At 40.6% G+C, this 144,179-nt stretch overlaps 6 protein-coding genes across 21 annotated transcripts; 2 read left to right on the forward strand and 4 right to left on the reverse strand.

Moving 5' to 3' along the window:
* Positions 1 to 5,784: 5,784 nt before the first annotated feature.
* LOC140778845 (flowering-promoting factor 1-like protein 3) lies at positions 5,785 to 6,448 on the reverse strand. Its single transcript, XM_073123728.1, has one exon. It carries the CDS (start codon positions 6,381 to 6,383, stop codon positions 6,042 to 6,044), a length of 342 nt encoding a protein of 113 aa, XP_072979829.1. The 5' UTR covers positions 6,384 to 6,448; the 3' UTR covers positions 5,785 to 6,041.
* A 27,518-nt stretch (positions 6,449 to 33,966) lies between these two features.
* On the forward strand, positions 33,967 to 39,124 carry LOC140776981 (uncharacterized). The gene is made up of 2 exons (XM_073120878.1): positions 33,967 to 36,569; positions 39,075 to 39,124. Exons 1-2 carry the CDS (start codon positions 34,529 to 34,531, stop codon positions 39,122 to 39,124), a joined length of 2,091 nt encoding a protein of 696 aa, XP_072976979.1. The 5' UTR covers positions 33,967 to 34,528.
* Positions 39,125 to 56,840: 17,716 nt separating this feature from the next.
* Positions 56,841 to 59,589, reverse strand: LOC140778989 (uncharacterized). The gene is made up of 2 exons (XM_073123922.1): positions 59,571 to 59,589; positions 56,841 to 59,489 (listed from the first exon to the last, which is right to left on the reverse strand). The coding sequence occupies exon 2, from the start codon at positions 59,436 to 59,438 to the stop codon at positions 57,438 to 57,440; it is 2,001 nt and encodes a 666-aa protein (XP_072980023.1). The 5' UTR covers positions 59,439 to 59,489; positions 59,571 to 59,589; the 3' UTR covers positions 56,841 to 57,437.
* Positions 59,590 to 75,904: 16,315 nt separating this feature from the next.
* LOC140779461 (small polypeptide DEVIL 19-like) lies at positions 75,905 to 90,502 on the reverse strand. The gene is made up of 2 exons (XM_073124530.1): positions 90,163 to 90,502; positions 75,905 to 76,318 (listed from the first exon to the last, which is right to left on the reverse strand). Exon 2 carries the CDS (start codon positions 76,308 to 76,310, stop codon positions 76,164 to 76,166), a length of 147 nt encoding a protein of 48 aa, XP_072980631.1. The 5' UTR covers positions 76,311 to 76,318; positions 90,163 to 90,502; the 3' UTR covers positions 75,905 to 76,163.
* A 12,642-nt stretch (positions 90,503 to 103,144) lies between these two features.
* Positions 103,145 to 108,744, forward strand: LOC140779321 (probable polygalacturonase At1g80170). The gene is made up of 9 exons (XM_073124346.1): positions 103,145 to 103,626; positions 104,036 to 104,164; positions 104,292 to 104,462; positions 104,584 to 104,604; positions 105,532 to 105,739; positions 106,709 to 106,790; positions 107,018 to 107,126; positions 107,281 to 107,397; positions 107,952 to 108,744. Exons 1-9 carry the CDS (start codon positions 103,354 to 103,356, stop codon positions 108,243 to 108,245), a joined length of 1,404 nt encoding a protein of 467 aa, XP_072980447.1. The 5' UTR covers positions 103,145 to 103,353; the 3' UTR covers positions 108,246 to 108,744.
* On the reverse strand, positions 105,613 to 134,011 carry LOC140779322 (putative pentatricopeptide repeat-containing protein At1g74400). 16 transcript variants are annotated; one of them, XR_012107321.1, is made up of 5 exons: positions 132,436 to 134,011; positions 108,972 to 109,081; positions 108,759 to 108,842; positions 107,460 to 107,523; positions 105,613 to 105,749 (listed from the first exon to the last, which is right to left on the reverse strand). XR_012107321.1 is itself a non-coding variant. In XM_073124349.1 (2 exons), exon 1 carries the CDS (start codon positions 133,831 to 133,833, stop codon positions 132,472 to 132,474), a length of 1,362 nt encoding a protein of 453 aa, XP_072980450.1. In that variant the 5' UTR covers positions 133,834 to 134,011; the 3' UTR covers positions 108,015 to 108,153; positions 132,436 to 132,471. The 16 variants fall into 16 exon arrangements, 2 of the variants coding, with proteins under 2 accessions (XP_072980450.1, XP_072980449.1); XR_012107315.1 differs by having other exon boundaries at positions 108,972 to 109,131; XR_012107312.1 differs by having other exon boundaries at positions 108,759 to 108,849; positions 108,972 to 109,131.
* Positions 134,012 to 144,179: the final 10,168 nt, after the last annotated feature.

Below are 144,179 nucleotides of genomic sequence, written 5' to 3' on the forward strand. Positions count from 1 at the left end.
ATAAATCATACTCTTAACCAAATAACCTGTTAGTATATGAATATCAAAGTCCACAATAATACACTAGACCGCCACATAATCTGGCAGGACCCACACAGGCCACAACAAACCATCAAGATACAACTAAAATAACTAATACAAGGTTACTCTATGATTCGACCTATATTATACAAATCATTGTCTAATACAAAAGAGTACAAATATCAAATATTGGTACAACTCGATTTCTATATAAACTATCATCTATACCATCTCGCATCTATAGCTCACCTCATTATCGCTCTAAAATATCTTCTCAAGTTGCTATCACGTACCACATATCTGAGGGGGTTAGAAAAGAAATAAAGAGAGTCATGAGCAAAAGGCTCAGTGAATAGACCTTACCCCGAATCAGTGATGCCAAACAGAGAGTAAATCATGTACTGGATAATATGAATCAGAAAGAGTATCATGTCATGAATGGGTATATGAATGTATCCTCAATAATATATAAATGAAAAGTAGATAACATGTCATAACTGATAAAAGTATATAATCCTCGACCATGAGTAAACAAATCTCCATGTCATCTATCATCATAACTCTCTCTCAATTATGACACATGATGCATGCCGATCATGACTATGCTATGATATCAAATGCAACCATATATGATGCATATTGACCACTCGATAATCAGGTATGTCAGGTAATAATGAAGTCATATGCATTTCTTAACATCACGATCATCACCGACATCTCGATATAATATCATCATACTAGACCACTGTGCACAGTCAACACCCGGTACCCGGTCTCAATATCATGCCCGAAGGCTCAGAGTATACTCTGCCATCCGCAAGGAGTATCTCAAATATAACCATACCCTACCATCCGCTAGGGTATCAACATCCATCCAGACCGGGCACCCTTCTAGCTGATAGAAATCTCGTGAGGATAACTCGCCACATATGCCCTGGCGAACGGCATGTGTCCGAATGTCTGCTGCGCACACAGACTAACGACCTCGGACGTAAGGCCAACAGGATCGCGACCATGTCGAGCGATCAATCATCCAGCAAGCGCGTCCTAACCCTCGCGCCCACTCGGGTATCCTCACGCTTTCTATCAACTATCCTATCAATCACATTTCATGCTTTCCTTCTAAATGACAGATCATATGCATATATCCAGTACAATAACAAGTCAATGCATAACAGGAATTTAGGTGGAATAGGAATCAAGAGCAAAATGATGTAATGTAAACTCCAACCATGTATCTAACACATGCATACTCATGCTAATCTATCACATGCATACTCATGCTAATCTATCACATCCATACTCATGATAGAAATCATCCCGACATAAAACCATAACAGCATAATCATCTCCAATCATCTCTATATATTACCAATGTACTCATATCCCAGATCAGTCTAATCAAGTGCATGATAAAATATGCTCGACTGAAATCATCTTTATATAAAGTCATATAATCATGCTGGAGGCCAAAACATGCATGTACATAATATATAATATAACCTAATTTGAGAAAGGGATCTAGGGGATAAGACTACTCACACTGATCAGAAGATACAAACCACGTATCCCTTACATCCGCCCATCAACCGTGTGACACTTCTCGCTAGCAAGGACAACGGGGTCTCAAATAATGGGTTCGAGATCTGAAAATATTTAAGTAACATAAAGTTAGTTGTTTATCCCAATATAATCCGTTCGAGTAAAATATGATGATTTATTAGTTTTAGAATTTCTAAATTTTATAATTGGCTAGATTTTTATTATAAATAAAATATAAATATAGATAAAAACCTAATTATAATTAAATTATATCTTGATTAATTGGGGATTATGTAGTCATTATCTTATTTGTTACAAACTAATAATGTATAATAAATTAATAGAATTACTAAAAATGTAGATCATAAGAATATTAGAATATAAATCTAATAATTATAATTTACAAATCTATCTATTAATCTAATAGATATGTAAATAAATAAATAACTATAAGAATTACATATATTTATACCTAATTAATCATTAATTATAAAAATTATCATTAATAAAATTATATTGAAGGATATATAATATTATTAAAATAGTTAATGTCTAAATAATCTATTTGCATTAATTAAGAAGAAAAATACCTAAATAAATAACATAAATAAACTAATTAATTAATAAATTAATCACATCTGCCATCAGTGCTGGGCTCGGCCCAGCACTGTCTGCTACAGTGCTGGGCCGAGCCCAGCACTGCGCAGAAAGAAAGAGAAGGAGCTGAGGAAGGAGGAGAAAAAGAAAGAAAGAAAGAAAGAAAGAAGGAAAGAAAGAAGAAGAAGAAGAAGAGGAAGAAGAAGAAGAAGAAGAAGAAGAAGAACAGAAGAGAAAGAGAAGAAAGAGGGGAGGTGAGGGAGGCGGTTGCGGACCAGGGCCGGCGGGGAGGGCACCGGCCGCTGCTGGCCAACCAGCGGCCGGCCTCTCGCCGGTGGCTCGGCTCCGACAAGCCCACCCTCGGGCAAGAAAGAGAGAGAGAGAGAGAGAGAGAGAGAGAGAGAGAGAGAGAGAGGAGCTCACCGGCGCTCGTGGAGGTGGCGACGGCGACAACCGGCCTCGACGAGAGAGAGAGAGATAGAGAGAGAGAGCCTCGAGAGAGAGAGAGATAGAGAGAGATTTAAAGAGAGCGAGGGAAGGCGGTGGAGGAGGAGTAGTGGCGGCGCCGGGGCCCACCGCGGCCAGCTGGCCGCAGGCGCGTGGCGCCCCACCAAGCTGCATGAGCAGCTGGCATGGGCACGAGGCCGGCCACAGTGTGGCCGGTCGCGTCGTGCCCATGATTTTTTTTTTTTTTTTTTAAAGATTGGGTTGTTACAAAAACACTATGAGATTAGTAGCTTTTCCAAGCACAATAATTTTTCATAAGGAGTATAACCATAACTTAGCTTTTTGGCCATAGGCTTGCAAGACAAATATAGACTAACACGAGAACCAAAACCCTAATTTTACAAAATGACACTTCATTTATGAAAAAAATTCAAACTAGACTTATAGACCTAAAATTAACTTGACATGAACACATTGTAACAAATGAAATCAATTTCCAAGTTATACACTAAACGAATAGGTCTCTGCTTTAATGAGACTTGTCAGTATATCTAAAGAGCTCGAGGACTTGTCTAAGAGATAGGTCAACTAGACAAGACCTCTGGATTGGTTGAACTGACTTGGGTCTAGCTGGATCAACTAGAGTTTTGGATTGGTTCAAGCAATTATGGGTAGCATGTGGGGCTAAAATTTTATATGGACGTGAGTTATATTCTTAGATAGGGATAGACTAGGCTTGGATAGGGCTTAGGCTAAGAAAAGAGCTCGAACATGCAAAACCCCTAGACTAGGCTAATTGACGCCTTTGTCAATTGGATTGGGTTGATTAGGGTTTGGAGTGCGCCCCTTGCATGCAATGAGCTTGGATCACCAACTTAGAGTGGGTGCATCACTAGATAGAATTTCTAGTGTTTTGATTCAAGGTGGAGGGTGACTAGGTGGAAGAATCAGTTGGAGAATAGGAAGGGACAAGTAGCGGATGGATGGTGGTTGCCACTAGGAGATAAAACAATGACTTGAGGGTTGATGGAGGTTTTCGATCAGGACCTAGTTGAGGCATAGCGAGTGGCGAGTGGGGTTGGAGGCCAGGAGTGGTGGTGTTGAGGCTGAGGGTGGAGATGGGATAGCTCAGTAGAAACTCAACAAGGAGGTGGTGGTGGTGGACACAGTGGCATGGGCATAAGCTAGTAGCCATGATTAGTCTACGGTGATGGTAAAGATAAAAGCTATAGGGAAACACAAAGAGAGATGAAGGGAGAGAATTCAAAGATAAATAAAAGAGGGATAAGTTAGATCCAAATCAATATTCATGCATAACTCAACTAGACCCTCAACATATTTGTAGAGGTTAATAGCAATTATGATATTTTGAAGTTTTTAATGACAATAATATAAAATCTCTTTCTTAAACCTATATAAACTACTTTATTCAAGGCTAAACAATGAGAGTAGTTAAACTAGTTTTGGAGCTGCACACATTGTAAACATAGCCTATATATTTTATTTTCAAAAGAGAGAATATTCTTTACTCCATTAGTTATTGTTAGGTTAAAGTTAGCTCGTGGTGTTTTTACGAAAATAAAAGCAAAATATAGAGGGTTGAATGATAAATATTTATATGCTAAATGTGAATGATACTATATAAAAAATTATGGTGTTTTATTGATAAATCTTCTTATAACTTGATCCAAGCATCATATTAGCTTTATTTTAGAACTAAATTAAGTCTTCAAAAATAACTTGGAGACAAATTAAAATACTGATTTCAATAAAATGGGATTAATTAAAGCCTCTAAAATATTAAAATCGCATTCAAACACCAAATCATGTAATTGACAGATTTAAAACTATTGTTGTTTAATCTCAAAGATGATACTAGAGGACTGAGACAGGAGTAATTTAGAAAATATTAAAACTATTATTTGAAAGACGTAATATTCTATTTTTTTTCCATTTTATAATGTGGTTGTTAAGTGAAACTTAAGTGATTTGTTGCTCCTTATTTTTTGATAAATAGGAGGCTTTATTTATAAGTAATGTAAACACAGGTGTTTATGTACAGTATAAATTTGAACCTGAAATAATTATACAAACAAACACGAGCCCTTCTAATCAATGTGAGAACGTTTCTATGAGCTAATGTTGAGTTTTGGTTAATTTACGCGGGAAGGTAGAGAGAATTCTAGGGCTGGGTGCGACCTGAGGCATCAAAGACTAAGTAAATTTCTTGGTTCATTTGTTCATATACTTGTTAGAGGTGCGAAATTCTTACTGACAAAAGTACTTTTTATCAAGGACAAGATGACCACAGTCTGATCGGAGGACTTGCCGTCAAAGTATCATCGTACTGAAACTTTTACCCTAATGATACCTCTGTGGTTAGTAAGTTGATATGTCCTCCCTCCATCCTCTCTCTCTCTCTCTCTCTCTCTCTCTCTCTCTCTCTCTCTCTCGCTCTCTGGGCTAGTATACCTCTCTTCGATTGGGCAAGCACCTCTCTTTCTATTGGGCAAGCATGGTCATCAACTTGAAAGGCTTATCTATCTGTTGGGTCGGCTGTGATCCCCACAACTTTGGAAGCCACAAACAGCATTGAAGATGTGTACTGTCCCACTTAATAGCTCAAAGCAAAGTATCTAGTTCAGCACTAAAACAGCAACAGAAGACAGGCATGATGAGGGCCAAATCATATTCTTTGGTCCTTCCACCACTGTCTATTTGCTAACATTCTCCAAACATGATCAGTTAATTCCTAAGAATATTGTGAAGTAATGAGGAACATGAGATTATCTTCAAAGGTTTCAAGGTAATCCTCAAATTTCAGTAGCTTACATGAGTAACAAATCACCTTGTTTAACACACTCAACTCCATTAATCACAGCAGCAAGAACTACATTCAGGCCAACCCTAAATTACTTCCTTATATATGGATAGGTATGCCATCTAATATAAGATAAAAAAGATTAAATCCTGTCCTTTTGTATTATTTTAAATATTTAGGAAATAGAGCATTAATTTATATTGATCTGAACATGCCTCCTTACAAGGGTCCTCTTTGCACAGCCAGGTGGGATAGATGATAGATAATTGAACATATTACCCACCGTTGGGTCCATGATAACATAAATTGGAATTCATAATTATGGATCAGATATATAGCGAGGTTAGACTAATGAATTCCAGGACGTACATTAAGATATATTCAAACTAATCATTGCAATCCTCCAAGCATAATATCTTAACAAGGAAAGGAAATCACTCTTATATAGTAGACAACACTACTATATCACAAACCACAAACTCACAACTCTCAATCAACCCTAATTATAAGTAAAACCAAGCTTGCACACCAACCAGAGTGAACCGATAACAACCAAACCTTGATATGTAAGTAGTCTTCACCATATGTGGTACTTAGTATCACGCATCACGCATCACGCATCACGCACCTCAAATAGATTTCTACTCTTGACGACGATGTCATACATGTGCACCAACTTCAGCTTAGAGAAGTCTCTTGGGAGAGATATCAAGTGAACAGATGACCTCTGGTGGAACTGCAGGAGATCGGGGTCGTGGCAGTACCGCTCCCACCCGAGGTCAGAGAGTTTCCGCTCAAGAATCTCATATGAAGTGATCACCTCATTGGTGGGTGTATATACCAAGACTTTGCGCCGGCTGCTGCTACTGCCAGGTCGGTCACTTTGTTCACCTCCTCCGCCGGGGTGCTCTACTCGGCGAAGCACCCCGTCCTTGAAAACCCATACCCCAGACATGTGGTGTTCTTGGTTGTTATTTGAGAAGTTTTTAGTATTACAATGGGTGTGAGGAATTTGGAAGAAGGGAGAGGGCATTTATATACATGCAGATGTCAAGTACACTTTGACATGGTTAAGGTAGGACCCAGGTGGTTTAACTATGTGAGCTCATGAGAGATATTGTCTGCGAGCACCATTAGGATGCAAGAAAGGCCCACTTCCTTTTGTGGGCATGATAGCAACAGGGAATAGCTAGCAGTCAGAATTCTCTCTTGCATCATTTGAGAACAAATGTAAGACGTAAGTGGCCGATCGACTATAGGAATTTATTATAGTGGCTACCCTTGATTGGCTCGCGTTAACTTGGAAAATGCTTTTCTGGCAGCCAATCAAGGGATTTGAAGTACTATAGTGAGGAAGGGCCGCCAGATATATGTCAATTTGGCACCGGTCTTCTATTTGCAAATCACGCAGTAATAATGGAGTTTTTGACTGGTCCAACTGTGCACGCCAAACAATGTACCCTAGTAGGTGAATTAGAAACTTATTTAACCCCACTATTTTCTTTTAAATAAATTTTACTCCATTAGTTCAGTGGTCCAAAAGAATGCCACAAAAGATATTTATTAAAGTATATAAAATCCAGTAATACTATGTGTAAATTATTCAATGGTTTAAGGATTCACTTACCAAGCATCTAATTTGTTAAGAGTATAAAAATTTGCTCATTGAATTTAGTAATTTTATTTTTAACAACACGCTATCTCTAAAAGTAATTCTTCTTGACATACTTTTATGTGGCATTCATGTAACTTTGAATATTTTACAACTCAAGTAAATAGCCAAACATTCATCCAAGTGAAATATCCATGTGTAATAGAATTTACGTGGCATCTACTCGAGTAAATTATTGCAACTCATTTATCTAGCCTACAATAACCAAAAACTCGTTGTACAAGTGTAGCGCTACAAAAAGTTGATACATTAGGAATATTGATGCGCTGTCAGATGTGAGATATTAGTTGGCCTTCACGTTTTGTACCAGAGAACTAGCATGTATATGCTTCCTGGAATAGAGTTTAATTTTAATAAAGTTACTCCTTTCCTTGAAAGAAGGAAATTGAGATGAAGAATTGAAACTCTTTTTAATAGATAAGGAGGTTAAGTTCTTTATTATTATTATAATTTTGTAATAAAATATTATAAGTAGAGAAGTTCTTAAAAATAATTATTTTTTCTATATTTTTCACAATCCAACACCGCCTAAACTTTAACAAATTTAGTCCTCGTTCAGATTAGTCTCATAATCTTTAGATCCTTTGGTATTTAGTTGTAATGCGGGATCAATATTTGGATCTCTATTGACTTTCTTATATATTAGCCATTAATTACATCTCGTCAAAATTATTAAGCTATATTCTATGTGAATTAAGCGCATCAGATTTATTTCACTGAGATAAGAGATTTAGAACTAGAAGTGCCTATTGAAAATTAAGAGTTTTGGATCGTGTTCCAAGATACGAGTATAATGAAAATTGAGTATGATTAATAAAGATGAATTTAGTGTGCGAAGCTGGAAGAAAGTGGAAGATCAACTCAATGGCAACTGTTGACTGTTCATCATCGTTGCAATAGAGTCCATCGGGTAGCGATGCTAAGATAAGATCAAAGAGAAAATTGTGTTTTTACATATAATATAAAAGTGAAGTTTGATGCGTTACGGTTAACGAAGGTACTCTAAATTTGTTGAATATATATCCTCCAAAACGATCTAACAGTTGGAAAGAGACTCCGAAAAGAACTTTAATTATGTCTGTTTGAAACCATACTGAAAAGATGTAGTAATCTTCACATTCTAGAAGGTGGTCCTATACGAAAGTGGTCCTATACTACGATGCTTCGAAAGAAAGTGTCCACAAGATTAGTAACCTGTTATAGATCAACAAGTGCACGAAGAACCACATCAGTAGATTTTTCTAGACTAGTTTACTGATAAGCACCGAAAGAGCCCATCAAAGAAAATTCGTTTTTTACTGGTCAGTTATCCACTTAACAGGCCTTCGAGCAGCTTCATTAACTTTTGGAGCTGCCTTATAAATTTGTTGCGAATCAGATTTAGGTAAATCTGTTTGCAGAAAAAATCAAAGATGTTTATTGGAGTACCTCATGAGTCTTGTACCTAATGGCTTTCAAATGAGGTGATTCTGATATCGAAAATAAATGTGAAAAAATAATAAAGAATGGTCGAAATAGGATAAAAATTGGTAAATCGATATCGCGACAGTCATCGAAAGATGGTGTGTTGGGGAAATTTATGAAATAGAGTGAAATCAAAACAAAAATTTGGGTTTATATGGTAAGATGTTAGAAGCTTCGTTTAAGATAATAATTTTCTCACCAAAGTATAAATAGACTCTTAAAATTCTATATCCAGAATACAATGCCTTCACAGTAAAAGTTTTTAGGGACTATACTTCCAAGGAATTTGGGATAACCTCAAAGATCAAGAAAATAATTAAAAACCAATGCTTTTGTACAAAGAAAAGAAGATCAAGAGTATGACTATTTTTCTTAACTTTTTAGATCTCTCTTTATTTAAAGAGTTTTAGAGATAAAATAGGCATCTTTTCCTAGTGAGAGACATCCTATTCAAAATGACACACTTTACACCAAATAGAGCCACTTTTTAAATTAAGAATAACTGTTTTATAAAAGTCGATTTCAAACATTGGATATATTTTGCTCTCGAAAAGTTTTTGTTTGAATGGATTAAATCTCATTTGAACGAATTCCAACAATTTTACTATAACACTATTTTTTTGTAATAAAACAACTCCATTTATGCATATTTTATTTTATATTATTTATGAAAATAACCTATAAATCCCCACTTATACTAAAACAAAATAAATAAAAAATAGAAATAAATAAAATATTTAAATAATGTACAATGTATCGCCATAGATGGATGATCATTGAACCTATAGTTTAAAAACAATTCAAGTACTTTGAAAGAATGAGAGGGTTAGACCTTGATCTCAAATAATTAAAGTTAAATAAATCAATGTCCACATTGCACATGGTTGGTTATTGGTCTTTTAAGACAGTCCATTATAAGCCTTGTGCTTATCCCGGCTTAGTGGGTACACTTGGATTTTATTTATAATTCGTAGAAGGCGGCCTTGACCATCATACTTACAAAGGTAGTCTCATCAAGAGTGCATGTATCATTCTATTAGTGTTGTGGATATTGTTAAGGATTGTGTCCATCTCTACGTTATGGATCAAGGTGCATTAATTTAGATATAAGACTTTGGATTAAATAGTGACATCGTCACTATTCTAAAGTAATATACATCCCAAATATAACCTACACGTCGGTATTTCTTTTGATAGTTAATGACTAATTCCTTTGAACTCTAAATAGTATGTTTTTAATCATACTATTCTCGAATGGTAATAGTCCCATATCTCTCCAAAGTTTATTGAATCTCCGATCACTAAGTGATTTGGTGAGCGGATCCGCAAGCATTTGATCTATAAGTAAATATTCCAAGGTGAGCTTACCCTTCTTTATAATTGTTTTTTATATAATTATATCTCATCGAAATATATTTACTCCTATCGATAAGTTTCTTATTTTTAGAAATATATATTGCAGCTTGATTATTATAGTATAAAGTAGTTGAAGAGTTAGGCATTTCATACAAAGAAATACCATGTAAAGAACATAAAAACGTCTTAATCAAATCAATTCTTTACTAGCTTATGACATAGCAATATATTCAACTTCCATAAATAATAAAGCAATGCATAATTATTTCTTAGAAAACCATGTAATTAGGCCTCCACCTAAGGTAAATATAAAATCATTGACTGATTTAGAACTAGTCTTACGGGAAGCCCAATTAGCATCACTATAACATTCATGAACATAATTATTCATCTATAATGTAAACCATCAAGATAAGTACTGTCCAATGTTAATCCCTAGGATACTAGTAATTCTACATATAACATAAGCAATATTCAATCTACTATAAATCATAACATGCATCAAACTACCAATAATTTTTGCACACTCTTCTAGTTTGATTCTTTTACTTTTATTAGGTTTCAGATTACTAATTGGTATCATGATACACTTAGTTAGGACCTTTTCTTATTGCATTAGTTGTTTATTTTCATTAAAATAAAATTCCTGTAAGACACATTCGAATGCGGGAGGGATCGCGTTCGAACGCTCTTGCGAATGCCCTTACGAACGCTTGCATCAGGTTCACAAATACAGAGAACGCATATTATGCGTTCGAACACAGTCAGGCGAATTCGAACGCCCGCGTTCAAACGCTTGCATCATGTTCGCACATACAGAGATGGAGATTTTGGTGCGTTCGAACGCGATCAGGCGTGTTTGAACGCGATCGACGGGAATCCTCTAGAATTAGGATTTCATATTAGAGAATTGAAAGAGAATCGGGCGTGCCAGATCTAGTCTAGATTAGAGAATTGAAAGAGATCAAACCTTAGCCTTAGTAGAGATCGTATCATGCTGAGATTTTTGTGATAAAGCCTTGCTAAGATAGGCAATGGAACTCATTCCTACATTAGTACAACTCCTATGCCAACACCTAACGCATCACATTCCACAATGAATTCTTTGGTGAAGTTCGGTAGCGTTAAAACAGGTACTGTCGTCATTGTTGTTTTTAATTTTTCAAAGGTTGTAGTAGCTTCATCCGTCCATGTAAAACAGTCCTTTTTCAACAAAGAAGTGAGGGGAGCAATGATCTTGTCATATCCGGCGATGAATCTACGATAATATCCAGTCAGCCCCAAAAATCCTATTAATCCGGTAGTAGTAGTAGGAATAGGCCAAGCGGTCATACATGCAATCTTTTGAGGATCTACCGCTACACCATCCGCTAAAATGATGTGACTCCACTTTTGGTACTCCCCATGGGCACTTGGACTTTGTTAGGTTTTTATTTGTTGGTAATTGTGTACAAAATATTCTAAGTGTATTTTTTACATGTATATGAGCTTTACACAAGTCTAGAATATCTCTGGTCTGAAGAATTGCAAGGTTATTGGAGAAAAGCTGTTGAGTTCACACCGCGTTCACAAACGAGTTCGAACGCGGTGCGTTCACAAACGAGTTCGAACGCGAAATATGCGTTCACACAGACAGAGAGCCGCGTTCACAAACGCGTTTGAACGCGGGCACTGCATTCACACAGACAGAGAGCCGCGTTCACAAACGCGTTCGAACGCAACCTGAAGAATTCAAGTTGTCGCGTTCGAACGCACTCGAGCCCGTTCGAACGCACCAACAAAGTTTAAAAATATTGGACTTTCATGAGTACGGATAAGATTCAGATTTGGCTCTATCTTGAAGATCATGAGTACGGATAAGACTCGGAGTTGGCTCTATCTTGAAGTTCATGAGTACGGATAAGACTCGGATTTGTCTCTACCTTGAAGATGATATATAAGGATTGTGAAACCCTATCTCAAGGTGAGTTGAAGAAATATGATTGAAGGAGACTTCTTGAGGCTACATCGATTCTTCAACTAACAATGTTCCACTCATCTACAAGAATTTAATCTTTCGTCTTAAGGGTGATCTAGACGAAAGATCAATCTCAAGGGCTACTGAGATTGGACTTCAATCACAGGAAGCAGTGAATCGTGGGTTCTAGCGATCAAGACTGAGAGAAACAAAGTCGTTTGGATCGACGGGGTGTTTTGTGAGTCAGTCTTGTAACTGCTACTATTATAGTGATTGGTTTTGATCCGAGTTTGGATCCGTGGTTTTTTCCCGTTTTGGGTTTTTCCAAGTTAAAATCTTGGCGTTCATCTCTGCTTTCGTTCTTAATATTTCTTCGGACTTTTACTTAAGCGAACAAGCGATATCATTGCCTAGTGTTTAGATACATACGTGTGTCTAGGGATTTATTTTTTTAGACTTCTTAATCTTCAATTGATTTTGCGTCAACAAATTCAGCACATCCTTCAAATACAGCCAATGCTCCAATTAAGTCCTACTATACACCAAAATATCGTAAAAAAATACCAAGACATGCCTTCACAATAGAGGCCGAAATATATCATTCATGAGACCTTGAAAGGTAGCTGAAGCATTGGTGAGACAAAAAGGCATCACCTAGAACACATAATGCTCGTCCGGAATCCAAAATGCAATTTTGTACACATTCGCTGGGTGAACTCTAATTTGATGATACTCAACCCTCAAGTCAAGCTTACTAAATATAGTCGCCCCTGCAAGCTCGTCCAGCAACTCCTCGATAACTGAAATAGGATACCGGACTTTAACGGTAATAGCATTTAGTGCCCGATAGTCGATACAAAAACACCATGTCCCAACCTTTTTTTGCACTAATAGCACGGGAGATGAGTATGCGCTATGACTTGGTTGAATAAGGCCTTGCTCCAACATCTTAGCTACCATTTTTGAGATAACTTCCTTTTGTACATGTGGATACCGATATGGCCACACGTTCGCCAATGTAACCCCGGGTACAATCTATATGCGATGGTCTATCGCTCTCCTCAATGGCAACTCCTGTGGCTTCTCAAACAGTCTAGGAAAATTATCTAATAAATTAGACAATTCAATGGTAGTACCTGAACTCATTTAAGGCTCATCTCCTACTATTCCTGACTGAAGAAGATAGGCTAAATCATATGGACAAGGCAGCCCCACTATAGGCTACATCGCAGGAATCGACGAAGACCGAACACCAAGGATAATGTCTGCTCCTCGCAGCACTAATAGATATAAGTCCACAATGATGTCATATCCTTGCACTCGTATATCGACCCGGCGACACAAGCTCTCCGCCCTAAGCTTTGTGCCGTCTCCAATAGCAACGTCAAATCCCGTGGTCGGTTCGGCATCCAAACCTAATCTTCTCACTAACCTCTTGTCTAGAAAGTTATGTGTACTCCCCAAATCGATGAGGATGTACACACAATGCTGTCTAACAAGTCCATCTACCCATAACGTCCTCGACGCGGAAGTACTGGAATATGCATGCATTGATATTTCAGCTTGGATATCTTCCTCCACGCCCTCCACAATGCCTTCCTCATGGACCTCCTCTGGACACTCACCATCATCAACAACCTCATCATCATCTTCAAGATCGTCGATAAGCATCACACTCCCGATCGATTTAGAACATCGATGACTGGGGCTGAAACGCTCATCATATCGATAGAGGGGTCTAGTGTCTCTTCTAACATTTGAAGGTCTTAAAGGTGATCATGGTCTAGTACTCATAGCCACTATTTTCGAAACTGCAGAATTTCCAACTGGCATTCTAGATGCAAACCGCCCATCTCGGTAGCCCTAATTAGTTTTCGCTGCCATCTTTAGAGCCCTATGCTTTTATTCCATTCTCACGGCCTTCTCAAAGGCTTCCTCAAGAGTAGTCAGACATAGAGCACGAACATCCGCTTGTATTTCATCCCGCAGCCTTGAAATTGAAATAAATGTACTCATCAATGTCTGTTCGAGCCACGGTGGCTCACAATGACTACTAACTCTTTCAAACTCAGCTTGGTACTCCAATATGGTTATCCTCTAAACCATCTTGCTTAATGTGGCAGCAAAATCTTTATATGCCGCTGTCTCAAATCTGCATATAATCCTCCTACAAAAATTAGCCCATCCGGTAAATTCACCACCACGAATAACCAATCTCTACCAATGCAATGTCGTTCCTTGGAAGTGAAAACTTGCCATCTGAACTTTTGCATCTGCTGCTGTACCTTGACAATCAAAATATTATTCAACTCGAAACACCCAATCTGTTGGATCACCGCGTTGGAATTTTGGAAAGTCCAAGCATGCGGTTCTACCCTGAATAGCATTGTCGGGTTTGCGAAAGATCCTTGGTTTAGGTCTAAATCTTTGTGCATATTGATAACCTTCTCTAAATCCTCGAGCACGTCCATCACCATCTCCACAGGGATCAACCTCATCCTCAAAGTGCCAATCCTCCTCATTGACAAAGCGCACCGGTGCTGCACCCCTCTCGGGTTCCACCATTGCCGGTCTTCGGTTTTGTAATGGAGGTGGGGGATGATGTGTAGGCATAGGTAAGAGGGGATCATTGACACTCATATGACGCACCTGGACCTATCAGGTATTGGTTCGATGAGTTCCCACCGCTGGTCCTTCTTAAAACTCCGATCGTCATCGAGGAGATGACGAACCTAATCGATTCACGACATATTCCTTGAATTCATTGTGATCCTTTTGCATGTTGTCAACTCTATGCAACAATGTCTGGAATATGCCCCAAAGTTTATCCATATTTGTACCCATCGATGTTGGTTGGCTTGGTCTCGCCGTGGTCGTTCCAAAGGAATCAACCTCACGGGTAGGATCATCGTGCATTGAGTCCTCCCTTGTCGGTGTGCCCTTCATAGGTCTCCTTGTTGATGTCATCTTCCTTTGAAAAAACTCGTAGACACACGTATGTATCTAAATACTAGGCAATAATATCGCTCGTTCGCTTAAGTAAAAGATCGAAGAAATATTAAGAACAAAAGCAGAGATGAACGCCAATATTTTAACGTGGAAAAACCCAAAATGGGAAAAAACCACGGATCCAAACTCGGATCAAAACCAATCACTATGATAGTAGTAGTTACAAGACTTGACTCACAAAACAACCCGTCGATCCAAACGACTTTGTTCTCTCAGTCTTGATCGCTAGAACCCACGATTCACTGCTTCTTGTGATTGAAGTCCAATCTCAGTAGCCCTCGAGATTGATCTTTCGTCTAGATAGCCCTTAAGACGAAAGATAAAGTTTTCTGTAAGTCGAATTCGAACGCGGGTGGAGTGAGTTCGAACGCGGTGCGTTCGAACTCGGTCGGGCGAGTTCGAATGCGGTCGGCAAAAATTGTGTTTTAGGGTTAATTTGAGTTGTTGGTTAGCCTATAAAAGGATGTGTAGGGCAACCAAAATTGATTATTGAATATTGAGAATTGAGTTTGCCTTGCCTCCTTCGTCTTCTTCGCTCCCATTCCCTCAATCCACGGCGACGCCGCTTCTAATCTCCCTTGACTGGCCAATCACCCTAGTCCCTTAGGAGTGGCCCTCTCCTCCCCCTTCTTCCAATCTATCCAACACTTGCCCTAACCTTTCCATCATCCATAACCCTTCCACCACCGCTTTTCCACCGGTGCCACCCCATTAACGCCGGTCCTCCACCAACCACCATTACCTAGGATCTCGTGCCTCCATCCACGGATCCAAAACAGAGCATCCTGATGTTCGTCTACTAAACGGACAATATCTCGAGATCCCCAACTCCAATTCGCCTGAAATTGATTTGTTGGAAAGCTCTTTTCAAGGGCGACAACATATAAAAATTTCACATCGATCCGACGACGGTATCTTTCGAGATCTTATTTCAAAGTTTCGTGCAAGATCTAGTCCAGATCTGAGAATCGGAAGAGATCGATCCTTAGCCCCAAAGGAGAGATCGTATCAATCTGGTATCAGAGCTCCATAGCCCGAGGCATGATCATATCAATTTGGTATCAGAGCTCTATAGCCCGAGGCGTGATCGTATCAATAACTTCTTTCTGCTCATATGGATACCGATATGGCCTCACATTCGTCGGTGCAGCCCTAGGTACAATCTTTATGCGATAGTCTGCTGCTCTCCTCGGTGGCAACTACTATGGCTCCACAAACAGTTCAGAAAGGTTATCTAATAAATTAGACAATTCAATGGTAGTACCTAAACTCATTTGAGGCTTATCTCCAGCTGGTCGTAGCTAAATACTAGGACTAAAATATGGAATAACGTGGGTGATGGTGGTGGTGATGGGTGGAGTGGATGTTAGAGTTATGGATGGGTATGGAGATGAAGGTTGATGGTGGTGGATGTGATTAAGGGATGTAGATGAAGGGAAAGAAGTGGTCGAGATTATAAAGAAAAGGGGTGGCTCGACAGTCGAGGGAGATTAGAAGTTAGGAGAAACCTTGCTAACGGTAGAGGTGGAAGGATGGTGAAGAGGAAGGAGGGAGTGAGTCTAGAGAGAAGATAAGAGGCAAGAAATTAATAATCTAATAGCATAATGAAGTTGGCTGCCATCCATATTTTTATAGAGGCTAGCCAACAAGTCGTAAAACAATATGAAACCCTAATTCTAGAGGACTCCCGTCGATCGCGTTCGTACACGCCCGATCGCGTTCGAACGCACCAAAAGCTCCATCTTTGTATGTGCAAACGCGATGCAGACGTTTGAACGCTGGCATTCGAACTTGCCCGACCGCGTTCGAACACAGAATATGCATTATTTATGTTTGCGAACCTGCTGTAGGTGTTCGTAATGGCGTTTGAATGCGACCCCTCCTACATTCGAACGGAACCTACAGACATTTTATTTTAATAAAAATAAACAACTAATGTAATAAGAAAAGATCCTAACTAAGTGTATTATAAGCCATCCGATGTGGTGATATAGGAGTTGGAGACTAATATTTTGGAGCGTTTTCTCGACTATTCACCTTGAGGGTAAGGTAGGGGAAGCGTGCTGGGCTGATACATTTAGTTAGAATCTTTTTTTTCTACATTAATTTTTTATTTTCATTAAAATAAAATTCCTGTAGGTCACGTTCGAACATAGAAGGGGTCGCATTCGAACGCTCTTGCGAACGCCTGCATTAGGTTCGCTAATACAAAGAATGTAAAAAGTGTATTCGAACACGATAGGGTGAGTTCGAATGCCGCATTCGAACGCTTGCATTGCATTCGCACATATAGAGAACATCTTTTGTGTGTTCAAACGTGATCGGGTGCGTTCGAACGCCTTCAGCAGGAATCATCTAGAATTAGGGTTACTTATTGCTATTAGGATTTGTTAGCTAGTATCTATAAGTATGTGGATGGCAGCCAAATTCATTATGCTATTAGATTATTGATTTCTTGCCTCCTATCTTCTCTCTAGACTCTATCCCTTCTCCCTCTTCACCATCCTTCCACCTCTACCGTTGGCAAGGTTTCTCCTAAGGTTTAATCTCTCTCGACTGTTGGGCCACCCCTATTCTTTGGGATTTCAACCACTTCGTTCCCTTCGTCTATATCCCTTAATCACATCCACCATCCACCTTCATCTCCATACCCATCCATAACCTTAACATCCACTCCACCCGTCACCACCACCATCATCCACGTTATTCTGTGTTTTTGTCCCCGTTGTAGTTCGAATCTGTGAAGGGAGTAAATATAGAAGTTATAGATTAGGAAGTTATGAATCTAATCCAATTGGTTTTGTAATTTTTTGACTATAGGAGAATATCTGACAAATATGTTTTCTACGGTTGTGCGGACTGCTTTCTGCAATAAATTCAGATCTTAAAGAAATTGATCTGTAACCTATCTTTGGTACAACAACCCATTAGGGCCACAAATGCTCCAAACAGCCCCGTGGCCATTATACTCATGGAGGAGATGATCGAGGATGATCCAATTGAAAATCTTGAGGAGCAGCAAGGGGAAGAAGTTGGCCACACCGAAGAGGACAACCTACTTGAAGTCCAAGCCGAACTCTTCCTACACTCTTTTGCCGGCAAGTCAACTCAGAAAACTCTTGTGGTTGAAGGTATGATAAAGAAGAATAAAGTCCTAATTCTTATTTATTTGAGAAGCACCCATAATTTTGTGGATTCTCGGATGGTGAGAAGTTTGGGATTGGAGTCAGAGCCTTCCAACGGCTTTGATGTGATTATCAGTGATGGCACCATGTTGAGAACGAAGAGCATATGCCACAAGGTTTAGCTACAAATTCAGGGTCATGTCTTCTGAATTGATCTTTATTCGTTGGCTCTACGAGGAGCCAACTTGGTGCTTGGGGAGCAATAGCTTCGAAATTTTGGACCGGTCACCTTCAACGTTACCACTATGGTGATGGAGTTCAGCCATGAAGGCCAATCGATCTAACTACTGGCAGCATCAAGCATGGAAGCCAAGGGGGCACTGCAGTCCCTAGAGGGGTTGCCGAAACCCGGGTGTCGCAGGTTCCTCATGCAACTCATCGAAGGGGCCAAGGACGTGGATGATCTAGCACACTTACTCGTTGATTTAAGGGTTGTTTTGTAGGAATTTGAAGATGTATTCCAGCAGTCACATGGATTGCCTCCACCTAGGGCACAAGACCATCGCATCAAGGACATGTGAGGCCATACTGTTATCCCTTCATCCAAAAGGAGGCTATAACAAAGATGGTCCAAGAAATATTATCCAGGGGGGTGATAAGGCCAAGTCGAAGCTCCTATCTTCACCGGTCTTGCTCGTAGGGAAGGACGGATCGTGACGGTTTTGTGTTGGACTATCTAGCTCTCAATTCCATCACCGTCAAAGACCGGTATCCAATACTAGTGATTGAAGAGTTTCTGGATGAATTGGCGGGTGCATGTTACTTCTCAAAGTTGGATTTGAAGGCGGGGTACCATCAAATCAGAGTTGAACCATCTGATGTGCACAAGATAGCGTTTAGAACTCATGATGTGCGCTATGAGTTCCTCACTATACCTTTTGGTCTTACCAATGATCCCACCACCTTTTAGATCTTAATGAATGATATCTTTAGGCCTCATTTGAGGCAATATATGCTAATATTCTTTGATGATATATTAGTATGCAGCCGTACATGGGAGGAGCATTTGTGACATCTACGGATAGTACTTGGCCTATCATATCTAAAGATGGCATGGAAGCTAACCCTAAGAAGATCCAAAGCTTGGCGGATTGGCCACTGCCCAAGACTACTAAAGAGCTATATGGTTTTCTTGGCTTAACTGGCTACTATCGTCGATTTGTGGTGAACTACGGCAAGGTTGCGGCTCCCCTCACGGCCTTGCTATGGAAAGGTGCATTCACATGGACAGACAAAGCAAGGGAAGCATTTAAAGCCTTGAAAAAGGCAATAATCTCAACTCCACTCCTTGCTTTAGCTAATTTTACCAAACCATTCACCATTGAGTGCGATATGTCCGGAGTCGACGTTGGGGCTGTTTAAATGCAAGAAGGCAAACCTATGGCCTAGATGAGCAAAGCTCTTTTTGAGCGTTCGCAGCTGCTATCTGATATGATCTCCCTTTGGGCTAAGGTTTGATCTATCATGTTTTCAGATCTGGACAGGATCTGGTATGGAACTTTAGAAAAGAATTCTAAAAGTTGTATCTATCGGATCAAAGTGAAATTTGATATATTATAGCTCTGAAAAAGAGCTTTCCAACAAATCTAATTCGAAGAAATCGGACGACGAGATCGGAAGATATCATTTGATAAGTAGATGAATGTCAGGGAATCCGTCTATGGATCCGTGGATAGGGGCATAAGATCTTAGGTGATTATGGAGGTGGTAGGCTAGTGGTAATGGGGTGGCACCAGTGAATAAGGTGGTGATGGAGGGATTATGGATGATGAAAGGGTTAGGGCAAGGGTAGAGAGATTTGAAGAAAGGGAAGGAGTGGGCCAGCCCTAAGAGACTAGGGTGAGTGGCTGGTCGAGGGGGGCTAAAAGCGGTGAAATCGCGGAATGAGGGAATGAGAAAGAAGGAGAAGAAGAAGATCAGGGCAAACCTCAATTCATTCAATAATGCATTCTTGATTGCCATCCACACCTTTAGAAGCTAACTAAACAATTCAAAAATGATAATTATTAACCCTAGAAATAGTGGATTTTCATCGACCGTATTCGAACGCAGAAAAAGCGTTCTCTGTCAATGCAAACTTGATGTAGGCGATCGAATGCGGCGTTCGAACACGCCCGATCACGTTCGAATACACATTTCACGTTCTTTGTTTTTGTGAACCTGATGGAGGCATTCGAAAGTGTGTTCGAACGCACTCACCCGTGTTCGAATGCGACCTACAGAAAACTTATTTTTCTCTGAATAAAATACTAAAATAAGAATAGAAGACACCCATAAAGTGTATCCATGCTAGAGACGATATCGGTGAAGTCTGAATCGTATCAATCCAACATGCTTCCACAACCTTGTTCTCAAGGTGGGAAATTAGGAAAGCGGTCCCTGATATTTGACCCGAGCTCCTCCATGACTCAATCCTCTGTACTGGCTCCCCACAAATATGAAATTAAAGGAAAGGTTGGTGCTGAAAAGGAAGCGAGCTCACTCGCATTAGATTGGTGTGAAAGGGCATCAGTAGCTCGTTTCTCAATCCCTTTTTTGTAGACTAGCTTATAGTCATACCCAAGGAGTTTTTGTGCTGGGGTGTGCACACGTTGCTCCATGAAGTAGGGTAACAATGCTGGTCCGTGCGAATAGTAAACCGTCGGCCAATCAAGTAGGGTTGCCATTTGGTGACGGCGTGCAGAATTGTTACCATTTCTCACTCATAGGTGGATAACTATTGTGACTAGTTCGACAAAGCCTTGCTCATATATGCCACGGGCCTACTCTCTAATAAGCTCTGATACCAAATTGATGGGTTCTTATACCAAAGATAGGCTACGCAATAATTCCTTCAAGATCTGAATGTATTACAGAAATCAGTCCGTGCAACCATGGAAATCATATATTCTCGGGTAGTCAGATTATGAAACTAATTGGGTTAGATTCACAAGTTCCTGATCTATAACTTTTGTATTTACGCCCTTCACAGATTCGAACTGTAGTAGGAACGAAAACATGGAATAACGTAGTTGATGGCGGTGGTGACGGGTGGAGTAAATGTTAGGGTTATGGATGTGTATGGAGGTGAAGGTGGATGGTGGATGTGATTAAGGGATATAGACGAAGGAACGAAGTGGTCAAGATCCCAAAGAAGAGGGGTGGCTCGATAGTCGAGGGAGATTAGAAGTTAAAAAAAACCTTGCCAATGGTAGATGTGGAAGGATGGTTAAGAGGGAGGAGGGAGCGAGTCGATAGAGAAGATAGGAGGTAAGAAATCAATAATCCAATAGCATAATGAAGTTAGCTGCCATCCACATATTTATAAAGGCTTGCCTACAAGTCCTAGAACAATATGAAACACTAATTCCAGAGGATTCCTGCCGATCACATTTGAACACACCCGATCGTGTTCAAACGCACCAAAAGCTCTATCTCTGTATGTGCAAACACGATACAGGCATTTGAACGCGGGCGTGCGAACTGGCCTGATCGCGTTCGAACGCACAATATGCGTTCTCTGTATTTACGAACTTGATGAAGCCGTTCGCAAGGGCATTCTAACGGGACCCTACCTGCGTTCGAAAGTGACCTACAAGCATTTTATTTTAATGAAAATAAACAACTAATGTAATAAGAAAAGATCCTAATTAAGTGTATCAGCTCACCACGCTTCCCCCACCTTGCCCTCAAGGTGAAAAGTTGGGAAAACGCTCTTGCGAACGCCTGCATTAGGTTTGCAAATACAGAGATCGCATATTGTGCATTCGAACACGGTCAGACGAGTTTGAATGCCCGTGTTCAAACGCCTGTATCGCATTCGCACATCCAGAGATGGAGCTTTTTGACTTCATTCAAACACGATCGATGGAAAACTTGTAGAATTAGGGTTTCATATTATTTTACGACTTGCTGGCTAGACTCTATAAATATGTGGATGGTAGCCAACTTCATTATGCTATTGGATTATTGATTTCTTGCCTCCTATCCTCTCTCTAGACTTCTCCTTCCTTCCTTTTCACCATCCTTCCACATATACCGTTGGCAAGGTTTCTCCTAACTTCTAATCTGTAACGCCCTCGCCCGGCACGGGCACGTGCACGCACACACGCCCACACGGCACGCGCGGCGCACGCGACAGGTCGGGCGGGGCCCGTCATGCACAGATACACTCCTGTGCACATACAATCATGACATCATCAAATAACACCTGCTAACATATCCATATACAGATAATCCATCACCAAATAAATCATACTCTTAACCAAATAAACCTATTAGCATATGAATATCAAAGTCCATAATAATATACACTAGACCGCCACATAATCTGGCAGGACCCACACAGGCCACAACAAACCATCAAGATACAACTAAAATAACTAATACAAGGGTACACTATGATTCGACCTGTATTATACAAATCATCGTCTAATACAAAAGAGTACAAATATCAAATATTGGTACAACTCAATTTCTATATAAACTATCATCTATACCATCTCGCATCTATAGCTCACCTCATCATCGCTCTAAAATATCTCCTCAAGTCGCTATCACGTACCACATATCTGAGGGGGTTAGAAAAGAAATAAAGAGAGTCATGAGCAAAAGGCTCAGTGAATAGACCTTACCCCGAATCAGTGATGCCAAACAGAGAGTAAATCATGTACTGGATAATATGAATCAGAAAGCTGTATGATGTCATGTATGAATATATATATATATATATATATATATATATATATATATATATATATATGTATCCTTAATGACATATATATGAATGAAATCAGTTCTCATGAATGACCATATTATATCCTCAACCGAAATTATATAACATGATGAAATTACCATATAACATCACCGAATATAACACCATATCATGTATAACAATTATGATCCAATGATACTAGTCACAACAATGATGATGCATGATGCATGCCAACTACTAGATAATCATATATGTCAGAGCCAGATATAATTCACATATCTCTCACTATCACAATCATCCGTCTCAACTCTGAATATCATCCACCATGCTGGACTACGGTACCCGGCCCCAAACTCGATACACATCATGCCACAAGCTCAGAGCATACCCTGTCATACGCTAAGAGTATCTCTGTAGATAAATCATACCCTGCCATACGCTAAGGGTATATCAATGATAGTTGTACCCTGTCATACGCTAAGAGTACAACTATCAGCCATCACCATACTCTGCCATACGCTAAGAGTATGTCCAGTACCAGTCCGGACCAGATACCGTTCCAGCCATCACATCACATCACATTACATACACATGTACTTTTATGATTTCCTATACATGATAAATCATATGAATATATCCAGTACGACAACAGATCATACAACTCAGGAATTTAGGTGGTAAAGAAGCCGAGAGAAAAATGATGTAATGCAAACTCCAACCATGTATCTAACACATGCATACTCATGATAGAGATCATCCCGACATAAAACCATAATAACATAATCATCTCCAATCATCTCTATATATCACCAATGTACTCATATCCCAGATCAGTCTAATCAAATGCATGATAAAATATATGCTCGACTGAAATCATCTCTATATAAAGTCATATAATCATGCTGGAGGCCAAAACATGCATGTACATAATATATAATATAACCTAATTTGAGAAAGGGATCTAGGGGATAAGACTACTCACACTGATCAGAAGATACAAACCACGTATCCCTTACATCCGCCCATCAACCGTGTGACACTTCTCGCTAGCAAGGACAACGGGGTCTCAAATAAGGGGTTCGGGATCTAAAAATATTTAAGTAACATAAAGTTAGTTGTTTATCCCATTATAATCCGTTCGAGTAAAATATGATGATTTATTAGATTTTAGAATTTCTACTTATTTTTATGATTGACTAGATTTTAATTATAAATAAAATATAAATATAGATAAAAACCTAATTATAATTAAATTATATCTTGATTAATTAGGGACTATGTAGTCATTATCTTATTTGTTACAAAATAATAATGTATAATAAATTAATAGAATTACTTAAAATGTAGATCATAAGAATATTAGAATATAAATCTAATAATTATAATTTACAAATCTATCTATTAATCTAATAGATATGTAAATAAATAAATAAATATAAGTATTACATATATTTATACCTAATTAATCATTAATGATAAAAATTATCATTAATAAAATTATACTGAAGGATATATAATATTATTAACATAGTTCATGTCTAAATAATCTATTTGCATTAATTAAGAAGAAAAATACCTAAATAAATAACCTAAATAAGAAAGAAAGAGAAGGAGCTGAGGAAGAAGGGGAAAAAGAAAGAAAGAAAGAAAGAAGGAAAGAAAGAAGAAGAAGAAGAAGAGGAAGAAGAAGAAGAAGAAGAAGAAGAACAGAAGAGAAAGAGAAGAAAGAGGGGAGGTGAGGGAGGCGGTTGCGGACCCGGCCGGCGGGGAGGGCACCGGCCGTTGCTGGCCAGCCAGCGGCCGGCCTCTCGCCGGTGGCTCGGCTCCGACGAGCCCACCCTCGGGCAAGAAAGAGAGAGAGAGAGATAGAGAGGAGCTCACCGGCGCTCGTGGAGGTGGCGACGGCGACGACCGGCCTCGGTGAGAGAGAGAGAGAGAGATAGAGAGAGAGCCTCGAGAGAGAGAGAGAGATAGAGAGAGATTTAAAGAGAGCGAGGGAAGGCGGTGGAGGAGGAGTAGTGGCGGCGCCGGGGCCCATCGCGGCCGCAGGCACGTGGCGCCCCACCAAGCTGCATGAGTAGCTGGCATGGGCACGAGGCCGGCCACAGTGTGGCCGGTCGCGTCGTGCCCATGATTTTTTTTTTTTTTTTTTGGGATTGGGTTGTTACATAATCTCCCTCGACTATCAAGCCAACCCTTTTCTTTGGGATCTTGACCACTTCGTTCCCTTTGTCTACTTCCCTTAATCACATCCACCATCCACTCCACCCGCCACTACCACCATCACCCAAGTTATTCCTTATTTTTGTCCTAGTTGTAGTTCAAATCTATGAAGGGCGTAAATAAGAAAGTTGTAGATCAAGAAATTATGGATCTAACCCATTTGATTCATAATTTTCTGACTACTGGAGAATACTTGACAAATATTTTCCCACGATTGCACGGACTAATTCCTATATTACATCTAGATCTTAAAGGAATCGTTGTGTAGCCTATCTTTTGGTACAAGAACCTATTAATTTGGTATCAGAGCACATAAATTTGGTATCGGAACTTATCAAGTGGTATCAAAGCGCATCAATTTGGTATCAAAGCTTATCAATTGGTATTAGAGCACATCAATTTGGTATCAGAGCTTATCATTAGTATTAGAGCAGGCGAACCTTAGAGCTCTATTAGTGGTTTCAACAAGGAAGATGACTTCAACAAGGAGACCAATAGAGTGCACACCGACAAGTGAGGACTCAATGCATGATGATTCTAACCATGAGGCCGATTCCTTTGGAGTGACCACAGCAGGACCGAGTCAACCAACGTCCATGAGTTCGAATATGGATGAACTTAAGGGCATGTTCCAAACATTGTTGCATAGAGTTGACAATATGCAAAAGGATCACAATGAATTTAAGGAATATGTCGTAAGAGCTTGTGTCGTCGGGTCGATATACGGGTGCAAGGACACAACATCATTGTGGACTTGTATCCGTTGGCGCTGCGAGGAGTAGATATTGTCTTTGGTGCTCAGTGGTAACAAAGTTTGGGACCCGTCACATTTGATTTCCGGAGCATGTGGATGAAATTTAAACAAGGAAACAAAGATGTGCGGCTTGATGGTGTTCGGTCTTCGCCGATTCTTGCGATGCAACCTATGGTGGGGCTGCCTTGTGTATATGATTTGGCCTATCATCTTTAATTAGGAGCAGTAGGAGAGGAGCCTCAAATGAGTCTAGGTACTACTATTGAATTGTCTAATTTATTAGATAACTTTTCTAGACTATTTGAGGAACCACAGGAGTTGCCACCAAGGAGAGCGGCGGACAATTGTATAGAGATTGTACCTAGGGTTGCATCGACGAATATGAGACCATATTGGTATCCACATGTGCAAAAAGAAGTTATCTCAAAGATGGTAATCGAGATGTTGGAGCAAGGCCTCATTCAACCAAGTCATAGCTCATACTCATCCCCCGTTCTATTGGTGCGAAAAAAGGACAGAATATGACGTTTTTGTGTCGACTATCGAGCACTAAACGCTATTACCATCAAGGACTGGTATCCCATTCCGGTTATCGAGGAGTTGCTGGATGAGCTTGCAGGGGCGACTATATTTAGTACGCTTGACTTGAGGGCTAGGTATCATCAAATTAGAGTTCACCCAACGAATGTGCACAAAATTGCATTTCAGACTCCGAACGGGCATTACGAGTTCTGGTTGATGCCTTTTGGTCTCACCGATGCTCCAGCTACCTTTCAAGACCTCATGAATGATATATTTCGACCTGTATTGTGATGGTATGTCTTGGTATTTTTTGCTGATATTTTAGTGTATACTAGGACTAAATTGGAGTATTAGTGGCATTTGGAGGACGTGCTGAATTTTTTGAAGCAAAACTAATTGAAGATTAAGAAGTCCAAGTGCCTATGGGGAGTACCAAAAGTGGAGTACTTAGGCCACATCATTTCAGCGGATGGTATAGCGGCGGATCCACAAAAGGTTGCATGTATGACCGCTTGGCCTATAACTACTACTACCACCGGATTGAGAGGATTTTTGGGGCTGACCGAATATTATCGCCGATTCATAACCGGATATGGCAAGAACATTGCTCCTCTCACTTCTTTACTGAAGAAAAACTCTTTTAGATGGACGGATGAAGCCACTTTAGCTTTTGAAAAACTAAAAACAGCAATGATTACGACACCCATTTTAGTGCTACCGGACTTCACCAAAGAAATCATTGTGGAATGTGATGCGTTGGCTGTTGGCATAGGAGCTATAATAATGCAAGAAGGACGTCCCACTGCCTATTTTAGTAAGGCTTTATCTCAAAAATCTCAACAATTATTGACTTATGAGAGAGAGATGTTGGCAATATTGCATGCGGTGATAAAGTGGAGGCATTATTTGATCGGTAGATGATTTATTATTTGAACTGATCAAAAGAGCCTTCCATACTTTATGGGACAGCGTATACACACTCCGGCATAGTAGAGATGGGTCACAAAATTGCTGGGATATGATTATGAAATCCAAAACAAAAAGGGAACGAAAAATAGAGCAGCGGATGCACTATCGCGCCAACTCGATACCGCCGAGCTTGCAGCCTATTCTTCTCCTAACTTTCTCTTCCTTGACAAGCTGAGGTATGCATATACATCTGGCCCAAAAATTTTGAGATTGTTGCAGGAGGTGATGGATGACCCGGAGCGCCATTCAGAGTTGGAGAATTGAGGCGGTTTGCTGTTGGACTGCGGATACATTCGAGTGCCCACAAATGATGGATTACAGCAGAAATTGTAGGAGCACTTCCACCACACTCCAAAGGCTAGTCATGAGGCTGTCTTGAGGACTTATAGGAGGATATCTTAGAGTTGCACATGACAATGATTGAGGCAGGATGTGAGGAGTTTTGTCCGTGCTTGCGAAGTTTGTTAAAGGGCTAACGCAACCATATTGATACGATTCGGACTTCACCGACATCGTCTCGAGTTTGGATTTACCTTAGGATAAGATTGAGTTTTAGGATAAGATTGAGTTTTAGGATAAGATTGAGTTTTAGGATAAGATTGAGTTTTAGGATAAGATTGTGTTTTAGGATAAGATTGAGTTGTTGGTTAGCCTATAAAAGTATGTGTAGGGCAACCAAAATTATTATTGAATATTGAGAATTGAGTTTGCCTTGCCTCCTTCATCTTCTTCGCTCCCGTTCCCTCAATCTCCCCGGCGACGCCGCTTCTAATCTCCCTCGACAGGCCAATCACCCTAGTCCCTTAGGAGTGGCCCTCTTCTCCCCCTTCTTCCAATTTATCCATCGCTATCCCTAACCTTTCCATCATCCATAACCCTTCCACCATCACTTTTACACCGGTGCCACCCCATCAACACCGGCCCTCCACAATCCACCATTACCTAGGATTTCGTGCCTTCATCCACGGAATCCAAAACAGAGTATCCTGACGTTCGTCCACTAAACGAACGATATTTCGAGATCCCCATCTCCGATTCGCCTGAAACTAGATCCGTTGGAAAGCTCTTTTCCGGGCCTACAACATATCAAAATTTCACAGAGATCCAACGGCGGGATATTTCGGGATCTGATCTCAAAGTTCCGTGCAAGATCGTATTAATCTTGAATCAGAGCCATAGCACCAAAAGAGGGTTCGTATCAATCTGGTATCAGAGCCTATAGCCGAGGAAGGATCGTAACACATATTGAAACCGATAAGATTACTATAACCTTTACCTATATCAGATTGTGTTTGGGAAGACATTTCTATGGACTTCATAAAGGGTCTTCCGCCAGTACGTGGTTATTTCGTTATGTTTGTGGTGATTGACAGATTGAGCAAGTATGCATATTTTTTGGCATTGTCACATTCGTTTTCATCTGAGTCGGTGGCTGAAATTTTTGTTAGAAATGTTGCTTTGTTACATGGCATGCCACGCACGATTGTCTCGGATCGTGATCATGTATTTATGAGTGACTTTTGGACGAAGTTTTTCACATTGCAATGGACTCAGTTGAACTTCAGTTCGGTCTACCATCCACAGACAGACGGACAAACCGAGGTGATCAATCGAGGCATTGAGCAGTATTTGAGGTGCTTTGTCGAAGAGATGCCGAGACGATGGTTGGAGTTCTTACCGTGGGCGGAGTGGTCTTATAACACTGCTTACCATAGCAGCATTGGCATGGCTCCATTTGAGGTGGTGTATGGACGCACGACTCCGACATTACGCGCTTATGATTTAGTGGCATCTGCAGATCGGACGGAGGTGGACTTAGCGTCGATAGATAGAGACGCCACATTGAGGAGGATTGCGTGCTCATCTTAAACTTGCTCAAAACCGCATGAAGCAAGTTTATGATCGTAGCCATAGAGAGCAGGAGTTCGACATTGGTAGTTGGATGTTTGTGAGGGTGCAACCGTATCGATAAGTGACCTTGCGTCCGATGCGTAACCAAAAGCTAGCACATCGTTACTTTTGTCCGTTTCGAGTGTTGGAGAGTATTTGTCCGGTTGCATATCGTTTAGAGCTATCGGAGGGGTCGAGAGTGCATCCTGTCTTCCATGTTTCATTACTGTGGGAGCGGATTAGAGATCACGAGGTCGTTAGATCGGTTCTACCGGAGCCATTGGAGGAGATAGAGATTGTAAAGCCAGTTCAAGTACTTGCTAGACGCCGACGACGACATAGTACTAGATTCGAGATGGAGATTCTAGTTGAGTGGCTTGGCAAGCCATTTGATGAGGTGACATGGGAGTTGGAGACTGATATCTTGGAGCATTTCCCCGACTTTTCACCTTGAGGATAAGGTGGGGGAAGCGTGGTGGGCTGATATAATTTATTAGGATCTTTAATTATTGCATTAGTTGTTTATTTTCATTAAAATAAAATTCCTGTAAGTCGCGTTCGAACGTAAGAGGGGTCACGCTTGAACACGCCCTTGCGAACGCCTGCATCAGGTTCGCAAATACAGAGAACGCATATTATGCGTTCGAACGCATATTATGCGTTCGAACGCGGTCGGACAAGTTCAAACGCCCACATTCAAATGCCTGTATCGCGTTCGCACATCCAGAGATGGAGTGTTTTGAGTGCGTTCGAACGCAATCGAAAAGAATCTTCTAGAATTAGGGTTTCATACTATTTTAGGACTTATTGGCTAGCCAATATGTGGATGGCAGCCAACTTTATTATGCTATTAGATTATTGATTTCTTGCCACCTATCCTCTCTCTAGACATCTCCCTCCACCCTCTTCACCATCCTTCCACATCTATCGTTGGCATGGTTTCTCCTAACTTTTAATCTTCCTCGACTATCGAGCCACCCCTCTTCCTTAAGATCTCGACCACTTCATTCCCTTCGTCTACTTCCCTTAATCACATCCACCATCCACGTTCATCTCCATAACCATCCATAACCCAAACATCCACAACACCCGTCACTACTACCATTACCCACGTTATTCTGTATTTTTGTCCTAGTTGCAATTCGAATCTTTGAAGGTGTAAATACAAAAGTTGTAGATCAGGAAGTTACGGATCTAACAAAATTGGTTTCATAATTTTATGACTACCGAAGAATATCTGGCAAATATTTTCCCAGGGTTGCACGGACTGATTCTTGTATTACATCTAGATCTTAAAGGAATCGTTGCGTAGCCTATCTTTTGGTACAAGAACCTATCAATTTGGTATCAGAGCGCATCAACTTGGTATCACAGCTTATCAACTGGTATCAAAGCGCATCAATATGTAACTGGACTAATACGCTCCAACACCCAAAACGGACCAAAGTAGCGATGTGGTAACTTTAGGTTATGTATCGAACGTAAAGTCACCTGTCGATACGGTTGCACCCTCACAAACACCAGACTGCTGATGTCAAACTCCTGATCCCTATGGCTACGATCATAAACTTCCTTCATACGGTTTTGAGCAAGTTTAAGATGAGCACACGACCTCCTCAATGTGGCATCTCTATCTATCAACGCTAAATCCTACACCGTCTAGTCTGCAGATAACACTAGATCATAAGTGTGTAATGTTAGAGCCGTGCATCCATACACCAACTCAAATGGAGTCATGCCAATGCTGCTATGGTAGGCGGTGTTGTAATACCACTCCGCTCAGGTAAGAACTCCAACCATCGTCTCAGCATCTCTCCAACAAAGCACCTCAAATACTGCACAATGCCTCGATTGACCACCTTGGTTTGGCCGTCCGTCTGTGGATGGTAGGCCGAACTAAAGTTCAATCGAGTCCCCTGCAATCTGAATAACTCCGTCCAAAAGTCACTCATAAATACGCGATAATGATCCAAGACAATCGTGCGTCGCAAACCATGTAACCAAGCAACATCTCTAACAAAAATTTCAACCACCGACTTGGCTAAAAACAGATGTGACAATGTCAAAAAATACGCATACTTGCTCAATATGTCAACCACCACAAAAATAACGGAATAACCACGTACCAGCGGAAGACCCTCTATGAAGTCCATAGAAATGTCCTCCCAAACACGGTCTAGTATAGGTAAAAGCTGTAGTAATCTTGTCGGTTTCAATGTGGTTGCGTTAGCCCTTTGATAGACTTCGCAAACACGGATAAAACTCCTCACATCCCGCCTCAATCCTGACCATGTGCAACTCTGAGATATCCTCCTATAAGTCCTCAAGACACCCTCATGACCAGCCTTTGGAGTTTGGTGAAAGTGCTCCAACAATTTATACCGCAATCCATCATTTGTGGGCACCCGAATGTATCCGCGGTCCAGCAGCAAACCGCATTGATTCTCCAACTCAGGATGACGCTCTCAATCATTCATCACCTCCTACAATAATCTCAAAATATCTAGGTCAAATGTTCAGCCTAGTACTTTAATACGATTGTCCTCTGAACCATCTTGTTTAATGTGGCAGCAAAATCTTTATATGTTATTGTCCCAAATCGGCGTGTAATCCTCCTACAAAAATCAGCCCATTCGGTAAATCCACCACCACGAATAACCGATCTATACCAATGCTACGCCGTTCCTTCGAGGTAAAAGCTTGCCATATGGACTTTTGCATCTTCCGCTATACCTTGACAATCAAAATATTGTTCAACTTAAAACACCCAATTTGTTGGATTACCGCCTTGGAATTTAGGAAAATCCAAGCATGCGGTTCTCCCCTGAATAGTATTGTCGGATTCACGAAAGATCCTTGGTTCAAGTCTAAACCTTTGTGCATGTTGATCACCTCTAAATCCTCGAGCATGTCTATCACCATCTCCATAGGGATCAACCTCATCCTTATAGTGCCAATCCTCCTCATCAACAAAGCGCACCATTGCCGCACGCCTCTCGGGTTCTACCACCGCCGGTCTTGGGTTTTATAACGGAGGTGGAGGATGATGTGTAGGCATAGGTAAGAGGGGATCATTGACACTCATATGACGCACCTGGACTTGTAGGGTATCGTTTCAACGAGGTCCCACCGCTGGTCCTTCTTGAAACTCCGATCATAGTCAAAGAGATGACGAACCCAATCGGTTCACGACATATTCCTTGAATTCATTGTGATACTTTTGCATATTGTCAACTCTATGCAACAATGTTTGGAACATGCCCCTAAGTTCATCTATATTCGAACCCATGGACGTTGATTGACTCTGTCCTGCTATGGTCACTCCAAAGAAATCGGCCTCACGGTTAGGATCATCGTGCATTGAGTCCTCCCTTGTCGATATGCTCTCCATAGGTCTCCTTGTTGATGTCATCTTCCTTGTTTCAACCATTAATGGAGGTCTGAGATTCGCATGCTCTACTACCAATTTGATGGGTTCTTGTACCAAAAGATCAGCTATGGAACAATTCTTTAAAATCTGAATTTATTGTAGGAAGCAATTCGTGCAACCGTGAAAAAATATTTGTCAAATATTCTCCGGTAGTCAGAAAATTACGAAACCAATTTAGTTAGATCCATATCTTTCAGATCTACAACTGATACACTTAGTTAGGATCTTTTCTTATTGCATTAGGTGTTTATTTTTATTAAAATAAAATTTCTATAGGTTGCGTTCGAACGCCCTTGTGAACGCTTGTGAACACCTGCGTTTGTGAACTCCCGTATTCGAATGTCTTGTGAACGCTTGTGTCACATTTGCAAATCTAGAGAAGGGGCTTTTTGAGTGTGTTCGAATGCGATTGGGAGCGTTTGAATGCGATCGACGGGAATCCTCTAGAATTAGGATTTCATATTGTTTTTGGACTTATTGGCTAGCCACTATAAATATGTAGATGGCAACCAACTTCATGATGCTATTGGATTCTTGATTTTTTGCCTCTTATCTTCTCACTAGACTCCTCCCTCCTCCCTCTTCACCATCCTTCCACCTCTATCGTTGGCAAGGTTTCTCATCGCTTCTAATCTCCCTCGTTTGTCAAGTCACCCCTCTTCTTTGGGATCTCGACCACTTCGTTTCCTTCGTCTACTTTCCTTAATCACTTCCACAATCCACCATCATCTCCATACCCATCCATAACCCTAACATCCACTCCACCCGTCACCACCACCATCACCATCACCCATGTTATTCTGTGTTTTCGTCCCTACTACAGTTCGAATCTGCGAAGGGCATAAATACGAAAGTTGTAGACTAGGAAGTTACAGATCCAACCCAGTTTGTTTCGTAATTTTCTAACTATCAAAGAAAATCTGACAAATATTTTCCCACGCTTGCGCGGACTGCTTCTTGCAATAAATTCAGATCTTAAGGAATTATTTTGTAGCCAATCTTTTGGTTCCAAATCTTATCAAATTGGTATCAGAGCTTATCAAATTAGTATCAGAGCCTATCATTGGTATGAGAGCCTATCAACAACTTTCATATTTACTCCATTTGTTGATTCGTATTGTAGCAGGGACAAAAATACGGAATAATGTGGGTGATGGTGGCAGTGACGGGTGGAGTGGATGTTAAGGTTATGGATGGATATGGAGATGAGGGTGGATGATACGATTCGGACTTCACCGACGTCGTCTCGAGTTTGGATTGAGTTTTAGGATAAGATTGAGTTTTAGGATAAGATTGAGTTTTAGGATAAGATTGTGTTTTAGGATAAGATTGAGTTGTTGGTTAGCCTATAAAAGTATGTGTAGGGCAACCAAAATTATTATTGAATATTGAGAATTGAGTTTGCCTTGCCTCCTTCATCTTCTTCGCTCTCGTTCCCTCAATCTCCCCGGCGACGCCGCTTCTAATCTCCCTCGACAGGCCAATCACCCTAGTCCCTTAGGAGTGGCCCTCTTCTCCCCCTTCTTCCAATTTATCCATCGCTATCCCTAACCTTTCCATCATCCATAACCCTTCCACCATCACTTTTACACCGGTGCCACCCCATCAACACCGGCCCTCCACAATCCACCATTACCTAGGATTTCGTGCCTTCATCCACGGAATCCAAAACAGAGTATCCTGACGTTCATCCACTAAACGAACGATATTTCGAGATCCCCATCTCCGATTCGCCTGAAACTAGATCCGTTGGAAAGCTCTTTTCCGGGCCTACAACATATCAAAATTTCACAGCGATCCAACGGCGGGATATTTCGGGATCTGATCTCAAAGTTCCGTGTAAGATCGTATTAATCTTGAATCAGAGCCATAGCACCAAAAGAGGGTTCGTATCAATCTGGTATCAGAGCCTATAGCCGAGGAAGGATCGTAACAAGCTGGTATCAGAGCCACCGTTCCTCGGACAAGCGCTTCCAATGACGATCACTCGATCTAATAGGAATACGGAAGAACCTAGCGTTCTATCCATGTTGGGGTCTATTTCCAAACAGATTGCCATCAACAAGCAAATAATGATGGAGATGATGCAGGAAATACGGGCATGGACGAAACCTTTTTCAACAAGCAAGGCAATCACAAGACAGCATTGGGAACCCTCCACAACATACCCAACATCCTCCACGGCCTCCCCGTTCATCACAAAAATAGGGGAAAGTTCGGCTATCCAGCAAGAGCGAGATTCTACACCTCGACCTATGGTCAGCCGCAACGAACTGCCACCAACTACAATGAGATCTGCAACCATTGTAGCAGCCCTCGGAACCTCCACATCTTCCCATGCACCGGAGACCTTGTCGACAAATCGCGAAGTGCTGGCTACGCCACACCTGGTCACTGGATATCCCTCATCAGGAATCCTCATCGGTGGTGAAGGAGATGATCCGAAACCGCGAATTTCGACACTTGGGCGGCCTTTCACCAGCTCCCTTTGCAACCACCGTGAGTCGGCAACTAAGAAGAAATCGCATATGGCCTCCAGCGATCTTCTACCATTCTCCTCGGTCAATCGACAGTCGACCACGACAGCTTCGTCACCGGTGATGACGTTGCAGCTCCCTGCCAAGCTACAACTCAAAGGAAAAGGCCACGATCTTCCACCCATGGCAGCTGAAGGTGCAGATGTGGCTGGACATCGAGGAGAAGAAGTTGAGGAGCAACAACACGTGGAGGACACGAAGGCCGAAATCTCCCTCGACGCCTATTCGAGGACAGCCGCGCCAAAGACCTTGCGGGTGAACGGTGTAATCAAGAAAACCACAGTGAGAATCTTGATTGACACTAGGTCCACCCACAACTTCATTGACATGAGGCTCCTTAGGAAGATTGGGCTCGAGTCGGAACCCACGGAAGGGTTCGATGTGACGATTGGAGATGGCACCACCTTGCGAGCAGATTCTATTTGTGGAGGTGCAGAATTGAAGGTGCAAGGCCAAACTTTCACATTGGATCTTTATCCATTGGCCTTGCAAGGTGCCGATATTGTTTTAGGGACCCAATGGCTTCGGAGCTTGGGGCCCGTGACCTTTGATTTTATAAGCCTCACATTGACCTTTTGGAGAGATGATCAGAGAGTGTTGTTGGATGGAAGTAAACCGCTGCTTGAACTTTCAAAAGAAAGGGAGCTCGCTTCTTTCTCGGCATCCACTTTTCCTTTCTTTTCAGATCTACGGAGAGCCAGTGCAGAGGATAGTGATCTGGTCCGACTCATGGAGGAGTTGAGAGAGAACCCCTCAAGCAACCCCGAGCACGAGGAGCGCAATGGGTTAGTACTAGAGCACGGGCGAATCAAGGTACCCCGAAACGAAGAGCTATGGAGGCTATTGATGGCACACTTCCATGATACTCCTATAGCAGGTCATGAAGGGGTATTACGTACTTACAAGCGGCTGGCCCAAAACTGTACTTGGACTGGGATGAAGACGGACGTGAAGAAGTATGTGCGTGAATGTCAAATCTGCCAACGAACCAAATCAGAGGCACTCAAGCCTAGCGGGCTGCTGCAACCACTACCTATACCAGAGCGTATTTGGGAGGATATCTCCATGGACTTCATTGAGGGGCTACCGGAGGTTCGAGGACAATCGGTGGTGTTTGTTGTGGTGGATAGATTGAGCAAGTATGCACATTTCATAACATTGTCTCACCCGTTTTCAGCAAAAAGGGTTGCTGAAATTTTTGTTCGGGAAGTGGCACGCTTGCATGGGATGCCTAGGACGATCGTGTCAGACCGGGATCGCATCTTCATAAGTGAGTTTTGGTCCGAGTTCTTCAGATTGCAAGGGACTCAAATCAATCTTAGTTCAGCTTATCACCCCGAGACGGATGGCCAAACCGAGGTGGTGAATCGTGGACTAGAGCAATACTTGCGATGCTTTGTGGCGGATCGACCAAAGGATTGGGTCAAATTTCTTCCCTGGGCTGAGTGGTCATACAATACCGCTTATCACTCAAGCATTGGCATGACCCCATTTGAGGCGGTTTATGGGCGCACTCCCCCTGTCTTGCGTGCCTACGATAGACTCGCGGCGACGGATAGGACTGAGCTTGATTTGGAGCTTGCTGATCGAGATGAAACATTGAGACGGCTCAAGACTCACCTAGCCACAGCACAAAACCGCATGAAGCAAACGCATGACAAAGGCCGACGTGAGCGAGAATTTGAGGTGGATCAATTGGTGTTCGTTCGAGCTCAACCGTATCGACAATCCACATTGAGACCCATTTTGAACCAAAAGTTGGGATACAAGTACTATGGTCCGTACCGAGTGCTACAACGAATCGGTCCAGTAGCTTACCGATTGGACCTACCTGAAGGAACCAGGATACATCCCGTCTTCCATGTCTCGGCATTGAAGGCCCAGATCGGGCCTAACCATGTAGTGGGTTCGACCTTACCCGAACCAATGGAGGAAGATGGCTCCAATGAGCCGGTTCGAGTCCTAAGTCGTAGGAGAAGACGCCAAGGATCCAGATTAGAGACTGAAGTGCTGATTGAGTGGTTGGGCAAACCTACTAACGAGTCTACATGGGAGCTAGAGGCAGATATCATGGATCGCTTCCCAAATTTCAAACCTTGAGGACAAGGTTGCGGAAGCGTGGTGGATTGATACGATTCGGACTTCACCGACGTCGTCTCGAGTTTGGATTGAGTTTTAGGATAAGATTGAGTTTTAGGATAAGATTGAGTTTTAGGATAAGATTGTGTTTTAGGATAAGATTGAGTTGTTGGTTAGCCTATAAAAGTATGTGTAGGGCAACCAAAATTATTATTGAATATTGAGAATTGAGTTTGCCTTGCCTCCTTCATCTTCTTCGCTCTCGTTCCCTCAATCTCCCCGGCGACGCCGCTTCTAATCTCCCTCGACAGGCCAATCACCCTAGTCCCTTAGGAGTGGCCCTCTTCTCCCCCTTCTTCCAATTTATCCATCGCTATCCCTAACCTTTCCATCATCCATAACCCTTCCACCATCACTTTTACACCGGTGCCACCCCATCAACACCGGCCCTCCACAATCCACCATTACCTAGGATTTCGTGCCTTCATCCACGGAATCCAAAACAGAGTATCCTGACGTTCATCCACTAAACGAACGATATTTCGAGATCCCCATCTCCGATTCGCCTGAAACTAGATCCGTTGGAAAGCTCTTTTCCGGGCCTACAACATATCAAAATTTCACAGCGATCCAACGGCGGGATATTTCGGGATCTGATCTCAAAGTTCCGTGCAAGATCGTATTAATCTTGAATCAGAGCCATAGCACCAAAAGAGGGTTCGTATCAATCTGGTATCAGAGCCTATAGCCGAGGAAGGATCGTAACAGTGGATTGTGGAAGTGATTAAGAGAAGTAGACAAAGGGACCAAATGGTCAAAATCCCAAAGAAGAGGTGTGGCTCAACATTGGAGGGAGATTAGAAGTTAGAAGAAACCTTGCCAACTGTAGAGGTGAAAGGATAGTAAAGAAGGAGGAGGAAGAAGTCTAGAGAGAAGATAGGAGGCAAGAAAATCAATAATCCAATTGCATTATCATCATCATCCTACTCTAATTAGGGTTTCCTTTACATATATATAGAGGCTCACCCTAGGGACTCATCAACTAAATTAAACAACTCTCACAAATCCTGACAAATCAACAACTAAATTAAAACTCTAACAAACCAACTAAACTAGTATTCCTTATCTTCTTCGATTACCTCTCGGATTAAGCTTTCGTTTTGTCGCAGATAGATTCCGAATCTGGAGAAGTCATGAATATCAAAGTTGTAGATCTGGAGGCTTGCGACCTTATCCAACTAGTTTGATATTATTTAGATGTGTAGAATATTTTACGAATATTTTCTCAAAACTACATAGAGTTGGATTTAACTAATTAAATAAAATCCTAACTAAGTGTATCACCCTGCCCCCTTCTCCTTTACTTATTCTTCTTCTACTTCTTTTTTCTTCTTCTCCTCCTCGTCCCCTTCTTTTCTCCCCTTAGGCAGGTTGCACCCTGCAGGTGCTGGGCTAAAAAAAACATTATGGATTACTATTTAAATTATATTTGATTATGTAATTAGTTATTTAATTAGTGTAGTTAATCTAATATATTTAATTTATATTAATCAAATCTAATTATATCATGGTTAGTAAATAAATGTAATTATACCATGTTTAGAAAATACCTGCAATACAAATTACTATATTAATCCTAGCTAGGTATAGAAATTATTAGAGTAATGTACATACATTCATAGGTAATTATTTGCATTAATTTAATTCTTATTTTCTTAATTATCAAAGAGAATAATAGGCAAATAATTATGTTTTATATACATTATTAGATAATATAATTACGGTTAATAAATAACAAAACAAATATGGGAATTAAGACTATATGATAAAAACAGGAAATTTTCTACTAGTCAAGTTAATTCTAATTAGTGGAAAGACTGACATTATATGTTCTAAATGATTTTAGATTCCGACCCCCCTATTCAAGATCCTATGGACCTAGCTATCGAGGCCTGATCATTGATCACCTTCTTTAAATCCTCGAGCACATCTATCACCATCTCCATAGGGATCAACCTCATCCTCATAATGCCAATCCTCCTCATCGACGAAGCGCACTGGTGCCGCACGTCTCTCGAGTTCTACCATCGCCGGTCTTGGGTTTTGTAACAGAGGTGGGGGATGATGTGAAGACATAGGTATGAGGGGATCATTGACACTCATATGATGCACTTGGACCTATGGGGTATTGGTTCGATGAGGTCCCACTACTGATCCTTCTTGAAACTTCGTTCGTCATTAAGGAGATGACGAACCCAATCGATTCACGATATATTCCTTGAATTCATTGTGATCCTTTTACATGTTATCAACTCTATGCAGCAATGTTTGGAACATGCCTCTAAGTTCATTCATATTTGAATCCATAGACGTTGGTTGACTCGGTCCTGCCATGGTCGCTCCAAAGGAATCGGCCTCATGGTTAGGATCATCGTGCATTGAGTCCTCCCTTGTCGGTGTGCTCTCGATAGGTCTCCTTGTTGATATCATCTTTCTTGTTTTAACCATTAATAGAGGTTTGAAGTTCGCCTGCTCTGATACCAATTGATAGGCTCTGATATCAATTTGATGGGCTCTGATACCAAATTGATAAGATCTGGAACCAAATGATCGGCTACGGAATAATTCTAAGATCCGAATTTATTACAAAAATCAGTCTGCGCAACCATGGGAAAATATTTGCCAGATATTCTCCGTTAGTTAGAAAATTACGAAACTAATAGCATTGGATCCGGAACTTCCTGATCTATAATTTTTGTATTTATGCCCTTCACAGATTCGAACTATAGTAAGGACGAAAACACTGAATAACTTGGGTGATGGTGGTGGTGATGGGGGGAGTGGATGTTAGGATTATGGATGGGTATGGAGATGAGGTTGGATTGTGGAAGTGATTAAAGGAAGTAGACGAAGGGAACGAAGTGGTCGAGATCTCAAAGAAGAGGGGTGACTCGATAGACGAGGGAGATTAGAAGCGAGGAGAAACCTTGCCAATGGTAGATGTTAAAGGATGGTGAAGAGGGAGGAGAGAGGAGTCTGATACGATTTCCCCTTAGGCTAAGGTTCGATCTCTTTCAATTCTCTGATCTGGACTAGATCTGGCACGAAACTTTGAAATAAGATCTCGAAAGATGTCGTCGTCGGATCAATGTGAAATTGGGATATGTGGTAGCCCCAGAAAAGAGCTTTCTAATAAATCAAGTTTCAGGCGAATTGGATGTGGGAGCTCGAGATATCGTCCGATTAGTGGACGAACATCAGGGTGGTCTGTTTAGGATCCGTGAATGGAGGCACGAGATCTTACGTGACGGTGGTTGGTGGAGGATTGGCGTTTGTGGGGCGGCACCAGTGAAAAGTAGTGATGGAAAAGTTATGGTTGATGGAAGGGTTAGGGCAAGTGTCGGATAGATTGGAAGAAGGGAGAGGAGAGGCCCTAAGGGTCTAGGGTGATTGGCCAGTCGAGGGGGGCTAGAAGCAGCGTCGCCGGGGATTGAGGGAATGGGAGCGAAGAAGACGACGGAGGTAAGGCAAAACTCAATTCTTCAATAATCAATCATGACCTCTGGTTGCTATCCACATCCTTTTAGAGGCTAACCAACAACCCAAAATCAACCCTAAACAATACAATTTCGTTGACTGCGTTCAAACGCGCCCGATCGCGTTCGTACGCACCGAGTTCGCTCTTCTCTGGATTTGCAAACGCGATGTAGGCGTTCACAGTGCGTTCGAACGGGGCGTTCCAACGCACAATGCACACTCTTCACCCACGTTCACAACCGTGTTCGAACTCACTCCACCCGTATTCGAACGCGACTTATAGAAAACTTATTTTCATGGAAACTAAACACTAAAATAAGAAACAAAGATAGTCCTAAAGTGAATTCATACTCAAGACGACATTGGTGAAGTCTGAATCGTATCAATCCACCAAGCTTCCGTAACCTTGTCCTCAAAGTTTGAAATTTGGGAAGCGATCTTTGAACTCTGACTCAATCTCCTCCATGGTATGATCTTCTGCATTGGTTCCCCACATATCTGAAAATAGAGGAGATGTCGGTGCTGAAAAAGAGGCAAGCTCACTTGTCTCCGATTGGCGCAAAAGGGCATCCGCCGCTCGATTCTCGATCCCCTTTTTGTAGACCAATTCGTAGTCATACCCAAAGAGTTTTGTGACCCACTGTTGTTGGGCTGGGGTGTGCACACGTTGCTACGCTGGTCCGTGCGGATAGTAAACCGTTGGCCAATTAAGTAGGGTCGCCATTTCGTGACGGCGTGTAGAATCGCTAGCATTTCGCGCTCGTAGGTGGATAGCTATCGTGACTGATTTGACAATGCTTTGCTCATATATGCCACAGGTTTGCCCTCTTGCATCAAAACTGCTCTAATGTCCTCACCCAAAGCGTCGCATTCCACCACAAAGGGCTTGCTGAAATCCGGTAGTGCTAGAACCGGAGCGGTAGACATAACTATCTTCAAGGCTTCGAAGGCCTCTGTCGCCTTGCTCGTCCATTGAAACCCACCTTTTTTGAGTAAGGAGGTCAGCGGGGCAGCAATTTTGCCGTAGTTGGCAACGAATCGCTGGTAGTACCCCATCAACCCAAGGAATCCCCTCAATTCCCTTTGATTAGTAGGAATCGGCCAGTCCACCGTATTCTTGATCTTGCTTGGATCGGCTTCCACTCCTTTTGCTGAGATTATATGTCCCAAGTACTCCACTCATGGCTCTCCCCAAAAACACTTGCTCATCTTGACTTCTAATTGGTTTTGTCGCAAGATATTTAATACCTCCCGCACATACTGCAATTGCTCACTCCAATTCCTGCTATATACTAGAATATCATCAAAGAAGATGAGCACGTACCGACGTAAGAGTGGGCGAAAAAGGTCATTCATCAGCCCTTGGAAGGTGGTCGGTGCATTGGTGAGCCCAAATGACATGACTCGGAACTCATAGTGGCCATCATGAGTTCAGAACTCTGTTTTGTACACATCTTCGGGGTCGACTCGGATTTGATGGTACCCCGCTCTTAAGTCAAGTTTGCTGAAGTAGGTCGATCCTGTGAGCTCATCCAGCAACTCCTTGATCACCGGTATTGGATACCGGTCCTTGACGGTTATTACATTCAAGGCTCGGTAGTAGACGCAAAACCGCCAACTCCTGTCTTTCTTCCGAACCAGCAGCACCGGCGATGAGTAGGCACTTCTACTAGGTTGAATAATCCCTTGCTCGAGCATTTCCACCAACAATTTACTGATCTCTTCCTTCTAGACATGCGAGTACCGATAGGGCCGGACATTTGCTGGTTCAGCCCCTGGAATGATCTAGATGCGATGGTCATGCCGACGGGTCGGCGGCAGTCCTCGAAGAGATCCTGGAACTCCTATAGTAGCTCTTGCATGTCAACGGCTATTTGTCTTGGTGGTGGATGTTCTAGTTCAGCAACAACCATTTGCAATAGTAGAGCTGGGTCCCCTACACAAGGAAAGCCCACAAGGAGTTGCAATGTCGGTCATTACCGCGGTTGATTTCCGTCCAGTAGCACCCTTCTTCCATTCCTCCAAAATGTTAGTGTGAGGTTTGAAAAATCAAATGTTACAGGCCCCAAGCTTCGAAGCCATTAGGACCCCAAAACAATATCGTTACCTTGCAAGGCCAACGGATAAAGATCCAATATGATAATTTGGCCTTGCACCTTCAATTCCAACCTCCACAAATAGAATCCGCTCGCAATGTGATGCCATCTCTAATCATCACATCGAACCCTTCCGTGGGTTTTGACTCAAGCCCAATCTTCTTAAGGAGCCTCTTGTCAATGAAGTTGTGGGTGGACCCGGTGTCAATCAAGATTCTCACTATGGTTTTCTTGACTACACTGTTCACCCACAAGGTTTTTGGCGCAGCTGTCCCCGAATAGGCGTGGAGGGAGATTTCGGCTATCATGTCCTCCACGAGTTGCTCCTTAGCTACTCCACCTTGCTACCCAGCCACACCTGCATTTTCAACTACAAACTCATCCTTAGCCTCCTCCAATCCAACGATTAGCATCACCGATCCCATCGATTTAGCGCAGCGATGCCCGAGTACAAACTTCTCATCACAACGAAAGCATAGGCCCTTAGCCCTTCGTTCCTCCACTTGAGCAGGTGTGAGTGCTCGTCCCGGACCTCTAGGTGCGTACTTCACATCTTGGGATGGCTTCAAGGGTGCTCGAGGAGGCACCATCGCAGCAGCGGTTCTCGATACTCCCGTAATATTTCCCGCCACTATGTTGGTTGAGCTTGATTACGGCTCCCTTGGCTCGTCCAACTCTGTTTCAGGTGTATCTTCATGGCCCTATGTTTGTCTTCCATAAGCACCGCATCTTCGAAGGCCTCCTTTAAGGTTCTAGGCCTTGAAGCCCTCACATCGGTTTGTATGTCACCCCGCAGCTCGGAGATGAAAGTGCTGCGAAGTTACTGATCTGTCCATGGTGGATGACATTGGCTACTAATCCTCTCAAATTCTTTTTTGGTATGCCCCAACCGTGGTCTTTTGCACTGTGTTTGAGATGGGAGCATCAAAATCTTCATACCCCGATGCTCCAAATTGCCTCGTGATACCAGCACAAAAGTTAGCCCAAGTTTCGATCTCTTCCAATTCTCTGATCTGGACTAGATCTGACACGGAACTTTGAAATAAGATCCCAAACGATTCCGCCGTCGAATCGACGTGAAATTTGGATATGTTGTAGCCCCGGAAAAGAGATTTCCAAAATCAAGTTTTAGGCGAATCGGATGTGGGAATCACGCAATATCGTCTGATTAGTGGACGAACATCAGGGTGGTCTATTTAGGATCCGTGGATGGAGGCACGAGATCCTAGGTGATGGTGGTTGGTGGAGGACCAGCGTTTGTGGGGTGGCACTGGTGAAAAGTGGTGATGGAAAGGTTATGGTTGATGGAAGGGTTAGGGCAAGTGTCGGATAGATTGGAAGAAGGGGGAGGAGAGGACCGCCCCTAAGGGTCTAGGCTGATTGGCCGATTGAGGGGGGTTAGAAGAGGCGTCGCCGGGGATTGAGGGGAATGGGAGCAAAGAAGACGAAGGAGGCAAGGCAAAACTCAATTCTTCAATAATCAATAATGACCTCTGGTTGCCATCCACATCCTTTTAGAGGCTAACCAACAACTCAAAATTAACCCTAAACAATACAATTTCGCCGACTGGGTTCGAACGCGCCCGATTGCGTTCGAACGCACCAAGTTCGCTCTTCTCTGGATTTGCGAACATGATGCAGGTGTTCGAACGCGTGATCAAACGCGCCTGTTTCCCACTTCTCTGGAGTTCCAAATGTGATGCAAGTGTTCACAATGCGTTCGAACGGGGCGTTCGAAAGCACAATGCACACTCTTCACCCACGTTCACAACCCCGTTCACAACCGCGTTCGAACTCACTCCACCCGCGTTCTAATGCGACTTACAAAACACTTATTTTCAGGGAAATTAAACACTAAAACAAGAAAGAAAGACACTCCTGAAGTGAATCCATGCTCGAGATGACATCGATGAAGTCCGAATCATATCAGAGTCTAGAGAGAAGATAGGAGGCAAGAAATCAATAATCCAATAGCATAATGAAGTTGGCTGCTATCCACATATTTATAGAGGCTAGCTAACAAGTCCTAAAACAATATGAAACCCTAATTCTACAGGATTCTCGTCGATCGTGTTCAAACGAGCCCGATCGCGTTCGAATGCACTCAAAAAGCCCCTTCTCTGAATTTGCGAATGTGACACAGGCATTCGAACGCGGGTAGTTAAACTCGCCCGACCGCGTTCGAATGCACAATATGCGTTCTCTGTATTTGCGAACCTGATGCAAGCGTTCACAAAGGCGTTCGAACGCGATCCCACCTACGTTCGAACGCGACCTAGAGGAATTTTATTTTAATAAAATAAATACCTAATTCAATAAGAAAAGATCCTAACTAAGTATATCAGGCCACCACGCTTCCCTCAGCTTGCCCTCCAAGAGAAAATTTAGGAAAACGCTCCAAGATATCAGTCTTCAATTCTCATGTCGCCTCGATAGATGGCTTGCCAAGCCACTCAACTAGAATCTCCATCTCCAATCTGGTACCATTTCATCGTCAGCGTCTAGCAAATACTCGAACTGGCTCTATGATCTCTATGTCATCCAATGGCTCCGGTAGAACTAATCCAACAATCTCATGATCTCCAATGCGCTCTCTCAACAATGAAACAAGAAAGACAGGGTGCACTCTCGACCCCTTTGGCAGCTCCAAACGATATGCAACCGGACCAATACGCTCCAACACCCGAAACGGAACAAAGCAGCGATGTGGTAACTTTTGGTTTCATATCGGACGTAAGGTCACCTGTTGATACGGTGGTACCCTCACAAATACCCAACTGTTGATGTCGAACTCCTGCTCCCTATGGCTATGATTATAAACATGCTTCATAAGGTTTTGAGCAAGTTTAAGATGAGCACACAACCTCCTCAATGTGGCGTCTCTATCCATCAATGCTAAGTCCACCTCCGTCCTATCTGTCGATGCCACTGGATCATAAGCGCGTAACGTCGAAGCCGTGCGTCCATACACCACCTCAATGGAGTCATCCCAATGCTACTATGGTGGGCGGTGTTATATGACCACTCCGCCCACGGTAAGAACTCCAACCATCGTCTCAGCATCTCTCTAACAAAGCACCTCAAATATTACTGAATGCCTCGATTAACCACCTCGGGATGGTGCTCTAGATCATCCATCACCTCCTACAACAATCTCAAAATATCTGGGTTAGATGTACATGCATACCTCAGCTCGTCAAGGAAGGGAAAGATAGGAGATGAATAGGCTGCAAGCTCGGCGGTATCGAATTGGTGCGATAGTGCATCTACCGCTCTATTTTCCGTTCCCTTCTTGTATTGGATTTCATAAACATACCTCAGGAATTTTGTGACCCATCTCTGCTGTGCTAGAGTGTGTATACGCTGTCCCATAAAGTATGAAAGGCTCCTTGATCGGTTCAGATAATGAATCATCTTCCGATCAAATAAGGCCTCCACTTTGTCACCGCATACAGAATTGCCAACATCTCTCTTTCATAAGTCGATAATTGCTAAGATTTTTGTGATTAAGCCTTGCTAAGATAGGCAATGGGACGTCCTTGTTGCATTAGTATAGCTCCAATGCCAACACTCGACTCATCACATTCCACAATAAATTCTTTGGTAAAGTCTGGTAGCGCTAAAACGGGTGCTATCATCATTGTTGTTTTCAATTTTTCAAAGGCTATAGTGGCTTCATCAGTCCATCTAAAAGAAACCTTTTTTTATCAAAGAAGTGAGAGGAGCAGCAATCTTGCCATATCCAACAATGAATCGACGATAATATCCGATCAGCCCCAAAAATCCTCTCAATCCGATGGTAATAGTAAGAATAGGCTAAGTGGTTATACATGCAACCTTTTGAGGATCCACCGCTACACCATCCGCTGAAAGGATGTGGCCTAAATACTCCACCTTTGATACTCTCTATAGGCACTTGGACTTCTTGATCTTCAATTGGTTTTGCTCCAACAAATTTAGCATGTCCTCCAAATGCCCCAATGCTCCAATTCAGTCGTGCTATACACTAAAATATCGTCAAAAAATACCAAGACATACCTTCGCAAGAGAGGCCGAAATATATTATTCATGAGGCCTTAAAAGGTAGCTAGAGCATTGGTGAGACCAAAAGGCATCACTCGGAACTCGTAATGCCCATTCGAAGTCCAAAATGTAGTTTTGTACACATCTACTGGGTGAACTCTAATTTGATGATACCCGGCCCTCAAGTCAAGCTTACTAAATATAGTCACCCCTACAAGCTCGTCCAGCAACTCCTTGAGAACCGGAATGGGATACCTGTCCTTGACGGTTAGTGCTCGATAATCGACACAAAAACACCATGTCTTGTCCTTTTTTTGCACCAAAAGCATGAATGAGAATGAGCTATGACTTGATTGTATGAGGCCTTACTCCAACATCTCGGCTACCATCTTTGAGCTAACTTCTTTTTGCACATGTCGATGTCGATATGGCTTCACGTTTGCTAGTGCAACCTTGGGTACAATCTCTATGCGATGGTTCGCCGCACTCCTCGGTGGCAACTCCTACGGAATCGACGAAATCCGAACACCATCAAGCTGCACATCTTTATTTTCTTATTTATATTTCATCCACATGCTCCAGAAATCAAATATGACGGATCCCAAACTCTGTAACCACTGAGCACCAAGGACAATGTTCGCTTCTCACAGTACCAACGGATACAAGTCCATAATAATGTCGTGTCCTTGCATCCGTATACCGACTCGGCGACACAAACTCTCCACCCTAAGCTTCGTGCCGTCTCCAATAGCAACGACAAACCCCATGGTCGGTTTGGCATCCAAACCCAATCTTATAACTAATCTCTCATCTAGAAAGTTGTGCACATAATGCTTTCTAACAAGTCCATCTACCCGTAACGTCTTCGGCACGAAAGTACCCGAATATACATGCATCGATATTTCAGCTTGGATATCTTCCTCCACGCCCTCCTCAACAGTCTCCTCATGGGTCTCCTTTGGACACTCTCCATCAACAACTACCTCATCATCCTCCTCAGGACCATCGATAAGCATCACACTCCCGATTGGTTTAGAACACTAATGACCTGGAGTGAAACGCTCATCACATCGAAAGCAAAGGCCTTTCTCTCTTCGCTCCTCCACCTAGGCAGGTGTGAGAGTTCGAACGGGGGGTAGTGCCTCCTCTAATGTCAGAAGACCGTCTCAAAGGTGGTTGTGGTCTAGTAGTCGCAGTCGCTATTTTTGAAACCGCAGAATTTTCAACCGACGTTCTAGGTGCAAACCGACCATCTCGGTTGCCCCAATTGGTTTTCGCTACCATATTTGGAGCCGTATGCTTTTGTTCCATCCTCACGGCCTTCTTGAAGGCCTCCTCAAGATAGTAGGACATAGAACACGAACATCCGCTTGTATCTTCTCTTGCAGCCCTAAAATAAATATGCTCATCAATGTCTATCCGAGCCATGGTGGCTCACAACAACTACTAACTCTTTCAAACTCAGCTTGGTACTCTAATACGGTAGTCCTCTGAACCATCTTGCTTAATGTGGCAGCAAAATCTTCATATGCTGTTGTCCCAAATTTACGTGTAATCCTCCTACAAAAATCTTCATATACTTGTCATTTGGACTTTTGCATCTTCCATTGTACTTTGACAATCAAAATATTGTTCAACTTGAAACACCCAATCCATTAGACCACCGCCTTAGAATTTTGGAAAGTTTAAGCGTGCAGTTCTCTCCCGAATAGTGTTGTTGGGTTCATGAAAGATCCTCATTTTAGGTCTAAACCTTTGCGCATGTTGATCACCTTTTCTAAATCCTCGAGCACGTCCATCACCAACTCCATAAGGATCAACCTCATCCTTATAGTGCCAGTCCTCTTCATCGACGAAGCGCACCGATGCCGTACCCCTCTTGGGTTCCACCACCATCAATCGTGGGTTTTTTAACGGAGGTAGAGATGATGTGAAGGCATAGATAGGAGGGGATCATTGACACTCATATGACTCACCTGGACCTGTGGGGTATCGGTTCGATGAGGTCCCACTGCTGGTCCTTCTTGAAACTCCGTTCGTCGTCGAGGAGATAACAAACCCAATCGATTCACAACATATTCCTTGAATTCATTGTGATTCTTTTGCATGTTGTTAACTCTATGCAACAATGTTTAGAACATGCCTCTAAGTTTATCTATATTCGAACCCATGGACGTTGGTTGACTCGATCCTGCTGTGGTCGCTCCAAAGGAATTGGCCTCACCGTTTGGATCATCATGCATTGAGTCCTCCCTTGTCGGTGTGCTCTCCATAGGTCTCCTTATTGATGTCATTTTTCTTGTTTAAATCATTAATGGAGGTCTGATATTCGCCTACTCTGATACCAATTGATAGGCTCTGATACTAATTTGATGGGCTCTGATACCAAATTGATAAGATCTGAAATCAAAAGATCGGCTATGGAGCAATTCTTTAAGATCTGAATTTATTATAGGAATTAATCTACACGACCATGGGAAAATATTCATCATATATACTCTGATAGTCATAAAACTACGAAACAAATTGGGTTGGATCCGTAACTTCCTGATCTACAACTTTTGTATTTACTCCCTTCACAGATTCGAGCTATAGCATGGACAAAAATATGGAATAACGTGGGTGATGGTGGTGGTGACGGGTGGAGTGGATGTTAGGGTTATGGATGGCTATGGAGATGAGGGTGGATTGTAGAAGTGTTTAAGGGAAGTAGACGAAGGGAACGAAGTGGTCGAGATCCCAATGAAGAGGAATGACTCGACAAACGAGGGAGATTAGAAGCGTGGAGAAACCTTGCCAAATGTGGAAGGATGGTGAAGAGGGAGGAGGGAGGAGTCTAGAGAGAAGATAGGAGGCAAAATATCAATAATCTAGTAGCATAATAAAGTTGGCTGCCATCTACATATTTATAGAGGCTATCCAACAAGTCGTAAAACAATATGAAACCCTAATTCTAGAGGATTTCTGTCGATCACGTTCGAACGCACTCAAAAAGCCCCTTCTCTGGATTTGTGAACCTAACATAGGCATTCGAACGTGGGCGTTTGAACTTGCCCGACCGTGTTCAAATGCACAATATGCGTTCTCTGTATTTTCGAACCTAATGCAAGCATTCGCAAGGGCGTTCGAACGCGATCCCACCTGTGTTCGAAAGTGACCTACATGAATTTTATTTTAATGAAAATAAACACCTAATTCAATAAAAGAAGATCCTAACTAAGTGTATCAACATCATGTAGAATTGACCCCCTTGATTCTAAGTTCTAGGGCATGTATAATGAAAATATAGCTATTAATGATAGTGAGCTGCATGTTGCATCTCACACTCATGACATTAAACATTGGCAACTAAGTTTTGAGGAGCTTCCTACAATTCTAGCAAATCTTTGCCAAAAAGAGGTCAAACCTTGGCCAAAAGGGTTAAAGCATGTTTTCTTAGGTCTAAGGGACTCATTTTCTATTATAATTTCTTCTAACTTAACCCCGGCCCAAAGCGAGCAATTAATTCAAATCTTAAGAAAACACAAGTCTATCATTGGGTGGACTCTAGTAGATGTATGAGATATTAATCCTTTGATATATTCTCATAGGATTCATATGGAAGAAGAGACACTAGGCCCGTAGTGGAGACTTAACCCCATAATGAAAGAGGTAGTGAAAACTGAAGTCATAAAATTATTAGATGCAAGTATTATCTATCCTATCTCTAATATTAGATGGGTAAGTTCTACGCAAGTCATCCCTAGAAAGTCAAGGATCACTGTAACAACAAATGAGTTAGGAGAATCAGCTCCAACCAAACTCGTTACTAGATGGTAGAGGTGCATTGACTATAGAAAGTTGAATGTCGCCATAAGAAAGGATCATTTTCCACTTCTTTTTCTTGACCAAATTTTAGAACATATTCTATTTCCTTGATGGCTACTCTGGTTATTATCAAATAGAGATTTTTTTAGAAGACCAAGAGAAAACTACATTTACATGTCCTTTTGGTATTTTTGCATTTCATAGGATGCCGTTTGGCCTATGTAATGCACCTGCAAATTTTCAAAGATGCATGTTAAGTAATATGTTTGAGGAATGTATGGAAGTATTTATGATATGGTTGAGGAATGTATGGAAGTATTTATGGATGACTTGACTATTTTTGGAGATTCTTTTGACCTATGTTTGTCAAATTTAGAAAGAGTCTTAGCTCGTTGTGAAGAAAAGAGTCTTATGCTTAATTGGGAGAAGTGTCATCTTATGGCATCTTATGGGATAGTGTTGGGACATGTAGTGTCTTCCAAAAGGTTAGAGGTTTATCAATTCAAGATAGAACACTGCCTACACCAAAGACTATATAAAAAATTAGGTCTTTCCATGGTCATGCTAGTTTTTATAGAAGATTTACACAAAATTTTTCTTCTATATCTAGACTAATGTGTAATCTTCTATCAAAGGATGTTCCATTTGAGTGGATTTTAGCTTGTCAAGAAGCCTTCAAAATATTAATTGGCAAGTTGACTTCTGCACTTATGTTCAATCACCTAATTGGAGTCTTCCTTTAGAAATCATATGTGACGCAAGTGATACAAACTGGGTTAACTTGGATCACATCAATGAGACATTGGGCTTAATGGATTGAGTCTAGTTATTTTATCTGCTTATTTGGTTTAGTTAGAGTCTTAGTAGGTTAGAATTTTATTTAATTAGCTAAATCCAACTCTGCGCAGTTTTGAAAAATATTTAGAAGATATTCTTCAGATATCCAAATATTATGAAATTATATGGATAAGATTGGTAACGTTAGGATCTACAACTTTTGTATTCAAGATTTCTCAAGATTCGAAATCTATTTGTAGAGAAATGAAGACTAATTCTAGATAAATAAGGAAGACTAGTTTAATTAACTTGTTTGGACAACGACAAGGAGAACCTTTTGTGATTTATTATGCTAGTAGAACCTTGAATAGTACTCACATGAACTACACGACTACTAAAACGGACCTACTATCAAAAGTATTTGCATTAGATAAATTTAGTGCTTTAGATACACCTTGCTGGAGTCTTTTCTTATTATACTAGTTATTTATTTCAGGAAAAAAAATAAGATTTCTCTATGTCACATTCGAATGCCCTTACGAATACCTACAAGCATTCACATCGACAAAGAACGCAAATTGTGCATTTGAACGCTCGGCCGTATTCGAACGCCACGTGCGAACGCCTGCATACGCTCGCATCGATAGAGAATGTAATTTGTGCGTTCGAACGCGGTCGACCCCGTTCGAACGTGATCGGTGAGAATTCACTATTTCTAGGGTTAATAATAATCATTTTGGCTTGTTTGGTGATACACTTAGTTAGGATATTTTCTTATTACATTAGGTGTTTATTTTCATTAAAATAAAATTCCTATAGGTCGCATTCGAATGCAGGTGGAGTCACGTTCGAATACCTTTATGAACGCCTTGTGAACGCCCACGTTCGAATGCGATTGGACGAGTTCGAACGCCCGCGTTTGAACACTTGTGTCGCATTCGCATATCTAGAGAAGGGTAAAGGCTAGAGTATTCCGGCAAGTTTCAAGGTGGTTGCCTTAGTCTTTTGACAAACTTCGCAAGCATGAATAAAACTCCTCACATCCCGCCTCAATCCTGGTCATGTGCAACTCTGAGATATTCTACTATAAATTCTCAAGACACCCTCATGACCAGCCTCTGGAGTTTGGTGGAAGTGCTCCAACAATTTCTACCGCAATCTATCATTTGCGGGCACCCCAATGCATCCGCGGTCCAGCAGCAAACCGCCACGATTCTCCAACTCTAGATGGTGCTCCGAATCATCCATCACCTCCTACAATAATCTCAAAATATCTGGGTCATATGTATATACATACCTCAGCTCGTCAAGGAAGGGAAAGGTAGGAGAAGAATAGGTTGCAAGCTTAGCGATATCGTGTTGGCGCGATAATACATCCGCTGTTCTATTTTCCATTTCCTTCTTGTATTAGATTTCATAATCATACCCCAACAATTTTGTGACCCATCTCTGCTATGCCTGAGTGTGTATGTGCTGTCCCATAAATTATAGAAGGCTCCTTTGATCGGTTTGTATAATGAATCATTTACCGATCAAATAAAGCCTCCACTTTGTCACCGCACGCAGAATTGCCAACATCTCTCTCTCATAAATTGATAATTACTGAGATTTTTATGACAAAACCTTACTAAGAAAGGCTATGGAACGTCCTCCTTGCATTAGTACAGCTCCTATGCCAACACTCAACCTATCACATTGCACAATGAACTCTTTGGTGAAGTACAGTATCTATAGAAATAGGTCAACCTATCACATTCTACAATGAACTCTTGCCATATTTGACGATAAAGCGACAATAATATCCAGTCAGCCCCAAAAATCCTCTCAATCCCATGCTAGTAATAAGAATAGGCCAAGCGATCATGCATGCAACCTTTTGAGGATCCGCGGCTACACCATCCACTGAAATGATATGGCCTAAATACTCCACTTGTGATACTCTTCATAGACACTTGGACTTCTTGATCTTCAATTGATTTTGCTTCAACAAATTCAGCATGTCCTCCAAATGCCGCCAATGCTCCAATTCAGTCCTACTATACACCAAAATATTGTCAAAAAATATCAAGACATACCTTTGCAATAGATGACGAAATATATCATTCATGAGGCCTTCAAAGGTAGCTAGAGCATTAGTAAGATCAAAAGGCATCACCCGAAACTCGTAATTTTCGTTTGGAGTCCGAAATACAGTTTTGTGCACATCCGCCGGGTGAACTCTAATTTGATGATACCCAACCCTCAAGTCAAGCTTGCTGAATATGGTCGCCCCTGCAAGCTCGTTCAATAGCTCTTCTATAACCGGAATGGGATACTGGTCTTTGTCGGTAATAGCATTTAGTGCCCGATAGTCGACACAAAAATGCCATATCCTGTCTATTTTTCGCACCAATAGCATGGGGGATAAGTATAAGCTATGACTTGGTTATATAAGGCCTTGCTCTAACATCTCGGCAACCATCTTGGAGATAACTTTTTTCTACACATGTGGATACCGATATAGCCTTACATTCGTGATAAAACTCTGTTACCAATGATAAGCACTGATACCAGTTTGATAAGCTCGGATACCAAATTGATGAGTACTTATACCAAAAGGTCAGCTATGGAACAATTCCTTTAAGATATAAATTTATAGCAAAAAGTAGTCCGCGCAACCATGAAAAAATATTCGTCAGATATTCCCCTGTAGTTAGAAAATTACAAAACCAAGTTGATTAGATTCGTAACTTCGGGATCTACAACTCTCGTATTTTTCCCCTTCGCAAATTCGAACTACAATTGGGATGAAAACACGAAATAACGTGGGTGATGGTGGTGGTGATGGGTGGAGTGGATGTTAGAGTTATGAATGGGTATAGAGACGAAGGTGGATGGTGGATGTGATTAAGGGATATAGATGAAAGAAACGAAGTGGTCGAGATCCCAAAGAAGAGGGGTGGCTCAACAGTCGAGGGAGATTAGAAGTTAGGAGAAACCTTGCCAATGGTAGAGGTGGAAGGATTGTGAAAAGGGAGGAGGGAGAGAGTCTAAAGAGAAGATAGGAGACAAAAAATCAATAATCCAATAGCATAATGAATTTGGCTGCCATTCACATACTTATAGAGGCTAGCCAACAAGTCCTAAAATAATAAATAACCCTAATTCTAGAGGATTCCCATCGATCGCATTCGAACGCGCTCGATCGCGTTCGAACACACAAAAATCGTTCTCTGTATGTGCAAACGCGATGCAGGCGTTCGAACGCAGACGTTCCAACATGCCCGACCGCGTTCGAACATGCATTACGCGTTCTCTGTATTTGCAAACCTCATGTAGGCGTTCGTAGGGGCATTCGAACGCAACCCCACTTGTATTCGAACGCGATTTGTAGGAATTTTAATTTTAATGAAAATAAACAACTAATGCAATAAGAAAATATCCTAACTAAGTGTATCACCCCACCTTGCCCTCAAGGTGAAAAGTCGGGAAAACGCTCCAAAATGTAAGTCTCCAACTCCCGTGTCGCCTCATAGGATGGCTTGCCAAGCCACTCAACTAGAATCTCCATATCTAATATGGTACCATGTCGTCGTCGACGCCTAGCAAGTACACAAACTGGCTCTACTATCTCTGTCTCCTACAATGGCTCCGATAGAAGTGTTCCAACGAACTCATGATCTCCAATCCGCTCCATCAGTAATGAAACATAGAATACGGGATGCACTCTCGACCCCTCCGGTAGCTCCAAACGATATACAACAGAACCAATACGCTCTAACACTCAAAACATACCAAATTAGCGATGAGCTAACTTTTGGTTACGCATCGGACGCAAGGTCACCTGTTGATACGGTTGCACCCTCACAAACACCCAATTGACGATGTAGAACTCCTGCTCCCTATGGCTATGATCATAAACTTGCTTCATGCGGTTTTGAGCAAGTTTAAGATGAGCACATAACCTCCTCAATGTGGCATCTCTATCAATCAACGCTAAGTCCACCTCCGTCCAATCTACCGATGCCACTGGATCAAAAGCACGTAACGTCAAAGCCGTGCGTCCATACACCACCTCAAATGGAGTCATGCCAATGTTGCTATGGTAGGCGGTGTTGTAATACCACTCCGCCCACGGTAAGAACTCCTATGCCAACACCCGATGCATCACATTCCACAATGAACTCTTTGGTGAAGTCCAATAGCGCTAGAACAGCTGCCATCGTCATTGCTGTTTTTAGTTTTTCAATGGCTGTAGTGGCTTAATCCGTCCATCTAAAAGAGTCTTTCTTCAACAATGAAGTGAGAGGAGCAGTGATCTTGCCATATCCAGCGATAAATCGGCGATAATATCCGATCAACCCAAAAAATCCTCTCAATCCGATGGTAGTAGTAGGAATAGGCCAAGCGATCATGCATGCAATTTTTTGAGGATCCACCGTTACACCATCCGCTGAAATGATATGGCCTAAATACTCCACTTTTGGTACTCCCCATAGCCACTCGGACTTCTTGATGTTCAATTGGTTTTGCTTCAACAAATTCAGCACTGTTACGAACCTCCCTTTTGGCTATGGCTCTGATACCAGCTTGTTACGATCCTTCCTCGGCTATAGGCTCTGATACCAGATTGATACGAACCCTCTTTTGGTGCTATGGCTCTGATTCAAGATTAATACGATCTTGCACGGAACTTTGAGATCAGATCCCGAAATATCCCGCCGTTGGATCGCTGTGAAATTTTGATATGTTGTAGGCCCGGAAAAGAGCTTTCCAACGGATCTAGTTTCAGGCGAATCGGAGATGGGGATCTCGAAATATCGTTCGTTTAGTGGACGAACGTCAGGATACTCTGTTTTGGATTCCGTGGATGAAGGCACGAAATCCTAGGTAATGGTGGATTGTGGAAGGCCGGTGTTGATGGGGTGGCACCGGTGTAAAAGTGATGGTGGAAGGGTTATGGATGATGGAAAGGTTAGAGATAGCGATGGGTAAATTGGAAGAAGGGGGAGAAGAGGGCCACTCCTAAGGGACTAGGGTGATTGACCTGTCGAGGGAGATTAGAAGCGGCGTTGCCGGGGAGATTGAGGGAACGAGAGCGAAGAAGATGAAGGAGGCAAGGCAAACTCAATTCTCAATATTCAATCCTAATTTTGGTTGCCCTACACATACTTTTATAGGCTAACCAACAACTCAATCTTATCCTAAAACACAATCTTATCCTAAAACTCAATCTTATCCTAAAACACAATCTTATCCTAAAACTCAATCTTATCCTAAAACTCAATCTTATCCTAAAACTCAATCTTATCCTAAGGTAAATCCAAACTTGAGACGATGTCGGTGAAGTCCGAATCGTATCAATCCACCACGCTTCCGCAACCTTGTCCTCAAGGTTTGAAATTTGGGAAGCGATCCATGATGTCTGCCTCTAGCTCCCATGTACACTCGTCAGTAGGTTTGCCCAGCCACTCAATCAGCACTTCAGTCTCTAATCTGGATCCTTGGCGTCTTCTCCTACGACTTAGGACTCGAACCGGCTCATTGGAGCCATCTTCCTCCATTGGTTCGGGTAAGGTCGAACCCACTACATGGTTAGGCCCGATCTGGGCCTTCAATGCCGAGACATGGAAGACGGGATGTATCCTGGTTCCTTCAGGTAGGTCCAATCGGTAAGCTACTGGACCGATTCGTTGTAGCACTCGGTACGGACCATAGTACTTGTATCCCAACTTTTGGTTCAAAATGGGTCTCAATGTGGATTGTCGATACGGTTGAGCTCGAACGAACACCAATTGATCCACCTCAAATTCTCGCTCACGTCGGCCTTTGTCATGCGTTTGCTTCATGCGGTTTTGTGCTGTGGCTAGGTGAGTCTTGAGCCGTCTCAATGTTTCATCTCGATCAGCAAGCTCCAAGTCAAGCTCAGTCCTATCCGTCGCCGCGAGTCTATCGTAGGCACGCAAGACAGGGGGAGTGCGCCCATAAACCGCCTCAAATGGGGTCATGCCAATGCTTGAGTGATGAGCGGTATTGTATGACCACTCAGCCTAGGGAAGAAATTTGACCCAATCCTTTGGTCGATCCGCCACAAAGCATCGCAAGTATTGCTCTAGTCCACGATTCACCACCTCGGTTTGGCCATCCGTCTCGGGGTGATAAGCTGAACTAAGATTGATTTGAGTCCCTTGCAATCTGAAGAACTCGGACCAAAACTCACTTATGAAGATGCGATCCCGGTCTGACACGATCGTCCTAGGCATCCCATGCAAGCGTGCCACTTCCCGAACAAAAATTTCAGCAACCCTTTTTGCTGAAAACGGGTGAGACAATGTTATGAAATATGCATACTTGCTCAGTCTATCCACCACAACAAACACCACCGATTGTCCTCGAACTTCCGGCAGCCCCTCGATGAAGTCCATGGAGATATCCTCCCAAATACGCTCTGGTATCGGTAGTGGTTGCAGTAGCCCGCTAGGCTTGAGTGCCTCCGATTTGGCTCGTTGGCAGATTTGACATTCACGCACATACTTCTTCACGTCCGTCTTCATCCCAGTCCAAGTACAGTTTTGGGCCAGCCGCTTGTAAGTACGTAATACCCCTTCATGACCTGCTATAGGAGTATCATGGAAGTGTGCCATCAATAGCCTCCGTAGCTCTTCGTTTCGGGGTACCTTGATTCGCCCGTGCTCTAGTACTAACCCATTGCGCTCCTCGTGCTCGGGGTTGCTTGAGGGGTTCGCTCTCAACTCCTCCATGAGTCGGACCAGATCACTATCCTCTGCACTGGCTCTTCGTAGATCTGAAAAGAAAGGAAAAGTGGGTGCCGAGAAAGAAGCGAGCTCCCTTTCTTTTGAAAGTTCAAGCAGCGGTTTACTTCCATCCAACAACACTCTCTGATCATCTCTCCAAAAGGTCAATGTGAGGCTTATAAAATCAAAGGTCACGGGCCCCAAGCTCCGAAGCCATTGGGTCCCCAAAACAATATCGGCACCTTGCAAGGCCAATGGATAAAGATCCAATGTGAAAGTTTGGCCTTGCACCTTCAATTCTGCACCTCCACAAATAGAATCTGCTCGCAAGGTGGTGCCATCTCCAATCGTCACATCGAACCCTTCCGTGGGTTCCGACTCGAGCCCAATCTTCCTAAGGAGCCTCATGTCAATGAAGTTGTGGGTGGACCCGGTGTCAATCAAGATTCTCACTGTGGTTTTCTTGATTACACCGTTCACCCGCAAGGTCTTTGGCGCGGCTGTCCCCGAATAGGCGTGGAGGGAGATTTTGGCCATCGTGTCCTCCGCGTGATGTTGCTCCTCGACTTCTTCTCCTCGATGTCCAGCCACATCTGCACTTTCAGCTGCCATGGGTGGAAGATCGTGGCCTTCTCCTTTGAGTGGTAGCTTGGCAGGGAGCTGCAACGTCATCGCTGGTGATGAAGCTGTCGTGGTCGACTGTCGATTGACCGAGGAGAATGGTAGAAGATCGCTGGAGGCCATATGCGATTTCTTCTTAGTTGCCGACTCACTATGGTTGCAAAGGGAGCTAGTGAAAGGCGGCCCAAGTGTCGAAATTCGTGATTTCGGATCATCTCCTTCACCACTGATGAGGATTCCTGATGAGGGATATCCAGCGACCAGGTGTGGGGTAGCCAGCACTTCGCGGTTTGTCGACGAGGTCTCCGGTGCATGGGAAGATGTGGAGGTTCCGAGGGCTGCTACAATGGTTGAGGATCTCATTGTAGCCGGTGGCAGTTCGTTGCGGCTGACCATGGGTCGAGGTGTAGAATCTCGATCTTGCCGGATAGCCGAACTTTCCCCTATTTTTGTGATGAACGGGGAGGCCGTGGAGGATGTTGGGTATGTTGTGGAGGGTTCCCAATGCTGTCTTGTGATTGCCTTGCTTGTTGAAAAAGGTTTCGTCCATGCCCGTATTTCCTGCATCATCTCCATCATTATTTGCTTGTTGATGGCAATCTGTTTGGAAATAGACCCCAACATGGATAGAACGCTAGGTTCTTCCGTATTCCTATTAGATCGAGTGATCGTCATTGGAAGCGCTTGTTCGAGGAACGGTGGCTCTGATACCAGCTTGATACGAACCTCCCTTTTGGCTATGGCTCTGATACCAGCTTGTTACGATCCTTCCTCGGCTATAGGCTCTGATACCAGATTGATACGAACCCTCTTTTGGTGCTATGGCTCTGATTCAAGATTAATACGATCTTGCACGGAACTTTGAGATCAGATCCCGAAATATCCCGCCGTTGGATCGCTGTGAAATTTTGATATGTTGTAGGCCCGGAAAAGAGCTTTCCAACGGATCTAGTTTCAGGCGAATCGGAGATGGGGATCTCGAAATATCGTTCGTTTAGTGGACGAACGTCAGGATACTCTGTTTTGGATTCCGTGGATGAAGGCACGAAATCCTAGGTAATGGTGGATTGTGGAAGGCCGGTGTTGATGGGGTGGCACCGGTGTAAAAGTGATGGTGGAAGGGTTATGGATGATGGAAAGGTTAGAGATAGCGATGGGTAAATTGGAAGAAGGGGGAGAAGAGGGCCACTCCTAAGGGACTAGGGTGATTGACCTGTCGAGGGAGATTAGAAGCGGCGTTGCCGGGGAGATTGAGGGAACGAGAGCGAAGAAGATGAAGGAGGCAAGGCAAACTCAATTCTCAATATTCAATCCTAATTTTGGTTGCCCTACACATACTTTTATAGGCTAACCAACAACTCAATCTTATCCTAAAACACAATCTTATCCTAAAACTCAATCTTATCCTAAAACACAATCTTATCCTAAAACTCAATCTTATCCTAAAACTCAATCTTATCCTAAAACTCAATCTTATCCTAAGGTAAATCCAAACTTGAGACGATGTCGGTGAAGTCCGAATCGTATCAAGCACATCCTCTAAATGTCGCCAATGCTTCAATTAGTCGTGCTATACACGAAAATATCGTTAAAAGATACCAAGACATACCTTCACAATAGAGGCCGAAATATATCATTTATGAGGCCTGGAGAGGAAGTTGGAGCATTGGTGAGACCAAAAGGCATCACTTGGAACTCGAAATGCCCGTCCGGAGTTCGAAATGCAGTTCCATGCACATCCACTAGGTGAACTCTAATTTGATGATACTTGGCTCTCAAGTCAAGCTTGCTGAATATGGTCGCCCCTGCAAGCTCATCTAGCAACTCCTCTATAACCAAAATAGGATACCAATCCTTGATGATAATAGCATTTAGTGCCCGATAGTTGACACAAAAACGTCATGTCCCATCCTTTTTTGGCACCAATAGCATAGGGGATGAGTATGAGCTATGACTTAGTTGTATGAAGCCTTGCTCCAACATCTCGACTACCATCTTGGAGATAACTTCTTTTTATATATGTGAATACTGATATGGCCTCACGTTCATCGGTGCAGCCCCGAGTACAATTTCTATGTTGTGGCCCGCCGTTGGCCTCGGTGGCAACTCTTGTGGCTCCTTAAACAGTCCAGAAAAATTATCTAATATATTAGACAATTCAATGGTAGTACCTGAACTCGTTTGAGGCTCATCTCCTACTGGTCCTAACTGAAGAAGATGACTCAAATCATATGCACAAGGTAGCCCCACCATAGGCTGCATCGCAGGAATCGGCGAAGACTGAACGCCATCAAGTCGCACATTTTTATTTCCTTATTTAAATTTCATCCACATGCTATGGAAATCAAATGTGACGGGTCCCAAACTCTGTTACCACTGAGTGCCAAGGATAATGTCCGCTTTTCATAGCGTCAACGGATACAAGTCCACAATGATGTCGTGTCCTTGCACCCGTATATCGACCAGGCAACACAAGCTCTCCGTCTTAAGCTTCGTGCTGTCTCCAATAGCAACGTCGAATTCCATAGTCGGTTCGGCAACCAAACCCAATCTCCTTACTAACCTCTCATCTAGAAAGTTGTGTGTACTCTCCGAATCGATGAGAATGTGTACACAATGCTTTCTAACGAGTCTGTCTACCTGTAACGTCCTTAGTGCGGAAGTACCCGAATATGGATACATCAATATTTCAGCTTGGATATCTTCCTCCTCACCCACCTCAACGACCTCCTCATGGACCTTCTCTGGACACTCTCCTTCATCAACAACCTCATCATCCTCCTCAAGACCGTCAATGAGCATCACACTCTCGATCGGTTTGGAACATCGATGACTGGGGGTGAAATGATCATCACATCAAAAGCAAAGGCCCTTCGCTCTTTGCTCCTCCACCTAGGCAGGTGTGAGAGTTCGAACGGGGGGGTCTTGTGCCTCCTCTAACATTGGAAGAAGGTCTCAAAGGTGGTCGTGATCTAGTGCTCACAGCCATTGTTTTTGAACTCGCAGAATTTCTAACTAGCATTCTAGGTGCAAACCGCCCATCTCGATTGCCCTAATTGGTTTTCGCTGCCATCTTGAGAGCCTTATACTTTTGCTCCATCCTTACGGCCTCCTCAAGAGTGGTAGGACATAGAGCACGAACATCTGCATGTATCTCCTCTCGCAGCCCTGAAATAAATGTGCTCATCAATGTCGGTTCGGGCTATGGTGACTTACAACGATTACTAACTCTTCCAAATTCTACTTAGTACTCCAATATGGTTATCCTCTGAACCATTTTACTTAATGTGACAGCAAAATCTTCATATGCTGTTGTTCTAAATCTGGGTATAATCCTTCTACAAAAATCAGCCCAACCAATAAATCCTCCTCCACGAATAACCGCTCTATACCAATGCAATGCCGTTCATTGCAGGTGAAAGCTTACCATTTGGACCTTTGCATCTTCCACTGTACCATGATAATCAAAATATTGTTCAACTTGAAACACCCAATCTGTTGGATCACCACCTTGGAATTTTGGAATGTCCAAGCGAGCGGTTCTCCCCCGACTAGCATTGTCGAGTTCGTGAAAGATCCTTGATTCAAGTTTAAACCTTTGTGTATGTTGATCACCTTCTCTAAATCCTCAAGCACGTCTATCCCCATCTCCAAAGGGATCAACCTCATCGTCAAAGTGCAAATCCTCCTCATCGACGAAGCGCACCTATGCCACACACCTCTTAGATTCTGTCACTGCCGGTCTTGGTTTTGTAACAGAGGTGGGGGATGATGTGTAGGCATAGGTAAAGGGTGATCATTGATACTCACATGACGCACCTAGACTTGTGGGGTATCGATTCACTTAGGTCCCATTACTAGTCCTTCTTAAAGCTTCGATTGTCATCAAGGAGATGACGAACTCAATCGGTTCATGACATATTCCTTGAAATCATTGTAATCCTTTTGAATTGCGTCAACTTTATACAGTAATGCTTGGAACATGCCCCTAAGTTCATCCGCCAAGCCTATATTAACACCCATGGACGTTGGTTGACTTGGTCCTATCGTGGTCACTCTAAAGGAATCAGCATCACGGCTAGGGTCATTGTGGATTGAGTCTTTTCTTATCGGTGTGCTCTCCATAGGTTTCCTTGTTGATGTCATCTTTCTTGTTTCAACCATTAATGGAGGTCTGAGGTTCGCCTACTCTGATACCAAATTGATGGGTTATGGTACTAAAAGATAGGCTCTGATACCAAATTGATGGGTTCTTGAACCAAAAGGTCGGCTGCGTAACAATTCCTTTAAGATCTGAATTTGTAGTAAAAAGTAATCTGCGCAACTATGGAAAAATATTCGTTAGATATTCCTCAGTTGTCAGAAAATTACTAAACCAAGTGGATTACATTTATAACTTCCTGATCTAGAACTTTCATATTTACGCCCTTCTCAGATTTGAACTACAACTAGGACAAAAATACGGAATAATGTGGGTGATAGTGGTGGTGACGGGTGGAGTGGATGTTAGGGTATGGAGATGAAGGTGGATGGTGGATGTTATTAAGGGATATAGACGAAGGGAACAAAGTGATCGAGATCTCAAAGAAGAGGGGCGACTCGACAGACGAGGGAGATTACAAGTTAGGAGAAACTTTGCCAACGGTAGAGGTGGAAGGATGGTGAAGAGGGAGGAGGGAGAGAGTTTAGAGAAGATAGGAGGCAAGAAATCAATAATCCAATAGCATTATAAATTTGGCTGCTGTCCACATATTTATAAAGGCTGGCCAACAAGTCCTAAAATAATAAGTAACCCTAATTCTAGAGGATTCCCACCGATCGCGTTCAAATGCGCCCGATCATGTTCGAACGCACAAAGGACATTCTCTGTATGTACGAACGCAATGTAGATGTTCGAACACGAGTGTTCGAACGTGCCCAACTGCGTTCGAATGTGCATTACATGTTCTCTGTAGTTGCGAACCTGCTGCAGGCGTTCGCAAAGGCGTTCGAACATGACCTCACCTACATTCAAACGCGACCTATAGGAATTTTATTTTAATGAAAATAAATAATTAATACAATAAGAAAACATTCTAACTAAGTGTATCACCCTTACCTCCATGACTTCTATGGGGTCCACGGCTTGGGAAGTCTCTCTGTCTTCTTGCAACCATTGGCTATGGTCATAATGTTTGAGGAAGGATGCCACTTGATATGACCCAATCTCAGATACTAGCTTGTGGTCGTGTGTGGTGTGGTTAGGGTGTGAGATCACGTCGATGTTCTACTAGGCCTTAGAGTTTGCTCATGTTTTAATGGAGTTGAAAAAAGATCTAGAATGTGGGATAGTGAGCTAGGATGGTGGTGAGTTGATACGATCTCCCCTTAGGATATGGTTTGATCTATCCCGTTTTCAGATCTGGACACAATTTGGCTCAGAACTTTGGAAATAGATCCTGGAAGATGTAGCCATCGGATCAATGTGAAATTTTAATATGTTGTAGCCCTAGAAAAGATCTTTCCAACAAATCTAATTTAGGAAAATCAGACTGTGAGATCTCAAGATATCGTCCAAAAAGTAGACAAACATCAGGGAGTCCGTCTAAGGATTCGTGGATCAAGGCATGAGATCCTAGGTGATGATGGATGGTGGTAGATCGACGGTAATGGGGTGGCACTAGTGAGTAAGTGGTGATGGAAGGATTATGAGTAAGTGGCACTAAAGAGATTGGAAGAAGGGGGAGGAGTGGGCTGCCCCTAAGGAACTAGGGGGAGTGGCCGGTCGAAGGAGGCCAAAAGCGGCGGCGCTGGGGAACGAGAGAATGAGAGAGAAGAAGAAGAAGAAGAAGAAGAAGAAGAAGAAGAAGAAGAAGAAGACTAGGGCAAAACTCAATTCATTCCATAATGACTCCTTGGTTGCCATCCACACTTTTAGAGACTAACCAAACAATTCAAAAATGGCAATTATTAACCCTAGAAATAGTGGATTTTCGCCAACCGCATTCGAACGGGGTCAAACACGTTTGAACGCACAAAAAGCGTTCTCTATCGATGTGAACTTGATGTAGGTGTTCGAACGGATATTTTGCGTTCTCTGTATTCTGAACCTGATGCAGGCATTCGCAAGCGTGTTTGAACACAATCCACCCACGTTCGAACGTGACATACAGAAAACTTATTTTTCTATGAAATAAACACTAAAACAAGAATAAAAGACACCCCTAAAGTGTATCCATGCTCGAGATGACATCGATGAAATCCGAATCGTATCATGAGTGCAGGGTTTGGTGATGGTAGGGGTTGCGAATGAGTTTATACAATACCGTTTTAATGGTGGCAAGGTGGAATTTCGGGATGAGTGGTGTTGCTGGTCTTTAATGGTGACAACAACATAATCGAGATGGAGATAATGGATCTACAGGTAGGGAGGTAGGTCTAGGATGTGAGAGTGGTGATGGAAGTGGGTGGTGAGGACAGGTTATGCATTGAAGAAGCCGATGGTGTCTTGCGGCTAGGTCTAGGGATGCGGGTTGGTGGAGATGGTGGCTAAAACATGGATACTATCATGTGATGGCTAGACATGGTTAAGTGAAATAAAAGATGTAGGAGGGAGTGGTCGGTGCCGAGAAGAATGAGGGAGATAGCAAGTGACTTGAAGCTTCTAGGGTTGAAGGAAGGTGGGGGATAGACTAGGTTGAAGAGGAGAGATGGAGAGATTAGGGAATTGATTCAATTACTCAAAACATGACTAATTCTGGTTGAACTCCACAATATATGTTGGAGGCTAACTAGTTAACCCAAACCACTTAATTAAACTAATTAAGTTCATGACTAATCCCATATCCAATCAAATCAACTAACACAAGCTAAAATTAAACTAAACCAAATGCTGAAATAAATAACTAGCTAGATAAATGACTCATGCCATCATCCTAATGTCCACACCAATGTCCAGGAGATGGTTCGATCTTATCCAAATCACATCATATGTGTTGTTACAAGTTGTTAATTAATGAGAAAGAATCTATGGCAACAAATAACGAGAAAATAAGGATCTGACAACCTAGTATTAGAAAATTATATATTCGATTTGATTGTACTACTAGGCAAAGAATGAGAATTGTAATACTATTATGATCTAAAATTTGAGATTGAAATTTTTATAAGGGGCAATGAAAAATGTAACAACCTGTTATGATCTAACCATGGGAGTCGAGTCGAGTCGAGTCAACTTGAGTTAGTTAGCTTTATCTTATTGTTATGATTTTCAAATAAATCAGATAATTTGTATGTGAATATGATCCGTTAGGATTTTACTCCTATAAATAGGAGTGGATATTGTTGATAATAATCATTAAATTGATCATTGAATGAATCTAAGTTTAGCCAAATTATTTTTTCGTCTTTATCTTTTACCGTAGCCGTTAGATCACATTATCTTTCTAAGAGTAGTCATAGCAACCAACCAACATTATGGCCGTCCACCACCACCCTTGGCCGTTTGCCACCCTCTGACAACTGTTGCAACATTGGATATTTACCGTCCTGATCTTGCTCTACTATTTTATCCATAATTTCAATCTGAATCTCCAATTGACTTCATTCCATAGCCATTAGATCCTAAACTTTCAATAACCCTCAAAATCTCAAGATCATTCTACGAATGGATCATTCCAGATCTGGTTCATAACACAATCTTATCTAAAAATTATAAATGACTAGTGGTATGACATGACAGGCCACACTGTGCTTGGCCTCATGCATGCAAGAGGGTTCGCTTGAGATCCCACGAGTGCCTACTCGTTGACAGTAGTTAGCCAAACTTAGGGGCTCTACTGCTGCCTCCACCATAAACCCTTACCGCCTCTCTTTCTATAATATATATTATCTCTCATTCTCTCTCTCTTTCTCTCTCTTAATTCACTTCCCCACTTACTCTCTCTCCTTGGTTGCATTTGGGCTTAGCGACCTCAGACCAACGCTATGATGCCACTGCCGAGCTGCCATCACTAATGAAGCCTTTGTCTCCTCTTCTATTTTCTTCTCTCTTTTCTTATCTATTTTGTCCTCATATCTATCAAGGTCAAGTTCATTAGAAATCAAGCCACCGCTAGCGGTTAGGTCCTCTCTGCCAGCCGCCTCTGCTTCTTCTTCTTCCCTTTTTCTTCCCTTTTTCTTCCCTTCTTCTTTATTTCTTCTTTTTCTTCCTCTCTTCATTCTCCACTTTCTCTATATTGTTATGATCACCCTCGAGGAAGATGATTGTATATTTGATTTGTTAATATGAACAGAACTCAATACATAACTTGCAAAAGCAATAGGGATTGATCCAATCGTTCGAACGATTTGAGATACAAAAATGTTGTTCCTCTAGAAGTTAGAAAATCAACGCAATTAGAATCTCATCGATCACAAAATTAGATCGAAAGTTATAAAGAAAATAATGACCAAAAGTCAGGAGGTGGTGGGAGAGACGTAGATTATGTGCTTAGGGTTATGAGAGATGATGATGGCTATGGTGGATGGATTAGTGCCTTGAACAAGATGAGATAGGAGAAGCGATCTTCCAGGTATGGCTAGTTGCTAGAGTGAGGAGGGAGAAGCGACTGAGGATTAACCATGGCCATAGATGAGAGCTTAGGTTGGATACCGAGAGGGAGGAGGGAGGAAGGAGGAGGAAGGAGAAGAAAGAAGTTGGCTTAAGCCTAGATGCAAAACAAGTTCCAATAATTAATAATTCTAAAGAGGCTAATTTTTCAAATAGTTGGAGGCTAGCCAATCATCTAAAAACCTAAACAAATCCTAATACAAAATAACTTATCTGACGTGCGTTTGAATGCCCCTTGACCACGTTCGAACAGCCAAAAATAGGACTTTAGATATACGAATGCGATTTAGATGTTCGAACACCGCGTTCGAAAGCACTTCAATCACGCTAGAATGTGCCCACTAGAAGTCATCTTATTTTTTTAACACAAAAAAATGATACAATTCGAAGCGGTTTAGTCATGTCCAATCTGTATTAATCTAGAACCGCAACAACCCACTATGATTCCCTCACCTTGTCCTCAAGGTGCAAAGTGAGGAAAATGATCCATCATGTCATCCTTCATCTCCCATGTCATCTTGTCGGTGATCCATCCAAGCCACTCCACTGAAACCTCCTTCTTCATGCTCTAGTGGTAATCCCTTCAGCTCCTCCTCGATCTCTCCATTAATCAACATCACCGTACCGGTCGACCATGCACAACGATGTCCTAGGGTGAACTTCTCGTCACACCAAAAGTACAACCCCTTGGCTCTTCACTCCTCCACTTGGGTAGGTGTTAGAGTTTGCATAGGGGTCCTAGGGGCTATTTTCACATCATTAGAAATATGAAGGGGTGGCTATTGTCCAGCTGCATGCAAGTAATCCAAGCCATCAAGTGCATGCATCGACATTGGTTGTAGCTTGCTACTCCATGGTTGCCTCAAGTGCCCTCTAAGTGCTCAACATTTGTCCTCCATGAGTAGAACATCCTCTATGGCTTGCCCTAGATTTGTAGATCATAGCACTTGTACGTTGGCTTGAATGTCTTCCCACAAACTGGTGATGAATGTGGACTTGAGTTAAATATGTGACCATGGTGATGTGCATAGGCTAGACACTCTTCTTCTTCATCCCTCTCAATCTAAGGATCATCATCTTCTTTGTCTACAAACCGCGCTGGTCGACGAGGCTCACCTTTCCTTAGTTTGGGCATAGTCTCCATATCCTTGGTTCACTAGTGGAACCATCATAGGGGGTTCTAGCATTAAAGATCTAGGTGCCTCATGTTCTCAGCTTGGCTCTTCTCAAATTGCCTGCAACAAACTAGCATTCTGTTGTGTGATTTGACTCGATGTTCTGATGGTTTGGGCAAGGATGGTGGAGAAGGTTTGTCCCAAAGCTTCAATGGACCTTAATAGCATCTCTATGTTTGGATACGTAAAGGAGGGTGGAGAATGCAACGTTGTGTGCGTGGTCCTCTTGCCCTTGAGTGCCCGTGCGTGGAGTTGTAGAGTTCCTCTTTCCCGCGTGCATGAATATCTCCCCTTCTTCTTCTCTTTTTTGCACCACCATGGATCTAGTGGTTGGCGTCATTGTGAATGCGTGCCAAGGAAGACTAGCTCTATTACCAACTTATTACGGTCGCTCTCAAGGATGATGATCGTCTATTTGATTCGTTAATCTAGACAAAACTCAATATAGAACTTGTAAAGCCAATGGAAATTGATCCAACCATTGGAATGATCTGAGATATGTAAATATTGTTCTTCTAGAAGGTAGCAATCAAACGCAACTAGAATCTCATCGATCGGATTAGTAGATCAAAAGTTATGAAGGAAAGAATGACCAAAGATCAGGAGGTGGTTGATACACTTAAAGTCTTTTTTTATTGCATTAGTTAATTATTTTTATTAAAATTAAATTTTTGTAGGACGCATTCGAACACGGTTGGGGGCGCATTTGAATAGCTTTCCGAATGCTTGCATCAAATTCGCAAAAATAGAAAACGCAAAATGCGCGTTCGAACACGGTCGGGCTAATACGATTCGGACTTCACCGACGTCGTCTCGAGCATGGATTCACTTTAGGAGTGTTTTTATTTCATGTTTCAGTATTTAATTTCCATTAAAATAAGTTTTCTGTAAGTCGCGTTTGAACGCGGGTGGAGTGAGTTCGAACGCGGTTTGTGAACGGGGTTGTGAACGTGGGTGAAGAGAGTGCACTGTGCGTTCGAACGCACTGTGCGTTCGAACGCACTGTGAACGCCTACATCGCATACGTAAATACCGACAGGCGCGTTCGATCTCGCGTTCGAACGCCTGCATCGTGTTCGCAAATCCAAAGGAGCGAACTCGGTGCGTTCAAATGCGGTCGGGTGCATTCAAATGCGGTCGGCGAAAATTGTATTGTTAGAGTTAATTTGAGTTGTTGGTTAGCCTTTAAAAGGATGTGAATGGCAACCAAAGTCATTATTGATTATTGAGAATTGAGTTTTGTCTTGCATCCTTCGTCTTCTTCGCTCCCGTTCTCTCAATCCCCGGCGACGCCACTTCTAACCTCCCTCGACCTGGCCAATCACCCTAGTCCCTTAGGGGTGGCCCTCTCCTCCCCCTTCTTCCAATCTATCCAACATTTGCCATAACCCTTCCATCAACCATAACCTCTCCACCACCACTTTTCATCGGTGCCACCCCATTAACACCAGTCCACCACCAACCACCATTACCTAGGATCTCGTGCCTCTATCCATGGATCCAAAATAGACCACCCTGACCATCGTCCACTAATCGGACGATATCTCGAGATCCCTACATCCGATTCGTCAGAAACTAGATTCGTTGGAAAGATCTTTTCTGGGGCTACAACATATCAAAATTTCACGTCGATCCGAGGACGGTATATTTTGGGATCTTATTTCAAAGTTCCATGCCAGATCTAGTCCAGATCTGAGAATCAGAAGAGATTGAGCCTTAGCCCAAAAGGGGAGATCCTAGGTGCGTTCCGAATGCGCAAATTCCATTTTCTATCTTTGTGAGCATGGAGGCGTTCGAACAGGTGCTTTAAGTTCGACCCCCCGGCCCACACGACAAAAGGCCTTATTTTCTCAAGCAACTTTATTTCTTTCAAACTAAATAAATATACTCATCCCAATGAACCCAATGTGTGCCGCGAATGGATCCAATTCGATCGAGTCAATCATTCCACCAGAATTTCGACCACCTTGTCCTTGTTACAAACCAAATCTAGAGAATGATCTGTCCTTAGTATGATTATGAAAATTTTAGGTAGTAGTAGCCTCACGAGATAGGATTCCAATTGCTTTCGTTTCACATCAATCGAATGTCTGGATGGAAAGATATAACTAAAACAATGCAGCAAGGTCAGAATAGGGTAGAATAGTAGATATCCGACATTGCGGGGGTCGTCGGAGGGTGGCAAATGGTTAAGGGTGGTGGTGGACGACTGTAGGATAGGGTGGCTGCTGGAGGTGATGGTGGCTATAATTTTAAGGCAGAATTAGGGTTTCTAACTTAGATCTACTCCTAGAAAAATAAAAATGATCTAACGGCTACAATAAAATGGTAAATGCGGTAATAAGAAAATAACTAAGTTAAATTAATTCTCAATGCTTGGATTAATAAACAAAGAAGCCCAGCACTCTATATATAGAGGTAGGGTACAATGAGTCCTACTCAGACTAGCCATAAAGACTTATATGACTCAAACCAAGACTTGTATTAGACTAACCCTAAAGGCTTATACGACTCGAACTAGAACTTGCCTTAGTGGCTTACACGACTTAATTGAACTTGCCTTAGTGCTTACATGACTTAATTAGACTTGCCTTAAGGATTTACATAAGAGATAAACATGACTTAGCTAAATCAACCTTCCTTATCCTTCTCGGATTGATTCTTTATTCTGCCATAAATAGATTCTGAATTTGGAGAAACCTTGAATATGGAAGTTGTTGATCAAGATGTCTTCGATCTTCTCTAAGTGGTTCCGTAATATTTGGTCGTCTGTGAAATATCCTTTGAATATTTTTCCAAAACTGCACATAGTTGAATTAGTTAACTAATAAATTCTGACCTAACAAGACTCTAATTAAATCAAATAAGAAGATAAGATAACTAGACTTAATCTATTGAGCCTAATCTCCCCTTGATGTCATCCGATCTGACCCAATTCGCATCAATCCACCACACTTTCAACACTTTGTCCTTAAGGTATCCATGGTGGTTTCCATACCCTCTGATACTCTTGAATTACATGTCCTCGATTTTCGTGTGGACCTTGTCTACCATGAGGAGGGGGCGCCATGATAGGTTCTACTCTTAGACCCACTTATTCAAGTCATAGCCTACCCTAGCCTCGGGGGAGTCGGGCCAAATCTTAGCCACAATGGTTCGAGCCATGATCTTAGCACATGAGGTTTAAGCCATGGCTCGGGTGTAGCTGGTCCAAGGAAGGTGCTGACAATGGTGGCTTGGACCAAAAGTGCTTGGATAATCACCGACGGAAAGTTAGAGTTTTTGGCCCCAGCTTCCACCACGGGTGAGGAAGGCGACATCACGTCCGTTGCTGGGGGCTACTCTAGTGTTGCTATAATGGAAGGTGCTCCACCGCAACTAGAGAATGGATGGTTGCCACAGTTTGGATGGTCTTCACCATTTCACCATTATTAGTACTTGAAGGTGGAGGTGGTGCATGTTCCACGATGGTCGGTGGCGCTAGTGGTGCGAGGTGATCATGCTAGGCTAGGAGAACGACCGTCAATGCTTAGATTGCCTTCTCGATTCTCTCGAAGCTTTCCATGGCTCTCTTTAATGATTCTCGCAACGAGTTCGTGGACTCTACCAATGCCTTTGCCCATGCCGGTGGCTCATTACCGATAGAGATGGAGACAATTTTTTGGTCCTCCATGGCTACGATCTCTCTGGGTTTGCTTTGGATCATGTGTTCACCATTGTCTAAGGAACGTCGACTCTGATACCAATGTTATGAACCAGATCTAGAACGACCGTTCGTAGAATGCTTATGAAAATTTAGGTGATAGTAGCTTCACGAGACAGGGTTCTAATGGCTTTCATTTTACGTCAATCGGATATCTAGATGGAAAGATAAAACTAAAATAGTGCAGTAAGGTCAGAACAAGGTAGAATAGTAAATATTTGACGTTGCAGCAGTCGTCGGATGGTGGCGGACGGCCAAAGGTGGTAGTGGATGGCCAAAGGTGGTAGTAGACAGCCATACGATAGGGTGGCTGCTGGAGGTGATGGTGGCTATGGGTTGGAGGTAGAACTAAGGTTTCTAACTTAGATCTACTCCTAGAAAAATAAAGACGATCTGACGGCTACAATAAAAGAGTAAATGCAGTAATAAAAAAATAATTAAAATCAATTAATTCTCAATGCTTGGATTAATAAATAAAGAAACTTAGCCCTCTATATATAGAGGTGAGGTACAATGAGTCATACTCAGACTAGCTCTAAAGGCTTATACAACTCGAACTAGAACTTACCTTAGTGGCTTACATGACTTAATTAAACTTACTGCAACAAGCATTCTTCTGGTCGAGGGTGTTGATCATGAGAAGGAGGTCGACGATTTGGTTGGACAGCAACCGGTGGTGGAGCCACAAAAGTGGTAGCCCTGGCTAGTTCTTTCTTGTTATTTCTAGGCAGGGTGCGGCCTTGATTACCTTCCCGGTGGTTGGTATGATCAGGTGTACACCCTAGACAATTTTGGTTCATGTGCATAAGGGTCGCCTTGATCTCCAACATCATTTATTCCATGAGCGCCAGTTTTTGCAAGAGATCAAGAGGGCCTTCTGTCTGACCTCGCGAGCTTGGTGGAGATGGCGATCTTGACAAAGTCGTGTGGTCCGTCTCCATGCCTTTCTCTGATGTTTGAGATGATCGCATCATTTGCTTTGCTACCTTCGATCTTGTTGTAGCCATCACGGTCCAAGGATTGTTAACTCTGATACCAATTGTTACAAACCGACTTGATCCAATTTGTAGTGGTTCTGGACAAATTTAAGGATTTAACTTTCAAAGGATATTCTGAAGGATCTAGCTATTAGATCTTACTGAAATTTTGATACGAGGTAGCCCTGGGGGAGAGCTTTCGAACGAATCTAAGATCTTAGAGTTTGGATTGCTAGCTCTCAAGATATAGAGGAAACAGTGACTAAAGGTCAGATAATCACTAGCTTGTTAGCCCTTCAACGACTAAATAGGTGCTAGGAAAACTCCTTTTTTAGAGTGAAAGGGAGAAGTTACTATAGAAGAGAGGGATTAGGAGTCAAAAGAGGTCGTCCAAGGACTTAGGTAGTGAAAGGAATGACATGGGAGAGGGCCCCGACGGCTAGAGCAAGAAGAAGGGAGATGGAGGCAACAATGCCGATGCAATTATTAGATAAATTTCAATTAAGGTTTCTTCCACGTATTTATAGAGGCTCACCCTTTTGACCCTAACAACCAAAACAAATCCTTAAAAAACCAAGCATTATCACCACAGCGTGTTCGCACAATATTCTATTTTCTATCTTTATGAACGTGTGCAGGTGTTTGAACGGGCACATTCGAACGCCCGCACCCCCCCCCAATAAAAAATAAAAAGGCCTTATTTTCTCAAGCAAATTTATTTCTTCCAAACTAGATAAATAGACTCATCCCAATGAATCCATTGTGCCGTGAATAGATTCAATCTGACCGAGTCGTATTATTAATACATAGATTATAAACTATAATTAGATTTATATGTATATATATAATAATATTCATATATATATATATATATATTATGTATAAAAAATAATTGTAGGCTTATTTATTTATTATTTTATTTTATTAAGTTAATACTATTTTGTATGTAGTTCCTTATTAGTCAAGTAAGAGTAGGAATCACAAAATAATTATAACTATATTTTATATATACTTATATTTTTATTTATAATTATATATATTTAGCCATTGTATGTTTTATATAAAAATAGAGAAAATTCATTATATGATTCCTCTATAATTAGCAAAATAGGAATCTTAAGAAATAAATAAAATTTGTAATAATAGCATATTAATTTTATACTATTTAAATATTTAAAGATCTCAAACCCTTTATTTGAGACCCCATTGTCGATTAGTTAAAATTTGGTTGACTGACATGCAAAATATATGTTTGTGTATTCTATGATCATGCAATGATTAGTCTTATCTCCTAGACTATTTTTTCAAATTAAGATATATCATATATCTATATATATATGTATCTTTTCTTCATATTTTGTATAGAGATAATCTGTAGCATGAATATACATTGATAGGTATATGATTGAAAAATGCATTACATCATATTTTTTTTCCAAGTCTTTCTCTTTTTTATAAATAAAAAATACAAGTCGTAATGGTATTGGATTCTAATCTCTTTCCTTACTTAAAAATACCAAATAATTAGAAACATATTAATTTGATTCAATCTGAATCCTAAAATATAAGATATAAAACTAAATATCTCATTAATATCCAAAAAAATATACCCTAATTTCTTATGTGGCATGCCTCGTGAACTAGGTGAAGTTTATAAATTTACCAATCAGCGAAATAGTTTATTTGAGTAAGTAACAATATGTTTTTTGAACTTAGCTTGGAGGAATAGCTCAGTAGCACGACGGCTTGGAGCAGGTCTCAACGGCATTTGAGTCGAAGTAATTGTTCGACTACACATATGGCTTGAAGCCTAGATTAGACCAGCTAAAAAGCTTAGTGGGGCCTAAGTATCTCTGTATCTAGGGAGGATTGACCCTTTATCCAGCCCCTATCTAGCCTTCGGGCTCATGAATGATAAAAAACCAATATTTTCTTTGAAAAGGAATCTTTAATTTGTTTTGCTTATGTTTTGTTGATAATTTGTGAGTAGAGATAGAATTTAGTCGTCTTCGACTAGAAGAAGTGGGTGGGGGTGTTTATTTGGCAGCTATGTCTAAATTAAAGTCTTCCGGTGTCGATCACCATATTAGTTGTAAGGTGATGTTTCTCTATATATTACATTTAGGGAAGTGTGATGCTAATACCTACTTGCCTTCCTATTTTTAAGTTAGAAATAAGTTGACTTTCCAAAATGACTTATGCCTAAAATTATTTTACTCATATATACTTTAAAAAGTTTTAAACCAATCCCTATACTTTAATTAAAGTGTTACTGTTTTTCTATTAAATTTAACTGAATGCAAGAAAATGATCGAAATATATTATCATGTTTATAGATAAGATATATGCAAGTTTTGAGATAATGCTACTAAATGATTAAAATAGTCATAGGCTTAATTAAATTTGATAGAAAAACTAATCATTTTAAGTATAAAGACTGATATAAGATTTTTTAAAGTGTAGGAGGAAAAGTTGTAAAATATATATTTAACCCTAAAATTTATCAAATAACTAATGCATTTTTTTGACAAGATATTCAATAAAAAGAAAGGTTTCAATGCCACATAAACATAACTAGAGCACTATGCCCATCGTCAATTATAAATTAGAGCATATCCAATATAAATTAGACCAAGGCACATAGAGCAGTAATCTTTGTGTTAGTATAGTAAAGCATGGTCAAAAACACAGAGTAGTAAAAGAAGAAGAATTTAACAACAGTATGTACCATTAGTCTTATAAGAAGCCCAGCCAATCTTGTGCGAACCGAGTAATAAAGACGAAGGGAATAGAGACGAGATGGACTAGAAAGACTTAATGGAAGACAAGGCCACAGTGCAGCCGAAAAAGTTCCACTGGTATCCACGCTCTACTGGAAGACCAACCAAAGCAAGTAAAATTAATATAATTGCAGCTGAATTTTAAAGACTGGCATCTTCTAACTTCCATCTTTAATTATTCATCTCCATGAATATACCAGCAGAGGAGCATTGTGGCGCAGCGGCGCAGGATGTAGATCCTGGCCCGGTGCTCCTTCACCAAGTTTGCGCATCGCCGGGTGAACCCCTTTCCGCTCTTCTTCTGACAAGAAATCGAGTACATCCGGGCCTCTGCCATGATAAAGACGAAAGTGATTTCTATCTGTGCATAGTAGTAATAATCTCTTTCGCTAGTATTTGTTTATATCTTATCGAGCTTAAGAAAAGCTCGGATAGCTCATGGCCTCATGCCTTTGCGAACAAAGTACACAAAGTACGTATATATAGGCGAGAAACGAGTTGCGTGTAAGACAGAGGGGAGGCTAACGTAGTCAGCATTGAGCCGATCGAGGGAAGGGTTGGCTTTCCATGGAAAAGAGGAGCCGCACTCGTCTTTATCGGCGCTGAGAACGTGGGTAGTACGATATTAATTTAAGCGCAAATTGCGCTTTTCTTAAAGGGAGCGAGATAGTATGCTCTTCTTAAAAGTGAGCGATAGCATATAAGATTAAGACCCGTTAGGAAATAGCTTTATTAATTTATAATAAGTTTTATTATTACGTTGTGTTGTAGTAACTAAATAAAACTTAGTTTATTTTCATATATTAATTCATTATTCTTTGTCATCTTATTTTATATACAACTTTTAAATTATTTTTTAATAATAACCCATATTTATTATATTTCTCGTAAATTAGACATCACTTTATTATACATAATAACTAAATTTGAGATTCCTTCTCTCTCTCCTCTCTTTTTCCTCAAAATACAGTTATGCCATATAAATATATTATGATATTCATACTGCAATGTCGTACAAATAACAAGTGCGCACTACCTCGCACTGTCATGTACTACCACATCTCATATTGTCACATAATGCATAGCCACACACTATTGTGCACTGTTATCATGCACTACATAACTATATATTCGTATATTCATGCATTACATGATTATATTTTTGCATTATGATGCATTATATGATTATACAACTGTTCTCATGCACTAAATAGCTATATGTCTGTTATGTATTATGTGGTTATATGTCTCCCCTATTATGCAATACATGTATATATTTCTGCAACTATCATACATTTGTGAGTCCGCATTTATCCTAATGCAGATATATGAAGCATTTTGAGTTTACATTTATAATAAAAAGTAGAGAAATTTGTATATAACACCCTACCTTATAACGTAATTATAGTTTACGCCCTATATTTTCACTATTTACAAATTGAGCCCTTTGATTTAGCAAATATGTGCAGAAAACATCCTAGGTTAGATTTGAACTAATACCGTCAGAATATTCTATTAAGTAGAGATATTTTATTTTTAAAATTATGAAAATGCCCTTAGTATGACTTGGTTGAGGGTATTTTTGTAATTTTTTTAGTTCAGTTAATTTAACTCAGAGATTTGGTTAGGTTTAACTAACTGATTTAATGGTAGGATATTTTTTGCACATATTCGCTAAATTATAGGGTTCAATTTGTAAATAATGAAAATGAAAATATAAAATGTAAACCATAATTTTATTAAAAGACAGAGTGTTATATGCAAATTTTTCTAATAAATATTATAAAATTTTAGAACAATATATATTATTACTACTACTTTACATTTGGTTAAAAATATTTTTGTCATTTGGTACGAAACATCACTAATTTTCAATACAAATTTACTATCCTCTAATATTTTAATATCAATTATATATTACATCAAATATAATAATTATTTTTTATACTAATATTAAACTAAATATTAGAATAGCTTATATTCATATTAGCTCTATTCTTTTAATAATAAAAGTTTAAATACTTATGCTAAAATATGCCTTATTAGACGTCCTAAAAGAGGGAGTGAAAGCTTGAGAACTGAAGTTTGCTCATGCCATACAAGGCAGGAAAGGTGGGGGACAGGGTGTCGGCAGTTGACAACTGAAAGTTTGGCCCACAAAGGAAAGGGTGGTGAAATCCATCTGGGATTTACTCGAAGTAAACTTTATATATTTTATAGCAACGATAGTTACAAAAAAGCTCTTAAATGCATTACGGGAAATGTAGAAATTATTTTTTAACTTTTACGCCTGTTCAGGGCCTAGTAGTATTCACACACCTCACGAAGAAAAAGAACGCGACAGTTAAACCTCCAAAACAAATTTGTTTTGACAGACACTGAAAATTACCATTATAGCCCCACCAACCTAGAATTAAAAATCAATCCTCATCTTTTTAATCATGAATAATGGAGTTCCCATTTTGCCTTTGCTTTGGTGGGGGAGATGATTTCTATGTGCTCACGCCCTCCTATTCCCTTCCCCATCTGACATAAAAACCCACTAGTTGAAAGGTAAGACTGAGCAATTCTCTGTACAAGAGAGAGCAATGGAAAATATGGATCCAAGTCCTCTGATCCCAACTCTATTAGAGCAAAACATTAGCAGCAAGATTGTACTTTGAATGAAAAATCATGATCCTTTAGTATTCATGCTTTTGATCCTAAGTAGTATAAAAGCTCGATCAAATAAGTTCTCCATGACCTATTTCCGAAAAGAAAATCTATTACTTGTACTCCAAAATTCAAATGGTGAAGCACGATAAATTCCTGAAGAGATACTACTCAAACTTCAAGCATCCTATTCCCAAAAGACCCGGCATCATAAATGGGATGGCTTTCTTATTATCTACTTCAGAACAAAGTTTTTAATAGTTTAACTCCATCCCCTTCTCTAAGAATCTAACCCCTGACCTCCTTCTGCCGGAAAGGAGCTTTATTTTTCATCCAAGAGATCTATCATACAAATAAGCTATAATAATATTGCTAATTAAGAAAGAAATGTAATTTAACAAAATCAAACACCAAAATGAGCTAGGACACTAAATCTATGCGGAGAACCCTTCCAAAAGAAAAAATCATGGGGCATTCTATTATAAAGAGAATCACGGCAGCCCTACCGGCTAGCTGAGATGGTTGGCACTATAGCAGCAACTCCTAGAACAGCTGCTAGAAATTCAGGGTCAAGAGCTCCACTCTGATCCTAAGCTGACGTGAAAGGGAACCATAGAGCCCCTGTCCAAACTCTCACACCTACCCAGGTGGAGGAGTGAAGGGCAAAAGACCTATGCTTCTGCTGCTACAAACGTTTTGCACCCAGTCATCGGTGTGCGAAAGCGATAGGGAGCATCATGTTGATTGATAAGCAAGATGATCTAGAAGAGGAATTGGCTGAGGAAGAGATTGCTAAAGAGCCTCTTGAGGAGGTCTTAGAGATGCTCAAAGAGAAGGATGTGCAAGCTGAAATCTCAATGCATGCCTACTCTAGGATTGTTGCACTGAAGACTCTTCGGGTAGACAAATTGGTCAAAAAACATTATGTGCACATCTTTATTAATTCAGGAAGCACGCATAACTTCATAGATGAGCACTTGCCGAAAAGGATTGGGTTGGAAGTTGAACCAACCAATGCATTTGATATAGCAATTAGCGACAGAACAAAGTTGAGAGTTGACAATTTGTCGCCAAGTGGAAATTTGGGTCCAAGGACATGAATTGATTATTGATTTGTATCATTTTGCTTTGCGAGATGCTGATCTTGTCCTAGGTACTCAGTAGTTACAAAGCCTAAGACCAGTGGCGTTCAACTTTCGTGACATGTGGATAACATTTCGACGAAATAGCAAGGTGGTGCGCTTAAACGAGGTGAAAATGCAATCTAGCGCTACCTTGCAACCCATGGCATGGCTACCGGGGCTAAGGGAATTGGCCTATCTTTTTTAGATGTTCGCAGCAGTAATTAAGCCTCCCTTAAGCTTAGGTAAACCTCAAGAATTGTTGCAATTATTATCTAAATTTTCTTTGTTGTTTGAAGAGCCACAAGGACTGCATCATGCAAAAATTCATATTATAAGATAGCTATTGTATCGGAGGCTAAGCCAGCTAATGTGTCTCCATATCAATATCCTCACGTCCAAAAGGAAGAGATAATAAATTTGGTAGCTGAGATACTTGGACAAAGAAACCGGTTTTGCTGGTTCGCAAGAAGGATGGTTTGTGGCATTTTTGTGTTGACTACCATGCACTCAACGCCATAACCGATAAAGACTGGTACCCAATATCGGTGATAGAAGAGTTGTTGAATGAGTTGGCTAGGGTTTCTTAGTTTAGAAAATTGGACCTTAGAGCTAAATATCATCAAATCTGAGTTCACCTCGACGACATGCACAAGACTGTTTTTCGAAATCATGATGGTCATTATGAGTTTCAAGTCATGCCCTTAGGATTGACCAACACTCCAGCAATATTTTGAAGCCTAATGAACAACATATTTAAGCCACTCTTGCGTCGATACGTGCTGGTATTTTTTTATGATATTTTGGTATATAGTAGAAGTTTTGAAGATCATTTGAAACATATACATGAAGTGCTAAAATTGCTTGAAGTAAATTCCTTGAAAGTCAAGATGTTTATATGTTTGTAGTGTGAGAGAGAGATGGAATTTTTGAGGCATGTCATTTTAGTAGAAGGCGTAGCGGCCGATCCAAGCAAGGTGATGAGCATGACCGATTGGCCGATTCGGAGGATGGTGCGTGAGCTACGTTGGTTTCTTGGGTTGACTAACTACTATCGTCAATTTATTATTGGATATGGCAAGATTGCAACAACTCTTACTATCCTTTTGAGGAAGGATTCCTTTGTGTGGAGTGACAAGGCAACGACGGCCTTTAAAGAATTAAAGTTTGCTATGATTTCAGCCCTAGTTTTAGCATCGTCGGATTTTTAAGAGAGTCTGTTGTTGAACATGACACCTCCGAAGTGGGAACAGATGCTGGGGTTAGGTTCCTTTATTTAATCATCCATTGTATAATTGAGAATTATATTTTAGCCTTAGTCCATCTTAGGAGTAAGAGTAAGATGATAAAATTTCGGTTAGCTCTAGTCACATCTTAGAGATATTGAGCTCAATAGGTTGAATCTATTTATCTTATCTATATTTATAGTTTAATGAGAGGCCTAGTAGTTTAGAAATTATTTAGTTAGCTGAATTCATATCTACGTAGTTTCTAAGAGAATATTCATCAGATATTAATATAAAATTCAAAATTAGAAACCACTTGGATAAGATCGACAATATCATGATCTATAACTTTTATATTCAAAGTTGATCCAAGTTTAGACTCTATCTGCTGTAGAACGAAGAGCAAACCTAACGCCAAGTTTGTTTCCTATTGTTGGATGAGTTTTATTTGTATTTGGTCTCTTTAGGGTCTTTATGATATGGGTTAGTATATAAATGTGTCTAGGCAACCCCTTTTAATTAAGCATTTGATTTAAGTCTATCTCCCCATGCTTTATCTTCTTCCAACCCTCTAAAGACTCTTTCTCCCTCAATTCTTTCATCTCTTTTCTTAGATCTCTATGTCCGATTGTTCTCAATCTTTGAGGTCAACCCACTTCTCCATCTTCATCTTTTCTCCCTCAACAACACCCACAAGTATCCCATAACATCCATTAACCTATATTTGCAATTTTGCCCTAAACTACTGCGTAATATTTACCTAGGGTTATCAATTATCAAACAACGTCCTTTGGCCAAACCACCACCAACAATGTGTTCCTCTTATTTTTATCATTGATCTAGCCTACTCACATGCCCAATTTTGCCAACTAAAATCATATTTGATGAGCTACTCTAATAGATACACCATAAACTCAAGATTTGACATTTTGATGATTTGGACCCAAATCGATTCGTATCAAATTGGTATCAAAGCCAGCATTCATTGGCACGCTTTCACACATGGCAAACACAAGATCCATGGCTGCTAGGAGGAGAGAAGAAGAGATCGGGAGGGAAGCAAATCATGGTCGCAACCAAGGCCCGTGCATCCACTCCTCCACTCACAGATGATCAAAGCCCAAAGAAAGCTTCACCAGCAATTCCTTCCGGTCTTCTAATCGTGAACAATGCTGGCCCTCCTCATTCAAGCCCTCATCACCATCATTATGTACAAAGAATACCACTGTATTGAGGAGGATAAGTGAGAAGATAGAAAGCATGAAGAGATTGACACTGGAAACTACCAACCGCCAAACTACTACAGCTAGGGCAAAACACCATCAAGAAGTTAACCTATATTGCCCACACCTTTGAAGCATGGACCTGAATATGTGGTGCCCCTAGATCTGCGATAATAGATCCTATGCATCGACCGCCACCAATCGGACGCCAACTGATAGCCAATCTAGATGAGTGGGCTGATTTGGATCAAGACGACTACTTCCCCACCAATCTAGATTGAAGAAGACCTCATCAGAGGTATGAACAACATGCTATTAGAGGTGGTTTGGGTTTGGACCCAAATCGTGAAAATGTGATTCGAGGGCGATCCACGCGAGTAGACTTTCCAAGGTTGAAAAACAGCGACCTGACGAAGTGGGCCGACAAGGACAAGTAATACTTCGCATGGCAAGGTACTCCTAATTATCAAAAGGTTCTACTTGCATCCATACACCTTGACGAAACAGCCCTCCACTAGTTTCGAACGGCAAATGCATCACACAAGATCAATACTTGGAAAGATTTCAACAAAGAAATCTACTGACATTTTGGCACTTTTTACTATGAGGACTACCATGCATTGCTGACCAAAACCATCTAGAAAACAATGGATGATGCCTACAAGGATGAGTAAGAAAGAATTAGTAGACAATGCGTGCCTCCATGGATAGATTTGCAACTTAAGTCCACATTCATCTTAGGATTGCGGCGAGATATACGAGTTGAGAGCACTGTGTCCTATCAATTTGAAGCAAGCATCTCTCTTGATGGAGAAGCATACGGAGTTGAGGACCATCTCAAGGCCTAACTAGACTAGTAGAGATGGTAGATTGGGGGCTCGGCCATCACAAATACCCGACGATGGTAAATCAAGCCGCAATGGCCCCAATTGTACCAATGGAAATGCTTCAAGTGTCCAATGATGTGAGGACTACTGGTAGGACCCCTGGGCACTTGAGGTTCAGACCAATGAGCGATTGCGACAACTACGGTCCCCTTTAAACTAGGTTTTTCAAAAATACAATGCTCCCACACCTACTCAAGTGGAGGAGCAAAGGGCCAAAGGTTTATATTTTAGATGTAACGAGAAGTTCACACCTAGTCATCGATGTGCAAAAATGACGGGTACCATTATGTTGATAGACGGGCTCGATGGTGCTGAAGATGAATTGTTCGAGGATGTTCTCGAGTATGATACCATAGATGTTGTGCATCATCAAGAGGCCGAGGAGTTAGAAGTCAAAGAGATGAAGACAGAGATATGACTATATGCCTATTCCGATGCTACTAAGACAGACGCTTTGAGTAGACGGTCTCATCAGGAAGACCGCTGTGTGGATCCTCATTAACACGGGGAGTACGCACAACTTCCTATATGAGCATATAATTTAGAAGTTAGGCTTAGTAACCAACCCTAGTGAGGGCTTTGACATTGCTATTAGGGATGGAACGAAGCTTAAGGCAGAAGGTGTTAGCATCGGAGTGCAATTATGGATGCTAGGGCACTAATTCACATTAGATTTGTACCATATAGCCTTGAGATGAGCAGACATCATCCTCAAAACATAATAGCTTTGATTTCGGTGACTTATGGCTTACATTCAGGTCCAATGGGCGTAGGGCGCAATTGGATGTCACTCGGCCCTTGTATTGAGCTAGTTTGTAGTGGATGATGGGTCTACCGGGCCTCAAAGACCTCTATTATTTGATGCAGCTAGTTCCAATGGAGACGGAGATGAATGAAGGTTTAGGTATACCTAATGATATTGCTAAAATACTATAGGACTTTGCTGACCTATTCAACGAACTAAAGGGACTACCCTCGGTGCGTGACACTGATCATCGCATAGAGATAGTTTCGAGAGTTGGGCCAGAAAACAATCTGACCTTACATATACCCACATGTACAAAAAGAGGAGATATAAAGGCTGGTAGTGAAGATGCTTGACCAAGGAGTTATCCAACCGAGTAGGAGTGTGCATTCTTCACCCGTCCTACTCGTGAGGAAGAAAACTAGCACTTCAAGATTTTATGTCGACTACCGAGCGCTCAATGCCATTACTGTTAAGGATCGATACCCAATACCGGTGATTAAGGAGCTGCTAAATAAGTTGGCAAGAGCAGCCTATTTTAGCATGTTAGATTTGAGAGCCAGTTACCACCAAATCCGAGTACACTTGGCGGATGTTCACAAAACGGCATTCCAGACTCATGATAGCCATTACAAGTTTTGGGTGATGTCATTTGGCCTCGCGAATGCACCACTGACATTCCAAGGCCTCAGGAATGACATCTTCAGCCACTATTTCAATGGTACATTTTGGTTTTTTTCGATGACATACTTGTATCTAGTTGATCATGGTAGGTTCACTTAAAATAGTTGAAAGAGGTGCTGAAATTGTTGGAGAAAAACGACTTGAAAGTAAAGTTGTCCAAATGTTTATGGGGAGAGACTCAAGTAGAGTATCTAGGATATATCATATAGATCAGCAGGTAGAGTTTCAGTGAAACATAGAAAGGTACCATGCATGGTGGCTTGGCCACAATCAAAGAACCCCCGCGAGTTGCGTAATTTTCTCGGTTGACAGGATATTATCGTCGGTCCTTTGCAAACTATGGCAAGATCGCTACCCCTCTTACAGCATTGTTGAGGAAGAATGGATTCACATGGATGAACAAAGCCTTGGTAGCATTCAAAGACTTAAAGGAAATGATGGTCTTAGCCCCTGTTTTAGCTCTACTTGATTTCACCAAACAATTTATGGTAGAACATGATGCATCAGGGACGAAAATTAGAGTAGTGCCATCCAATTGAGGACCCCAATCATAAGTCTATAACCCTATCTCTACATCATCACATGTAGTGGAATAAGGAGCACACAGCTCAAAAGACACCCTAACCCTACGCCATCGAGTATAGGTCTAATATCCCAGTGTCACATATGTTAGTTCTTTTATCTATATTGTCATGTCATATTCATCATAATCATAGCACAAATGATTCTATAATACATAAATCATACAATCAAAAATGTAGTAACCACATATGAATACTATGCACTCCATAATATATCTGTATTATTATAATATTCACCACATCATGCTAAAGTTTACATTATCCCTTGATTAAGAAAGATTCACTTGCTTGGAAAGTTTATCCAGACCACAATAAGCTCTCTCTTCAAATGTTGATCTCCTTCTGTGTCTCATGATCCTCCCTATAGGACCATATGGTAATGGATCTGCTAAGCGATGAAATAATTGAGCATAAGTGAACATAGCTACCAAGACCCGACTAACTATTTAGGCTATGCATTATTGTAGTCAATTTGGGGAAGTTTAGATTCCTAATATTAAATGTCCACTAATAATTTTATACTAATGGTAATCTAAATTGTTATGAAACATTGGTGCTCTTAATATAACATCTATATTAGGTCATTATTCTATTAATTTAATTTAGTTAAGTACAGTTACGAAAAGTTGTGAAGGATACCAAATTTCTATAACCATAAATAGTTATGATCATTTTCATAAGCAATAGTTTAACATTTATATTGTTATGGCTCGATCTTAGTTACCCGACCAAGTTTAGGTGCACAAAAATAGTTTGGGTAGTCAAAGAAAAATATTCGTCAAATATTCTCCCATAGCTAGAAAATTATAAAACTAGATGGTTTCGTTCCGTATCTTCCTAGTCTAGGTTTTTAAAATTTATGGCCTTTGCAGATTAAGACTAGGCCTAATACAAGTTTTCTCGCCGAGTGCGTTCAAACGACCTCACGGGTCATTCGAATGACCAAAACAATGTCTCTATATGTGCGAACACGATGTAGGCATTCAAATAAGGCATTTGAATGCTCTTTCCTTACGTTTGAACACATCGACTAGACAAGCTTATTCATCAAAATATCCTTAGTTTTGCTTACACTCCATATTATATATTAGAGGCTAACCAATTACCCAAACCACAATAAATCCAATATTAAATCGACTCGGCTAACATAAGATGGAAATAACTTAAACTAAGTGTTGAAATTAATTATCTATCTAGATAAGTGACTCAAGCCATGAGCCTAATGTCCACGAGGTGGTCTAGTCTAACCCGGATCACAACAATCCACCATGATTCCGCTCACTTTGTCCTCAAAGTAATGGGTGGATGAGTTGCTTTTTCAATTTTGCTTAACTCAGTTCGGGCTGATCGGTCCAAATCAGCATCACTGGTTTAACTTGAGTCATTTGCATCCCCTTGAAGTTGAGCTCAATCACCCTTGATCCATCATAGCAAGCTACCTTAAGCTTTGATTTATTGGGACGAATTCGACTTAACTCACCGTAATGTCGCGCTCACCATAGTCTCGAGTATAGCTACCGAAGGCCGAGACAAATCCAAAGTGTCTCCCTCATCCCAAGGAGGTTTTGACAGCCCAAACATCTACAATAAACCTTCATGACACCCAATTTGGGGCAGCCCAACCATCAATTGGAAATTAGCGCCCGTACTTTGCCGAATCTCATTCCACCGCACATGTTGCCCTTTAAACTTGAATTCTAGCCATATATCCTTGAAGTCAAATGTAATGGGACCCAAGCCGCCAATACGTACCTAACACAACATCCACTCCCCAAAGAGCCAATGGGTGAAGATCTAATTCCAAGGCATGTTCTTGGACCTTCAAGTTTACGCGTCAACACATGCTATTTGATCGAAGGGTCGTGCCATCTCTAATCATCACATCGAAGACTAAGATTGGCTCCGATGTCAAGCCCATCCTCTGGACTACCCACTCATCCACAAAGTTATGGGGCTTCTAGTGTCGATGAGTATCCGTACGACATAGCCTTTAACGATGCCATCAACTTAGAGAGTAGTCATTGTGGCAGATCCAGCATAAGTATGGAATGAGATTTTGGTTTGGACTTCCTTGCTGCTTTTCAGAAGTCTGAACAGTAGTCTCTTCATCTAAAATCTCCTTCTCTGGTTTAGCAACATCATCTACATCCACGTCATCTAACACACTCACCATTGTCATTAGTCGAGCACATTTGTGTCCTGGCTTGTTGTTACATCACAATAGAAACAAAACCCTTTTGCTCTTCTATCTTCCACTTGGGCTTATATAAGTCATTGAATAGGGACTCTAGGAGGCCCCTAACCTCTGGAATTGACTATAGAAGGAGGCGAGTACCCATTGTACACGATAGGCCAATCGGCACAACGGGTGCGGCTACGAGCTATCAGTGTGCATCCTTTGCCTTCAGTTTTGTTCAGCTACTCCTTGATGTGTTTGAGAGCTCTCTCGGCTTCTCCATCACTTGGGTAGTAGAGAAAGCTTCAAGAAGGGTAACTGGTCTGACTGCTTTCACCTCACCTTGGTTGTCCTACCGAAGGTCGCTAACGAACTTGCTCTTGAGTTGGGAATCTGTCTAGCCCCATACTCTATTACTCACATGTTCAAACTCCTTTTGGTGCGCCATCACTGTAGTCTTTTGGGTCATCTTGGTGAGGGTGGCTTGGAAGTCCTCATATCTGAAAGGTCCAAACCGAATGCAAATAGCATCGATGATTCTTCCCGCATCTAGTCGGGCTAAGCTCTGTTCGTCGCTTAGTACCAAGGGATGGCAATCTCTTTGAGGTGGAATGATGCCAATAACATCTTTTGTGCATTAGGTGTTTGCTGATACTTGAAAAATTGTTCCGCTCAATAGACCTAATCGAGTAGATCCCTTTCGTTAAATTATGGGAAGTTGAGGTGAACGATCATTACATGGACACCTTCTTCTTCTTCTTCTTCTTCTTCTTCATGTTTGTTGGGTCTCCTTTCTCTTGGATTCATTCTAGCAACCCTAGGATGATATCAAGGGGTAGTTGGTTTGATATAGTCTACTCATTCATCATCATCTTCATGGCGAGATGGAGCCAGTGCTCGTTTGCGGTGAAAAATCAGAGTTAGTTCCAAGAAGCCCTCATAGTCTTCCTCAAGTCTAGCACAAAGTGTTGGAGGTAGTGCCTTTTGACGAAGGGGTGGTTCCATCGATGGTGCAAGTAAGGAGCTTAGTTGCCATCATGTTCCTTGGTGTGCCCAAGAGGATCTGAGTCATCACTTCCACCAACACTTGCATGGCTCACTGCATCTCCATCATTTCTGCGAACATCTTGATCAGATCTAAGTTGACGGAAGAATTCAAGGGAGAAGTCCCGACCGATGAGCTGGATTTCGTCTCAGATCTGACCACATCTGTGGCCTCTCCTTCGATAGAGGTGCCTTCATTAAGTCTCGATATTATGGATTTTATTGTTGGCATGGTGTTCAAGGAACAGTGGCTCTAATACCGCTTGTTATTGTCTGATCAAGTTTAGATGCAGAAAAGCAGTCTGTGTAGTTGGAGAAAAATATTCATCAAATATTCTCTCGTAGCTATAAAATTATGAAACTAGATGGGTTTGTTCCATATCTTTCTGATCCACATCTTTGGTATTTCCACCCTTCACAGATTTGGATTGTAGCTAAGGAGAAAATAGGCAGAGTTACAGTGGAAGTGAAGATGACGGGTAGTGGTAATGAAGGTGGTGATAGAGTGGACGTGGGTTATAGGTAGGGTTTGCACGAGGTGCTGTCAGATGAAGGAAGAAGGGGGAGAAGGTGGTCTGTATCCCAAGAAGGAGGGAGGGTCCAATAGTCGATAGAGGCTAAGGGTAACCGGCATCAAGATAGCACATGGCTAGGGTTTGAGTGAGGAGGGAGAAGATTCAGAATAGGGGAAGAAGAAAAGTTAACTCAATATTCATCGGTAATTCCATAATGAGGTTGTGTTCCACATATTTAAAGGCTAGTCTATCTACCAAACAATTGAAGAAACTATGCCTAATATAAACTTTCTCGTCGGCTGCACCCGAACGACCTTGCGAGTCATTCAAACAGCCAAAACAGTGTCTCTATATGTACGAACGTGATGCAAGTGTTTGAATGACATATTCGAATACCCATTCCTTGGGTTCGAATGCACCAACTAGAAAAGCTTATTCATTAAAATATTCTTAATTTAGGTTGCACTCCACAATATATATTGGAGGCTAACCAATTACCCAAACCACAATAAGTCCAATATTGAATCAACTAGACTAGCATAAGTTGAAAATAACTTAAATTAAGTGCTGAAATTAACTATCTATATAGGTAAGTGACTCAAGTCATGAGCCAAATGTCCACGAGATGGTCCGATCTGACTCAGATCACATCATATATTAATTAAAGTGCCTCTGCAATGGTTTTGAAAATAATATAACCTACAAATTCGTAGTAATCAAAATTACTATTCTACCTTACTGCATTATTTGCTAAATAAGGAGTTATAAAAAATGGAAAGATAGACAAGTGTTTAGTGGTTATGGACAAGACTACAAGTTAGATAAAACCTATGGGCCCACCAAAATAAAATAAAGTGGGATATTAGCCCACCACTCAAGACTTCTTCTTCGCAAAGAAGAACCGAGAGGGAAAGTAATAGAAAATTGGCCAAAGAAGACTTGCTGTGATAGGGAAGAAAGCTTCACCACCTCACACAAGAGGAAAAGGCCTGGGAAACATTCCAAGAGATAGAAGGAGGTGAAGGAAGTGCACCAAGGATATAAGGTCGCCAATTGAAGTGGCTAGTGATTATAGGCATCATCTCCATAGCTGACAACAACGTTGAGAACTCATATGGAGCAACCAGACCACGAGGGGCTTGTGAAGGACACTAATAGACCGAACTTCTCATAATGAAGCTCCCTAGACAAGCACAGCACCTTACCAAGGTCATCGGCTGACAAATCTTTCCGATGAAGATAAAATACAAAAAGATAAAGAATTATGACTAAATAAATAACTAGAATGAAATTTACTTAGAGGGAAGATAGAAGACTCACCGGTGGTTAAGGTGGATTAGTTGGATTTCTCTGGTGATGCTCCGATGATGAACACAGCATGTCGAATACTTTAGCTAAGAAGCAAAACTAAAAACAAAGGAGGTTGGGGAAGAAAGTAAAAAAATGGAAACAAAATAAAATAAAAGAAGAAATTTGAGGGGGTTTTAAAGAGGTGAAAACTTAGAGGAGATGGATGATCCCTAGGTTGCAGTGAGAACGACATCGTCGTGCCCTCTCGAATTATGTAAATGAGAGAGGGAGAAGATGAACAGTCGTGCATATGCCTTGTGTGCCTCTTCTTCCTTAACTTTATTTTTTGGGTGTTGCAACCGACAAGATTGGTCCCTGCTAGACCAGATCCTGAGGTTGAGGACACTCCTCTAGTCTACGATGATGGTCATGGTCGAGTACGTCGATTTGGTTGAGTGGGGCCCGATGGAGGTGCCACAAAAGTTGAACCCATTACTGGTTCATCCATTGTTGTGGGTGGATCTGGTTTGCTGGCAGTGCTTATTTTTGTTAACATACTGATTGGTTTACGGAACGATTCTTTTAAGAACTGAATTTATAGTAGAAAACAGTCTAAACAATCGAGGGATAATATTCACCAAATATTATCTCATAGTTAGAAAATTATGAAACCAAGTTAGATCGATCCGTAACTCCTTGACCTACGTTTTTTGTATTTACGCACTTTGCAGCTTCAAAATGCAACTAGGACGAAATTATAATATAGTGCGGATGATGGTGGTAGTGACAGGTGGAGTGGATGATAGGGTTATGGATGATAATGGAGATAAGGATGGATGGTTGATGTAGTTTAAGGGATAAAAACGAAGAGGAAGAAGTGGTCAAGATCCCAAGAAAGAGGGAGGACTCGATAAACGAGGGAGATTAGAAGTTATGAGAGACCTTGCCAACAGTAGAGGTGGTTGGTTAGTGAAGAAATGGGAGGGAGATTATGGTAGAGAGAGTAGAGAGAGGATAGAGGAGGCAAGAAACCAATATTCATTAAGCAAAATGATTTTGGTTGCCATCCACACCTTTATAGAGGCTAGCTAATAAGCCAAAATAATAATTATTAACCCTAATTTTAATGGATTCCTACCGATCGCATTCGAACGCACAAAAGACGTTCTCTATCGATGCAAACCTGATGTAGGCGTTCGAACGCACATTTCGCGTTCTCTATTTTTGCGGTGTATCACATGCCACTCTGGTGGTTCATCCGGAGGGTGGTAGGGTCTGGTGTATGTCTAAGAAAGCGATAATTTATGCCTGCAAGGGTTCCTTGCATCCCAGCCATTGTTTACGCAATGAAAGTCATGGTTTGCGATAGATTGACAAGGTCCTCCATAGGATATCAGAGACGCGAGCAGATGGCAATCTAGATAGTGTCATCTAGTCCATCTCCATGGCTTGCTCCGTTGCTTGAGATGTTTAATCTGCTTGTTTTGTTTCCCTCGATCTAGTTGTCGTCATGATAGTTTGAAGAACGTTGGCTCTGATACCAAATTGATACGAACGGGCTTGACTTGATTCTAATTAGATCTAGACAGAATTAAGCATATAACTTGTAAGGACATTTTGAATTATCTAATCATTGAATCCTCTTGAAATATTGAGCTTTCCAACAAAGCCAAAGCCTATGTGTTTGGACTGTTAGATCTAGAGTTATCAACTAAATAGTAGACGAAGGTCTAAATAAATTCTACATAATTCGGGAGGAAGAGAAGATGAAGAAGAAGAGGTCGAACCTTAGGGACAAGGGTGCTACAGTGGATAAGAGAGATTATGAGCTGGATGAGACCTTACCAACAGAGGAGGTGGATGAGACCTTACCAACAGAGGAGGTGGTGTTGGTTGGTGAAGAATGAGGTGGGGGAAGTTATAGCCGTCGGCTAAAATGAGATGGGAGATACAGGCTACCAAGCTTCACCTAAATACTTCATAGTTGATTGATTCCTTAAATTAGTGCTGCACTCCACATATATAGAGTGGTTAGTCCTAAATTGACTCAAATTATGATTTATCTTAAAGAGCTTACAGTAAAGATAACAAGACTTAGAGATAAATATGACTTAGCTAAATTAATTTTTCTTAGTTTCCTCAAAATATTTCTTTCTTTTTCCATAGATAGAGTGTGAATCTAAAAGTACTTTGAATATGAAAGTTATAAATCATTGCATTACCGATCTATCCAAAAAGTTTTATGATATTTAGATTTTAAATAAATATCTTCAAAATATTTTTTTAACTGTATAGAAGTTAACTGAAATTAATTGAACTCAGCTAATAAACTCTAACCTACTTAAATTTAAACTAAACCATATAAGCAAAGTAAATAAGATAAATAGATTCAATCTATCCAACCCGATGTCTCTTTGATATTATCCAAGCTAACCTGATTCGCATAAGATAATTTTCTACTGCCTAGCCATCTGAGTGCTTACTAGCCATACCAGTGTCGGGTGAATTTTGTAATGTCAATACGCTTGTTAAAAGAATAAATTTTAATTTGGTGAATCTCATTACGCATCTTGCAGCTTCAGCAAACCAAAATTAGCCAAACATTTACGGCTATACTTCCTTTTAATGCTTTACGGAGAAGATAAATCTTCTACGCAGGACACCATTGACAGAGCCCTCGAAGACCACAAAACCAGGAAACCAGCACCAGGTTTTGCTTGTCTATGGTCGCTGGCTTTGTTGACAAACATTGCATTTGATCCACCTTAGCCAATTTCTGAACTTGGAGACCTTGGAAGGGAGTAAACAAAATGATCCCTCTCAATCCACTTTCATTAGGCCAAAGACTAGGATCATGAGATGGCGAATTATCCAACTCCAATCACAATTTAAAATATCTGATTAAATTATATCGAGATTCTGATACCTTTTACTAAAAGCTAGATGCCGGTCAAAGGTAGATAGCCCTGTCTCTTGGGATATAGTGCAGAGGTACTAAGATTTTTGTACGGGTGTGTTTAAGGGTGTAAACGACGCCTTAGCGAGCAGGTGGTGTTTAGGGGTGTAACGCCCAGCTCAAAATTAATTTTAAACCTAAGATTTTGTTTAACCTCAGTTTAGTTTAAGTCAAGCCGAGCTAGAGTCAAGCATATCTTCAAGTCAAGCTAATCTAAGCTAGGCCGATTTTGAGCCAACCTCAAGTCTAAAACTAAGTTAATTTTAAGCCAAGCTCAAGTCTAAAATTAAGCCATTTTCAAGCTGAGCCAAACCATGCATATTTGTCAAGCTGAGCCTACTGCGGCTGTCTTTGGATTAATGATCTAATGGTTGTGAGTATACTAGAAATAATATATATATAATTAATAAATATTTTTTTTAACCAAGCCTAAGCAAGTTTGTTTCGGCTCAAAGCTCACCTTGAAATTCAATTCAAGCCCAAAAATTTGTTTAGGCTTGGCTCAGCTCAAGCCGAGCCAAGCCTAAGCCACGCATTTATTCCACGCCCTAGGTGTGTTGGTTGCTCCAACGTGGGAAAAGTAAAGTAATCTCGATAATTAGCAGCTTCAAGGAAATTTCTAATAATACTTTGTTACTTCTTAATATTTGATGAGAGAGTGTAAAATTAAAATTGAGTAATTTAGTTTTTATTGTTTTGTTGAGAAAAAATTGAAAAATAAAAGTTAGATAAAAAGATTTTTACTCCTCCAAAGTTCATTTATTTGTATGCTTTTAAATTTTAAAAGTCATAATTTTTGTATATATATATATATTATGTTAATTTTTAATATAAATAAATTAAAATATTGAGATTTTTATAAATCACACCCTACATCTTACCTATTTCACATCCTGTCTTTGAGTATTTTGTAACCCAACTCCTCATTTTCTCTTATAATTCATATTTAACATCCAGTGTTAACTTAGACGATACTAGAAAAATAATATTATGTTATAATATACAAAATAATTTATAAATACCTAAATTACCACTATCTTATTCATTATCCTTTTCTCTTCCTAAAGAAAAAGAAGAAAAAGAGGAGGAGGGAGGAGGGATAAGGGGGGCGGGAGGGGGAAAGATAAATTAAAAAAGAAAGGTGGTGGCGGCGATGACAAGGATGGAGGAGGTAAGTGGGAAAGATGGTGGAGGGATATATAAAATGAGAGAGAATGGTAAGGATATTTTAATATTTTGATCGACATAGTTAGTCAAAATAACGTCAAAGTGTTAAATGAGAATTATAGAAAAAAAATGAGGGGTTAGATTACAAAATTCTCAAAGATGAGGAAAGGTGGTGGCGGCGATGACAACGACGACAACGATGGAGGAGGTAGGTGGGGAAGATAGTGGAGGAATATATAAAATGAGAGAGAATGGTAAGGATATTTTAGTATTTTGGTCAGCATAGTTAGTCAAAATGACGTTAAGTGTTAAATGAGAATTATATACCTTTATATTTCTTTAGTTAAATTGATGAAATTTTAATGATTAGTTACTTTGAAAGGTATTATGAAAAATAATGTTATGTAAAAAAAGTGTTTTAAAGGAGATAAAGATAAATATTAATTTTATAGGAATATATACATACATTATAAATTTTAGAAAATTGTATGCGTGCAGTAAAAAATTTAAAAATAAATAATGTATGCTTTACATGTGATACGGATTTGGCAAAAATTACGGAAGTCAAACTATTGTCCCTAGCTAAGATAAGTTATAAAGGTGGATCGACGATGATAGGTGGTGGTGAAGGTGTTGGCGATGGTATGGGTGATGATGAATTTGATAATGGAGTGGGTGTATCCGGGGTTTAGAGGGAAAGATGAGGGAAGAGTGGTGGGCCTTAAGGGACTAGAGTGGTAGGACAATCGAAGAAGAGAGGATGGCGATGACTTTTAAGAGAACAAGAGACGAGAGATAAAAGAAGAAGAAAAACTAAATATTCATCAATGACCTAAACTAGATTGCTCTCCATATATTTAGAGGCTAGAAACTCAATAAACATTCAAAATAAGCCTAATTGAAATGGCATAGGCATCATGCATTCGAACAGTTCAGAGAGGCATTCGAACCTATTGACGAGACTTGTTCTTGGTTTTGGAAATTCTAATGCCTCGCTAGGCCATTTGAATGCACTAAAAAATGATGCTCTTGGCCTGTACTGTCGTATAAACAGCCCAAAGGGCATTTGAATGCTCGAGCCCAAGGCAAGGTATTCCTCCAAAATGGTTATGATAAACAAATTCAACTTAGGAAACTCAATGTATCCCATGAGATGATTTGATCATAATCATATCCTGACATCCGCTAATGGTATTAACATTCATCCAGTCTAGGTATCCATCTAGCTAATAGATCATCACATGAGGATAACTCAACACATACGCTCTAGCGAACAACATTTGTTCGAATATCTATTGCGCACATAGATCACGGACTTGGGACGTAAGGCCATAGGATTGCATCTCTTGAATATTCTCATACTTTTTATTAACTATTCAATCAATGAGATTTCATAATAAATAATAAATTATTTGTATTTATCTAGTATTATAACGAATCATGTATCTTAGAAATTTATGTGGTAAGAAAGTCAAAGGAAATATAATATAGTCTCAAATCACATATCTATCACATGCTTACTCATATTAAATATTAACTTGACATAAAATATAGGCAACATATTCATCTTAAATCATCTCTATATGTCATTTAACAAATAAATGGTAAAAGTATGCTCATCTACAATCATCTTTTTTATATATGATCATGTAATCACACTAGAAGCCAAAATAAAATACATACATATAAATATATAATATATTCTAATATTGGAAGCAATCTATGGGGTAAGACTTCTCATTGTCTAATTATAAAATATAAATCACATTCTCATATCCGTTAACAAAATGTTTACTCATTGCTAGCAAGGTCTAAGAGGTCTTAAATAAGGGGTTCGGGATCAATGATGGCAACCCGACGTGAATGATCTGAGATAGTTGGCACGAATAGAGAGAGATGGAGGAGAACACGAGAGAGATGAAGGAAATTGATATACCTTGCTAGAGTCTTTTCTTATTGCATTAGTTATTTATTTTTATTAAAATAAATTTTCTATAGGTCGTGTTCGAATGCGGAAGGGGGTGCATTCGAACGCCTATGCAAATGCCTGCTTCAGTTCACAAAAATAGAGAACACGCAAAGTGCGTTCGAACGCGATCGGGTGCGTTCGAACGCCTACATCAATTCGCATCCACAAAGAACGTATTTTGTGCATTCGAACACGGTTGGACGTTCAAATGCTATTGACGGGAGCCTACTAGAATTAGGGTTAATAATTATTATTTTGACTTGTTGTCTAGCCTCTATAAAGGTGTGGATGGCAGCCAAAATCATTATGCTTAATGAATATTGGTTTATTTCCTACTCTATCCTCTCTCTAGTCCCTTTTCCCTAATCTTCCTCCTCCCTCTTCACTAACTAGCCACATTTATCGTTGGGAAGGTCTCATTTATCTTCTAACCTCCCTCCTCCTTGGGATCTCGACCACTTCTTCCTCTTCGTCTTTACCTCTTAAACTACATCAACCATCCACCCTCATCTCATCATTCATAACCCTAACATCCACTCCACCGGTCACCACCATCTTAGTTGTAGTTCGAATCTACAAAGGGCGTAAATACGAAAATCGTAGATCAAAAAGTTACAAATCGATCAATCTTAGTTTCGTAATTTTCTAACTACAGAAGTATAACGCCCCCACCTGGCAAGGGCACATGCACGCCCATGCACCCACACAGCACGCGCGGCGCATGCAATAGGATGGGCGGGTCCCGTCACGCGCAGATACTCTCCTATGCATATATAATTATGACATCATCAAATAAAACCTGCTAACCTATCCATGATCACATAATCTATCACCAAATAAATCATACTATTAACCAAATAAACTTGTTAACATATGAATATCCAAGTCCATAATGATATACACTAGACCACTACATAATCTGACAGGGCCCACACAGGCCACAACAAACCATTAAAATATAACTAAAACAACTGATACACGAGTACACTATGATTCGACCTATAATATACAAATCATCATCTAATACAAAATAGTACAAATATCAAATACTGGTACAACTCAATTTCTATATAAATTATCATTTATATCGTCTCACATCTATAGCTCACATCATCATCGCTCTAAAATATCTTCTCAAGATATCTCAAGTCGCTATCACCGTACCATATATCTGAGGGATTAGAAAAGAAATAAAGAGAGTCACGAGTAAAAGGCTTAGTGAATAGACCTTACCTCGAATCAGTGATGCGAAACAGAGAGTAAACCATGCACTGGATAATATGAATTCATAAAGCAGCATGATGCCATGTATGAGCATGTATATATGTATCCTCAATGACATATATATATGAATGATATCAATTCTCATAAATGAGCATATTATATCCTCAACTAAAAATATATCTCATGAAGTTACAATATAACCTCACCGAATATAACGACATATGATGTATAACAATTATGATCTAATGATACTAGTCACATCAATGATGATGCATGATGCATACCAACTACTAGATAATCGTATATGTTAGAGGCAGGTATAATCCACATATCTCACACTATCACAATCATCCATCTCAACTCTGAATATCATCCGCCATGCTGGACTACGATACCCGACCCCAAACTCGATACACATCATGTCACAAGCTCAGAGCATACCCTGTCATACGCTAAGAGTATCTCTATAGATAAATCATACTCTGCCATATGTTAAGGGTATCTCAGAAGGAAGTAATCATACCATGCCATACGCTAAGGGTATATCAATGATAGTTGTACCCTGTCATACGCTAAGAGTACAACCATCAGCCATCACCATCACATCACATCACATCACATACACAACAATTTTTATGATTTCCTATACATGATAGATTATATGCATATATCTAGTACTGCAACAGATCATGCAACTCAAGAATTTAGGTGGTAGAGAAGCTAAGAGAAAAATGATGCAATGCCGACTCTAACCATGTATCTAACACATGCATACTCATGATAGAGATCACCCCGACATAAAACCATAACGGTATAATCATCTCCAATCATCTCTATATATCATTAATGTACTCATATCCCAGATCAGCCTAATCAAATGCATAATAAAATATGTTTGACTGAAATCATTTCTAGATAAAGTCATATAATCATGTTGGAAGCCAAAACATGCATGTACATAATATATAATATATCCTAATTTGAGAAAGGTGTCTAGGGGATAAGATTACTCACACTTAATCAGAAGACACGAACCACGCAACTCTCACATTCGTCAGCCAGACATCAACTCAACGTCAGAGTCTATGGGGTCTCACATAAGGGGTTTGGAGTCTAAAAATAGTAAGTAGCATGAAGTTAGTCGTTTATCTAATTAAAATCCGTTCATATAATATAAGATGATTTAGTAGGTTTTACAATTTCTACTTATCTTTATAACTAGCTCGATTTTTAATTATAAATAAAAAAATATAAATATAGATAAAATGTTAATTATAATTATGTCTTGATTAATTTGAGACTATGTAATCATTACCTTATAAAATAAAAAATAAATAGATAAGTCTAGTATTTTATTTATTACAAAGTAATAATGTATAATAAATTATTAAAATTACTTAAAATGTATCTCATAAGAATATTAGTATATAAATTTGATAATTATAATTTACATATCTATATATTAATCTAATAGAGATATAAATAATAAATATAAGTATTACCTATATTTATACCTAATTAATCATTAATTATACAAATTATAATTAATAATAATTATATCGAAGAATATAATTATTATTAAAATAGTTAATGTATAAATAATCTATTTGCATCAATTAAGAGAAAAATACCTAAATAAATAACATGAATAAAATAAATGAATAAATAATTAATTAATTCTGCTACAGTGCAGAAAGAAGGAGAAGAAGCCGAGGAAGAAGAAGAAAAAGAAAGAAAGAAAGAAGAAGAAGAAGAAAAAGAAAGAAAGAAAGAAGAAGAAGAAGAAGAAGAAGAGGAGAGGAAGAGAAGAAAGAGAGAAGGTGAGGGAGGGGTTTGCGGACCCGGGCTGGCGGGGAGGGCACCGGCCGCTGGTGGCCATCCAGCGGCCGGCCTCTCGCCGGCTGCTCGGCTCTGACGAGTCTGAGCCCAAGGGCAAGAGAAAGAGAGCTAGAGAGAGAGAAAGAGAGAGAGAGAGAGGATGGGAAAGAGAGAGAGGCTTACCCCAGTGGTGGCAGGCCGATGGCAGCATGAGGGAATAGAGAGAGTAAGTTAGAGAAAGAGAGAGAGAGAAAATAAGAGAGAAGAAGATAAAGAAGGAGAAAGAGCTCACCGGTGCTCGTAGAGGTGGTGGCGGTGGTTTCCAAGGACAGCGACGGCGGCGATAGGCCGGCCTCGACGAGAGCGAGAGAGAGAGAGAGAGAGAGAATTGAGAGAGAGGGAGAGCGAGAGAGAGAAAGATATAGAGAGAGAAAGAGAGGCGGTGGGAGGGAGGCCGCGGCGACGGCGGTGAGGCCCATTGCGCCAGCTGCCCCGGCTAGGTTGGCCGGGCTGGCGCTTGGGGTGTGTGGCGCGCTCCCTTCCTGCCACTGCACGGCACGAGGCCGGCTACACTGTGGCCGGCCATGTCGTGCCATGTAATTAGTTTTTCTTTTTTTGGGATTGGGTTGTTATAGGAAGAATATTTGGTGAATATTTTTCTTCGATTGCGTGGACTATTTCCTGCAATCAATCTAGATCTTGAAGGGATTGTCCCATAACCTATCAGAAAATGAGATAGATAGAGAAAGAAATAGAGAGAAAAGAAAGTCGGTGGGGGACTTGGGTTCTACGGTGGCGGTGGTGGCTGCGAGGCCCGCTTCGCCAAGTTGGCCCAGCTTGGTTGGCCGGGTCGATAATTAGGGGTTCTTGGTGCCCGTAGTGCATACCACAACATATCTTGGCATGAGGCCACTATGGCCGGCCACATCGTGCCATGCAAATATTTTTTTAAGGTTGCGTTTACAACTAGGGGCGCATGGTGCCCCCTAGCACACGCCACCGCATAGCTTAGCACAAGGTTGGCCATACCATGCCATGCAAAATTTTTTTTGGCTAGGTTATTACATATATACTTATCTTCATATGTGTAAAAGCACACACATACATATACACAAATATATATATGTATGTATGTATGTATATATATGTATGTATGTATGTATGTATGTATGTATGTATGTATGTATGTATGTATGTATGTATATATGTATGTATGTATGTATGTATATATGTATGTATGTATGTATGTATGTATGTATACACAATAGTATATCTTTGGTATGAGCGTTATGTGGCATGCCACTTATCTTGAGTGATTCAGCGCATATTCTCTTAGGTATAGTGTGTACAATCCTTAGGGTATGTTTAGTTTGAGTTTAAGTCCTAAATGTGACTAGTTGGCCCTATTTCTTGGTCATGATTTAGATACTTTGAACTACGCTAAGAAAATGTGGTGTTTAATTGTGAACTAGTCTATAATATAATTATTATTTTTGATGTGATGTGAAAATATAAAAATTATGTTAGTTTTAGAGGAATATAGATGATATATAGAATTAATGGACCAAAATACGTTTCAACTTTGATATTAAAATTTAAAAATATTACCTTTTATCAATCTTTTTAATTATATATTTGCGAGCTTATGTGCTTGTAAGCTCGCAAACGGGCTTACATATTATTATTCTTTTCTATAATTTTATTTTTCTAAAATGATAAGATTAATTTTTTTAATAATAACATAAATTTACTAGTTTTATTTTTCTTTTGTTTTTGGTTATAAGCCATTGTGTAAGGCTTATATTATTTTTTTATATTTTTCAAGAAGTTGTTCTTATAGCAAACTTTATTAAAAAAGAAAGTCAGTTATTGCAGGCTCAAAAGCTAACAAGTCACTACTTTATAATTTATTGTGGATTTAGTAAGTTTTAAAAAAAATCAGAGGAAAATATATTTATTTTGGAGAGAAATTAGAGATTGATGAGATAAGCTAGATTTGAAATAAAGGTGTAATTATTAATTTGTGTGACATGAAAATGTGAAAAATACTTATTTTTTTACCGAAATGAGTATGTGTTACGAACCAGCCTAATCCGATCCACAATAGTTTTGGACTCGATAAAGCACATAACTTCCAAGGAAATTTGTGAACAATCTAACCAATGGATCCTCCTGAATTTTAGATATGTTGTTGCTCTTGGAGAGAACTTTGCAACGAATCTAATAACACAGATTAGATCTCAAGATATTGACCAAACAGTGGCCGAAAGTCAATTAGATCCTAGCTTGATAGCTCACCAATGGCTACATAGATGCTAGGTTTAGTTCTTGGTGTGAAGGGGGAGAAGTTATTGTATAAGAGGGAGGTTAGAAGCTGAAAGAAGCTGACTGAAGACTTAGGCGGGAGAAGAAGGGAGGTGGGAGAGGGCGTCGATGACTAGATACAAATAGAGAATGAGATAAAGGCCAAAGCCAATTCCAATATCATCATAAGACTCCAATTAGGGTTCCCTCCACATGCATATAAAGGTTCACCCTAAGAACTCCTCAACTAAGTTAAACAACTCCAAATAACCCTAACAAATCCTAACAAAACTCACACTTTCGCCGCGGTGTGTTCAAATGCGCCCGATCGCATTTGAACGCAGAATTTCCCTTCTCTGTTGATGCGAACATTGTGCAGGCATTCGAATGACCTGATTCCATTCGAACGTGCTATTTGCGTTTTCTGTTTTTGTGAACATGATGCAGGCGTTCGCACCCTCCCGTTCGAACGTTGTTCCTGCGTTCGAACGCGCCTCGATAAAAAATGATTTTATTACTTCTAACAAACTTAACTAGATAAATATGCTCATTCTAATAAACCCAATGTTATGCGTGAAGCCAATATAGATCGAATCGTATTAGTATGTGATCATACCAATAGTGTCAAAATATTATTATTAAATTTATAAAATATAAATGAAAGTCAGTCATTTAAAACTCACCTTAAACCTATTAGTAAATTACGTTAACTAATAAAATTTAGTATTTTTAACTGTCTGTAAGAATATTCTTTTCAGGTTTTTTTTACTTTCTGTGAGCCGTGGTGAAAGAAACTCTTTTATAATATATATATATATATATTTATTTATTTATTTGAAAGAGAGAGAAAGAGAGGAGAAAGAACGAGAGAATATTAAAAGATACGAAATAAATAGATTTAAGTCATGTCAAAATTATAATTTATTTAAATTCATATTGAATTTATTTTTATTTTTGTATTTATTTCGAGAGTGAACTTAATTAAAAATAAAAAATAAAAAAGATTTAGTTACTGAGCCTGAGGGTCCTGATTAAATTCAGGGATCCTGAAGTCAAAACAGGGCAAGGATTTTAGTTAACTCCGGGTGAGCCTGCTCAATTTTCTTATAGGTGCTGCTTGTTCACTAATAAGAAATTTATATAGACCTCATGTACGCCCTTTCACTCCTATGAGTGACACGGATGATCTGTCAGAAAGCTGCAACATCCACTGGATTATGGTGGGCATACATGGAATGTTCAGTGTGGGGGGCGGCGCGCACGTACGGAGACCAGGTCCGATAACCTGTGTCAGACTACAAACATATTAATTAATTCTACGAAAAGAGGATGCATTAATTAATTGCAATAATATTGCATGGTGGATCATCTATACTCTTGGACTGCGGCTCCCAGTCGTGGAGTTCTAATCTCTCTAGTACGTAAGCTTAACTCTATTTGGTGGATGAGTAAAGCATAAACAAGCGGCTAAAAAGAAAGGCAGCTGTCTCTATTCAATTTCCCTTATACTGCAAGAATCCGAAAGAGACCACCACCACCACTCTCATACCGATGCCGCATTCTTCTTATTAACCCTTTCAAGCCAAGATACGTATCTGGAGAAACAGCAATCGAGATCATCCCTCACCGCCTTCAGTAACCTCCCACTCCTCGCATACAATTCTCGAAGATTTGGTTTCTTAATTTATAGCGGGGATTCTTTGCAGAATACCATAAGCCAACAACTTGGACCTCAGATAGACAATACGCAGTGAGTTCCGCAGCCAAAGAGAGGTCTAAAGATATGGAGATGAGAGTAACGTATCTTATCAAGCTTCTAGTGGTCTTGGTTATGTTGGCAAAACCAAAGTCCTATGTTTATGCCAGTGGCGACGATTACATCCGACAATTCTGGGATCAAGATGGAGAACAAGAGAAACAAGTAGCAGAAGAAGAGTGTGGGTGGGAAGAAGAAGAACTCCACCTCTCCTTGTGGGGAAGAGATAGGGCGGGAAGGATCCCGGTGAACGTGGATAGCTTCGGTGCAGTGGGTGATGGATTGGCAGACGATACCCAGGTAAGCTTCGTTCGGCCCTTTTTTTCTCCTTTCCGAGAGTGTGATAGGAGAATAAGAATAATTAACATTCTGCCTTGTCCATTCAATTAGGTATATGCCCGTTCAATTTTATTTTATTTATTTTTAGAGAGTTAGTAAGTACTTATGGTGTCCTAATTAAATTATAAAATCCTTACCGAAAGATAATTAAACTCTAGAACTGGATTGCTTAGTATATTCTTTTTCAAGAAAAAAAAAATTAATCCCAATTAATTTTATCAACATGGAGCAAGCTAAGCACTCATGCAACATGCATGCCAGAAGTAGGAAAAATAATTCACCCGGAAATGAGCAGCAGTAAGAGGGCTTTGTTGACCGTTTTAATCTAGGCATACAGCTCAACTCTTCTTGTGCTTATTAATTCTTGCAGGCCTTCCTAAGTGCTTGGAACATGGCATGCTCTTCTAAGAATGCAGTTTTCCTGGTACCTGAAAACCGCCTTTATAAAGTCAATGCCACCAAGTTCAAAGGGCCGTGTCAAAGCAGACTAATTATCCAGGTAATACTTATTACTTTTCCAAGGTATATGATAGCTTTTTCTTTATTAAGGACATTAATTCTTAGATCAATAAATAAATATATATGTGGGCCTTTTCAACTGAAGAAAGCATATTGGTTTGGAATAGGTGCAAGGAACCATTGTTGCTCCAGATGAGCCCAAAGACTGGGATCCCAAGAGCCCACGGGCATGGCTCACTTTCTCCAAGCTGACCGGGGTAAGAATGCAAGGAGGAGGGGTTATTGATGGTTCTGGAAGTAAATGGTGGGCCTCATCCTGCAAGATCAATAAGACTAATGTAATGCGACCCAATCATCGACCCTATATCTAACATTCACTTCCTTCTATTTCGATGGATGATTTCATTTAATAGTTTTTAATCCCACCCTTTGTTTTTCCTTCATTTCTGTGATTTGCAGCCATGCAGAGGAGCTCCGACGGTAAATTCCACACGCTGTTATTATTAATTGGAAAGCCATATGGTAGAAAGCTTCATAACTGGCCTGCAATATATTTTATTTTTCTTTCTCTTTAACAGTTAGTTATACACGACTAGTGCCGGGAATGAGCCAAGACACAGACAGTGTTGGGAATGTTTCAAAACATCCCATTAATTATTTACTTAGAAAAATTATAATTTATCTCATGTGGTTTCAACTTACTCTAGGGTACTTCAAACTTAAGCATCTAACTTTGTTTTGGTCTAACGGGGACATAAAAAAAATTAATTCTCCCCGTATCAATAGTCTGATTTATATATAGAGGGTTAATTTGATTATTTTACTATTCATTCATGTAGGAAAGAAAATATTGGTGTTAATGAAATGCCGTTAGTTTTAAAAGGAACAAGCAAAATGAGCTCAAGTAACACCATCAGGGTATCGTGCCTTTGAATCTACTTTAGGTTAGGGCTTTAATTGCAGTTCTAGTAAGCAATGAGGGAAATTTACATGTCATTAGCCTTGTTCAAGATTGTGCAACTTCCTCGTCTTGCCTTCTGTGGTAGATGCCACTTACGTATATATGATGTACCTGTGGGTACCATCAACATGAATATGGAATCTGAATCTTGTGATCCTCATGGATACCGATACCAGCTTGACTGGCAAGCAGCAATCATCGCTTTATTCAGTGGATGATAAAGTGCAGGTTGCCGTTAGCTTAAGAGAACAGAAACAGTTTCCAATAAAGAAATGATATAGCTGAATGACGGTCGGATTTGAAAATCACTTAACTTTTCTAGCCATTTAGTCATGCTTCGAAGACATGATAAATTACCAGAAGAATACCTTGAGGCTTTCACTCAGTAGTATGTATATTAATTTATTGCAACACAACAAACAAGTCACCATTGTTCATGGTTGCAGGCACTCACCCTGGATTCATGCTCTGGGGTAAGAGTGAAGGACCTCACTATACAGAGTGCCCAACAGATGCATTTCACCATTTCTAGATCTGATGCCATAAGAGTGTCTGGTGTGCATATACGGTCTCCCAGAGATAGTCCCAACACAGATGGCATTCATATCAGCGACTCCACAAATGTTGCCATCCAGAACTGCCGAATAGGAACAGGTAACTTTTCCTGGAAGAAATTCTTTGTTATGTTAGATAAAAAGTTGACATGAATTTAACTAAATCCACCGTGTGTGTGTTCTCGACATGAAATATTGTTCAGGAGTAACAAGTGGTGACGACTTATATCTCTGGGGTTGCTTCCAGAGTTTTTGACTATTTTTTCACATGTCTAATTCACCTGGATAATTAAATACGAGAGACTACGTGACTTTTGCCATGCTAACAAAATTGCTGAATGGATAGTGACTTACGTGAAAATTTCTCCTCCCAATGCTTAGAAGTTTATTCAACAATTTTTAATTTTCCACATTAAATTGATGAATCAGAAGCAACTTATACTTGGAACTCACTATTAGGTACAACAGTTTTATTCATGCAGCAAAACACGCTAGTTTTGTATTTATGTGTTGGAGTGCTAGACGCTTAAAAAAGCTTGGGAGGGCTAGTTTGGTGAAAAACTCTTGCTTTACTTCTTTGAGTGTCTACTGATAGGGTCATAAGTGCTGATCATTTTCACAAGCAAATATACTCTACAAGCCACAGTATTAATATCTTTGCCCAAATACAAATTTTTGCAAGTGGACTACCCCTTTATTTTCTCTTGCATTTCTTCATCCAAGTTCGGAACTAATAAGAAAACTATGACTGTAGAATGATTTTAATAAAATGTGCTAGATATGATGTAATAGCAAGCTTGCAGCAAAATAGATTTTCATCTGCACAATTTTGCTCGAGCGATAAATCCAACAGAAAATAAATTTCAACTTTTCCGTAATAATTGTCTTATGCTATTAGAGAAATACTGCTCTTGTTAGATGAAATTGGTGATCTTTAAACAAATATTGTTCACTTTCTTCTTTTGTTAGTATTAGTAGCACTAAATTGTTTCTAGATCCTTGACCATTCATGATTTGTTTCATCGATGAAACATGTGTTCATTAATGAGTAATATGTCTTATGGAATAGGGGACGATTGTATCTCAATTGTGAATGGTAGCACCAATATCAAGATGAAGCACATTGACTGTGGGCCAGGGCATGGCATCAGGTAACTTTGTCTTGAATGTGTACGAACAAGGAACTAAATCAAGAAGAATAGAAGTATAGAACCACATCAGCAGATAATTATAAAACCTAAAGGAATGCACCTGCACCCTACACCACTGGAAGTGCTTGTATTGACTCATTGTCTTTTTAGCTAGCATTCCTGAATCCTAGCCCACCTCAGATTTCTTTTATTGCAATACAATGTCATTAAATTGAATTTGATTTCAGCATAGGGAGCCTTGGGAAGGACAATACAACTGTTGTAGTTACAGGTATTGTCTTGGATACAGCAACACTCACAGAAACATCAAATGGTCTAAGAATCAAGACTTGGCAGGTATGCTTGATGCTCTATCCTTCCTAAAGAAAAATAGATCTGAAAATAGACGTTCCTGCTACCTATGTATTGAAAAAGATAAGAAATTGTATTGACAAGAGGTGAATTAAGCAACTTATGGAGGAAGTAAATTATCATCTGAATGTTTGAACAGGGAGGATCAGGCTATGTCAAATCAGTGCGTTTCGAGAACGTAAAGATGAATGATGTTGAGAACCCAATCATCATTGACCAATTTTACTGTGATTCACCAACTACTTGCAAGAACCAGGTATCTGTTTAACCATAATCTGGAAGATGAAAAACAACATCTTGTGGGAAAACATGACATACCTTTGTTTGTTGCATTCTTGCTAGCTACTGCTTGCTGAAAGATGAACATCGTCAAAAAGAAAACCTGCAAAAATTTAATTGAGTGATGTAAAAGAATCCAACCTATCATGCTCAAAATAATTACATAAAAATTGGTGAAGTTTACAAATTTGGACTTGAAAGTATAAGCCAGCTATGCTTGCACCTAGACAACTTAAACTAACAAATAAGTGGAGCGATCATGGTTTAATGAAGCAAATGAAGGCAATCTTACTACACTTTAGGCAGTCTTACTATGCTTGTTAGATAGCAAACAATACTGAAATGTAAGCAGCTTCTACATATCACCAGCTGCTTTGAAAAACTCACAATGTCACTTAGTCAATAAAAAGGGTACAAGGGAAAGAGTAATTTCAATCAGCTATGTCTCTTTGACTTAGACTAACCTTGCTTGTCAATGTTATGTATGAGTAAGCTATTTCTTGATGTTCATTGTATATGGCAATTCTCCAGACATCAGCAGTGAAGATAAGCCAAGTCATGTACAGGAACATAAGTGGGACCTCAAGGACTCCGAATGCCATGAAATTTGCTTGCAGTGATTCAGTCCCATGCAGCAACATTGTATTAAACAACATTAATCTGGAGAGAGAAAATGGCAATGCAGAAACTTTTTGCAATTGCGCCATGGGATTTGACTACGGATTCGTACAGCCTGCAGCAGATTGCCTGAGAAACAGTGCATGTGATGGGACCAAAAATGCGGGCCAAAAGCAAACTGATGAAATCATCCACACAGAGCTATGATTTTTAGATGTCAAAGTGCACATTTGGCTATCCAACAACAATTGATTGATAATTGAAGATCATAATATATCAGTAAAGACAGATTCTCTGCATCTGTGAGTTATGGAAGATCTAAAAGGATTCAGTTGAAAGATTCCAAGCTATTTAAAACATTTCATACTAAACTAGCAATTGTTTGTGTCATAATAGATACTTAGTGTCGTGAATGGGAGTCCATGTAGTAATTAGCGTCGAAGATATTATTTATGATCTTATAAGGATCAACGGTCATTGTTTTCGTGCTTTGAAAGTCCATAATTTGATGACATCCTCAGTTACAGGAAAAAATTTGTGTGTATATAAGAATTTATTATTAATACAAAGATAACGCTTGCCTTATAGTTATATGAATTTATGCAACAGTGATTCTTCAGAATTCAGATGTGCTGAAAATAGTTAAATACAGAGTATGAAAAGTATACTGAGCAAGGAAGCATGAAGCTTGGTATGCAACTATTAAGAAAAGGGCCTTACTCTGAAGGGATTTGATCTTCTCCTTTTCACCTTGCAATTTTATTGCAGAATGAAAAGAAATAGATCCAGATGCAGTCTCAAGCCCTGACTCCTAGAGAGATGGGAATATAAATTAGTCCTTGAGAAATAACACAATGAGATTGACATCTTCAATTTCAAAATGAGATTCTTATGCTTTCTAATAAAAAATTACATATTGCTAGACAAGTTTACCATCCTCTAGTAGGATTTTAGTAGGTTATTGCTCAAACTCCCGTAATCTTCCCATCATTGCCAGCAGTTCCTTGATGTCTATCCATCATTTGCTCCTAAGTGCGGCAAAGCTAGCCAAATGAATATATTATTCAGTTTTCTTCTCCTTGAGAAATGTAACCTGCAACTTTCTTGAATCATAATGATGAACAAGGCAAAGTGCCTGTTAAAATTACTGTGAAATGACTGGAGACTTCCTCAGGATCCTATCACTCAGCTTTATCTAGTGTCAAGGATTATTTATTATTAGGTCAATTAAAGATCTAAATAATTAATTACACACACAGTTTAGCTACTGTATTTCTTTGCCAGCTGTGCTCAATTCTATCCTGACTATTCCCTTTGTGACCAGAGTAAAACTAGGCACTATAATTGATGTAATCAATCCAAGATACTTTCATTCTCCTTTCTGCCATTTTATAGTTTGGTTCTCCTTGTTAGCCTTTCTATTTGATCATCTTACAATATGATATGTTAAAGAACAGCAAAAAGCTGCAACCAAATTACGAAAGCCAAGTAACAAAGCTAAAGCCTCACTGTGGGGTGTTCACATCCAGAATTTGACTCATCCCTATTGGCACTTCAAGCAAGTTATTAGTCTAAATAATTTCAACATTATTAAGCCCGAACAAGATGACTACATTTATTGGTCGAGTGCAGTCAATCTTTTAGCCCCGTTCACTTTAGGAATAACAAAAATCGTTATTCCAGAATACAATCTCTTATTCCAAAATAATAGTTAAATATCATAATAACTTTATTCCAGAATACAAATATTATTTATCAAAATTATATCCATTATCATACACTAATCTAGTTACCAATTTACCCTTGATTTGACTACAACTTCTCTTAAATATTTTATTATAATTAATCACTCATCTATTATCTCTTTCAAATATTTTATTATAATTTATTACTCATTTTTCATTCTCTCAAATATCTTATTATAATTTATCACTCCTCTCTCTCTACTCTCTCCTCTCTTATCGTATTTTCTTATTTTACACTAAATAAGTATTATGATTATTAAATAAGTATTTTACACTAAATAAGTATTATAATAATTTAATATTTCATAAAAATAAACACATTTTAAAAAGTATTATGATTATTAAATATTATTTTAATTGTCTACACTTAAATATAAATATAAATATTTTAAAATTATTAATAATATAGTATTTAATTGATACAATATTTTTTATAATTATCTTATTTAAAATAATAGTTGTATATACTAATAACATCAAAATATAATATTAATACACTAATATTTTATCAACTTAAATATTTACTCATAGATAAAATAATATATTTACTATTCAAAGTGTTTATTAACCTAATGAAATCTTTCTTTAAATATTAAAAGAAGAAATTTAAGGAAAATTTTAACATAATATTATTAATAATCTCAATTTACAAAGATATATTAAAAAATATATGTTTCATTTAAACAAATTTTATTATTTTTTGAGTATTAAATACAATAATATTTAAAATATTATATAATACAATAATATTTAGAGTATTTTAAATATTTAAAAAATATATTATTTTATTTTTAAAAAGTGGTGTTCAAATATATGATTATATGAATTTTGTGTGTATTAATGAAGTTTACCATATGATGCTACAGAATATATGTTAAATATTGTGGAGAAATTATAATAGAAATAATATTTTTCAACTCTTTTTTCCAATTTTTTTAAATAAATTTATACAAAATTAAATACCTTTGCATACCTAGAGCATTACACAACAATAAGTATTGTATACATATTACACTAGCACAGCATATCTAATGCCCAACCGTTGCATACATATAGTTTTACATAAGTTTTGTCCAGCATTGCATGCATAGAGCCTTATATATGCAAAGCAAGTGTCTAAGCATTGCATTCATACAACATTACATAGTTTTGCCGAGCATTACATACATAGAGCTCTATATATATAATACAAACGCTCGAGTATTCCATACTCATTTGCCTAGCATTGCATATGTAGGACACCTTCAATGTATTGTATATTACCATCATTACTTGGCAACGGTGATGCATTAGCCATCTATTAGCATACAAAGCATATGTAGGCAACAACCATAGTAATGTGCGCTAGTAGGTGCGTAAAGCATGATAATCTAATGATATTGCTTGGTAACAATATTAAATTATATACCTATCAGCGCACAATGTATATGTAGGCTCCCATCATAGTAATGTGCACTGAGATGGGTAAAGCATGATAATGCAATGTTTCATGTATGCATTGCATACCTACAATATGTAGTCTTTTCTCTATCTATCGCATAAATCTATTTTAAATCAAATCGAATGGTATTTCAATAATTTTTCTTATTTTTTCATTCACTTTATATTACATCAAAAATAATTATTACACCCTTATTTCAGAACATAAGTAAATATAAAAATAGTTATTCCAAAATAAAATTTTTATTTAGTAATAACAAATTAGCTTTTGCTATTCTTATTCCTCCCTGTTCCACTATATTCTCGATGCAAACAAGGCCTTAGTGTGTCAGATGAATGGCTTGACTAAAAAGCCCGCAATATGAGAAATAGGAAAATTTTAAATGCCTCAGATGAAAGTATGCATAGGTTAACACTCAATGAATAGTTTGCGATGTGAAGCTAATAAAAAAAATCATTAGATTCAAATTTACCATCAAGAATTGCGGGATCTCACTTTTGGATCACAGTCCCAACTAAAAGTTACTACTCTATCCGAAGAAAGATATGAATCATATGATTCCTTTTCTTTATTAAAGATTAATTCACACTTCCATGACCATAAATTGAAACCATGAACCAATCACAAATAAAACAACAAAAACAACTAAAATCACATTCAGGATCTAACCATGACCTATAGCATTTTAAATATTTTTTAAGATGAATATTAGTTTCCTTGAAAAGACTAGATATTATTCATATAAAAAAATTGAAACCAAAAATAAAGTGTTCCATCAGTAAATTAATATGATCTCCTCTTAAGCTAAGGTTTGATCTATCCCGTTTTTAAATCTAGACAAGATCTAGCATGGAACTTTGGAAGAGGATTCCGGAAGTCATAGTTGTCGGATCAATATGAAATTTTGATATGTTGTAGCCCTAGAAAATAGCTTTCCAACAAATCTAATTTTAGGAAAATCGGACGGCAAGATCTCAAGATATCGTTAAATAAATAGACGAATATCAGGGAGTCCGTCTATAGATCCGTGGATGGAGGCACGAGATCCTAGGTGGATTATGGAGATGGTAGGCCAACGGTAATAGGGTGGGCATCGATGAGTAAGGTGGTGATGGAGGGATTATGGATGATGAAAGGGTTAGGGTAAGGGTAGAGAGATTTGAAGAAGGGGGAGGAGTGGGCCGCTCTTAAGGGACTAGGGTGAGTGACTGGTCGAGCGAGGGTAGTAAAAAGATTAGGGCAAAAACTCAATTCATTCAATAATGCCTCCTTGGTTGCCATCCACACCTTAAGAGGCTAACCAAACAATTAAAAAATAACAATTATTAACCCTAGAAACGGTGGATTTTCGTCGACCGTATTCGAATGCACAAAAAATTTTCTCTGTCGATGCGAACCTGATGCAGGCATTCTAATACGCCTGATCGCGTTTGAATGCACATTTCACGTTCTTTGTTTTTGCGAACCTGATACAGGCGTTCACAAGCGTGTTCGAAGCACTCACCTGCGTTCAAACACAACTTATAGAAAACTTATTTTTATCTGAAATAAACACTAAAACAAGAATAAAAGACTCCCCTAAAGTGTATCCATGCTCAAGACAACATCGGTGAAGTCCGAATTGTATCAATCCACCACGCTTCCGCAACCTTGTCCTCAAGGTGTGAAATTGGGGAAGTGATCATTGAATTCTGATTTGAGCTCCTCCATGACTCGATCATCTGCACTGGCTCCCCACAGATCTGAAAATAGAGAAAAGGTTGGTGCTGAAAAGGAAGAGAACTGGCTTGCGTCCGGTTGGCAGGAAAGAGCATCGACAGCTCGGTTCTCGATCCCCTTTTTGTAGACTAGCTTGTAGTCATACCCAAGGAGTTTTATGACCCATCGTTGTTGTGCCAAGGTATGCACACGTTACTCCATAAAGTAGGGTAAGCTACGCTGGTCCGTATGGATAGTAAACTGTCGGCCAATCAAGTAGGGTCGTCATTTGGTGACGACGTGCAGAATTGCTAGCATTCCGTGCTCGTAGGTGGATAACTGTCGCGACTGGTTCAATAATGCCTTGCTCATATATGCCACGGGCCTGCTCTCTTGTATCAAAACAGTTCCAATGCCCTCACCCAAGGCGTTGCATTCCACCATGAAGGACTTGCTTAAATTTGGTAAAGCCAGAACCGGTGTAGTAGACATGACTGTCTTCAATGATTTGAAAGCCTCCATCGGTTTGCTTGTCCATTGAAACCCTCATTTTCTAAGTAAGGAGGTCAATAGGGCAGCGATCTTGCTGTAGTTGGCAATGAATCGCCAATAGTACCCGTCAACCCAAGAAATCTCCTCAATCCCGCTAGTTAGTGGGAATCGGCCAGTCCACCATGTTTTTGACCTTGCTTGGATCGACTTCTATCCTCTCGCTGAGATTATGTGACCCAAGTACTCCACTCGTGGCTCACCCCAAAGGCACTTGCTCATCTTGACTTTCAACTGGTTTAGCCGCAAGATATTCAACACTTCACGCATATGCTGCAAGTGTTCGCTCCAATTCTTGCTATACACTAGAATATCGTCAAAGAAGACGAGCACATACCGACGCAAGAGCAGGCGAAAAGGTCATTCATTAGCCCTTAGAATGTCGCTCGTGCATTGGTGAGCCCAAACGGCATGACTCGGAACTCGTAGTGGCCATTGTGAGTCCAAAACGCTGTTTTGTGCACATTTTCTGGGTTGACGCGGATTTGATGGTACCCTGCTCTTAAGTCAAGCTTGCTGAAGTAAGTCGACCCTATAAGTTCGTCCAGTAGCTCTTTGATCACCGGTATTAAGTACCAATATTTGACGGTGATCGCATTCAAGGCTCGGTAGTCGATGCAAAACCGCCAACTCCCGTCTTTCTTTCGAACCAGCAGCACCGGCGATGAGTAGGCACTTCTACTCGACTGAATGATCCCTTGCTCTAGCATCTCGACCATCAATTTGCTGATCTCTTCCTTCTGGACATATGGGTCTCAATACGGCCGAACATTTGCTGGTTCAACCCCTGGAATGATCTGAATTCGGTGGTCATGTCGATGGGTCGACAGCATTCCTTGGGGCTCCTCGAAGAGGTCGCTGAATTCCTGCAACAGATCCTTCATGTCAGTAGGTATTCCATTTGATGGTGGATGTTCTAGTTCAGCAATAGCCATTTGCAAAAGTAGAGCTCGGTCCCCTACACATGGAAGTCCCAGCAGCGATTGCAACGTGATACACTTAGTTAGGATCTTTTTTTATTACATTAGGTGTTTATTTTCATTAAAATAAAATTCCTGTAGGTCGCGTTCGAACGCAGGTGGAGTCGCATTCAAACGCCTTGTAAATGCCTTGTGAACGCCCGCGTTCGAATGCCTGTGTCGCGCTCGCAAATCCAGAGAAGGGGCTTTTTAAGTGCGTTCGAACACGATCGACGAGAATCCTCTAGAATTAGGATTTCATATTGTTTTAGGACTTGTTGGCTAGCATCTAAAAATATATGGATGGCAACCAACTTCATTATGGAATTGGATTCTTGATTTCTTGCCTCCTATCTTCTCTCTAGATTCCTCTCTTCTTTCTCTTCACTATCCTTCCACATCTACCGTTGGTAAGGTTTCTCCTTGCTTCGCTTCTAATCTCCCTCGTCTGTCAAGTCACCCCTCTTCTACTTCCCTTAATCACTTCCACAATCCACCCTCATCTCCATACCGATCCATAACCCTAACATCTACTTCACCCGTCACCACCACCATCACCCACATTATTCCGTGTTTTCGCCCCTGCTACAGTTCGAATCTACAAAGGGCGTAAATACAAAAGTTGTAGATCAGTAAGTTACAGATCTAACCTAATTAGTTTCATAATTTTTTGACTACCGAAGAATATCTGACGAATATTTTCCCATGGTTGCACGGACTGATTCCTGTAATAAATTCAGATCTTGAAGGAACCGTAGTATAACCTATTTTTTGTTCTAGATCTTATCAATTGGTATCAAAGCGTATTAATCTGGTACCAGAGCTTATCATTTGGTATCAGAGCCATGTTAACCTCAGACCCTCATTAATGGTTGAAATAAGGAAGATGAAATCAATAAGGAGACTTATGGAGAGCACACCGACAAGGGAGGACTCAATGCACGATGATCCTAACCTTGAGGCCGATTCCTTTGGAGCGACCACGATAGGACCGAGTCAACTAATGTCCATGGGTTCGAATATGGATGAACTAAGGGGCATGTTCCAAACATTATTGTATAGAGTTGACAACATACAAAAGGATCACAATGAATTCAAGGAAATATATCGTGAATCGATTGGGTTCGTCATCTCCTCGACGACGAACAGAGTTTCAAGAAGGACCAGTGGTGGGACCTCATCGAATCGATACCCCACAGGTCTAGGTGCGTCATATAAGTCTCAATGATCCCCTTTTACCTATGCCTACACATCATCCTCCACCTCCGTTATAAAACCCAAGACCGGTGGTGGTGGAACCCGAGAGGCGTGTGGCACCGGTGCGCTTCGTCAATGAAGAGGATTGACACTATGAGGATGAGGTTGATCTCTATGGAGTTGATGATGGACGTGCTCGAGGATTTAGAGAAGGTGATTAACATGCACAAAGGTTTAGACCTGAACTAAAGATCTTTCGCGAACCTGACAACGCTATTCGGGGGAGAACCGCACGCTTGGGCTTTCCAAAATTCCAATGCAGTGATCCAACGGATTGGGTGTTTTAAGTTGAACAATATTTTAATTGTCAAGGTACAGCGGAAGATGCAAAAGTCCAGATGGCAAGCTTTCACCTCCAAGGAACGGCATTGTATTGGTATAGATCAATTATTCATGGTGGTGGGTTTACTGGATAGGTTGATTTTTGTAGGAGGATTACACGTAGATTTAGGACAGCGGCATATGAAGATTTTGCTGCCACATTAAGCAAGATGGTTTAAAGGACTACCGTATTAGAGTACCAAGCTGAGTTTGAAAGAATTAGTAGTCGTTGTGAGCCACCGTAGCCCGAACGGACATTAATGAGTACATATATTTCAGGGCTGCGAGAGGAGATACAAGCAAATATTCGTGCTCTATATCTTACACTTCTTGAGGAGGCCTTTGAGAAGGCCGTGCGGATGGAACAAAAGTATAGGGCTTTAAAGATGGCAACGAAAACCAATTGGGGCAACCGAGATGAGTGGTTGGCATCTAGAACGCCGGCTGAAAATTCTGTGATTTCAAAAATAATGGCTGCGACTACTAGACCATGACCACTTTTGAGACCTTCCGACGTTAGAGAAGGCACTAGACCTCCCGTTCGAACTCTCACACCTGCCCAGGTGGAGGAGCGAAGAGCGAAGGGCTTTTGCTTTCGATGTGATGAGTGTTTCACCCCCGGTCATCAGTGTTCTAAACCGATCAGGAGTGTGATGCTTATCGATGGTCCTGAGGAGGATGATGAGATTGATGATGATGGAGTGTCTAGAGGAGACCTATAAGAAGGCCGTTGTGGAGGGCCTTGAGGAAGATATCCAAGCTGAAATATCGATGCATGCATATTCGGATACTTCCGTGTCGAGGACGTTACCGGTAAATGGACTCGGTAGAAAGCATTGTGTGCACATCCTCATTGATTCGGGGAGTACACACAACTTTCTAGATGAGAGGCTAGTGAGGAGATTGGGTTTGGATACCGAACTGACTACTGGATTTGACGTAGCTATTAGAGACGGCATGATGTTTAGGGTGGAGAGTGTTAGGACCAGAAAAAAAAAAAAAATAAAATAAAATAAAATAAAATATTTGGGTTGAGAGAGGAAGGTGCACGTGCTCTGCACGTGCAGCCCCTCTCCCTCTCCGGTACGCAGCGGGAGAGAAGGGATTTCACCTAATCCGAATCAGATTAGATTTAATCCTTTTCTAATCTATAAATTAAAAACCCTAATCTCTGTTTAACCATCTTAGCCTTTTCTCTCTCTCTCTCTCTCTCTCTCTTCTTCCTCCCTTCTTTCGCTTCTTCCTCACCGTCGGAGTTGTCGCCGTGGAATCGGCCAGCCGGAGCGTCGCCGGAGCCAGCAGAGACCACCACACGACTCCCCCGTAAGCCCTCTCCCACCCCTCTAATTTAATTAAATTTTAAATAAGAAAATCCGAAATTACCTGATTTGGGGGTTTTCGGCCTCGTCGACAAATCGGGCCGGCCGGCGGCTTCGAGTCGCGACCGCTACCTCCGGATCCCGTCAGGAACTGAGGGTGCGCCAGCGAACCTCCGCAGTGGCGGCCGCCGGCGTCGCTTTCTTCTTCTTCTTCTTCTTCTTCTTCTTCCTTCTTTCCTCTCTTTTTCTTTCTCTCTCTTCAGTTTGGGGAAGACAGACTCGGGTTGCCCGAGTCTGATCTTCTCCCTTTTAGTGATGGATTCGGGTCAGGTTGGATCCGAATCCAAGGAACCCGACCTAGTTCCATTATCTAATTGGATTGGGCCTTGGCCCAATCCATTTAAGAATTTATTTGGGTGGGCTGCGGGCCAACTGCAGCCCAGCCCAATTGATTTGGGCTTAATTTAGCCCAAATTAATTATTCTTAGGTTAAATTGTATAAACATTTTTAATAATTGTTTTAATTAAAAATGTTATTGTTATTATTTATTTAAGGTGGTGATTTTTAGTACGTGGGCTAGAGATTTGAGATTTTGGTTGTCTTGCCTAGACTCAGGTGAGTGGGTTCACTCACGTGTTTATTTTATTGTATTTCGTATTGTTGTCAGACCATGTAAATTTTCTATATGCAAATTATTTATTTCACTCTCATGTGTAAAAATTAAATTATTGCAATTTTTGTGTGCAAGTCTATTTATTTCATCCGTACGTGCGAAAATTTAATTGTTTTATTTTCTGTGTGCATTTTATTATTATATTTCAGTGCATCACTATACTTCATGTTAATATTAAAATTTGTGAAAAGAAAAATGAGATTAGTATTAATATGACTTAGAGAACAGTCCCGGTATAAATCATTGCGATTTTCCGTGGTGACTCAAGTCTATCTGGAAGTCCAGGGGAAAGTCCTAAGTTAGATCACTGCGGTGATTTTCTTAGGTGACTCTGGTGGGGTTAGGGAACAGTCCTAGGAAAAATGAGAAAAACTTCCTAAGTGACTCTAACTTCTCTCAACGGTTAGAGGAAAAGACAGAGTGTGTTGATCACAGGGTGATACCCTCTGATGACCCTAACCGGATCAGCTATGAAGAAAAGTCCCGAGCGTCATCTCGAGGTGACTTCTAGTTAATGTGGATCCACAGGGTTTAGACCCATTGAGACATATGACAGTATAAATATCAAAAAGATGTAATATGTTGGAAAACGTGTAAGGTTACAAGTTGTGACATTTCTCTATTGTTACTATTGTTATTATGTAGAGAGCATGCCTATTGCATACTATCATGGATATTGTTGCTTTTAGTTAATTTATTCCGCATTAATATGTTTTAAAAATTTATTTGGTTCGAGTGGATTCTACTCACTGAGCTATAGTTGTTGGCTCACGAGTTCTATTGTTTTTTTTGTATTTGTTTATTTATTTCAGGTAATAGTCAGCGGGGCGACTGAGCGTGATGTACCCGGATTCCACCTCCACTTAGGATTCACCTATTTACCTTTCCGCTCTTTTAGATTTTGTGCTTTAGATTAGAAGGTTTTATTTTATTTTATTTTAGTTTAGAGACTCATAAACATTAACATTGTTTATTTTATTTCAATTGCATTTAGTAATAAAATTTTAATAAAGCACATTCTCATTTTATTTATTTATCTTGTCATCGTATACGTAGAGAGTATTATTAAGGCTTCGTGCATCTCAAGCATATTGAGATGCATGGCCGGTCATGATTCCTATTTTGGGTCGTGACAATGTTGGTATCAGAGCCTAAAAATTTTGTTATCCTAAATCATCCTTAAGAGTTTTGTGGAGGTCCGGTGGCATCAGCTCAGGTTCGTTATGAAATTTTTTATTATATTCAGTAAAATTATTCTTATCTCATTATAAATCTTGAAGGGACAATATGTATACACGACGTCGTCGACAGGGAGCTGCGGCCCAGAGTTTATCTCTTGACCGGAGTAGGGAGCAAGAGCCGGCTCCTACTCAAGCGCTAGCTCTTGCACCTACTGCTATTCCTGGTTTGGGATCGGAGACTGCTCCTACCCCTGCCCAGATCCCCACTCCTGCTCCAGTTCCTGCTACGCATACTGTGGTATCGGTGCTACAGACCCTTCTTCAGGCCGTTGGAGGACAGTCATCGCAGACTCCGGTTCCATCAGAGTCAAGGCCCCTTAGTCTAGACAGGGGTACAGTGTTTGAAAAATTTTTAAAGGCATCTCCGCCTGCCTTTAGAGGGACCACTGATCCGATTGAAGCAGAGGCATGGCTGCTGCGAATCGAGAAGATATTGCGAGTATTGGATTGTTCAGAGAATCAAAAGGTTGCTTTGATGACCTATATGTTTGAGGATCGGGCAGAGCATTGGTGGCAGATGATTGAGCGCCAGTACATTGGACGAGAGGAGCTGACTTGGGGAAATTTTAAGAAGATTTTCTTCGAAAAGTACTACCCTCGGGACTTAAAGAAGAAGAAGCATGATGAGTTCTTTGAGTTGAGACAGGGAGGCATGTCTGTAGTGGACTTTGAGGCGAGGTTCACCGAGCTGTTGCGATTTGTTCCACATATAGCAGCAAGCGAGGAAGAGAAAGTCAGCTTCTTCGAGGGTAAGTTGCGGCCAGCCATCAGAGATAGGATATCATTATTTCAGTGTCAGACACTTCCAGAAATGGTGTCTAAGGCACTCCTTGCCGAAAGAAACATTGGGGAGCTTCGCCAAGAACGAGAACAGCAACATCCACAGAAGAAGCCGAGGAGGTCTCAAGAGCAAAACAGAGGAGGTGGTCAGTCGTTTGGACAGCCCTTAAGGGTCGGGAGTGGACCAAACCCTTCTGGGGGAGGTCCCAAACCGAGTCAGCCAAAAAATTGTACGAGGTGTGGACGCTCACATTCGTCTAGTGTTGGGTGCAATGGAGTACCACGAAACTGCTACAACTGTAGGAGACCCGGCCACTTAGCGAGAGATTGCAGAGCACCACGTGGGGGATGGCGTCCGACTTCTCAGCAGGATCAACAGCATCAACCGTCCCAGTCTGGTACAGCAAACAATAGGCCTTCAGCAAGTAGCGGAAATCTAAGAGCGAGGCCAGAGAATAAAGGAAGAGTTTATACTTTGACCCAGGAAGAAGCTGAGCACTCACCATCCGTAGTGCAAGGTACATTATTTATTTCTTCCATACCAGCAAAAGTCCTTTTTGACTCTGGAGCCTCTCATTCTTTTGGTTCACCTGATTTTCTTTCCTTATTACCTATTGCACCTGAGATTATGGAATCATGTTTAGCAGTGACTACACCCATAGGGAGGACCATACTTTTAAATCTTATCTGCAGATCTTGTTTAGTAGAGATAGACAGTCAGAAACTTCCAGTAGATCTTATTTGTCTAGACATGCATGATTTTGATGTTATACTGGGTATGGATTGGTTATCTGCACATCATGCTATAGTGGACTGTAGAATGAAAAGGGTTACATTTTCTATCCCAGAGAAGCCAGAATTTTTCTTCCAGGGTGAGCGAAAGATTCCTACGACCAATATTATCTCAGCACTTCAAGCAAATCGATTAATGAAGAAGGGATGCCCAGGCTTTTTGGCATCGGTAGTGGGTGTGGATCGTGCAGAGCAGGAGATTCATGAACTTCAAGTGGTAAGAGAATTTCCAGATGTTTTTCCTGAAGATCTACCTGGTCTTCCACCCGATAGAGAGATAGACTTCACCATAGACCTGCTCCCTGGCACTGAACCAATATCAAAGGCACCCTACAGGATGGCACCAGCAGAACTTAGAGAGTTGCAGACCCAACTTCAAGAGTTGCTGGATTTGGGTTTTATTCGTCCGAGTGTATCACCTTGGGGAGCACCAGTTTTATTTGTAAAGAAGAAAGATGGATCGATGCGTCTTTGCATTGATTATCGGGAATTAAATAAAGTCACTGTGAAGAACAGGTATCCATCACCCCGGATTGATGATCTTTTTGATCAATTGCAAGGCTCTCAGGTCTTCTCAAAAATCGACTTGAGGTCTGGTTATCACCAATTGAAGATCAAGAATGAAGATATTGCAAAGACAGCATTTAGGACTCGCTATGGTCATTATGAGTTTTTAGTGATGCCTTTCGGTCTTACAAATGCACCTGCAGCTTTTATGGACTTAATGAACCGGATCTTCAAAACCTTCTTGGACCAGTTTGTTGTGATATTCATTGATGATATATTGATCTATTCCAAGAGCAAAGAAAAGCATGAGGAACATCTGAGGACGATACTTCAAATTCTTCGTGAGGAAAAGCTTTATGCCAAGTTTAAGAAGTGTGAGTTTTGGTTGGACGAGGTGGCGTTCTTAGGACATATAATCAGCAAGGATGGAATCAAGGTGGATCAAAAGAAGATCGAGGCTGTTAGCAAATGGCCGAGGCCTACTTCAGTATCTGAAGTGCGCAGTTTTCTTGGACTGGCAGGCTACTATAGAAGGTTTGTGGAGGGATTTTCACGGATTGCCTTGCCACTTACTCACCTCACCAAAAAGGGGGTGAAATTTGAGTGGTCAGATGATTATGAAAATAGCTTCCAAGTACTCAAGCAGAGATTGATTTCAGCTCCTATCCTTTCACTTCCGTCAGAGGGTGGTAACTTTGTGATTTACAGTGATGCATCCCGACAGGGTCTCGGTTGTGTTTTGATGCAGCATGGAAAGGTGATAGCTTATGCATCTAGACAACTTAAGATTCATGAGAAGAATTATCCTACTCATGATCTTGAGTTGGCTGCAGTGGTTTTTGCACTAAAAATCTGGCGTCACTATCTTTATGGAGAATCTTGTGAAATTTTTACTGATCACAAAAGCCTCAAGTATATTTTCACTCAGAAAGAACTTAATTTGAGGCAGCGCAGGTGGCTAGAGTTAATCAAGGATTATGATGTTAGTATTAATTATCATCCTGGGAAGGCAAATGTGGTAGCCGATGCTTTGAGCAGGAAATCATCAGAGGGGCACTTATCAGCACTTACTTGTCAGCAGTGTATTATTGAAGAATTTAGACGCCTGAAGTTTGAAGTAACATTAAACCCAGAGAGAGTAGCTATTTGCAACCGGCTAGTGGTCAAACCTACACTTTTAGATCACATCCAGGCTGCTCAATTAGAGGATGCCAACCTCAAAAAGATCTTGGAAGGATTAGAAAAAGGAGAAGCTCCTGGCTATTCGAGATCAAATGAAGGACTAGTCAAGTACCGTAATCGAGTCTGCGTCCCAGCTAATGAGGAGTTAAAGAATGAAATTATGTCAGAGGCTCACAGTTCAGGATTCAGTATCCACCTAGGCAACACAAAAATGTATAGAGATTTGCGAGAAAACTTCTGGTGGAATGGCATGAAAAAGGACATAGCAAACTTTGTGGCCAAATGTCTTACTTGTCAGCAAGTCAAAGTTGAGCACCAAAAACCTGCAGGGATGTTACAGCCTTTGCCTTTATCGGAATGGAAGTGGGAGGATGTGACTATGGACTTTGTCTCGGGACTCCCCCGCACTAGATCGAATCATGATGCAATTTGGGTGATCGTGGACAGACTAACTAAGTCTGCTCACTTTTTGGCCATTCGTATGACTTACTCTTTAGATCGTCTTGCACAGCTTTACATTAGAGAGATTATTCGACTCCATGGCGCACCTTTGTCTATCGTATCTGATCGAGATCCTCGTTTTGTTTCTAAATTCTGGCGGAGTCTTCATTCAGCTATGGGCACACGATTGAGATTTAGTTCAGCTTATCACCCGCAAACTGATGGACAATCCGAAAGGACTATTCAAACCCTTGAGGATATGTTGCGAGCATGTTCTTTGGAATGGAAAGGAAATTGGGATGATCATCTTCCACTCATGGAGTTCTCATATAATAATAGCTACCATTCGAGTTTGGGGTTAGCACCTTACGAGGCGTTGTATGGTAGGAGATGTAGATCTCCACTTTGTTGGTTTGAGGTTGGTGAAAAACAGTTATTGGGACCTGATATAGTACAAAATGCCACGCAGAAAATTGTTAAAATCAAGGAAAAACTTCTTGCAGCTCAAAGCCGTCAAAAGAGCTATGCTGATAACCGGAGAAGAAACCTTGAGTTTCAAGTGGGTGACATGGTTTTCCTAAAGGTGTCACCTTGGAAAGGATTGATCAGGTTTGGTAAGAAAGGCAAGTTAAGTCCTCGCTTTATTGGACCTTTTGAGGTGTTAGGGCGCATTGGAGAGGTGGCATACCAGATAGCACTGCCACCTAGGTTATCTAAAGTGCATAATGTCTTCCATGTATCTATGTTGAGAAAGTATGTGCCTAGTGCAGACCATGTGATTGATTTCGAGCCTTTGGAGATCCGAGAAAATCTATCTTATGAGGAGCAACCTGTGGAAATTCTAGAGACTCAGCAAAGAACTCTTCGCAATAGAGTAATCCCATTCGTGAAGATTTTATGGCAAAACCACAAGCCGGAAGAAGCAACTTGGGAGCGTGAAGATGAGATGAGGGAAAAGCATCCAGAGCTATTCCCTCAATCTTCATAGCGTCTATTACGGTATTACCTTATTCTTATATTACTCTAATCTTAATTTCGAGGACGAAATTTCTTTTTGTTGGGAATAGTTGTTAGGACCAGAAAAAATAAAATAAAATAAAATAAAAAAAAATAAAATAAAAAAAAATATTTGGGTTGAGAGAGGAAGGTGCACGTGCTCTGCACGTGCAGCCCCTCCCCTCTCCCTCTCTGGTACGCAGCGGGAGAGAAGGGATTTCACCTAATCCGAATCAAATTAGATTTAATCCTTTTCTAATCTATAAATTAAAAACCTTAATCTCTGTTTAACCATCTTAGCCTTTTTTTCTCTCTCTCTCTCTCTCTCTCTTCTTCCTCCCTTCTTTCGCTTCTTCCTCACCGTCGGAGTTGTCGCCGTGGAATCGGCCAGCCGGAGCGTCGCCGGAGCCAGCAGAGACCACCACACGACTCCCCCGTAAGCCCTCTCCCACCCCTCTAATTTAATTAAATTTTAAATAAGAAAATCCGAAATTACCTGATTTGGGGGTTTTCGGCCTCGTCGGCAAATCGGGCCGGCCGGCGGCTTCGAGTCGCGGCCGCTACCTCCGGATCCCGTCAGGAACTGAGGGTGCGCCGGCGAACCTCCGCAGTGGCGGCCGCCGGCGTCGCTTTCTTCTTCTTCTTCTTCTTCTTCTTCTTCTTCCTTCTTTCCTCTCTTTTTCTTTCTCTCTCTTCAGTTTGGGGAAGACAGACTCGGGTTGCCCGAGTCTGATCTTCTCCCTTTTAGTGATGGATTCGGGTCGGGTTGGATCCGAATCCAAGGAACCCGACCCAGTTCCATTATCTAATTGGATTGGGCCTTGGCCCAATCCATTTAAGAATTTATTTGGGTGGGCTGCGGGCCAACTGCAGCCCAGCCCAATTGATTTGGGCTTAATTTAGCCCAAATTAATTATTCTTAGGTTAAATTGTATAAACATTTTTAATAATTGTTTTAATTAAAAATGTTATTGTTATTATTTATTTAAGGTGGTGATTTTTAGTACGTGGGCTAGAGATTTGAGATTTTGGTTGTCTTGCCTAGACTCAGGTGAGTGGGTTCATTCACGTGTTTATTTTATTGTATTTCGTATTGTTGTCAGACCATGTAAATTTTCTATATGCAAATTATTTATTTCACTCTCATGTGTAAAAATTAAATTATTGCAATTTCTGTGTGCAAGTCTATTTATTTCATCCGTACGTGCGAAAATTTAATTGTTTTATTTTCTGTGTGCATTTTATTATTATATTTCAGTGCATCACTATACTTCATGCTAATATTAAAATTTGTGAAAAGAAAAATGAGATTAGTATTAATATGACTTAGAGAACAGTCCCGGTATAAATCATTGCGATTTTCCGTGGTGACTCAAGTCTATCTGGAAGTCCAGGGGAAAGTCCTAAGTTAGATCACTGCGGTGATTTTCTTAGGTGACTCTGGTGGGGTTAGGGAACAGTCCTAGGAAAAATGAGAAAAGCTTCCTAGGTGACTCTAACTTCTCTCAACGGTTAGAGGAAAAGATAGAGTGTGTTGATCACAGGGTGATACCCTCTGATGACCCTAACCGGATCAGCTATGAAGAAAAGTCCCGAGCGTCATCTCGAGATGACTTCTAGTTGATGTGGATCCACAGGGTTTAGACCCATTGAGACATATGACAGTATAAATATCAAAAAGATGTAATATGTTGGAAAACGTGCAAGGTTACAAGTTGTGACATTTCTCTATTGTTACCATTGTTATTATGTAGAGAGCATGCCTATTGCATACTATCATGGATATTGTTGCTTTTAGTTAATTTATTCCGCATTAATATGTTTTAAAAATTTATTTGGTTCGAGTGGATTCCACTCACTGAGCTATAGTTGTTGGCTCACGAGTTCTATTGTTTTTTTTTGTATTTGTTTATTTATTTCAGGTAATAGTCAGCGGGGCGACTGAGCGTGATGTACCCGGATTCCACCTCCACTTAGGATTCACCTATTTACTTTTCCGCTCTTTTAGATTTTGTGCTTTAGATTAGAAGGTTTTATTTTATTTTATTTTAGTTTAGAGACTCATAAACATTAACATTGTTTATTTTATTTCAATTGCATTTAGTAATAAAATTTTAATAAAGCACATTCTCATTTTATTTATTTATCTTGTCATCGTATACGTAGAGAGTATTATTAAGGCTTCGTGCATCTCAAGCATATTGAGATGCATGGCCGGTCATGATTCCTATTTTGGGTCGTGACAGAGAGTTTGTGTCGCCGAGTCGGTATACGGGTGCAAGGACACAACATCATTGTGGACTTGTATCCGTTGGTGCTGCGAGGAGCGGACATTGTCGTCGGTGCTCAGTGGTTACAGAGTTTAGGACCCGTCACATTTGATTTTCGGAGCATGTGGATGAAATATAAATAAGGAAACAAAGATGTGCGGCTTGATGGTGTTCGAACTTCGCCGATTCCTACGATGCAGCCTATGGTGGGGCTGCTTGGTGCGTATGATTTGGTCTATCTTCTTCAGTTAGGACCAGTAGAAGATAAGCCTCAAACGAATTCAGGTACTATAATTGAATTATCTAATTTATTAGATAACTTTTTTGGACTGTTTGAAGAGCCGTAGGAGTTGCCATCGAGGAGAACGGCGAACCATCGCATAGAGATTGTACCCGGGGCTGCACTGGCTAACGTAAGGCCATATCGGTATCCACATGTGCAAAAAGAAGTTATTTCAAAGATGGTAGCCGAGATGTTGGAGCACTTTTACTAAACTCTAGAGGCTGGTCATGAGGGTGTCTTGAGGACTTATAGGAGGATATCTCAGAGTTGCACATGACCAAGATTGAGACGGGATATGAGGAGTTTTGTCCATGCTTGCGAAGTCTATCAGAAGCTAAAGCAACCACTTTGAAACCAGCCGGATTACTACAGCCTTTACCTATACCGGACCGTATTTGGGAGGACATTTCTATGGACTTCATAGAGGGTCTTCCGCTGGTACGTGATTATTCTGTTATCTTTGTGGTGGTTGACAGATTGAGCAACTATGCGCACTTTTCAACATTGTCACATCCGTTTTCAGTCAAGACAGTGGCTAAAATTTTTGTTAGAGATATTGCTCGATTACATGGCATGCTACGCACGATTGTCTCGGATCGTGATCGTATATTTATGAGCGACTTTTAGACCGGGTTTTTCAGATTGCAGGGGACTCGATTAAACTTCAGTTCGGCCTATCATTCACAAACAGACGGTCAAACCGAGGTGGTTAATCGAGGCATTGAACAGTATTTGAGGTGCTTTGTTGGAGAGATGCTGAGACGATAGTTGGAGTTCTTACCGTGGGCGGAGCGGTCTTATAACACCGCTTACCATAGCAGTATTGGCATGACTCCATTTGAGGTGGTGTATAGACGCACGGTTTCGACGTTACGCGCGGTAAATAGGACAGAGGTGAACTTGGCATTGATGGATAGAGACACCACATTGAGGAGGTTGCGTGCTCATCTTAAACTTGCTCAAAACCGCATGAAGCAAGTTTATGATCGTAGCCATAAGGAGCAGGAGTTCGACATCGATAGTTGGGTGTCCTTACGTCTGATGCGAAACAAAAAGTTAGCACATCGCTACTTTGGTCCGTTTCGGTTGTTGGAGCATATTGGCCTGGTTGCATATCATTTGGAGCTGCCGAAGGGGTCGAGAGTGTATCCTGTCTTTCATATTTCATTGTTGAGAGAGCATATTGAAGATCATGAGATTGTTGGATCGGTTCTACTGGAGCCATTGGAGGAGATAGAGATCGTAGAGCCAGTTCGAGTACTTGCTAGATGCTGACGATGACATGATACCAGATTGGAGATGGAGATTCTAGTTGAGTAGCTTGGTAAGCCATCTGATGAGGCGACATGGGAGTTGGAGACTGATATCTTGGAGCGTTTCCCTCACTTTTCACCTTGAGGGTAAGGTGGGAGAAGCGTGGTGGGCTGATACACTTAGTTAGGATCTTTTTTTATTGCATTAGATGTTTATTTTTATTAAAATAAAATTCCTATAGGTCGCGTTCGAACGCAGGTAGAGTCGCGTTCAAACGCTCTTGTGAACGCCCGCGTTTGTGAACGCCTTGTAAACGCCCGCGTTCGAACGCCTTGTGAACATCCGCGTTTGAATGCCTATGTCACGTTTACAAATCCAAAGAAGGGGCTTTTTGAGTGCGTTGGAACGTGATCGATGGAAATCCTCTAGAATTAGGATTTTATATTATTTTAGGACTTGTTGGCTAGCCTCTATAAATATGTGGATGGCAACCAACTTCATTATGGAATTGAATTCTTGATTTCTTGCCTCCTATATTCTCTCTAGACTCCTCCCTCCTCCCTCTTCACCATCTTTCCACATCTACCGTTGGCAAGGTTTCACCTCGCTTCTAATCTCCCTCGTCTGTCGAGTCACCCATCTTCTTTGGAATCTCGACCACTTTGTTCCCTTCGTCTACTTCCCTTAATCACTTCCACAATCCACCGTCATCTCCATACCCATCCATAACCCTAACATCCACTTCACCCGTCACCACCACCATCACCCACGTTATTCCGTGTTTTCGCCCCTGCTACAGTTCGAATTTGTAGAGGACGTAAATACAAAAGTTGTAGATCAGGAAGTATGGATCTAACCCAATTGGTTTCATAATTTTCTGGCTATCGGAAAATATCTGACGAATATTTTCCCACTGTTGCACAGACTGATTCCTGTAATAAATTCAGATCTTGAAGGAATCTTAAACGTAGCCTATTTTTGGTTCCAGATCTTATCAATTGGATATCAGAGCCTATCAATTAGTATCAGAGCTTATCACAACGCCAGCCCTTGTAGCGGTTGATTTTCATCCAACAGTACTCTCCGTCCATTCCTCTAAAATGTAAGTGTGAGATTTGTAAAATCAAATGTCACGGGCCCCAAGCTTGAAGCCATTGAGTCCTCAAGACGATGTCGGCACCCCGCAAAGCCAACGGATAAAGATCCAATGTAAAAGTTTGGCCTTATACCTTCAACTCCACACCTTCGTAAATAAAATCAGCCCGTAATATAGTGCCATCTCAGATCGTCACATCGAACCCGTTCGTGGGTTCCAACTCGAGCCTAATCTTCCTAAGAAACCTCTTGTCAATGAAGTGAGTGGACCCAGTATCGATCAAGATTCTCACTGTGGTTTTCTTGACTACACCATTCACCCTTAAGGTCTTTGTGCGACTGTACCGAAATAGGCGTGGAAGGAGATTTCAGCCATAATGTATTACATAGGCTGCTCCTCTGCTACTCCTTGCTGTTCAGCCACACCCTTATCTTTAGCTGCAACCTCATCCTCAGCTTCCTCCAATCCATCTATTAGCATCACTGATCCATCGGTTTAGCGCAACGATGTCCAGGTACGAACTTCTCATCATAGCGAAAGTATAGACCTTTAGTTCTTCGCTCCTCCACTTGAGTAGATGTGAGTGGTTGACCTGGACCTCTAGATGCATACTTCACATCATGGGAGGGTCTTAAGGGTGCTCGAGGAGACGCCATTGCAACAGCAGCTCTTGGTATGCCAGCCGCATTTCTTGCCGCTATGATGGGCCGAACTGGATTGCGACTTTCTTGGTTCGTTCAATTCTGTTTGAGGTGTATCTTCATGGCTTGATGCTTGTCTTTCATGAGTACTGCATCCTCGAAGGCCTCCTTTAAAGTTCTAGGCCTTAAAGCCCTAATGTCGGCTTGTATGTCTCCCCGCAGCCCAGAGATGAAGGTACTACGAAGTTGTTCATCAGCCCATGAAGGTTGGCAATGGCTACTTATCCTCTCAAATTCTTCTATGTATGCTCCAACTGTGGTCTTTTGCATAGTCTTTGAGAGGAGAGCATCAAAATCTTCATACCTCGACGCTCCAAATCGCCGCATGATATCGATGTAGAAATCAGCCCAACTTTCAATCGTATCATAGGCATTGGCTGCTCGATACCAATAAAGTGCCGCATCTTCAAGGTGGAAGCTCACAAGCGTCACCTTATATTCTTTCGCTATACCTTGGTATGCGAAGAATTATTCCACCCTATATAACCAATCGATCGGGTCACCACCTTTGAACTTGAGAAATTCGAGACGCACAGTTCGCCCACGGATACTGTTGTCTCAGTCTAGATCATATCCAAGCCCTTGTCTAACCTAAGAAGGATGCAACGATCCCTCCTTTGGTTTATGTTAACTCGACGCGGTTTCGGTTTGAATTGCCCTGCCCAAGTGTTTAGATCTCCAAGATGATCTCTATTTAGGTTTGCTTGTCGGACGACCTCACCCGTAACTTGGCCTGGTGGAACCGTCCTTGCTTGTCTCTACCCATAGGGTTGTGACAGCAAAGGTTCTTGTTGGTGAAGATTCTAAACCAGTGGCGGCAGGTTCAAGGTGCTAGACTCGCGTCGAAGGTTGGTGCATTTTCGATCACTATAGCTTCTCTTGTCACCCGTAATTCCCGCATTATCTCCATCATCATCTAATTATTGATGGCCATCTGTTCGGAAAGAGATCCAATCTTGGCTTGAACACTAGACTCTTTCGTATTTAGATTCAGTCGGGCGATTCAGCAGGTGGAAGTTCTTGTAATCGTTTCCCTCTCCTTTATTGGGAAAATCTTATCCTCCTCGTTTTGACGTGCAGCCATGGCTTTGGTTGTCGTCATAGGAAGCGTGTGTCCCGGAAACTTGGCTCTAATACCACTCTTGATATGATCTCCCCTTGAGCTAAGGTTTGATCTATTCCGTTTTCAGATCTAGACAGGATCTGGCACGAAAATTTGGAAAAAGATTTCGGAAGTTATAGCCGTCGGATCCATGTGAAATTTTGATATGTTGTAACCCTAGAAAATAGCTTTCCAATGGATCTAATTTCAGGAAAATCGGACTACGGAATCTGGAGATATCGTCAGATAAGTAGACGAACGTCAGGGAGTCCGTCTATAGATCCATGGATGGAGGCACGAGATCCTAGGTGGATTATGGAGGTGGTAGGCCGGTGGTAATGGGGTGGCACCGATGAGTAAGGTGGTGATGGAGGGATTATGGATAATGAAAGGGTTAGGGTAAAGGTAGAGAGATTTGAAGAAGGGGGAGGAGTGGACCGCCCCTAAGGAACTAGGGTGAGTGACTGGTCGAGGGAGGCTAGAAGTAGCAGAGCCAGGGAATAAGGAAATGAGAGAGAAGGAGAAGAAGAAGATTAGAGCAAAAACTCAATTCATTCAATAATGCCTCCTTGGTTGCCATCCACACGTTAAGGGACTAATCAAACAATTCAAAAATGATAATTACTAACCCTAGAAATAGTAGATTTTCGCCGATCGCGTTCGAACGCACAAAAAACGTTCTTTGTCGATGCGAACCTGATGTAGGCATTCGAACGTGCTCGATCGCGTTTGAACGCACATTTCATATTTTCTGTTTTTGCAAACCTAATGCAGGTGTTCACAAACGTATTCAAATGCACCCACTTACGTTCGAACGCGACCTACAGAAAACTTATTTTTCTCTGAAATAAACACTAAAAAAAGAATAAAAAAACACCTTTAAAATGTATCCATGCTCAAGACGACATCGGTGAAATCCGAATCATATCATACATAATTATCAAAAAGATTGTTCGATGGATAGAGAAGATAGATGACACCTAACTTGCAAGACAGCATCCATATATATAACCAAGTATGAACAGAATAGAGGTAGAAACAGTTTAGCTCAAATCCAACCTCCTTGGAAAACAAATACCTACATATCTTAGAGCACAACAAGATGTAATTCAAAGGAAGGGATTTAACTGTCACTGCAGCTCCACATGTCCTTGCCGTGCTGATTCAAGAATATGGATGATAACATTAGTTGATCAACACAAAGTAAATATTTCTTACAGTTCTTTCTCTACCTAGAGGTGCATCTCAGGTTGCATGATGGAGGTTTTCCTTATGCATGATCAATGTAAAATTACATATAGGCAACATTACTTGTATGGTCACATGTATTCAGGCAAGCTAAGCATTAACTACTTTGCAATAAAAGGTCACCTATTTATCAAGGTTACCACCAAAGACTTATCATGTATCCCTCTTAAGAAGGATCAACAAAAAAATAGAAGGCATCATCCAAACAAGGAAAATACAGCAAGATGGAAAATTACAAAGTTCCATTAATACCACATGCTTAACTAGTGTGCCTATGGGCTATTAATCTGCTAACTCACTAAGTATTCTAAAATTTTCTAATTTGTCATAACAAATGAATTTTACAGGAGTTAAACTCATTATCGCTGCTCTTATACTATGTTAATTTACCATCTACTCTACAAACTTACGTCATTAAGAATGGTAGTTTTTATATCTTATATTCTAAATAAATCCAAAAATGAAATAATATAAAACAAAAAATAAAAGCTCAAATAGTGTAAATAATGGATGGGAAGCATCAAGGTTAAGCCAAACAAACCTTTCAAATGATTCAACATATCTTCATTTTCAAGACTCAAGAGTAAATCTCAGCATTATGCAAGTTTGAAGTTTCTGAAGAATACATCAAAAACTTGGAATTCTCAGCAATGCTTTCAATAACATCTTGCAACTTCCTTGTTCTGAGATTTCTCCTATCAATAGCAGCAAACTCACTTGTTCTATTCTCAACCTCAATTAAACTGCAGCCAGGGGCTCTACGCCTCTTGCACCTTTTCCTGATGCCTAGCTTCTGATCCCACAGCCCTGCAATTGCACAAGTATTGGACATCATTACATCATCGCCAACATGGTGGGGCTCCAGCTCAAGTAGCTTGCTTCTGGCCAGAGATCCAATCTCGATGTTATGGTGGAGACTGCATGCACTTAGTAGGTTACGCCATATCATAGCATTTGGCAACATTGGCATTCTATTGATAATGGCATAAGCATCTTCGATAAGCCCAGCTCGGCAAAGCATATCAACCATGCATCCAAAGTGAGTGATTTTTGGCTTAATGCCATAATCCCTTTGCATGCTCACCCAGTGGTGCCACCCTTCATTAACCAATCCAGCATGACTACATGCCATTAGAACCCCAATAAAGGTGACATAGTTAGGAATAATTTTGAGATCATGGGAACCACCAATTAAGTCTGTCCTCATTTCAGCAAAGAGTCGCAAAGCCTCCTTTGGTTGCCCATGCAGTGCAAGGCCCGTAATCATTGATGTCCATGTTGTAACATCCCTTTGCTTTGCCACATTAAAGAGATGTCGAGCTGCTTGGATGTTCCCACACTTGGCATACATGTTTACTAGAGCATTTTGTAGGATCAAGTCCTCATTAATGCAGTCTTTCCAGTGACGACAAATATAAGAATGTATCCATTTTCCCACATCGAGAGCTCCAAGATCTGAGCAGGCTGAAAGAGCAGCAGTGACTGTGACAGGATCCGGTTCGATCTTTTCCATTTGCATTTTCCGAAAGAGCTCAAGGGCTCTTTTGGGCATCCCATTTTTGACATATGCTGAAATCAAGGACGTCCAGGTGACAGCAGTCCTGAGGGTCATTTCATCGAACACGTGCTGTGCATCTGTCAGATACCCTGTCTCAGAATACATCCTGATGAGAGAAGTCTGTAGATATATGTTAGGTTCAAATCCAAGTCTAATGATAAACCCATGTGCCTGAATTCCTCGTATTCTGCAGGAAGCATTTGTGCTTGTCTTGAGTAAGTCTAGTATAGCAAAGCAGTCGACGGAAGAAGGCCTCTTCTGTAAATGTTGGGACTGTGAGAATTGCTTCTTGCTGTGAAACCACTTGCTTTGCCCATGGAGAACATTTTGCCATACAGTAGAAATACAGAGGAGATACTTCTGTTGGGCAGTTGCTCGCATCCTATTCCACGAAAAAGCGAGGAAGTTGAAAAAAAAAAAGAATGGATTATTATTGTGACGACAAAACCATGAAAAAATTTACAGTAGCAATAAGAACTCTCCTTCAGTTGGTCAATAAGTTGGGCGACAGTTGTCCTGCGGGCGATTCGTTTTGCCCGGCGATCAAAATTAACCAATTAATGACATTAAACCCCTTTACCATCTCTACACAGTAAGGTTTATTTATACTTATATAATTAGCAAATTATGTTACAAAATAAAATTTTATTTGCATAACTTGTCTAGATTTTGCGATCATATAAAAGTTATAAAATGTTATGAGATGTCTGATAAAAAATAGGAATAATTTTTTTTTCACCCATGAAATATCATCTATATCTATAATGACCCTCTAAATTTTTTTGGTAACCACAAAGAAATATCTAGTCACGTACTATAATACCATTATATGCATTTGAAAACTTAAAATAGTCTTTTATAATAACCAAAATACCCTTAGATAGCTAATTAAAACTCTCTCTTCTTCTCTAATATTAGCTGAGCCCAATTCCCATCATTTTTCTTCCAAAGTGGTGCATCCCATCCCCTTCTCCAATCTTTCCAACCTTCCACCTCCCACATCTATTAAAAAGTTTTTCTTTTCATTCTTCAAGCTCCAATCTCCTACCTCCACCCTCTACATCGTCAAGCTTCTCTCCCTATTGGTATCATCAATTTCTTACCTTCATGACATCTTTAAGCTCTCTAGCTGATAGCATTGATAGTCAAACAAGGTCTCACCCGTCAATCGAAGTGGTATGCCATTGTGGAATGATAGCTGCACTTTGAACGAGTTTTACGGAGAATAATCCTAGTAAGAGATTCCTTGGATGTACTAATTTCAAGTTTAATTTCAGTTCTATAATTTGATTTTTAGGTTAAGTTTTCACCTAAATTTTAAATATATGCAGAGATCAAGTTATGAATTCTTTTGTTGGATTGATCCCCTATTTGTCCAAAATGAAAAGAATTTGCAAACTACAAAAGAGAGAAGAAAACATGCTAATTAAGGTAGAAAAAGATACAAATGAAGAACAATGAATTACAAAATCAATTGAGGAGATTCGATGAAGATAATCACAAATTATCTTTGAAGATTGCTCATTACCAAAGAAAGGAAAGGATAATATTTATCATTTTCTTATTTGTAGTAGCTTTTACTTTTTGGGTATGCAATTTGTCAAGCAAATTCTCATCTTGTAATATGTCAAATGTGTAATATAATATTAGTACTGGACTATGATGTTGTTACTGTAATATGTATCAAATGTGTAATATGATGTTGGTATTACAATATGTAATTCTCATTTCTATACAAGCCATCAAGCTACATCATTTAAAAATAATAAAAGCTATCAAATTATTGGTAACAAATAAGGCAAAACAATACATTCAATCCAAATTACTAACATTTTAATCCAAACCAAACTATTCATATAAATCAAACTATTTAGATAAATCACCCTAATGAAATCAAACTAAACTATTCAAATTATTGGTAACAAGGCTAAATATTCAATCCAAACCAAACTATTAGAATTACCACTAATTCATTAACTTCAATCCAAACCAATTCATTAATATTTAATCCAAACATGTCATACAATTATCAATAATGGCCAATCTATCATACATCTAAAATATATATCATACATCCAAAGTACCAATAAAATACATATAATAGTACATCCAAAATATATCATCCACCATCCAAAGTATATCTAAATTATTTTATGCACCATCCAAAATACATTAATACTATCCAAAATATATATCAAATATATCATTCAAAATACATCCAACATCACTAATCTGTACCCAAAAATATCATGACTCTAGGATTAGCACCTACCACGAGCATACCCCTTTCTAATAATGCTTGCAGATACTTGCTAATGTTCAATGCTTGCGGATACTTGTAAGTGTTCAATTTTATATATAAAGTAAAATTCAGTGTATCAAATAAAATTTGCTAAAGTTAAACAAGTACTCATCCTTTTTTAACAATTCTTGAGGCTGAAAATATTGTACTCCCTAATCTTAGGCTCCTTATTGAAGGCTATGAAAAATACAAAATTTATATTATTTTGTATAAGTAAACAGTAAACTGTTAATGTAAACAAGTACTTGTGATTGATACAAGTTGCCTTGTTCAACAATTTTCTTTCCTGGTTGATGGGTTACGGTACCAAAAGATCGACTACGGAACAATTCCTTCAAGATCTAAATTTATTATAGAAATCAGTCCATATAATTGTGAAAAAATATTTGTTAGGTTTTTATTTGTTGGCAATTATGTACAAAATATTCTAAGTATATTTTTTCATGTATATGAGCTTTTCACAAGTCTAGAATATCTCTGGTGTGAAGAATTGCAAGATCATTGGAGAAAAGCCGTCGTGTTCACACCGCGTTCACAAACGCATTCAAACGCGAAAACTGCATTCACACAGACAGAGAACCGCGTTCACAAGCGCGTTCGAACGCGGGCACTGCGTTCACACAGATAGAGAGCCGCGTTCACAAGCGCGTTCGAACACGAGTACTGCGTTCACACAGATAGAGAGCCGTGTTCACAAGCACGTTCGAACGCGGGCACTGCGTTCACACAGACAGAGAGCCGCGTTCACAAACGCGTTCGAACGCGGGTACTACGTTCACATAGACCGAGAGCAGCGTTCTTGGGCCCGTTCAAACGCACATGAGATTAAGTCAGGCCGTTCGAACGCACCCGGGCCGCGTTCGAACGCACCTATGAAGTTTGTAATTTATTGGATTTTCGTGAGTACGGATAAGACTCGGATTTGGCTCTATCTTGAAGATCATATATAAGGATTGTGAAACCCTAACTCTAGGTAGTTGAAGAAGATTATTCAAGGAGACTTTTTGGAGGCTACATCGGTTCTTCAACAAACAAGGTCCTTTGCATCTACAAATCTTAATCTTTCGTCTTAAGGGCTATCTAGACGAAAGATCAATCTCGAGGGCTACTGAGATTGGACTTCAATCACAAGAAGTAGTGAATCGTCGGTTCTAGCGATCAAGACTGAGAGAACAAAGTCGTTTGGATCGACGGGTTGTTTTGTGAGTTAGTCTTGTAACTGCTACTATCATAGTGATTGGTTTTGATCCGAGTTTGGATCCGTGGTTTTTTTCCCGTTTTGGGTTTTTCCACGTTAAAATCTTGGCGTTCATCTCTACTTTCGTTCTTAATATTTCTTCGATCTTTTACTTAAGCGAACGAGCGATATTATTGTCTAGTGTTTAGATACATACGTGTGTCTGGGATTTTTTCAATTGGTATCAAAGCAGGTTCTCTCACCCTTTGAGAGAGATCAAATAGGCATGGATTTTCATAGAGATGGACCCTCATCTATTAGACCTCCTATTTTAGATGGATCAAATTATGGATATTGGAAAGCTAGGATGAGAGCTTATTTGAAGTCTATAGATGAGCGAGTATGGATGGCCATTGTGAACGGTTGGAGTCCACCAATGTACATGGTGAATGATGAGTTTGTTGAGAAACCGATTGAGTCATGGGATAAGACAGATTATGAAAAAGTTGGCTGGAATAGCAAAGCAATAAATGCAATTTTTAGTTGTGTTTTCTCGGAAGAATTTAGAAGAATTTCTACTTGTGAAATAGCAAAAGAAGCCTGGACGATCTTAGAAATAACTCATGAAGGAACTGTAGCTGTAAAACTTTCGAAACTTCAGAGGTTGACTACTAGTTTTGAAATCCTACGTATGGAGGAGAATGAGACATTTGATGAGTTCTATGCAAAGCTGAGTGATATAGTCAACTCCAGTTTCAATCTAGGAGAGAAAATACCTGAAAACATAATTGTCCGTAAGATCCTTAGGTCTCTTCCAGAAAGGTTTCAGGCGAAAGTTACAGCTATTGAGGAAAGTAAGGATATCGACTCTATGAAAGTTGAACAATTGGTAGGAAATCTACAAACATTTGAGTCCAGTCTTTCAAAACCAAGGAAGTCCAAAGGGATGGCTCTATCCACTGTTGAACAAAATTTAGAGGAGTCTGAAGATGAAAGTGATTTAGATGTTGAGATGTTAGCTATGTTTGTCAAAAAGTTCAATAAATTCTTTCGGAAGCCAAACAAGTTGAATTCTGAAAAGTTTGAAAAAAGCAAAGCTTTTGTGAAAAAGAAGAATACTATGACTTTGAATACAGGTGGTAGTAACAACAATGTCAAACAGAAAAATAAGAATTCTGAGAATAAAGTTCAATGCTTTGAATGTTCTGGTTTTGGACACATCGCACAAGAATGCCCTAATCGTCTTAAGAGAAAGGGCAAAGCTATGAAAGTTACTTGGGATGATTCAGATGAATCAAATGATGATTCTGAAAAAGACGAAGAAAACTTTGTAGCCTTTGCCTCTTCTCTGCTTAATACTGACTCTGTTGATGATACTGATAGTACAGATGATCTTGATATGCTACCAGCTGAGGAAGATGAATCTGAAATTCAAAAGGCATATAATGACTTGTACCTGGAGTCGTTTAAACTCAAGAAAAGCAATCTTAGACTACTCCAACGACTCAAGGAAATCGAACCAGAAAGAATTCAATTTGAGGAGAAGTATAAATTGGAGTTTGAATGTGTTAAAGACCTTTCTGAATAACTTGACAATGCGAAAAATAAAATAAAGGCTAATGAAATTGAACTAAAGCGATTGCATAAGGAAGTTACATTTCTAAAAAGGAAGAACAAACTGAACGAGATTCTACAAGCTCAGATCTCTGGAAAAGACAGGTGTGGTGTTGGATATACTAGTAATTCAAATTGAAAAAATAAATCCCTAGACACACGTATGTATCTAAACACTAGGCAATGATATCGCTCGTTCGCTTAAGTAAAAGTCCGAAAAAATATTAAGAACGAAAGCAGAGATGAACGCCAAGATTTTAACGTGGAAAACGCCAAAACGGGAAAAAAACCACGGATCCAAACTCGGATCAAAACCAATCACTATAATAGTAGCAGTTACAAGACTGACTCACAAAACACCCCGTCGATCCAAACGACTTTGTTTCTCTCAGTCTTGATCGCTAGAACCCACGATTCACTGCTTCTTGTGATTGAAGTCCAATCTCAGTAGTCCTCGAGATTGATTTTTCGTCTAGATCACCCTTAAGACGAAAGATTAAATTCTTGTAGATGAGTGGAACATTGTTAGTTGAAGAATCGATGTAGCCTCAAGAAGTCTCCTTCAATAATATTTCTTCAACTCACCTTGAGATAGGGTTTCACAATCCTTATATATGATCTTCAAGATAGAGACAAATCCGAGTCTTATCCGTACTCATAATCTTCAAGATAGAGCCAAATCCGAGTCTTATCCGTACTCATGATCTTCAAGATAGAGCCAAATCCGAATCTTATCCGTACTCATGAAAGTCCAATATTTTTAAACTTTGTTGGTGCGTTTGAACGGGCTCGAGTGCGTTCGAACGCGACAGCTTGAATTCTTCAGGTTGCGTCCGAACGCGTTTGTGAACGCGGCTCTCTGTCTGTGTGAACGCAGTGCCCGCGTTCGAACGCGTTTGTGAACGCGGCTCTCTGTTTGTGTGAACGCAGATTTCGCGTTCGAACTCGTTTGTGAACGCACCGCATTCGAACGCGTTTGTGAACGCAGTGTGAACTCAACAGCTTTTCTCCAATAACCTTGCAATTCTTCAGACCAGAGATATTCTATGTAATAACCCAAGGTTAAAAAAAAAAAAAAATCAATCAAGATTTCTGCACTGCATGGCACGAGCTGTCGTGCCATGCAGTGGCAACAGAGATGGGCGCCACGCGCCCCAAGCGCTGGCCCGGCCAACCTGGCCGAGCCAGCTGGCGCGGTGGGCCGCCGCCTCCGCAGCCTTCCTCCCCACCGCCTCTCTCTCCCTTTTCTTCCTCTCTCTCTCTTTTTCTCTTTCGAGCTCTCTTTGACCTTTCTCTCTTTCTCTCTCTCTCAAACACTCTCTCTCTCTTTACCCACTGCCGCCGCCACCTCCCCTAGCTCCGGTGAGCCTCCCTCCCTCCCTCTCTCTCTCTCTCTCCCTTTCTCTCTCCACCTCTCTCTCTCTATTTCTCTTTTCCTCCTTGTCGGCTTCCTCTCGGAACCGCCGGAGGATTGAGCCGTCGGCGAGAGGCCGGCCGCTGAGTGGCCACCAGCGGCCGCACCCCTCCCCCATGGCCCAACCCTCTTCTTCCTTTTTCTTTCTTCTTCTTCTTCTTCTTCTTCTCTTTCTTCTTCCTCTCCTCCTCCTCCTTCTTCCCTTCTCTCCTCTGGCTGCACCCTACAAGTGGTGCTGGGCTCGGCCCAGCGCCCTTGCAGCGCCAGGCGCTGGGCTCGGCCCAGCGCCTTGCTGTGCATGGTGCTGGGCTGAGCCCAGCACTATATATATATATATGTGCACAATTAGTTTAGCTTAGTTAATTTAATGTATTTAAGTTGTACAAATTAAATACAATCATATCATAGTTAGTATATCATTCTAATTATATCATGTTTAGTAAAATACTTGCAATATAAATTATTATTTTAATCCTAAGTAGGTAATAGTAATTATTAGGGTTATATACGTATATTCTTATGTAATTATTTGTAGTAATTAAATTCTTATTTTCTTAATTATCAAAGAGAATAATAGACAGATAAAATATATTTTAAATACACTATTAAATAATATAATTATGATTAATAAATAACAAAAACAAATATAGAAATGAAGAGTACATAATTACAACATGAAACTATCCTTTTGTCGGGTTAATTTTAATTAATAGAAAGACTGACATATTTGTTATAAATAATTTCAGATCCCGACCCCCCTGTGCAAGATCCCGTGGACTTAGCTATCGAGGCGTGATCGTTATCGTAGCAGCTTGAACGGGTGGTTGTTTGGTATTTGTAGTGGAGTGAGTAGTCTTATCCCCTAGATCCCTTTCTCAAATTAGGTTATATTATATATTATATACATGCATGTTTTGGCCTCCAGCATGATTACATGACTTTATTTAGAGATGATTTCAGTCGAGCATACTTTATCATGCATTTGATTAGGCTGATCTGGGATATGAATACATTGGTGATATATAGAGATGATTGGAGATGATTATGCTGTTCTGGTTTTATGTCGGGATGATCTCTAGCAGGAGTGTGCATGTGATAGACTAGCAGGAGTATGCATGTGTTGACTATATAGTTGGAGACTACGTTGCATTATTTTTCTCTTGATTCCTATTCCACCTAAATTCCTGTTATGCATTGACTTGTTATCGTACTGGATGTATGCATATGATCTGTCATTTAGAAGGAAAGCATGAAATGTGATTGATAGGATAGTTGATAGAAAGCGTGGGGATACCCGAGTAGGCGCCAGGGTTAGGGGTGCCTGGAGTGATGATTATGGTCGCTGATATGCGATTTCTCGTGGCCCATGTCCGAGGTCAGTTGAGTCTGTGTGCACAGACAATCGGACACATGCCGTTCGCCAGGGCATATGTGGCGAGTTATCCTCACGAGGCTTCTATCAACTATGTGGGGTGCCCGGTCTGGATGGATGTTGATACCCTTAGCGGATGGCAGGGTATAGTTATATTTGAGATACTCCTTGCGGATGGCAGAGTATGCTCGGAGCCTTCGGGCATGATGTTGAGACCGGGTACCGGGTGTTGACTGTGCACAGTGGTCTAGTATGATGATGACATATAGAGATGACATTGATGATTGAGATGTTGAGAAATGCATATAATTTCATTATCATCTGATTACCTGATTATCGAGTGGTCAATATACATCACATATGATTGCATTTGATATCATAACATGGTCATGGTCGGCATGCTGATAATGTGTCATATTTGATAGAGAGTTATGATGATTATATGACATGGAGATTTATTTATTCATTGTCGAGGATCGTATATTTTTATCAGTATGACATGTAATCTACTTTTCATTTATATATTATTGAGGACACATTCATCTACTCATTCATGACATGATACTCTTTCTGATTCATATTCTCTAGTACTTGATTTACTCTCTGTTTGGCTTCGCTGATTCGGGGTAAGGTCTATTCACTGAGCCTTTTGCTCATGACTCTCTTGTTTTCTCTCTTCCAAAAATCCAGGTGAACGAGAGGAGCAGGATACTCCTTTAGAGGTCTTGCCGGTGAGTGAGGAGTAGAGGGTGGTTAATGTGTTCTACTAGATGAGTTATCTTATCCAATGTACTAGTGGACATCCTCCAAAGTGTAACTGTATCCTTGTCTTATATTTTAGCAGGTGACATTGTACTTGTATGATTCTGTATAATCTACTATTGTGGATATATAGTTGTGAAAAGCTCTTGATGATGTGTTGTGGCCTGTGTAGGGCCCATGTAGAGTTACTTGTATGCTGTTGACAGTTAGACTTGAGTTATTCTTAATTTAGAGGTTGTGGATAAAATTATGATGTTGCTACAGGTTTATTTTGATTATTTGGTATCTAACCAAATGGTCAGGTGCTATGCACGTGCCGTGTGGGCTCGTGTCATGCACGTGTTTAGAGTTGGGTGTCACATTTTAGAGTGGTATCAGAGCCAGGTTTGTTAAGTATACGGCATATCATCAAGAGCTTTTGTACATTGTCACCTTGAGTCTAGGAAAATATTGCGGTCTTAGGGTTACGCAAGAGATAAATTTTAGAATTTTATTTGATCACTAATCAGTTGATGAATTTGATCATTTGTACAGAAAGATGCCACCCCGTCGCAGAGGTTCACAGTCTAGGGTGACCTCCACAGCTGAGGCCCCTACTGAGACCCCAGAAGTTCCTCCATCTGTAGAGGAGCGTGATCCTATTTCGCGCCTCCTGGACAGTCAAGAAAGACTTATTGAGGAAATCCTTCGAGGTAGAGGAGCTGGCATATCAGCAGAGAGTTCTGAGCCGCCTCCTACAGCGGGCATCACCTTGAATAAGTTTATGCAGTTGAACCCCCCGATTTACAGTGGAGGTGTTGATCCACTGGAGGCCAGTGGATGGTTATCGGATATAGAGAAAATGTTGGATACTCTAGGATGTAATGATCAGCAGAAGGTAGCCTTTGCCGCCTTTATGCTTAGAGGTGAGGCGGAACAATGGTGGAAAGCCACAGAGAGACTGATAAAATCAAGGATAGGGGATGCAGTCATCACTTGGGAGTTATTCCTTGATGCTTTTGATCAAAAGCATTTTCCGGCCTGGAGGAAAGAAAAGATGGAAGAAGAATTTCTGCATTTACGTCAGGGTCCTATGACGGTGGCAGAATATGAGGCCAAATTTAATGCTTTAGCCCGTTTTGTGCCCCATCAAGTTCCAACTGAAGCAGCTAGAGCTCGACGTTTCAAACATGGGCTAAATTATGCTATACGTCAGAGCTTGGAGGCAGCAGGCGTCATTCCTTATGCTGATACAGTAGAGAGGGCTATGGCCCTCGAAGGGGTGATTCAGGAAAAGAGGGCTATGGATGCTCGGAGATCTGGGACACAGTCTGGGCGAGGCGGGAGTTCTAGAGCTCTTTCTGCTAGCCAAAGCTTATCGTCTTCGCAGTCACAGCATCGCCCTTCCTATCATCCTTATCAAGGGAGTTACAGTGCTGGTTCATCTATTAATCGATCTGATTCACGAGGATCTGAGGGACTCAGCCAAGCAGTATCACAGATTAGCGTGACTGGGCCATCATCCGGTGGTAGAGGAGGTGGGATGGCTAGGGGATCAATAGGGCATAGTCGGCCTTGTTATGGATGTGGCAAGTTTGGCCATCAGCTTCGAGAGTGTCGCAAACCTTTCTTATTCTTCGGGTGTGGACAGCCTGGTCATATCCGTCGCGATTGTCCACACGCTGCCACCGCCCCAATGTCTGCTGCTGCTGCATCTTCTAGAACTGCACCTCTTGGGGTTTCTACTACAGCTGGCCGAGGTAGAGGAGTTGTTGGAGCAGGTTCCTCTCAGCTTGGGCGAAAGTCTAGAGGTGGCCGGATCTTCGCGATGACGGAGCACGACGCTTTGGCATCCAATGATGTGGCCACAGGTACTCTGAATTTATTTTCTCATACAGCAAGAGTTTTATTTGATCCAGGTGCCACACATTCCTTTATTTCAAATTCTTTTGCTTGCCATGCCGATATATTAATGGAACCTTTAGAGGATATTCTGTTGATTGCCACACCAGTAGGGGAGACAGTTGTTATTGATTCTGCTTATAAATCCTGCACAATTAGCTTTGGGGATAGGGAGTTCAAAGTGGATCTTTTGCCTCTAGAGCTG

This window comes from Typha angustifolia, chromosome 15 (assembly GCF_048772165.1).
Source record: "Typha angustifolia cultivar Huaian chromosome 15, ASM4877216v1, whole genome shotgun sequence".
NCBI lineage: Eukaryota > Viridiplantae > Streptophyta > Magnoliopsida > Poales > Typhaceae > Typha > Typha angustifolia.

What these genes read in the sequence shown, in the direction of transcription:
- LOC140779321 (XM_073124346.1), top strand. Translation starts at nt 103,354, where the DNA reads ATGGAGATGAGAGTAACGTATCTTATCAAGCTTCTAGTGGTCTTGGTT. An exon ending in AAAGCAGACTAATTATCCAG is followed by an intron (nt 104,165 to 104,291) that starts GTAATACTTATT and finishes GGTTTGGAATAG; the next exon opens with GTGCAAGGAACCATTGTTGC. An exon ending in GCAAGATCAATAAGACTAAT is followed by an intron (nt 104,463 to 104,583) that starts GTAATGCGACCC and finishes TGTGATTTGCAG; the next exon opens with CCATGCAGAGGAGCTCCGAC.
- LOC140776981 (XM_073120878.1), top strand. Translation starts at nt 34,529, where the DNA reads ATGACGATCACTCGATCTAATAGGAATACGGAAGAACCTAGCGTTCTA. An exon ending in CGCTTATCACTCAAGCATTG is followed by an intron (nt 36,570 to 39,074) that starts GCATGACCCCAT and finishes AAATGATTTTAG; the next exon opens with ATTCCGACCCCCCTATTCAA.
- LOC140778845 (XM_073123728.1), bottom strand. Translation starts at nt 6,383, where the DNA reads ATGTCTGGGGTATGGGTTTTCAAGGACGGGGTGCTTCGCCGAGTAGAG.
- LOC140779461 (XM_073124530.1), bottom strand. Translation starts at nt 76,310, where the DNA reads ATGTACTCGATTTCTTGTCAGAAGAAGAGCGGAAAGGGGTTCACCCGG.
- LOC140778989 (XM_073123922.1), bottom strand. Translation starts at nt 59,438, where the DNA reads ATGACGATCACTCGATCTAATAGGAATACGGAAGAACCTAGCGTTCTA.
- LOC140779322 (XM_073124349.1), bottom strand. Translation starts at nt 133,833, where the DNA reads ATGCGAGCAACTGCCCAACAGAAGTATCTCCTCTGTATTTCTACTGTA.